Source organism: Sorex araneus, chromosome 5 (assembly GCF_027595985.1).
Source record: "Sorex araneus isolate mSorAra2 chromosome 5, mSorAra2.pri, whole genome shotgun sequence".
Classification (NCBI taxonomy): Eukaryota; Metazoa; Chordata; class Mammalia; order Eulipotyphla; family Soricidae; genus Sorex; species Sorex araneus.
The window spans coordinates 52,816,612-52,959,854 of NC_073306.1; the positions used below are offsets into that span (position 1 = coordinate 52,816,612).

Here is a 143,243-nt window from a genome sequence, read left to right on the forward strand (position 1 = left end):
GCCACCTGGGGGCCTCCAGAAAAAACGGGGACCCCGAGCCGATTCCTGGCTCTGCACTCAGGGATCACTCCTGGTGGGGCCAGGGGGAACATCAGGGGTGCTGGGGGTCTAACCCAGGTCGGCCAGGTGCAAGGCGAGTGCCCGCCCCCTGCGCTACCTCTCTGGGCCCCGTTGACTTGTTTCTTGTTGAGGGGCCGCAGCAGGCAGCCCTCGGAGAGGCACCCAGCTTCCCGTGGGTGCGAGGCATGGTCTGATCACACCCATGTCCCCCACCTGAGCCGCTCTCCCGCTCTCAGATGGAGCCCGTGGAGGGTCAGACAGGAGCCCCCTCAAGGCTGCCAGGACAGTCTCCAGGGGCTGGAGCGATAGCACAGCGGGTAGGGCGTTTGCCTTGCACGCGGCCGACCCCGGTTCTAATCCCAGCATCCCATATGGTCCCCTGAGCACCGCCAGGGGTAATTCCTGAGTGAAGAGCCAGGAGTGACCCCTGTGCATCGCCGGGTGTGACCCAAAAACCAAAAAAAAAAAAATAAAATAACAGGACAGTCTCCAGAAGGCCTGCCCGCGCCTCCTCACACCAGCTGTGCTGCGCAGAGCACCTTCCTGCTGCGAGAGAGGGCGGCTCCAGGCCAGCCTCTCCGTCCCCTCTGCCCTGACCCTGGGGGGGGGGGGTGAAGCCTGTGCTGGCACAGGCAGGTGGAGTGGACACCTGTCCCACGGGGCCGAGCACAGGCTCACCCCGGCTCTGCCACCCCCAGATCTCTAGTGTCAGTCCTGGTTCCCTTCAGCTCCTCACCTGGGCACTGACAAATGATTAACCCCTACCCAGAGCCTGCTGCTTGTCCTCCCTCCCTCCCTCCCTCTCTTTCTCTCCCTCTTTCCCCCTCCCTTTCTTCTCCCTCCCTTCCTCTCTCCTTCCTCCCCACCCTCCCTCCCTCTCTCTCCCTGTCTCTCCCTCCCTCTCACCCCCTCCATCTCCCTCCTCTTTCTTTCTGTCCCTCCCCTCCCTCTCCCTCCCTCCCTCCCTCCCTCCCTCCCTCTCTCCTCCCTTCGTCTCTCCCTCCCTCCCTCCTCCCTCCCTCCCTCCCTCTCTTTCTCTCCCTCTCTCCCCCTCCCTTTCTTCTCCCTCCCTTCCTCTCTCCTTCCTCCCCACCCTCCCTCCCTCTCTCCCTCTGTCTCTCCCTCCCTCTCACCCCCTCCATCTCCCTCCTCTTTCTTTCTGTCCCTCCCTCCCCCGCCCTTTCCCTCCCTCCCTCCCTCCCTCTCTCTTTCTCCCTCCCTCCCTCCCTCCCTCCCTCCCTCCCTCCCTCCCTCCTTCTTTCCCTCCCTCTCTCTCATTGGGTTTGGAGGGGGTGTATGGATCACACCCAGCTGTGCTCTGGCTGTGCTTACTCTGCAATCAAGGATCTCCGGGCACCTCTCAGGGCACCATATGGGGAGCCAGGGATCGAACCCTGGTCAGCTCTGGGCAAGGCGAGTCCCCGTCCCACTATGGTTTTCCTCTGGCCCCTGCCTCCATCTCTTGTCGGTGGAGTGACTTGAATAAGCTACAGATGCCTCCCCGCTTCCATCCTCCCTCCATCTCAGTCTCTGTTGCTGTCCAGAGAGCGGGTGGAGGCATAAGCGGACCAACGGAACCCGAGAGGCACTGAAGGCAATGCCAGATCTGGGGTCCTCCTAGAAATGGCCTCCACCCCCGTGGTTCTGTCCCAGAGGGCAGGAGGGGGCCAGGAAGGTGGTACAGGGAGGTAGGCTCGTGCCTTGCGTGTGGCTGACCCTGGTTCAGTCCAGCCACCACACTCCTCCGAACCCCTCAAGCACCGCCAGGTGTGGCTGAACAAAAACAAAAACAAAAAGCCCACAGAGGGCAGGAGGAAGGGTGGCCCAGGGCAGTGGCGGGCCCTGGTCCGTCTTGCCCCTGGTTTGGTGCCGGGAGCATGTGAGTGGCCCGTCCTGAGGTTCTCTGCAGAACCCACAAAGGGCCGGGAGCCGCCATCAGCGCAGTCACGAGGCGGCCTGGGAATGCCACACAGGAACTGGGGAGCCCAAAACCTCTTCTGAGAACTTAATCCCCACCCTCAGACCCCAGCTCGGCTGGTGCTAGATCTCGGTGGGAGGTCTTGGGGTTAGCCACTGGAGCTAATTATAAACGCGGCGGCCAGGGCCCCTGCGTCCCAACGCAGGCTTTTGTAACTGATGGGGCTGGCGGTTTTCCTCGAAGAGATCAGCATGCTAGGAGCAGGGCAGTGTGTGCGGGTGGGCAGGGAGATGGCGGGGGGTGGGGGGGGAGGAGGTGGGGGGGGCTGGCTTTGACTGGCCGCTGCCACTTCCAAGCTGGGGGCCTGGAGCAGCAGGTCACCAAACTTCAACTTTTGCACCTGTCCCATATGGTTGGTGCTGCCCACCTGGTCAGACCAGGTGAGTGAGTGTGTGTGTGTGTGTGTGTGTGTGTGTGTGTGTGTGTGTGTGTGTGTGTGTGTGTCCTGCTCCTCCACCCCAGGAGACAGGAGACATCCAGCCTCTCCCCTGCGCTGCTTCCTTCTGAGACCCCTGCCTATCTCTGTGACCCCAGCTCTCCCACCCGCTTCCTCCATGCTGGCCTCCCAGCCTACAGGTCTTCTCCCCGAAGCTCCCCTGGACACAGGCTGTCAGGGTATTTTCAAAAATGTTCCACCAGCTCTAGAACCTTCCATGGCTTCCCGAGGCCCTCATGGCCCGCCCCATCCCCACCCTGGGGCAGCTCTCTAGCTTGTCCTCCAAGGAGAATTCCTCTGAGTTTTGGCAGGGGGTGAGTCACACCTGGAGGTGCTGAGAGGCTACTCCGGGCCCTGTGCTCAGAGGTGGCTCCCTGCAGGGCTTGGGAGACCATCTATGGTGCTGGGGATCTAACCGGGGTTGCCACACGTTAGCCCCTGTATAGTCTCTCCTCTCTCCTCCTCGCCCTGTTAGGTGCCAGCGGGTGTGAGGGCATCTGTGCCTCCGTGCTCTGCCTCTGCTATCCCGGCTGAGACACCCCCTTCCCGCTCCCGTCCAGTCCCTTCGGGCCCACACACAGGTGTCTCTGGCAGGAGAAGGGAGTTTCTTTTCTTTTTCTTTTTTAAATTTTGGGCCACACCTGGTGGTGCTCAGGGCTCACTCCTGGCTCTGTACTCAGGGCCTCACTCCTGGTGGTGCTCAGGGGACCAGATAGGATGCTGGGCATCAAACCTGCGTCAACTACATGCAAAGCATGCGTCCTACCCTCTGGACTGTTGCTCTGGTCCCTAGAGAGGTTTTTTTTGTTGTGGCTGGAGCTCCCTGCCTTCCCAGCAGGGCCGGAGCATAGCCAAGAATCTTCACAGGGATCACACCGTCTCATCTGGTCCCATGCGAGGGGCTCAGTGAGAGAACACATCAGGTGCAGGGACAGTGGCCAGGGATGGTGGGCTATGCCCCATGGACTCTTGTTCTCCCTGTTCCATGGACCTGGCCCGACAGAGACGCAGTCCCATGCACAGAGACCTTCCCACCATTCAGATGGCCGGAAGTCTGCCTCTGACACTCCCAACACCATGGCATGTCTGGATGGAGTGGTGTGGTCCTTGGAGCACGGGAGGGGAAGGCACTTAAATGAAGCTGAGAAGACAGCTTCCTGCACCCCACTCTTACTTCCTGCACCCTACTCTTACCATACAGCTCAGCTTCTCAGCTGGTTGGGGATGACTGTGCCCTAACCCCCAGAAACCCAGGCAAGGAGCTGAGCACCGGAGGGTCACAGGATGGTCCCCGCAGTAGATCCAGCCCCAGGGGCCGGAAGCAGCTGCCCAGGCAGACCCCATTTCCCCCATCTCCTTTGCAGCTGGGGCCATTCTCATCAGTGGTCCAGAGTGCAAGCCCCCAGGAAGAGCAACTGAAAGGTGAGTTAGTCGGGCTGGGTTTAGTTAGTTAGTGGGTTAAAGGTGAGTTAGTCGCCTGTGTGAGGCCTTGGGATCCGTCCTCTGAACCACAAACAAATCAAAGTGGGCGGGGGCCGGAGCAGGTAGGGCCTTTGCCTAGCCTGTGGCCCACCTGGTTTCATCCTTGGCATCCCATATGGTTCCCCTGCCCCGGTGAGCCCCACCAGGAGGGATTCCCCGAGCACAGAGCCAGGAGTAGGCTCTGAGCTTTGCTGGGTGTAGCCGCAAAACAAAAATAACAAAACTCAAGAGGGGACACCTCCTCCACAGTGTCCCCCAGACGCTGGTGCAGCCCTGAAGCGTGAGTGTGAGCACTCAGAGGCCAGCTGCAGAGGGCTTGGCTGGGCCTTGGCCCATCCCCACACCAGAGGCCACCAGCATACAGCTTTCAGGGGAAAAAAACCCAAAAACCTCCTTGGGTTAAATGTGGGCAGTTTCTGGGAGAACCTGGAGCAGAAGGCAGGTTTCCCTGAGGGAGGTAACCTCTCTTCTTCCTCCCTGGAGGCCTCTGGGGCTTGTGGAGCCCTTGTGAGGGGAGCGCGGCCACCTTGCTGATGGGAAGTGGGGCCTCGGCCAAGTCCCCAACAGCTGCTGTCCAGGGATTGTGGCTAATGTCAAGGGTCTGGCCTGGTGCAGTGCACTTGAACACACCTCGCTGTTCTAGAAGGATCTGCCGCCTGTCCACAGCAGGTGGGCACCTGTTCCACATGGGCTGGACTGGGGTGGGAAATGCCCCATGTCCTGGTGGGATCCTGAGGCCTCCCCGTGCTGGGCACTCTGCCTCCAGGTGCAGAAGTGGCATGTCAGCAAAGTCCGAGAACTTCCTGGAATCCACTGAAGCAAGATTGTGATGGAGAGGCTGGAGCCACGGCACAGCGGGTAGGGTGTTTGCCTTGCACGCGGCCAACCCGGGTTTGATTCCCAGCACCGCATATGGTCCCCTGTAGCACCGCCAGGAGTGATTCCTGAGTGCAGAGCCAGGAGTGACCTCTGTGCATCGCTGGGTGTGACCCAGAAAGAAAAAAAGTGATGGAGCAGCCTTTCAGACTCACAGGGCTTTCCCCGCCCCCTTCCCCGCCTTGGTCTCTGCGCCCCGTGTCCTGTCACACACTGAAGGGCTCTGGCGGCCCTGTTTCTGGGGGCAGTGCCTGGCGGTGAGGCGTGAACGCCCGGGCCACTTCTCTGGGTCTCCCAGAGGCCCTGTGAAGAGCTGCACCCTGCTGACTGGATAACACGCCCTTTGTCCCTCTTTTGACTCCTGGGTGCTTCCTGGGCTCCTTTCACAAACCACCTGTGCGCACAGCCTGGAAACCCAACCTGAGGCATCTTTCTGTGTTCATCCAGGGCCAGTAAGCTTATAAAATTGGACTGTGTGGACCCCTGAGAAGCACTCCGGGCTCAGGGGCTCGGGCCTGCCCTGCCCAGCACTTCATGCCGCGGTCCCGCAGCCCCACCACTGCTGAATCCCAGCAGCACTATAGCACTGAACCACTCAGGAGTGGTCACTAGGTCCCCTGAGCACTGTTTGGGGAGCACCCAGTGGACAAAGTGTGAATCCGAGTAAGAGGTTATGAAATACAATTATCGTGACATTAGATCAACTCCCGAGAACCGTGCACTGGAGAGTGAAGGGGAGGATGTGTAGTTGAGCTGGTCTCGCTGCCCAACACCTGCCAAAGAGCTGCCCCTTGGGCAGAACCGCCAGAACACTCGGGAGAAATCCACCCAGCCTCTCTTCCCTCTGTGAGGCTGTTCCCTTCGGAACAGGTTCCTGTGAGGTTCTAACTGATGAGTTAGGTCTCCTCAACGCAGGATGTTGGCAACTCATTTCAGAAAAACAAAGGTAGTCAAAACTTTGGGACCGGAGAGAGTTGGTTCAAATCCAATGCCACAACTTGGGCAAACACGAGCCGTCCCATCACCCCTGAAACCTTCGGTTTTCTCGCCTGTAAATGGGAGTGACCAGGTGCGTCTCCTAGAGAGAGCTAAATTAATGGGATTCCTATCAGGCACAAAGGCCTCCCAAGTGTCGGTCATCAAGTTCACTGTCATCATTACTACCCCAACAAACCCCCAATGCCGGGGACTTTGTCCCAAGTCCCTCCGCCCCACCCCCATGAGTGGGGAAGCCCCCAGGCCGGTGGCAGACCCCTTCCTCCCCGCCCATCCCGTGCTCTTCCCCGAGAAATGAGCTTATTTCCATCTCTTGCTCACGGACCACAAAGACTCCGCTCTGTCCTCAGAAATATTTGGAGAGTTTTATTTGAATGTTTTGTGTTCTCTTTTCACCAACACCAAAAAGAGGGAGGAAACGCCATTCCAAACAGGAGAGTCGCTTCAGAGGCGAGCTGGCATGCGTGTTCAGAGCTGGGCTGTGTCCACCCTGCTAGCTGCATGTCTTAGCAGGCCACCCTGAAGCTGGACAGTCGGAGCCAGAGGTGCCCTTCCTAGGAGTCCGGGGCGCTTGGAACAGTGGGTGAGACAGCCCTGCCCCCGGGAAAAGCACTTGATCTCCCCAATAGGTAGGGCCAGGCTTGGGGACAAGAGCCATGGGCATGGAGGGGCCTGGTGAGTTCCAGAAGGAAGGAGAAGGGAGAGAGGTCAGATCTGGAATGTTCCATGGACACCCCAGGGCCTCTGGGTCTGGAGAAATGTTTGCTAGAAAAATAAGATGCTTTGAGAATTTCTGCAGTCTGTACTCTCTGCCTGCCCAAGAGAAACTCTCCTTGATGGCCAAAGAGTCAGCGGGGAGGGCCGGAGGCCGGAGGCCAGGCTGAGTCTGGCCCCCGCGGAGGGTGTCCGGAGGGGAGCGAGGCAGGCAGCAGACTTTGGTTTCCCGTTCTGGCAGCTGCAGAGGCGAGAGCAGCCCCCGCCGGGCAGTCGGCAGAGCTGGGAGAGGCTGGCTCTCTGTCATGGGTGGGCGCCGGGCCCCGAGCCCTCAGAAGAGGAGGCCTGGAAGCAGCAGGGCCAGCGGGAGCAGCAGGGGGCCCGCAGCGGGGCTGCTGGCAGAGCTGGCCGAGGAGCAGTGGTCGCGGTTAGCACCGATGCAGGCTGCATACGCCATGACGTGTGGGATGTAGTTCTGCTCGTGGACGCCGTGCAGCAGGTGGGCCATGGGGCCCTTGGCGAAGACGGCCACGTCCTCCCCGCCGTGCGTCTCGTGGCGCAGGGGCACGGCAGACTGCGCCTGGTAGTTGTTGTGAGCTGGGGGCAGGAGAAACACGTGCTGAGAGCCCTCCAGGGCAGCTTCCCTCTGCCCCCCCGCCCCCCCACCACCACACCCCGTCACTGGCCGCTCCACTAGGCCCCCCACCCCTCTGGGGACAGACATCAAGATCAATCACCCAGGGGCAGAGTGATACTGTAGTGGGTGGGGAGTTTGCCTTGCGCGCACAGTTGACCTGGGTTCAATCCCTGGCACCCCGTACGATCCCCCAAGCCCACCGGGAGTGATCCTTGAGGGCAGAGAGAGGAATCAGCCCTGAGCACCATGGGGTATGCCCCTCCCCCCCAAAAAAATCATATTTGTTAGGGGAAGGGGTTATAAAAAAAGAGAAAAATGTTCAAAGGGCGGGAGCACATGCTTTGCCAATGGGAGTCCTGGACTCGGCCCCCCACACTGTGTGGCTCCCTGAGAAGAACAGGGACACTGGGCATGGCCCTCCCAAAACAAGAGAGGTCAGAGAGATAGTATAGGCCACGTGCAAGCACTGTCAGGGGTCACCCTGGAGCCCAGAGCTGGGCGTGATGCCCTAAAACAAAAATAAAACCAAACACATGCAAAAACATTCACCAGCGTGGATGTGGATGAACAAGCAGGGAGGAGGCTCCTGGGTTGGATACGACAGAGCCAGTTTGAAGACACACCAGCTAGGAGCTGGGACAGAAACCAGCACCCCCGTGTGCAGGGCACCACCTGAGCACGTCGCACCCGATTTAGGCCTTCACGCACTCCTGGAGCCACGTGCTGTGGCCCGGGGGTCGCAGCACTGCTCAGAAGCAGCGGGGCCCTGCAAGCAGGGGCCCGTCAGTCTGGAAGGAAGTTCTGGCTGGTACTGTCCTGACTCCAGTCCCAGCTGCTTCCCAGCCCAGCCCAGCCCGAGGTGGCCCGTCCCCCGAAGCCCCAGGTTTGGGTCTCACCATAGTCCACCATGGAGACGTTCTCTCGCTCACCACCCACCACCTTGTAGCCAGGCCCGTTGCCATACAGGATGGAAGTGAAGGGCTTCTTGTCCGTGTCACTCACCATGGGGGCTAGACCTGCACAAGGAAATACGGGGTGGGGGTGGCGGGGTGGGTCACGTGGAGCACCAGAACACAACAGCCCTGGGAACCCCCACAAAGTCCAAATTGTTTCCAAATAACTACCTCCATTTTCACTATCCCACATTCTCTTTCTGTCCACCTATCCATCCATTATCTGTCCATCTATCCATCCACCCGCCCATCCTTCTTTCTCCTCACCAACCCACACACCATCCAGTCATCCTTCTCGACCCATTCATCCTGTGGGTAGCCCCTCATCCACTCGCCTCACTCTGGCCTCACTTTGCATCCCTCTTCCACCCCCATCAGTGCCTTTTCCTCCCCACCCACTTCTCACTGAGGCCCACCATGCTAGGCCTAGCTGGCCCCCTCCCCACTCATGCCAGCAGAGGGGCTGTGTTTGGAGCGCCCAGCGCCCTCCACGCAGGAGGGGCACCTACCAAAGATGGAGTTGCCTCGAGGGGTATACCCGCCAAAGGTGAAGACGTGGGAGTGGTCAGCGGTGACGATGGTCAGCGTGTCCTCCAGGGAGGTCATGGTGCCTGCCAGCCCGATGGCCCTGTCCATCTCCACTGCCTCATGGAGGGCCTGTTTGGCCTTGCCCTCGTGGTGCCCATGGTCAATCCTGCCTCCTGGGGATATGAAGGCACAGGCCTTGAGCAAGGGGTCAGGGAGCAAGGTCTGCATCTGGACCCCTCCCTAGGATAACTTCCTCGATGGCAAACTGTCATGCCCTAGAGGGACCCATACCACAGTTTCTGCAGCCTCTCAACTCTGGTCATGGTGCAGACAGGCTGAGGCACCCACATGCCTACAGCAGGTTCCGCCGACACCCGCCAGTGCTCCCTTTCCCCGCCTCTGGTTGACTAGGAGTCTCTGAGGGTCTCCGAGGCAGCAAGGGGTCCATTATGCCCACAGCTGACCTCCCTTCCACACAGGTTTGGCCGAACTGGGCGCAATCAGCTCCGGTTATCAATGGACCAAATGAGTTCTCAGGCGGGGGCGTGCCAAACCCAAGGTGGCACTTTTGGGGATTCAAACTCGGGTGACACGGTCCGCGGCCCCTGCTTCTGTCTCTGCTCGAACACAGCCCTCCGGACCTGCACTCCATGCCACCGGCCCCCAGAGCTCCCAGAAGGCCTGGCCCTGAGACTGGCTTTGAAGGTCACAGTGAAGGGCCGTGTGCCCTGCCTCTGGGGACAGGCAATGATGCGAGGGTGCGTAGCCTGGGTCTGGCTTAGCTTCCCTGCCCAGGCAGGCTGGCAGGGTGGGTCCCGCCTTGGGAGCTGGCCTGGCGTGGTCTGGCGGGGCCCTGCTCACAAAGAGGACAGCTCCCCAGGGAGCCTGGAGCTCGCCCCTGCCGACTCGTGGCTCGTTCCTCAGCGTCAGAGGCCCTGACAGGCGGAGACCGCTGAGCTAGAGTGGCAGCCCTGGGGTTTGGCAAGAAAGCAACCAAGCCAGGCTGGCGGCGACTGTGGTCCCCCAGAGGGCAGAGGGGTCTGGGAGCGTCCGTGTGCACATGATGGTGTGAGACTTTGTGTGTACATGTATGCGTAAACGTCTGCCCCTGTGTGTTTGTGTGCAGACACTTATTTCTCCACGAGACCGTGGCTGGTAGAACCCCAGAAGCCTCTGAAAACTATCGCTTCCTCACATTTCCTATTGTTTCGGACTTAGCTGTTGTGTAATCCTCCTCCTCCTCCTCCTCCTCGAAACGCAGCATTTTCTGCCTGCTGGGCTCGGTGCCCAGTACTTCATGTCTTGAAATGCAATGGATGCAAACAATCCTTTTCTGAAAAGGGGACTGTTCAGGGCCCCGCGGCGCAGCAAAGTCCCGGCAGTGGCCACACAGCCAGAGGATGGCAGCACTGACTCAGAAGGGCCAGGCTGGATCCTGGCTTCCCCACAGCACCAGAGCCCCCGGGGACTGCTGGCTGCAGCGAGGGAAAACCCAGCCTGGAGATTCTGGGGAGTGGGGCAGAGGGAGCTGCGGGGGGCTCGAGCCAGTCCTCCAGCACCAGGGAAGCTGCCTCAGGCTGGAGCGAGTGCACTGCCGACCTGGGTTCAATTCCTGGCGCTGCATGTGGTCCCCCGAGCCCTGCTAGGAACAATCCCTGCAGGCAGAGTCAGGCTTCAGCCCTGTGCACCGCCAGGTGTGGCCGAGAAAACCAAAACCAACCAAGCAAACAAATACTAAACAAATGAAAACGTGCCTCTTCTCCTAGGAAGCCTCCCTGGACTAAGCCTGGGGTGCCATCTGCTGCCCGTGTGAGCCTGTGGGACTTCGGTCACCGCCGCCCTCCCTTCCTGAGGACAGGGTTTATCTGAGCGCTCTCGGGGGAGGGGGGGAGGTCCGTACCTTCCACCAGCAAGAAGAAGCCTTTGGGGTTCTTGCTCAGGATCTTGATGGCCACCTCCACCATCTCTGAGAGCGACGGGTCGGTCACGTTGTTCCGGTTCAGCTCGTACTGCATGTCCCCTGGCTCAAAGAGACCTGAGGAGCCAGAGAGAGAGCACAGGCTGCTTCATGTGGCCAACCTGGACGTGATCACCAGCAAGCACCATGTCACCCATGAGTCAGGAGTAGTCCCTCAGCACCCCAGGATGTGGCCCAGGTGCGAGAGAGAGAGAGAGAGAGAGAGAGAGAGACAGACAGACAGACAGACAGAGATATCTCAGGGAGACACGGATGATGGGAGAGACCCCTGGCTCTTTCGGGAGCCTCAAGGAGCTGGGGTGTCGGGAAGCACTCGGGGACGGGAGTAGGTGAAGGACGTGTGCAGGAGCCCAGTCTGAGTGCAGGACTCAGGCCTAAGGGGCTTTTCTGGGGCTCAAATCAGTCCGGAGGGCCCCAGATCCAGAGCAACGAGCAGAGGACGGGGCCCAGAGCCCAGTGGGGTGGCGGGGCAGTGCGCGCACGTCACTCCGGTCGGGTTTAAAGGGCACGGGCAGCGACGCGGCAGAAATCCTGGGGTCACGCCCCTAAAGTTCACCGACCGCGCTGGGTTTGCTCTTTTGTGAAAATAAGAAGGACCATTCCCGCTGGGTCACCGGGCCCCACGTGCAGCCTTGCAAGTCCCGTGCCTGTTCTGATGGGCGCAGCCAAACAAGACGCCCACAAGCACCTCCTGCAGGGCTGTGCTTCTCTGGGAAGCACCCGTGGGCCACCACCCTGCCTCTGGGAGCTTACACCCTCTGTCCCCTCCCACACACGCCTGGAGACAATAGAGCAGTCCCAAGGGCATGCCACTTGGGGTGGCGGGGGCGAGTGGGATTCTGGGGAGTCCTGCTGGCAGCCCTGGAAGCCCCCAGTGAGCCTTCAGATGACTGTGACCTCCCCAGAGATCCAACTGAGGGCACCCTCCCACCCCCGATTCCTGACTCAAAGAAACTGCGTTTAGTAATAGATGTTTACCCTCATCTTAAACCGTTAAAGCGTGGGGATAAGTTATTACACAGCAACAGAACTTAAATGTGTGAGCTCATCTAATCCTCGAGCCTGAGGGAGACGGTCATTACCTCCACAGTTAAGAGTCATCGTTCCCGCTTCACAGAAGGGGAAACTGAGGCACAGATATCACCTGCCCATCCATGGGAGGTAGAGTTGGACTCTCGGACCCAGGAGTAGCTGCCATGGCACATGGTCTGTGGCTGTGTGTGTGTGTGATGGTGTATGTTGTGTGTTGTGTGTTGCATGCATTATGTGCATGCGAGTCTGTGTGTGCATGTGGTATGTGTATGTATGTGTATGGTGTATCAATGTGTGTCCGTGTGCTGTGGTAGTGTGGGGGGGCATATACATGTCTGTGTGTGCATGTGATGGTGGTGGTGTGTGTGGGCATATGCATGTATGGGTCTGTGTGTGTGGTATGATAATGCGTCTGGTGATGGGATGTGGGCATATGTGTGTGTGTGTGGTGTGTACTAGTGTATGTGCATGTGCGTGGTGTACCTGCCACGTGGTGTGTGTTTGTGGGATTCTCATGCACGAGGCTCTGAGCCCATGATCTCCAATGACACCCCAGGACCCAGGGTCTGTGCTCTTTTGTGGGCAACTCTTCTGCCACATTCAGAGGCTGAGGGCCCAGATGTCTGCACAGGGCACCCTCGGGCCCCTTACCAGCTCCCCATTCCCTGTCAAGGCCAACAGAGATAACCAGACTGGCCCTGTGGCACAGGGGAGATACACCAGGTTCCACAGGTGGGAGGTTCCGCCTGACCCGGGTCAGAGTGACCTGGGTCACTGATCACCTGGGTGGCAGGCTACAGCCCACAGCAGCCCTGAGCGCTCATCCCTGGTGCCACCCGGGGTTGCTCACCCTGCAGCACCAGCAGATTTCCAGCTTGTTTCCACCAACCAGAACCCCGGCCCACTGCCCCCAGGGCCCAAGGGCAAAGGTTCCTGAGCGGAGAGACAGGCTGAGGCCTCACCCCCGGCTGTGCTGGACCCCAGCCAGCCGACGGCCCCTCGGGGGCGTCTCCCACCTCACATTCCTCTCCGCCCCCCCCAGTGCCAACTGCACTTACCCAAGAGGTAGTCCACAGAGTAGGGGTTCAGGGCCATGAGCTTGGTGCGGTTCCAGACGTAGGCAGAGAGCTGGGCGGGAAGGGGGAAGGGCCCGGGTGAGCGCCGGCGGGGGCTGACCCCAGCTGCTCTGAGCTGGAGCCGAGTTTGTTTCCCTCAGCCATTTAGCAATCCCTCTCCAAGGACTTCACATCCTTGCCCTCAGAAATGACAAATAAACAGCAATTCCAGCTCGGAGACACGACAGTTCTGAGAACTGAGGTTGGGGATGCGTGTAGGGGGGGGACGCGCCCGAGGCAGGGACAGGGAGAGGTGGCGTCTCAACAGGGGCTCAGAGGACTAGGAGGAGTTGACGGGCTGGGGAGGGCCTGCAGGGAAGGAAGAGGGAGGTGCAGGTGGGGGGCCTGAGGTATGGGACTTGCGTGTTCTGGGGTCGTAGGGAGCAGCCAGGGAGAAGACGGACCCCCCCCCCCCCCCCGCTCTGCCCTGGGGACCCATCTCTGAGGGGCGAAGGGAGGGGCTACTTCCCAAGGTGCAGGAGAGCACTGTTCGGTGCCTGGTTTGGGGGTGCTCCCCCAGCCAGGAGCCCAGTGTCTTCAGGGGAGCCCTTGGCTGTGGGCAAGGCATTGGCACCAGGTTTCCAGACCTCAGGCTGCCACGGAAGGAGGTGGGAAGGCATGGAAGCAAGCAGGCTCCCCACTTTCCCGGGGCCTCTCCCGGGCACCCCCTCTGAGCCTCGCACCTGTCCGGTGAGGCAGAAACGGCACTCTCCGTTGGTACAGATGAGATGTGTGGGAGCGGGGGAGGTGGGACCCCGTCCTCCAGCCACACGTTCCCAGCAATGTCTGGCCTGTCTGGGGACCCTGGGACACCCCAGCGACAGGGATGGGACCCCCCTGGGAAGGGCTTCTTCTCATAGGGCTCTGGACTCGGCATTCTCCAGCAAGAAGGACCAGACCCTGGCATGTTCTCCGGGAGGAAACTGAGGCTGGGATAAAGCTGCCCCTCTCGGACTCACAGGGATGGGAGAAGATCCGAATGCTCACTCCAACCCCCAACCAACCCCCCAAGGGCCACTCCCCACCACCTCTCTGGGCCCCGCCCCCGTCCACCAGGCCTCCCTGGGGGCCAGTCCTGGAACCCTCAGAAACCCAACCCCAGAGTGACATCAAAGTGGCTGCCAGGCTGTTCCCCACTGTTTTCAGCGCTGACCACAGACATTTCCAGACCACAGCTGCCCCAGGCCCAGAGGCCGGCAGCGAGCACTTAAAGGGCCAGAGCTGCTCCAGGGAGCCCGGGGCCCGGCCCTGGTCAAGCCAACTTACCGCACACAGACGGTCCCCACCTCGGTGGCCACCTCCCCACCCCTGCCACCTCTGCCCGGAGAGACTCCCGATTCTGCCTCCTCCCTCCCCTCCCCTCCCCTTGTCGAGGTTTCCAGCCCTCACCCCTGCAGTCTGTGCCCTCTGGGCTTCCGTGGCCCCCAGGCTCCCTATTGCCAATTCTCTGTCCTGCGGACAGTGTGCCCAGCCCAGGGTCCTGGATCATCCACTATGTGCCTTTCACGTATCAGATCACTTGAACCCACAGAGGCCAGAACTAAAATGCCCATTTTACAGAGGGGAAAGCAGATACAGTGGGCTCGCCCCGCCCACAGCACCCCACTACCTTGTTTCTTGGCTTGAAACTCTTCCAGATGTCGACGAGGTTGAGGCCATCCAGCCTTGTGCCCCTGGCCTTCTCGTCCGTCTCATACTCCACGTCGGTTTTATTCTTGGGGAACATGTACTTCCGGCCACCTCCCATAATCACCTAAAGGGTGGGGAGAGGGGGAGAGGAAAGGAGGGAGGGAAGGAGGGAGGGGGGGAGAGAGAGAGAGAGAGAGAGAGAGAGAGAGAGACAGAGAGAGAGAGAGAGAGAGAGAGATCAATTTTCCAGGGATCCAATAAGTACGGAAGCAGCCCGGTGCCCCCATGCAGCCCCCAGCCGAGGACTGGCTGCTTTGCCTGATGTGAGTCCTACCGCCCACCTGAGCCTCCAATTTCCAGTGTTGGGGGAAGAAATCACAGATTCATGGAGAATGCAGTGTCCCGGCTCCTGAATGACAAACTGCAACTGCTAACAACCTCCCTTGCCCGGCCAAGGATTTCCAGAAACCTGGTGTCCCTCCCACTGGGATGAGAACAACACTTCTTACCGGCGGGTCAGGAAACACTTGTGATGCATCATCTTATTTCATTGCCAGGGAACCAGTGTCCCAGGCACAAGGCAGGGGGCTGGGGTCAGAGAGATCATTGAGGGTACGTGCCAGGCGTGCAGCTGACCTGGGTTGGATCCCCGGCATCCCCTATGGTCCTCTGAGCCCCCCAACCTCAGGACTGAATACTGAGCACAGAGGCAGAACTAAGTTCTGAGCACTGCCGGGTGCCCGATGCTCAGAAAAAAAAAGCAGCAGGGAACAGGGTCCTGGACTCAGGGGTTCTGCTCAGTATGTATCATAGATCATCAGGTTTGGAGGGTTCAGCAGAAGATGGGGCTGAGTTAAATCATTAAACACTGAGAGCACGGAATCCCAACTACAATAAGCAAACCTCCAAAGAGTGCCAGTGAAGGAGGCAGGCTGGGGGAGGGGAGGGAAGCTGGGGACACTGGCGGAGGGAAAGTCACACTGCGGGTGGGATTTAAGTGGAAACTACGCTGAAACGATAATGAGCAATTTTATAAATGATGCACCTAAACTTAAAAAAAAAAGAATGGTAGCAGTGCCCAAATAATAAAACAGCTTAGAAGGACAATTTGCTTCCTTGCCTCCCTTCTTTTTTTTTTTTTTTAAAAAAAGCCCCAGCGTGCTCAGGGGCATGTTAAGTGGGAAACAATGTGGTCCCAGCAGTTGAGCTGGGCTCTGCATGCAGAGCACATGCTCGGCCCTTCGCCGTCCCCCTGGCCGGAAAGGTCACTCCACCCCCCACCACACACACACACACACACACACACACACACACACGGCCACAGACAGAGGAATTCAGTAAGTGGCAGAAACAAGATTCGAACCCTCCCTGCCTCACTGCCCGGGACCAGGAGCCCCGCTGTGTGGGCAGCGCGGGGGCAGGATGGAAGAAGCCCTGTCCCACGGCGGGAGGCCGGAGGCCTGGGGCAGCCCCGCCAGGAGTCCGGGCCAGCGGAGGGCCAGCGCGCTCGTCTGTGTAGTCCCCGCCAGGCTAATTTTACCCCCTGTGGCTGGCGTGCGCGGGCAGACGGACGCGGAACTGTTTGTTTTCCTTGGGAGTCCATGTTTGAAGTCCTGACTATTTTTAAAACGGGGGCCAAGAACATAACAGCCACCGCCTGTGGTGACCACCACACCGGTGTCCTCCTGTCACCGCCGGCGTCACTCCAGGCCGCCGCCCCTGGCTGACACCTGGGGAGAGCAGGGCCTGGCAGGCCTCGAGACATGGTGCCCAGGCCTGGCAGCTCGCAGGCCCCCGCTGTCTCCCCCCCCAACCCCAACTTCCCTCCTCACAGCCAGCTTCGCCTGGACAGGCTGGAGAGGAAGAGGGAGCCGGGGTCCAGGCTGGAGGGGAGGGGGGAGGATGCTCGCTGGCCAGCCTGCAGTCAAATGTCCGGGTGAACTTTGCCCCACGACCAAGGGCCTGGTGCAGACCCTCTCCTGCCGGCCTGCTAGGGGTGGAGGGAGGGGGACGGGAGCTTTGTCAGGAGGGCCGGGGGCCGGCTCCCCAAACAAACAGGAGGGCAGATCCCCCACTGGCAGCCCCAGCTGGCGGCTGGAGACTGGGGCAGGCTGGGAGAAGAGGGAGGGGCCACTGGGCCACTGGCCACTGCCCCCCCACATTGTTCCCACAGAACCTGACCCCTTGGCATGTTCCGAGAGGAACGTGAAGCCCCCAATCTTCTTGCCTGAGCCTCATCATTTCCAGCCCCAGCAGGACTTCACACGGGCTCATTAAACTCTAAATAACAGACTTGCTGTTTGGCTTTGGGGTTTGGGTTTGTGTCTTTCTTTCTTAAAAAAAAAAAAAATTTTTTTTTTTTGGGGTAGAAGATATTTATTTTCAGGGTGGGACACCAAGATTTGTTTCATGCACGGGCGGGTGACTGGGGGCTCTGGGGTGGTCGGGGTTCAGGGTGGATGGGCAAGAAAAGGCAAGAGGAGAGAAGGCAGGGCCCAGCCACAGGCCACTCAACGCCCCCCCAACCCCTAGATCCTGGCCCCAGCAGCCCTGAAGACGCAACCTCGCCCCCCTCCTGGCTGGACCGAGACATCTCCCCTCTCCCAGTTCCCCCTAAGCTCCTGTCCCCATTCTCTCAGGCTGCTCCTGCCAAACCTCTGGAGCAGCAGCCCCATAATTATACCCTGTGCTTGTACAACAAATGTTCTCACACCCATGACCTCATCGCCGCCTCCAGGGGCCTGGGAAGGGTTGGGGGGCTCTAGGTTGAGATGCACAGGTGGGGAAGATGAGGCTCGGGAGTCAGGAGAGGCTTGAGTGCTCCTGCTGAGAGCAGAAAACCACTCAGGGGCAGGTGGGACCTACCATCGGCTGTCCCAGAGCCTCAGGGACCCCTTGCTTTTAGTCTCAGGGGCTCAGCAGCACCGGCCGCACTGGGTCTGCGAGTGCCACCTGCAGCTGTGTGCCCGCAGAGGTTGGGATCTGGGCCGAACACAAAGGCCCCCCACTTCCTGAGCACTTCCCAGGGGGCCCAGGGCCGTGCTAGACACTGCAGGCAGGATTCTGTTTACGTCTTGCAAGAGCTTATCTGGTCAGGGAATTCACAACCGGCTTGTTAAGAGAGAAGACCCAGAGAGGTGAGGTCAGGGACCTAAGATCACATAGCTAGCGAACAGCAGGGCAAGGATTTGCACCCAAGTTTTCCCCTGGGCCTGCTGGGTGAGGAATGCCGGGGTGGTGCAGGGCAGGACCCCTGCCACTCGACTCTGATAACCACTGCCCCCCCCCCCTCACAGTGGGAACCACCAGGTTCCAATTTACAGAATAATCCCTGGGCGCCGGATTCTGGGGGTGTGTCGTCGGCAGCCACCTCGGGGTTTATCCCTCCAGAGCCTCCCGCCTCGACCACAAATCCCCTCACGAGCTGGGAGGCCTCCGGGTGTGTGGGGAGTGGCCAGCCCTGCCGCCGCCGGCTCACCTCGATGTCTCTGATGTTATGGACCAGCTGGTAGGCGATGTCCTTGCAGCCCTGGCTCAGGGCCTCGGGGGGCATCTCGTAGTCTGAGTACCAGTCCCGGTCGGCGGAGTGGGCATAGGAGGCGCTGGGGGTGGCATGGTTGACTCGCGTGGTGGTGACGACACCCACAGATTTCCCTAGGGGACAATGATGGGGGTGCGGGGAGTGTCATCCAGAGCTGGGTGGGGTGCCCAAGCCGTCCTCTCCTTCCCCCTCCTAGTTAAAGCCTGGCAGCTCCCTGGATGGCTTGGGGCTCAGTCTCCCCTCTAAACTAAAGGAGGGGTTCCCAGACACTCTGCGCTGTGAAAGCAGAAATCTCCCCTCCATCGAGAACCCTATAGGGGACAGAGCGGTCAGACAGAGGGAGGGGCGCTGACCTTGGACACAGCCAGCCCAGCTCCCCCACACTGTTCTCTGAGCAAGACCAGGAGTGATCACTGAGAACAGAACCAGGAGTAAGTGCTGAGCACCAGAGGGTGTGGCCCCAGGCCAGAACAAAACAGAGCCACGACCCTGAAGAAGCCCACTCCTGCCCGGCCCCCACTGACCGTCCCCGCAGGAAGACTGGCAGCCCTCCAAAGGGGCTCAGGTACCGCTGTTGCTATCACCCGTTCCCGGGGGTGTATGGCCTGGGCCTCCCAATTCCACAGAGGAAGTCAGACTTGTTCTTGGGGGGAGTTGGTTTTGCTTTGGACGGTGCCGGGAATTAAACCCAGGGCCCCCCATGTGCAGGGAAAGCGCTACTGCTGGGTCCCTTCCCGGCCCCGCCAGTGGGAGCCTGACCTGAACTCCTGCTGGGACTGGTCCTTCACCGTCCTCGCACCATGCCTGGGGGCTGTTCTCCTGTCCCCTTTGATGGCCCCAGGAGTAGACTCAGGAAAAGGGGCCAAAGCAGAGCCATCCCTGTGCCAGCGGGGAGCCCAAGAATATCCCAGACTCCGGCAGCTCGGACATCTTTCTCCACCCTCTGCTCATGGAGCAGCTGCCAAGCCGTGTCCTGCCCCTCACTCACCCGCATCCTTGGCCCAGCGCAGGATGGACGTGACCTCGTTGCCCTGCGTGGTATTGCACTGGGAGCGCTGGGTGGCAGCACTCACCCCCACGGTGCCCTCATTGGCCTTCACCCCGCACAGGTAGGCGGTGGCCGTGCCCGCGCTGTCGGGGACCTGGGCGTTGGTGTTGTACGTCTGTAGGAGGGAGAGTGGGGTCAGGCCCTGGCTTTGCCCGGGGGAGGCAGAGAGTCCCCCAGCTCCGGCTGGTCCCAGCTCCCCCAGATCCCCGGGATCCCCTGGGAGCCCTCTTCCTGCCCCTCACAGCCTGCATCCAGGCAACCCTGGCAGAGTGGGACAGAATGTGACTTTGCATGAATGTGGAGACGAGTTTGGCAGGAGAGGGGGCCGGGCTAGCGGCAAGAGGAGGAGGCAAGCCTGGGGGAGGGAGAGGGAGGGGTTCTCGGAGGCAAGGAGGGTGGTGGCAGAGGGGCAGAAACGAGGGCATAAGGCCTCAAGTGGGAAATGGGTTCCAGAGGGTGGGCATGAGAGGTTGGCACCCTCTTCTCTGCCATGCAACTCCCTCTGCTACCTCAGCGTGGTCTCTGAAACCACCTGCCCGTGTCCCAGCATTCTAGAGCCCCTGCTACTCCACAGGACCCCCTGCCCGACCCCTTGTCCAGGAGACATTCGCTGTAGAGCCCCGTAACTCCGCACCCACCCGCCCCAACAAGCCTCAGATGACAGCTGCTGCCCGGCAGTTGGCTCACATGCTGGGTAGGAGCGGCTTGGAGAGAAGGCCGGGGAACACCCAGAGTGTGCAGGGGGCAGGTGGGGCCCAGCGGGGAAGGCCTTGCATGCATGAGCTTCCCTCGGCAGCTGCCCGCCCCTCAGGAGTCAGGGAGTGTGGGGAGGGGCTCAGGGATTGGAGGGGCCTCGCTCTGGTGAGTCCAGCACGCGAGGGGTGGGCTTGATGCTGAGTGTAGTAAGCCGAGCCAGACCCCTTAGAAGAAAGCCAGGTGAAGAAGGGGCCACGTGGTCCTCAGACAGGAGGCCTGATGGCCTCGCCAGGGTCTGCCCCACCCCGCCTTCCCCCCAACCCCTGCTCTGCAGAGCAGCCCGGCCACCACGTACCTTGGAGAGCGCCACATAGGGGAATTTGTCCATCTCCAGCCGAGTCTCCTCGCCTGGGTTGTGGTGGAGCTGGCCCTTGAGGATTCGGGCAGCTGTCACCGTGGAGACGCCCATCCCTGCAGTGGGGTGGAGGTGGACTCAGTCACCGGTGCTCCGGCATCTCCCTCTCCAGCAGCCCCCCCCCCGCCCCCAGCACCCAGAGCCCGGACAGACTAGACTGGGCAGTGGGCACCAGAGCCTCCTGTCCCCCCTCACCCAGGTGCTCCCTGCCTCACCGTCTCCCAGGAACATGATGACATTCTTGGCTACGTTGGTGTTGAGCTGCTGGAGGCGGAGGGCATTTCTCAGGGTCTGCTGGGCTTGGTCTCTCCAGTACTTGGGGTCTTTCTCTTTCTCTGCACAGAGAGGAAGGCCGAGGCATCAGGCAGCAGACGGGGCAGCTCCCCACCCCCCAGGCAGATTACCCCGCCTTTTGGGGGGCCCCACCCAGCTATGCTCGGTCAGGGCCCATTCCTGGTGGGGCTCAGGGGACCACGCGTGGTGCTGGGGAACGAATCCGGGTGGGCTGTGTGCACGGTCAGTGCCTTGCGCTCTCCCTGGGCCCCAGATAGTCCTTCCCGGCACGGCTGAGGGCTGTGTGGCCTGGGCTGGCGGGGAGGGGACACCAGTGGTGGTCCCTCAGCCTGTCCCTGGGTGTGGCAGAATGTCAGTCTAACCCTGCCAACAAGTCTTGGGTGCTGGGTCCCTGCACGGCCGGAAGGAGCCAAGGCTCAGAGACACCAAGTGCCATGCCTCAGGTGGCCCAGCACCAGCAGACACCGGCAGCGCTGGGAGGGAGCGCAGCCTGCCGTGCGCCCTGCAGACACTGGCAGAGCGGCAAAGGAACTGTGCTTGCACAATGAGGAGGGTCAAATTTAACCCAGTCCAGAGAATAAGCCACTTTCAGACACGGGCGCCACCACGATGTCCCCGGCCAATCATCACCTCTTCGTGTGGACTCAGCAGGCCCTGACGGGGCCACCGGAACTGCAGCAGCCCTCCAGGGGAAGGGCACCCACAGAGAGTGCCACTGCACCCCATTCCCCAAGATGATTCCGGAACCTGGAATGCCCCTGGCTCTCTCTGTGCCCCCATCCCGTGTCCCCGTGTGTCCACCCAGCCCTCCCCCCCAGGGAGAGGGGACAGCTGCACTGCTGACAGCCCTCAATTAAAGCCGCAGCTGTGCCAAGGACCAGCTGGGGACAGGTCAGCCCTTGACCTCCCCTTTCTTCTGGCCAATCAGGTGCCAGTGGTGGCCTCCTCACAGGACACTGAGGGGCTGCGTTAGATAAAGCAAATGATTCAGCCAACCTCTCCCATAATTTCATCCCCACATCTGGAACCCTTCTTTCTTCCAAGGGGAGTTGTCCTTTTTCTTCCAATGGCCAGCCTTGACCATCACGATCCCTGTCCACAGAAGTCAGGGTCCTTCCCCACTGCCCAGCCCTCCTGTGTGGGGGCCCCAGCAGACACCAAGGATGGGTCTCCCTGAGGTGTCTCACTGTCAGGACTAAGGGCATGAGGTGCAGAGGGGCTTGGGCCAGGTCATGTCAGAAGTCTGTGGACTGGATGAAAACTGAACATGCCCCATCTGTGCACCAAGAGAGCTTTAGGACAGTCACGGGCTAGACAGACAGACAGACAGACAGATAGACAGACAGATAGACAGACACACACACACACACACACACACACACACACACACACACACACACACACACACACACTCAAAGGAATACTGAGAGCCTCATACCATGGCAGCAGGTCCTTTTTCTGAGGGGGAGGACCACACCCGGCTCAGGACTTATTTCTGGCTCTGCCACCCTCGGGGACCATATGGGATGCCAGGGATCCAACTCGGTCGGCCGTGTTCTAGGGCTTCAGCCCCGGGGTCCTTCCTACTGGACAGCTTTGGGGTGGCTGCCATTGCTTCCTCCACATTATGCAACACACCACCTCAGCGCCCTGTGCACAGAGCCCTGGAACCACACACGTCTGCGCGACTGTTCCCATCTCGGCAGGTGACCCAGGGGAAGGGCAGAAGGAAGCGGTTCTCCCCCTCAAGCCTCAAATTCACTCTCAAGACACAATCCTCCCCCGAAAGGCCTCCCCTGAAACCCCCTACCCTGAATCCTTAGGCTTCTCACCTTCACCTGGCAGTCCCCAGGGCCACCTTTTCCTTGGTGGAGTCTGCTGAGGGGACCCCCTGCTCCCACCTTTTTCTTGCTTCCTCCCTCAACCACACCTCAGCTCAGTGGCTTTGCAAAAGTGCTTCTTTGGCCCTTTTGGTGACAATGAACTTCTCTGCCCAAGTGACACCCTGCACCCCGCCCTCTGTCCCCTCCTTCCAACTGCCTTGCAGCCAGGCAGGGCTGTGAGGGGGGCAAAGCTGGCACTAGCTTCTCTCTCCCGACAGGGCTTGGTTGATCTCTGTGCTGATTTCCTACAGGACCAGGGCAATGGGGAGGGCAGAGCCATTATCTGTTTCCCAGGACTGTTCTGGGGCTGTCCGTGGGGTGAACGGGCATCCAGCGGGCTCCATTGTCAGGGGACAGGCATTGCACACGGGGCCCCAGGGGACCATCGTTCTCAGAAGGACACGTATACAGGCTCTGGGTCTCCTGTGTCAGCACATACTGTCCTCGGGGTCCCTCAGGTTAAGTTCCAAACTGCTGAAACCAGTCTTGGGGCAGGGGGACGCCTAATCACTTCCTTTGAGCTGGAGGGTGGGCTGCCTGGGGGGCCACAGGAAAGACCTGGCGCTCAGTGTCTGGAGACGTGCCATCTTGATCTGGGTGGTGGTTGGTTGCATGGGGATTAAGAGTGTATTGAGAGGGCCAGAGAGAGAGTACGGCAGACAGGGCATCTGCGCCTGACTCAGGATAGCTTCCCGGGATCCCATATGCTCCCTCTGAGCACCGCCAGGAGTAACTCCTGAGTGCAGAGTCAGGAGGAACCCCTGAGCATTGCTGGGTGTGCCCCCTGCCCAAATGTATTGAGACCACAGCAATAGCACGGTGGGTAGGATGCTTGCTTCGCATGCGGCCAACCTGGGTTCAACCCCTGCATCCCATATGGTTCCCCGAGTCTGCCAGGAGTAATCCCAGAGTGCAGAGCCAGGAGTACGTCCTGATCACGACCAGGTGTGGCCCAAAAACCAAAATCAAAAAGAGAAAAGAAAAGAAAGGAAAAGAAGAGAAAAGAAAAGAAAGGAAAGAAAAGGAAAGAAAAGAAAAAAAAGGAAAGAAAAGAAAAGAAAAGAAAGGAAAAGAAAAGAAAAAAAAGAAAAAGGAAAGAAAAGAAAAGAAAAGAAAAGAAAAGAAAAGAAAAGAAAAGAAAAGAAAAGAAAAGAAAAGAAAAGAAAAGAAAAGAAGAAAAGGAGGGGGAAGAGCTGTTCAAGGGGCTGAGTGCTCATGTCTGCCAGCACCCACTGAGCTGGGAACCATCCAGCTCCCAAGCACCACCCAGTGTGGCCCCAAACCCAAAGTTTAAAAAAAAAAAAAAAAAAAAAAGAACTCACAGGAGGAATTATAAACCACAAGTTAACAGACAAAACCGACAGATGAAGCTTACCAAATCTTGGCAGGTTCTGCAAACGGATTCACATTTCAGATTAGAGATAAGAAAGGACAGAAACCCCAAGTAAAGAACAGGATGGGGATCGAGCAACAGTGAAACCAGTAGAGGACACTTGTCCTGAAGGTGGCCGACCCGGGTCCAGTCCCCAGCGGAACCCCACATATTCCCCAAATCCTGCCGGGAGCGATCTCTGAGTGCAGAACCGGGAGTATAAACCCTGAGCACAGCTGGGTGTGGCCCCCAAACCAAAAACAGAATAGGATTATATGAAGGGGGACAAAAGAGTGACATCGTGGGGGCTGGAGCAATAGTACAGTGGGTAGGGCGTTTGCCTTGCACAAGGCGTCGACCCGGGTTCAATTCCCAGCATCCCATATGGTCCCCCGAGCACTGCCAGGGGATAGTGCATGCATGAGCCAGAAGTGACCCCTGTGCATCGCCCGGTGTGACCCAAAAAGAAAAAAAAAGTGACATTGGTGGCATTAGCGCTGACACGAGCAGAGCTAGATTCCCGAAGACTGTTATTTGCACTTTAGTTCTTCACCTGACTTCAGGGCCTTGAGCAGGCACTGCCCACAGTCCATCCCTTGGCACCGGGTTTCCCCATTCCTCCACCCCCCGTGCCCCCAATCCTACCTGGCACTAAGGCGCTGGTAAGGTAGGTCCCAATGGCCAGCACTAAGAATGGTGAAATCATGGCTTGCTGAGTCCCGCTCTCTCTCTGGAGCCCAGAGGTTTTGGTCCACGTGGGTGGGAGGAGGTGGGCTGGCACGGACCAGCCGTTAGCTGATGTTAACAGATGTTCCGATCCTAGAAACAAAAGAAAAAGTCACCTGGGCCCCTGGCTGCTGAGCTCACAGCCACATTCACTTGCCCATTCCAGCAGTATTTACGAAACACCTGTTTCCTACAGAGGTGGGTGCCGGGATGCAAAGCCTACGTGGTCTCTTCCGCTCCCGCGGTGACCCACCAGGAGCCTGTGAGGTATGCGCTGTGTTGCCACACCCCCGGCTTGGCAGCGATCGCAGAGGTGTGCGTTTCATGGGTGTGGAGCTGGATGACCTTTCCTTGCTGTTTCCCCGGGGCCGACCGGCACGCAGTCTCCCAGACAGACCCCCCAACTTCATTCCCCACAACTCCCTGCAGTGCTCCCGTTGTGGTTCTCGGGCCAGGCGCACGGAATCATTGTTCTTAATAGCAGTCTCGAGGCGTTTGCTCCCCATACAACACTTCCCATGCAACATGCCCTCCCAGCGGTGGTAGTTATTTATGGAGAGAAAACCGGTGGGATAGACGTACTCGGAGTGATGGGCTGGCCCACCAACATCTCCAGGTACTGACACTGCAGACTGCCTTGTTGTTGTTTTGATGGTCTTCTCTGCATTTCTCAAATTTTCTTCTGTCAAGAGGTTACCGTGACTTATTATTCATTGCCATGCTGGGGCTCAAACCCAGGGTCCCTCTCATGTGAGGTCTGTGTTCTCTCAAGCCACCCCCCCGGCCTGCATAAGGCCCTAAGCTGCACGATTCCCAGCACTGCATGGTCCCCAGTGCCACCACATGTGGCCCTTGTGGCCCCCAGCACCATAGGCCAGAACAATCATCAGACCAGCACACGGGGCCAAGTACTGCCCCAGAGTGACCTAGGGCTCTTGAGTCCCACTGGGGAGACCTCCAACAATAATAAATACAACCTCAACATGCTATTTATAAAAAAAAAAAAAAAAAAAAAAGACCCACTGGAAGGAAATACACCAAAAAAAAAAAAAAAAAGTAACTGTGGTTTTCTCTGAGCGGTAGGACTGTGAATGATTATTTTCTCTTCTTTTTATTTTTTTAATTTTCCAAATTGCCTAAAATGAGTATGTATAAATGGTATAAGAATGTTTTTAAATTGTGGTCATCTGTTGGGATCAAAAGGCAACTTTTGTGCAGAAAAGTCCAAATGATCCCCTTGACTGCTGAGAATGTACCAACCCTGTGTGTATAAATGTGACTGGGAGATGAGGAATTTCAAATGGCAAGCGATTCCCTGGGAAGCCATTATTTCCACCAACCCCGAGATGAAAAGGATTGCTCCACTTGTGGGAAACAGCAGTAATGCGCAACACTGTACCTCGAGACAGTGTCCAGTGTCCTCATAGATAAGACTCTGCCACAGAAGGCACGCTGGGCCGGAGCGTGCCAGTGTGTCCCCCTCCCACAAAAACAAAAGCCAAAGTTTTGAAGTGCAATCTGGGCCAGAGAGAAAGCCTGCCACAGAGCGGCCTGCTCGATTCCCTGAAGACCACAGAGGTGGCTCTGGTGGCCCTGCCGGGCTGTTGTGTCTGGGTACTGCCGGGAGTGACCCCCAGGGCCTCTGAATGCAGTTTGGGAGATCTTGCCCCTCTGATGCACACGCCTTGCCTGTCTGAGACCCTGGGTTGGATTCCAACACCACCTGCGCCCCACTAGCCCCAGAGTTTGTCTGCCAGTGTCCCAACCCTCCCTGCCGAAAAATAAAATGACAAACGTGCCTTTATTTCTAGTGATAAGTCGTGAAAACCTTGTCACTCCATCCTGGCGCTCTATCTGGAAACACCCATTGGCCTCCAACCACCACCTCCAATCCAACTGCACACCCCTGCATTTCTCTACCCAATCCCTATCCATGTGCCTCCTTGATAAAAATCAGCGCAGAGGTGGGGAGAGAAGGGCAGAAAAAGGCAGGGAAGACTCTCGCAGCACCTCAAGACCTGTGTTCAGCTGAAGCAGGTCCAGTGAATGCACTGTGTAGGGTAACGAAGAATTCCCGCTATTAGCCTAGTCCTGCACAGGAAGGCAGGTCCTTTGTAGTAACAAAAGCGCAGCTCTGAAACCACTTGCTCCAGGTAACAAGCAGGAAGACAGCCCCACAGAACTCTGGCCTGTGAACCACAGAATTAGCCATGAGGTTGCCTTTGAGACCCCCCAACTCTGCCCCCGTGGCAGGATCCCCAGGTCTCAAATGAAGGATTTGAAGTTTAAAATAGGTACATTTGTGTTAGCGCCACCACAGTCAGAACACAGAACGGTCCAATCTCACCCCAAACTCTCCCGAGCAATCTTTATAGTCACACACAACTCCAGCCCCCTTCCCACACCCTGCAGTCTTTGGGGAGGGTTTATATCTTTGCAACGTCCTGTTTTCTGATCACATTACACATAATAGCATTAAGTAATGTGTAGTCAAAGTATTGAGTTTGGGTAACATGGGTACAAAGTCATTTGTAGTCTAGGTGCTTTGTTAAATTTATACCAGTGCATCTCACTTGGGGGGTGGGGAGCTATTGTAATATCATTGCTTCAAACTGTTCTTTGCTAGCACACAGAAAAACCACACATTTGGGGAACCAGAGCAATAATACACAGGGTAGAGTGCTTGCCTGGGTTCTATTCCTGGCATTCCCTATGATCCCTGAACACTGCCAGAAGTGATCCCTGAGCGCAGAGCCCAGGAGTAAGCCCTGAGCAGAGACAGGTATGGCCCCAAACAAAAAAACCAAAACCAAAACAAATCTTGATGAAACTTTCAAAGGGAATGAACACAGGCAACTCTATGATAAAAGGCCCCTGAAACCCAGAATTGAAAAGAATTTCCTGGGGAGCTAGAGAGATAATACAATGCGACCAACCCTGGCACCAACATACAGTGCCTCGACCATCACCAGGAGTGATCCCTAAGCAGAGTGCAGAGTAAGCCCTGAACACAGCCAGGGTGACCCCCCCAAAAAAAGAAGGAAAAAAGAAAGAAAAGACTTGATACCTAAACTCAGAGAAACTTGCCAAGCTCTCTTTACGCCTGGCTTATAACAAGGCTCTGGGGGCAACCTCTCTACCCATAACAAAGGGAATGAATCAGCAGAGGAGATAGTCAGTATCTACGTGGCAGTGGCATAAAAACCAGAAATCAGGGGCGGGTGGCAGGGATGGGGTTCTGTGGTGGAAATGTGAAGGCCTGAGTTCGATCCCTGGCATGGCAAAGCATAACAAAACTAAGCCAAACACACTTAGGAATGCCGGCCTCTGTGTGTAAATGTAAACCACACCAACATACCACACATGCCCAATTCCCAAGGACACATACAAGTATTCAGGGTCCCAGGAATGTTTCCAGGAGGATCTTTGGGGAGTGGAAGAATTAGAGAGGAGCAGGGAAGAAAGGAGAAATGTATAAATCACACAAGAATTAAGGGAGGGGGTGAGATACTTTCATTCCCCAGCATCCCAAATGGTGCCTCGGACCCGACCAAGGGTGATTCCTGAGCGCAGAGTCAGAACTGGGGAACCAAAAAACAAAAACGCACACACGCATACGCAAAAAATTGGGGGCTGGGGCAATATCACAGGGGTGAGCATGTACCCTGAGTGGTGTGATTCCCACATGCACACCTGCCCTCCCAAGCACAGCTGGGTGTGGCTGGGGTGATCCCTGGCACTGCAGACCTCAAGCAGCACCGTGTCCTTGGGCTTGTGCATGGGAGGATCTGGTCCGCGTGGCAGAATATCACTGGGAGTGGTCCCCGCAAGCTCCCTGACCACTGCACGGGTGGTCCTCCCTCACACTCACACACTCACACACACACACACACACACACACACACACACACACACACACACAAATCAAGGATTGAGTTATGGGGCTGAAGAGTGTGTAGTGGAAAGGGCATGTGTTGCACGAAGCCAATCCAGGTTCAATCCCCGTCCCTCTCCGTGGTCCTCTACCCGGGGTAATTTCTGAGTGTAGAGCCAGGAGTAAGCCCTGAGAACTAACAGGTATGCTCCCCCAACCCCACCCCCCAAAAAGAGAGAGAGAGAGAAATATAAGTTCTCATATACTAAGAACACAGTGTGTTCAACTCTCTGCACCCGTGTCTCAGACAAGTAGGGTCTGGAGAGACAGTACAGTGGGGAGGGCACAGCTGCGAGCTGACCTGGGTTCCATCCCCAAAACCGACATATGGTCCCCTTGAGCCCTGCCAGGAGTGGTCCCGGAGCACAGACCAGGAGTCAGCCTGAGGACACTGCTGAATGTGGTCCTAAACGCCACCCCACCAAAAAAAAAAAAATTTAAAAAACAAGTAAACAAGGCAAAGGAAGGGTGGAGGGTAGCCCTGAGCAAGCTAAAGGGCCGGTCATTCTTGCTGGCCTCTTCTCTGATGCCTGCCAGTGGGCGAGGGCAAAGGCCATCTGTCTTCGCAGCCCAACCTCATGCACAGACAATCGGCACTATTCGCACTTGCAGAAAGGTGCCAAGTGCCAGTGTGGGATGCTCGGATTCTGGCCCCAGGTCTGTGGGTGCAAGTGGACAGTTGCCCTCGGTGGGGACAGGAAAGCAGGGAAAACCCAAAACCCCTCCGGAAGCCAGCCACTGCCGTCTCCGCCCGCCCCCGCCCCTTCACAGCGGCCCAGTGTGCTCTGGCAGGCCCGGGTGATGGATGGGTTCCGTGGGCCCAAACCGGGGCCGCAGGGGCCCCTGCACCACCACCCCAGCTCGGCGTGGAGCCCTGGGGTGTGTGCCAGTCCCATCACCCCCACCTTGCACCGCTGCTGCCAAGCTCCCCGCTCCGTGCCCTGAATATTCATGACAAGTGTGCGAGCACCCTGGCCAGGCTCCGGCCAGGCTCCGGCCAGCGGGAAGGAGCAGCTACAGGGGAGGGAGCAAAGGGGCTGAGCTTTGGCTCGCAGGCCCTGGGGCGAAGGGCACAGGAGCCCCTCGGAGTTGGCAGAAAGCCTACCCTGGGTCAGATCTCAAAAGACCCAGAACAAAGCGCAGCATAATGGGACTGCAGTGAACCAGCGCGATTTTCTGGGGCGCTCATGTTGTTCCCAGGCTCGCCTACGGGGACTGTTCTCATCCGTGATGTCCACTCTGAGAGGCCAGGGCGGACACGGATCACTTCTAGTTCCTGGCCACGTGCCACCCAACCAAGCTGGGCACAGTGGCCCCGTGACTCAGTTTCCCCACTTCAGGGTAGGAAAGACAAGTGCCCACTCCCCACCCCCACCAGCGCAGACACAGTCAAAGGCGCTCAGTGTGGGAGGCTGGCGCACACAGGAAGGGGTGGGGCGGGGCTCTCCCACCTGAGTGGCCGGGCCAGGCGGCAGGTGAAGAAGCAGAGCAGACTCAAGGTCAGCAGCAGGAGGAGGAGCGAGAGGACCGCCGTGAGGACTGTGCCCAGCGTGGGAGACGGGAGGGCCATCACAGGGACCGGAGGACTCCACAGAGTGGCCATCACACCCAGGTCACTGCAGCCTCCAGTGCTGGACTCCAGAGCCCTAGATCAGTGGCCCTGAGCTGGCTTTGACCTCAAGCTAATCTTCAGGGATTAGCCCGGGAGAGAGGGGATGGGAGGTGCGGGCAGCCCGCACAGCTCGCCTCACCCAGGCGGTCCTCCCCTGATGCGCGGGCTGGTCGATCTACTTTTCTTCATTCCTGGGTATGTCGGGGGTCTGTGCTAGGGACGAAGGGCTCAACGGGGTAGAGGACAGTCTCTGGGCTCCTGAGGACTCCTCAGCATCCAGTATAGATTCTGTGCACTGGAGTGGCTACTTGTCCCTAGGTGTCCCGAGCAGTTATTTGTCTGGACCTTAAGGTCCCGGAAAACTTGGGCTGGGGATAAGCCTCCAAGCATGTTCCCCAAAGTACCAGACAACAAAAATCACTTGGCTGTAAAGTAGAAAAAGCCCTGTATCCTCCATGTTTCCCTAGGAAAGGGCAGTGACGGAGGAATTTTCTGGCACAATGGAAATATTCCAGGGCTGGAGTGACAGTACAGCAGGTAGGGTGATCGAACGTGGCCAACCCAGGTTCGATCCTAGGTATCCCATATGGTCTCCCCGCCCCCCCCCCCCAGCACCACCAAGAGTAATTCCTGAGTTCAGAGTACTGCTGGGGTGTGGCAGGAAAACAGCAACAACAGAGGAAGTGTTCAGCATAATGATCTGAGAAGAAGTTAAGATGCACCTGCGGGATGTGTGTCAGAGAAGGTTCTGAGGGAAATGCGCAGGCTTGCACGCACGAGGCCCAAACCCGGCACTGCAAGGTCTCCCAAGTATTGCTGCAGAATGGCCCCTGAGCACTGAGCCAGGAGCAGCTTTCAAACACTTTCAGGTATAATCCCCTCCCCCACAACAACTGTAGGGATGGATACCTTCCTCTCTTACCTGTACCGCTAGAATGGGGCGGAGACCCCAGGGGAGTTTGGGCAATGTTGAATCTGATGGTACAGCAGGCAGGCGCTTGCCTTGCGTGTAGCTGACCTGGGTTTGATCCCTGGCACCACAAATAGTCCCCTGAGCACTTTCAAGGGGGACCCCTGAGTGAAGAGCCAGGAGTAAGCCCGTTGAGCTGGGTATGGCCCCCAAAACAAAAGCAATAAAAGGAAAAAGAAAAAACAAAGGCAGAGTGTGTAATAGGGTGACCACATTCAAAGTCATTATTATTGTGTCTGTGGCCCCCAAACCAAAATAAGCAAATGTCATGGGGGGGGGGGGGTTTGCTCCCTAGGAACTCGGTTTGGCAACACGGGCTTGATGGATCAAGGTGCTTGGATTCACACGGTACCAGCATTAAACATGATCTCATACATGCCAGTCATGTGCCTACCCCGGAGCCCTTCACTCCCCCTCGCCCCCACACCAGTATTCAAAATCAAAGAGATCGAATCTTCGCCCCTCTCCCCCCTCTTCTCCCCAAGCCAGACCCACTTGGTCAGAACCTGCCAGGACCAGGCCTTCAGCAACACTGCCTTAGAGATCATTCCAAAGACCAGGAGGAAGGAGGCAGCTGGACAGGCCGGCTCTGGAGTCACTCTCCCCCGCACGCACACAGGGAGCCGTGGGACCTGCCTGGAGGTGTCCTGTGGGCTGTGTCCGCGGGACCCAGGCAGGGCCTCTTCCCAGTTGCTGTGGCTCTACAGGAAGAGCAGGTGGGGAGGGTCTGGGGTCCCCCAACACACCATCTGGGCCGTACTGGTTGCCTGGGGAGAGGACGCTTCAGCTGAAGACCAGCCTGGCACTGTCCCGGCGGCAGGGTCAGGGGGAGGGACAGTGAGTCCCTCCTCAGCCAAGTGCAGTGTCTTGGCAGGCGGGGCTGGCGGGACTGGACTCATTCACAGAGGGAAGTTATTTATGGCTGCCAGCAGCAGGCTGGGGCGGAGGGCTGGGGCAGGCATGTGTGGTGGTCAGAGGGGCTGCAGGTTAGTTAGGCTCTGCCGAGGGCCGGGAGCCAGGCGGCCGGAGCAGGGAGCAGGGCTCCGACCTCAGCCCAGCAGCACCCCAGGGCGGCACCCCGTCCCGCAGCCCACGCCAGCAGCAAGCAGACGTGAGGGCTCCCAGAGCAGCCGGTGTCCGCCTGCCCCCGGCCAAACCGCTGCGTCTTTAGGGCTCCATCGAGACGCCAGCTGTCCCCCGACACCTCCACCCTGGACACCTCCGCACACTGCGTTCCCTGGTGTGGAATGTTCCCCACTGGCCACACCGGGAAACCTTTCCAAGGTCCTTCCACAGGACTGCCCGGCCCCGGCTCCCCCTGGAGCTCCCGGAGCCCCGGCACTCAGACCTTGGGTGTGTTTATCAGAGGCCCAGAGCCACTGGCTGTCACCTCCTCCCCATGACCGGGAGAACAGGCAGTACATTCTGCTGACGGCAGAGGCTGGCGGGCAGCCGGGCGGGCAGACACACTGCAGTGGGGTGAGGGGCAGGAGGGGCAGCTCACCAGCAGCCAGCATGCACGCTGGAGCCAGGCTGCGGGTTCAAATCCCGCCTCTGACTCTTTTGAGCTGGGGGGCCCAGAGCAAGCAACACCTCTTTGCTGCCCAGGCTTCCTGCCCACCTGCAAAGCTGTGGGGACGGGTGGGCCCCAGGGCCCCTGGGAACTGCTAGGAGCAAGCCGTGGTGGTGCTCAACCAACCTTAACAGGAAAAAATATATAGTGTTGCAAGGAATATAAGCTATTACAGGCATGGAAAGGCTCCACACAGAGCCTGGGACGCGGTGCTCAATGGGTGCTCAAGGAACGCCGGTGGCAGCTCTGAATCACGGGGTGTGGAGGGGAGACAGAGGGTACAGATGGCAAGTGCGGCGGCTGAGGGGCTAGAGCAGAACAAACAGGCCTTTCTCTGCCCACTGGGCCACGCAGCCATGCGCCTGAGTGTTCCCACGGAAACGCTCATGGGACAGGCCCCACGCACGCTAAACCCTAGAAGGGGAAAGGCTTGTCTGCACTTCCAGGCCTGGGATGGGGTCACCTAAGGAAAGAGGTTCCAGAGCTCAATATTTCCTGGGGGAACCAAAGTGCTCGCGCGCTCGTGCTCTCTCTCTCTCTCTCTCTCTCTCTCTCCCTCTCTCTCTCCTTCTCTCCCTCTCACTCCTTCTCTCCCCCTCTTTCCTCTCCCTCTCTCCCTTTCTCCCTCTCTCCCTCTCTCTCTCCCTGCCCCCCCACATACACACACACCCATGCATGGGAAGAGACAAACAACCCACCAGACAGCCTGACGCTTTCTCTTCCTCTTGAAGGAGAGAGAACAGGCAGGGTCAGCCAGGAAGGTTCGTGGCAGGCCCGGGAGGAAAGCCAGGGTGCACGCACGGGAGGGCAGAGTTGAACAAAGAAGGTGCTCCCAGCAGGAGGCCCTGACGTGCTAAGGCAGGAGACAGGAAGACAGGACTGAGGTCAGGGAGAGAGGAAGGGGCGGCTGGCCGGCCGGCGTGGGGGCAGGCCGCCGGCGCGGCCCTCGGAGCCTCTGTCCCTGCGCCCTCGGTGGTCCGTCCCGCTCACAGGCCTCACCACGGTCCCACTCTCCAGCCAGGACACTGCAGCAGGGGGACCCTCGAGCAGGTCACACGGCATCAGCAGAGACTGGGCCCTGGACATTCTGGATGCTACAAACTGGCTCCGCGGGCAGAGCTGGGGCCGGGCAAGTGGTCACAGTCCAAGTGGTGGTAGGAGAGCCGGCCGCCAGGGGGATGCAGGCCACGTGACATAGTCCAGCGCTGTGTGTACTGCAGCCCCGGGCGGAGATGGGGAGCGGGGCTGGCCATGGCACGGGCACACAGGCTTCCACCAGCGGAGAGGGGTGTCCCTGGTTACCCTGCTCGGTCCCAAGCCTAGAGGTTGAGCAGGGTGAAGGGTGGGGCTCCTTATGAAGTGTCTTGTCACTTCCCACGTGCTGGCACTTTCCTGGGAGGAAAGGGGGTCGCTTCCAAACAATGCAGCTGCTCCCTCTCACACCCCCCAAGGGAGGAAGGTTCAGAGGGGGTTCAGAACATCGCCGGGTCACACAGCACCTCACGAGCAGGTTAAGGTTTCTCTACCAATCTGCTAAGGACGGGGGAGCCAGTAAGGGCATGTAGGAAGCACCATGAGGTCCTCAGGGTAGAGCCAAGACCATGTCCTAGAACACCAGGCAGGAATGATTTCTACCACTTGTAGAGAAAACTTTTCAGACTATTCTAGAAAAATCCTTATTTTATGCACCTTGTCACAGTTTTTTTTTTTTTGGGGGGGGTGATGGAGGACACACACCCAGTAGTAATTGGAGCCATATGCTAGAAATTGAACCCAGGGGCCTGGAGCAATAGCACAGCGGGTAAGGCATTTGCCTTGCACGAGGCCGACCCGGGTTCGATTCCCAGCATCCATTATGGTTCCCTGAGCAGCGCCAGGGGTAATTTCTGAGTGCAGAGCCAGGAGTAACTCCTGTACATCGATGGGTGTGACCCCTCCCCCCAAAAAAATTGACCCCAGGCTCTGTTATGCAAGGCGTGTACGCAAGCCTTTGAGGTCACCTTCCTGTTCTTGTTACTTCTTTGTTTTGTCTTTTTTTTGGGAGGGAGAGGGAGAGGTCACACCCAACTGTGCTCAGGGCTTACTCCTGCTCCTGGTGGTGCTTGGAGGATTGTGTGTGGCACTGGAGATTGACCCCAGCTCAGCTGCATGCAAGATAAGCGCCCTCCCTGTTGTACTCTGCTTCTCTGAAAAATTGGTTTTGGGGTCACCATCAGCAGGGCTTTGGGGACCAATTGTGGTGCCAGGGATGTGAACAAGGGTCAGCCATATGCAAGACAATCACCTTAACCCCTATACTATATCTTTCAACAACACCCCAACTAAATATTGTCACTGTCACTGTCATCTCATTGCTCATTGATTTGCTTGAGCGGGCACCAGTAACGTCTCCATTATGAGACTTGTTACTGTTTTTGGCATAGAATACGCTATGTGTAGCTTGCCAGGCTCTCCGAGAGGGGTGGGGGAATGGAACCCGAATCGGCCGTGTGCAAGGTGAACGCCCTACCTGCTGCACTATTAGTGTACACAAAGCCTTCAGAGAGCCTGAAGTTAGACATAGTTAGGACTTAAGTTCTAATTTTTTTTTTTTTTTTGGTTTTTGGTTTTTGGGTCACACCTGGCAATTACTCCTGGCTCTTCACTCAGGAATTACCCCTGGCATTGCTCAGGGGACCATATGGGATGCTGGGATTAGAACCCGGGTCAGCCGCGTGCAAGGCAAACGCCCTACCCACTGTGCTATCGCTCCAGCCCCAGTTCTAATATTTTTTTAACAAAACTTCACAGTCCTAACTATGCCTAACTTCAGGCCCTCTGAAGGCTTTGTGTACACTAATACACTTAAACCTCACAGCAAGCTATGAAGTATCACTGTCATCCTGATTTCCTCGAGCAGGCACCAATAACGTCTCTATTCCTCTCAGCCCTGAGATTTTAGCAGCCTCTCCTTACTCATCTTTCCCAACGACTGGAGGCTCTTTCAGGGTCAGGGGAATGAGACCTATTGTTACTGTTTTTGGCATATCGAATACGCCATGGGCAGCTTGCCAGGCTATGGCATGTGGGCGGGATACTCTCGGTAGCTTACTGGGCTTTCTGAGATGTATATACTGTCATGCCTTATACTAATGACAGTATAAGCTATGAAGTAGGCAAGTTTTTTTTTTTTTTGCTTTTTGGGTCACACCCAGTGATGCTCAGAGGTTACTCCTGGCTCTGCACTCAGGAATCACTCCTGGCGGTGCTCGGAGGACCATATGGGATGCTGGGAATCGAACCCGGGTCAGCTGCACACAAGGCAAACGCCCTACCTGCTGTGCTATTGCTCCAACCCCAGTATTATTGTTTTATCTTTCTATTCTTTTTGCAGTGCTGGAGATGGGACCCAGAGCCTCACACATGCCAGGCAAATGCTCTACCTCCCCTGAGCCTCACACCTGGCTTCTAGGCAGGCACTACTATTATTGCACCCTACAGGTAACCCAACATGTGTAGAAGTGAAGTAGCCTTCCCAAGGCCACAAGGCCAAGCCAGACATCACGGTTCCTTTGCAGATATTTGTTTCCCAGGACCAAGTATAAACTCCTAAAGCAGCCGGCACAGCCGGAAAGGCAGCACTGTATCCTGTCCACAGCATGTACATTACATGTTAGTGACGGACAGATGACAGGGGGCTGCTGCCTGACTCCTACGCTCACCACACTGCTCTCTAGCTGTGCACACACGCAGACGCCTCACCTAAGTCTCGCTGTGCAACGGGGAGAGGGGCTACCCCGGGGTGCACAGGGGACTGGCTGACTGCCCCCAACCCCCCGCCCCATGGATCTCTGCCCACACCTTGCCTACCCCTGGGAATTGCAGCATCTGTGGAGGGTGGGGTGGGGAACACTTGGGCCGAGACTTGGCTCTTTCTCTGGCCAGTGTCTCTGGACCGCTGGACATACCTTTCCTCCTGCAGACCCCTGATCCAGGGATGCTCCCACAGGACACTGCAGTACCTTGGCTCTCCCGTGCCAGTGCTCTGGCAGCCTGCCCTGGGAGGGGACACCTCCAGCCCAGAGGCATGCACAGCCCCCAGAGTGAGAGGGCTGAGACGGCTCGACAATGGGTTGGGGGGGGGGTGGAGGGGGTAGAACTGTGAACTTCAACCTGCTGGGCCTCGGGTCAACATAAGAAGTATCCTGGCCGGAGCTGAAGCGATAGCACACTGGGGAGAGCATTTACCTTGCAGGCAGCTGACCCAGGTTTAATTCCCAGCATCCCAGGTGGTCCCCCTGAGCACGCCAGGGGTCATTCCTGAGTGCAGAGCCAGGAGTCAGCCCTGTGCATCGCCGGGTGTGACCCAAAGAGAAAAATAAAAGTATCCCAGCTGGCACGAGCAGGGGGGCTGGAGAACATCCTGCTGGCCTCAGAATGAGGAGTGCCCGGATGCTCTCACTGATTAGGTTCGTTCCCGCTGGGCCGAGATAACGGAGTTCTCATATTCCCAGAGAGTCTCCCGGCTCCTGGCTGTTCGCTCCTGCTTCTGACAGTCAGTGACCCTGGGAGGGAGTGGGGGAGGGATGATGACACCCAGCCTCCAGAGAGGAAACCCAGACTCAAGCACGAGAGGGTCCCCGAGCAAGGATGCCCAGCTGACTGCTGTGGGGGCCTGGCCAGTTGTGCTGCTATCAGAATGGAGGCGAGGCCAGGTCACTGGAAGGCTGGAGCACTGCACACCGAGTTCCATCACCGAGATCCCCAGCACTGCCAGACTGAGCCTAGATCAGTCAGGCCCTCCCCTAGCCACGCTCAGTGCAGACAGACGGAGCACTCCCCCTGACCCTGAGCACTGCTAAGAGGGAATCTGGGAAGGAACAAAGAGATAAATAAAGGCCCGAGGGTGGCCTGCAGTAGACCAGCACTTCCAGTGCTACTGAGTGTCCCAGGCTTATCCAGCTCCCTGACTGCTCCCGCTGCCCTCAGAAGGGCACACAGCCAGCAACAGGCGCCGGGAAGAGGGTGGGAGAAATACCACACAGGTGCCGCTGTGGGGGCTTTCACTCGGCTTTCTGAGACCCGAGAGCGGACATCAGGTCAGTCTGAGGAGAGAGGGCCAGAGGGAGAGCATAGGGTGAGGGCACCTGCCTTGCACCTAGCACCTGGCAGCCCAAGCATTGAGGAGTAAGTAAGCCCTGAGCATAGCCGGATGTGGCCCAGTAACAAACAAAAAACCAGGTTTGAGGGAGATGACAAGACACAGCAGAGGAGGCGGGATTCAGCTGCACCCCGTGTCCTACCAGCCCGCCCAGACTCAAGAACACAAGAGCATCTTCCAACACTGGTGGCAGGCCTAGTGCAGGTGTAGGGAGGCGTGTGTGTGTGTATGTGGTATGTGTGTGTGTGTGTATGTGGTATGTGTGTGTGTGTGTGTGTGTGTGTGTATGTGTGTGTGTGTATTCTGGACTGTTGGCAGTGAGGGCTATAGGACTCCGGCTCCATGTGTTGTGTGTGTGGGGGGGCGGTGTCTGTCTCCCTGTCAGGAGAGCTGTGGGACTCTGTGTTTATCTTTGTTTGTGTGTGTTTATGTGTGTGTTTGCGTGCACTCACTGAGCTCCTGACAGGAGAGCTGTAGGACTGTGTATGTGTGTATATGTGCATGTGTGCACTGGGTCCCTGGCAGGAGCACTGTAGAACTCTGTAAATGTGTGTACGTGTATATGTGTGTGTGTGTGTGTGTGTGTGTGTGTGTGCGCGCGCGCGCGAGCGCACTGGATTCCTCGCAGTGAGAGCTATAGGACTCTGTGTATATTTGTGTATGCATGTTTGTGTGAGTGTGCACTTGGTTCCTGTCAGGAGAGCTGTAGAACTCTGTATATGTGCATGCGTGTGCGTGAGCATACTCAGTCCCTGGCAGGAGAGCTGTAGAACTGTTTTTGTGCATGCGTGTGCATGCGTGCACTGGGTCCCTGGCAGTAGAGCTATAGAACTCTGTATGTGTGCATGCATGTGCATGCGTGTGCATGTGTGCGTGAGCGCGCTCAGTCCCTGGCAGGAGAGCTGTAGTGTTCCCACTGTGTGGGTCCAGATGCTGTCCCGTGACTGGCCCTTGTGTCAGGCTGCTCCCTCCACCCACACCGGCTCCTCCTGGGCCCTCACATGATTGCAGCTCCTGGAAATCTCTTATCTGGTCTGAGCTTCAGGCCCTCTGATGTTCTAAGGGGCAGCCTGGGGTCATGGAGTCCTGGCAGAACACTCCAGGCTGCTTCCTCATCCGTAAAGCAGGCATAGTAAACACCACTGCCCTGGCGCTTTCTCGGAGGAAGGAACTCGCATGCCGTAAAGCTGTTACACAGATGGCCTCGGCTTTCCACTGCACCCTCCGAAGACTGCAAAAATGTTCACCGGCCAGAATCCATTCCCGCCGCCTAATCAGGAGCACAAGTTACTTTCAGCGTGCCCTCTTCCTTTCAGCCACCCACCCTCAGTACCTCCCAGGGAGTCCTGAGCGGACTATTCTGAAAGACTCTACCGGATGAACGATGTGTTGAAGGGTCTGAGGCAGTGGGGAGGCCCTTCTGGGGAGCCTGAAGGTGAACCTACTCCTCAAATGCAAGAGATGCAGAGAGCTAAGAGTCTGGTATAAGGGCTGAAGAGAAAGTACAGGGGGTAATGCACTTGCCTTGCAAGAGGCCAACCCAGGTTGGATTCCCAGCATCCTATATGACCCTCCAAGCACGGTCAGGAGTGATTCCCAGGGTTCAGACTCAGGAGTAACCCCTGAGCACCACTAGGTGTGGCCCTCAAGCACATGCACACACCCCCTCTGAGGTATCTCAGGAGTGATTCCCATGAGCACCACTAGGTGTGGCCCTCAAGCACATGCACATACAAACACACACCCCACATACACACACCCCTCTTAGGTATCATAGTTGAGTTCCGGGATGCATAAACACACACACACACACACACACATATCACATACACACACTCCTCTTAGGTATCATAGTTGAGTTCCGGGATGCATAAACACACACACACACACACACACACACACACACATCACATACACACACCCCTCTTAGGTATCATAGTTGAGTTCCGGGATGCATAAACACACACACACACACACACACACACACACACACCTCTTAGGTATCATAGTTGAGTTCCGGGATGCATCTATGCCTGAAATCTACCTCTGAACATCCTGCTTACAAGGGCCAAATACTTCCCCTTATTGTTTGCTATACATTTTCTTGTTACTTAGTACATAGTGTCTGTGCTCAGAACTCAGTTCAACCGGTTTTTCTTAGGTACTTACATTGTAAGCAACCACCCTGTGTCTTGTTCTGACAACTGTGTCTACCAAGGGAGAAAAAAATCTTAACAAGAAACTAGATGGTTAAGGTTCCAGTGCAGGATAAAGTAAGAAGACAGCTGAATGTTTGCTGTATGGGGATCTGTAGATTTGTCAACAATTTGTTGTTCTGCAACTGCCGTTTGCCTAATCGCCCGAGTGGGTGCAGGACTAGGAGCCTGTCCCATGACAGACTGCTGTCCATTCAGTTCAGCCTAGTTGACACCTGCCCTCACACTCACACCCTCCTCACCCACCGCCCCGCAGGTGTGTGTGTGTGGGGGGGGCAGACAGAAGTTAAAATGTTAAAGAAGTGACAGTACAGTGGGTAGAGCACTTCTTGCCTTGCACACGGCTGACCCAGGGCTGATCCCCAGCATCCCATGTGGTCCCCTAAGCACCACCAGGAGTGATCCCTGAGTGCAGAGCCCTGAGCACTGCTGGGTGTGACCCAACAGCCAACAAAACAAAATGTTGAAGAAGTTGGAGGGACCAGAGCGAATGTCCAGGAGGGAGGGCATTTGCCTTGCATGCGGCCGACCCAGGTTCAATCCCCAGCATCCCATAAGGTCCCCTGAGCACCGCCAGGAGTAATTCCTGAGCACAGAGCTAGGAGTAACCCCTGTGCATCGCCGGGTGTGACCCAAAAATCCAAAAGTCAGAGAGGCGGCTCAGTGAGGAGGCCTGATCCCTGGCACACTAGGTGTAATACCCCCCACCACAAAATCAAATGAAAACCAAAAAGGCTGGAAGAAGCTGGAAAGCAAGTGTCCGAGCTCGCTGAACATCATGAATCCTCTGGGAAGCCCCAGAGCTTTGGCCTAACACCTTTGCTCTGACACGGGGCTCTCTGTCCGATAGCGGCTGACAGGGGCCAGGCATTGCCAATATTCGGGTCCCGGGTGCTTTCCTGGGCAGCTCTTCCAACCCCAAGCCAGCTGTCCCAGCAGCTCTTGTGTCCCAATTCTCAAACCCAACATCCCCTCGGTTGTCGGCCCTTCCCTAAGGCCTATTCAGCCAACCTGGGCTCCTCACTGTTCAGGGAGCCAGACTAAGGCGCTAAACCAAGCAGCCTGAATCCCTGCAGAAGGACCAAACGGAGAAGGAGGAAGCCAGGAAAGTGACAGGCAGGGGAGATGGCGCAGGGGGTAAGGCCCTGCCTTGCACAGGACCACCCTGGCTCGCATCCTAGCACTGCCTGGTCCCCTGAGGAGACCGTGAGCTGGAAGGCACCCCGATTCACTGACCCCTGCCCCCAGAGGAAATTAAATGATAGGATGCCAATGGTGAAAAGGCAGGGAGGAAGGTGGGAGGGAAGCTGGTGTGCGCAGCTCAGGAAGGTCAGCTCTTGCCATGAAGTCATCTCACTGGGGCCTTGCAAAACTCCCAGGAGTCAAATACGCGATGGTCAAATTTGGTTTGCGGAATCTATTTGTTTTCTGTTTTTGCGGGGTGGCGGTGAGGGTGAGAGTTAGGGTCAAACTCAGCGGTGCTCAAGAGTTACTCCTGACTCTACTCAGGGATCGCTCCTGGCAGTGACTTACCCACTACACTCTCTCTCCCCAGCTCCCGTGTCTCATATTTAGCGTAAAGAGACACAAGTGAGGGGCTGAAGCAATAGCACAGTGGGTAAGGCACTTGCCTGGAAAGTGGCTGACCCAGGTTTGATCACTGGTGCCCCAATACCCCCCCGCCCAGTCCTGCCAATAGTGATCCATGAGCTCAGAGTCAGCTGTCAGCCCTGAGCACCACAGGATGTGACACCCCCTCACCACTCTCCAAAAGGGAAAAAAATGCATATGGTTCCCCAGCACTGCCAGGAGTAAGCCCCGAGTATCGTTAGGTATGGTCCCCAAACAAACCCCAAAATGGAGTCTTCTAGCAAATCTTGGGTGCACCCAAGTCACTCTAACCAGTGAGGACCTCCACTGGGCTTCCCACCTGCCCTCTCCCCTAACTCCACCCGGCACTACTGAGATCCCCTCTGCTGATGAGGAGGCCAGGTTTTAAGAGGTGAAGCCCCCCAGAGTCTGGGTGGGCTGGGCACAGCCCCGGCAGCCCCCAACACTGTCTCTTAGTAAGATCCACATTGCAGCCCCAGGTTTGCCCTCCGGCTTCCACTCTGGGCTTGTATAAACTCAAGCCTTCTTTTTGCTGACACTATGTCTTCCCCTTCCCAGAGCCCCCCTGGCTCTCTATTCCAGGTCAGATGAACCCGACTGTCCAGCGTACACTCGTTCTGCTTCAATTAACTTCTGGCCCATCTCTGAGCTGGTCTTTGCATGCAACTATCCACAGCCAAGGGCAGAGGCAGGGGAGCCAAGGATGGGCACGGAAGGGGGAGCTTCTACAGAGCTTTCCCAGCTGGATTTGTTTAGTGGTTCCCTAAACCCCAGTTTAATCTTTCTGAGCACTGCAGCACATCAGCAAGATCATGGTGGTGGCAGTCAACATGGGTTAAGTCCTGGCCACAGAGCTTTAAAGTGATTGTAGGGGCAGAAGCAATAGTACAATGGGTAAGGCGTTTGCCTACATGTGGCCAACCCGGGTTTGATGCCCCTGCCCCCCTCATTCCATAGGATCCCCCAGCACCACCAGAAGTAATCTCTGAGCATTGGTGGGTGTGACCCAAAAAAGAAAAGAGTGATTTCAGGTTCCTTATCTCTCTCACAGGCCAGGTGATCCTTGTCATGCAAGGTTATTGTAAAAAAAAAAAAAAAATGTATTAGTCACAAGATAAAATTCAATGAACTTTGTATTTAGAAAGCACTTAGCAGAGCCCAGGAAACATCAGGAATTTGTTGAACTGATTGGAGAAATCCACAGAATCGTGAAAAACCACCGTCAACAAAACAATACCTGCATTCATTGTGCTCAGCCACCCAGCCAGAGGGTGGGACTTCCAGGATCAGTTAGGGACTTTTAAAGAGGATGAAAAAAAGGCACTGAGAGGTTAAGTAGATTGCCTTTGGTTACACAGCAAGCAAGTGGCAGTCTGAGATTATGAGCCTGAATTCCAAAATACCAACTTGTGACCTAAGGTCAGGTGAGTTGAAATAACTGTGCAGACTCAGACATAAAGTCTTACACCAGAGCCTTTGCGTTCAACCAACCCAGCAGCACGTCAGAACGGAAGGGACTCCAGGAATCTGATCAGACTTTCCCTGCAGAAGCCTGAGGGCCAGAGAATTCATCTGACTTTCTGTCTGACCTTCCTCAGCCTAGAGTCACCTGGGGACCGGAGAGAGTTTTCAAAGGGCTCAGCTTTGCAAACAATGAGTTCAATCTTCAGATCAACCTATGGTGGCTCAAGGTCGGGTGTGATCCAAAAACAAACAAAGGAACCAGCACCTCTGTTTCCTCTCCAGAATCCTCCATCACTGAGCACCACCTGGACCAGAGGGGCCATCGGGGAAGAAGTCTGGAAATTCAGCAGGATTATTTCCAGTAGAAGGGGAGGGAAGAATGTGGGGAAAGTCGTGTGTGAGATGGTCTTTGGAGAACAGTGAGCCCTGTGCCCTGGGGAGTGCAGAGGCCGAGGGAAGGGCGAGGGAGCTATCATACTGCTGATTCACCAGGTGCACTGTTTCCACTTGGTTTTGTTCTGTTGGTTTACTTATTTACTTTGCTGGGGAGGAAGTGGAGCTTGAGTCTGGCACCTTAGACCACTCAGCCATGGGATGGAGCAATAGCACAGCGGGTAGGGCATTTGCCTTGCACACACCGGTTCGATTCCTCCATCCCTCTCGGAGAGCCCGGCAAGTTATGGAGAGTATCCCGCCCATACGGCAGAGCCTGGCAAGCTACCCATGGCATATTCAATATGCCAAAAACAGTAACAACAAGTCTCACAATGGAGACGTTACTGGTTCCCCGCTTGAGCAAATCTATGAACAACGGGACGACAGTGCTACAGTGCTATCAGGCCAAGGTAGCTACTACAGTGCTACTTATTTACTTTTTTTTTGGGGGGGGGGCATACCTGCTCCTGGCAGGTATCACTCCTGGCAGGGCTTCAAAGACCACATGGGGTGCCAGATTAAACCTGCATCAGCTGTGTGTGCCAGGCAAGTGTGTGCCACCCACTGTACTACCTCCCTGGCTCTGATGTTATATTGTTTGGGGGGACATACCAACCAACTGGGGGAACATATGGTGCCAGGGGTCACACCCAGGGCATGTGCCCCAGCCCCTTGAATCATCTTATTCTATTTTATGTTGCTGATACTTCTCTCCTATCTTTTCCAGTTCCTAATGCTTAATTGTTCCAAGGGCCATGGCAGAGCATTTGCCTCATATATGTGAGGTAATGGGTTTGATTCTCAGCACTGAAAAAAAATTTTCCAGGGCCAGAGTGATAGGACAGCAGGTAGGGCGTTTTTGCCTGGCACACGGTCGACCTGGGTTCAATCCCTGGCTTCCCAGACGGTGCCCTGAGCACTGCCAGGAGTGATTCCTGAGTGCAGAGACAGAAGTAAGCCCTGAGCATTGCTGGGTGTGACCCCAAAAAGCAAAAAAAGAAAAGAAAAAGAGAAAGAAAAAAAAAATCCCCCCCCATCAGTTCTACTAAACTAATAATCATTGAATCCAGTGATATCCTTGATCAACTTGCTGCTTTTCTTCCAAAGTTTTTGTGCTCTGGCTGATGAAAAAGGGGAGTGGGGTGCAGCACCCAAACTACCATCCAAAATTATTAGAGCACCCAGAAGAGCTCTCTACAGACCACAGCCCTTGCTTTGCCTGTGGGGGTTCTGGGCTTGGCCAGAAGCACCCCAGGCAGGCCCTGGGGTACACCACTGGACCCTGGTGCTGACCTCTGGGGCCATGACTGAGAGTCACCAGGCACGGGCCCTGCGGCCCCAACACTGCTGGGAAGCACCCCAAGAGGAAAGACGCAAACCTGGGGTTCCTGCTGCAGGTGCATGCTCAAACCCTTTGAGTCACCTCCCCAGCCCACAAGGCAGGGTTTGGGGGTGATGGAGAACCTGTAGACAAGCAAACCATTGTCTCTTGTCTTAAACCTCCCCCCCCTCCTCAGTCTCCATCACAGCTCTGGGCAGGGCAAGTTCTCGCCCAGATGCTGGCAGCCCAGGCATATGGCACCAGTGTCTGCTGGATGTGAATCAGATTAGCAGGGCAGGCAATGTGGGGCTGAAGGACCAAGAAGGAGGGGTGGGGGGTGCAGCCTCTACCCTCACCAGCCTCCCCTTTCCTCCCAGAGCCTGGGAACAGATTCCGACCTGAACACACGGGCCTCCTCTCTCTCTTGGTGAGTGAAAATGAGGCCGGTGGGGGCCTGAAGAGATAAGGTAGTAGAGCTGGTCAGGCTCTTGCCTTGCACAGAGTCCACCCAGGGTTGCTCTCCGGCCCCCCGTCTGGTTCCCTGAGCCTGCCAGGGCACAGAGCCAGGAGTGAGCCCTGAGCACAGTGGGGTGTAGCCCAAAGAGAGAAAAAGAAAAAGCAAACAAGGCCCCCGTCAGGTGGGGCTGGCGCCCCAGGGGAGGTGATCAGAGGCGTGGGGATTCCAGGGGTCCCCACACCTTAGGAAGAAAGAGGCTCTCTGGCTCATTGGCGCTGACACAAGGGTCAGGCTTAGATTCTTTCTTTTTTTTTCAGGCTTCCATTCTTCAGCACCAAACAGAAGAGCTGCCCCCGATGCCCCAAGCAAGCGGTGAGATCATGGGAGACAGCAGGGAATCCAGGCAGCACGGGGACCAGAGGAAAAACAGTGAGTGCATTTACTGGAACTGCCATATTCAAATGGGCGAGAATCCGAAATAAGCATGATTGTATATACTGGAGAAATAAAGAGAGCAGGGGCTGGAGAGATAGCAATAAGCAACAGACCTGGGTTCGATCCCCCACACCTCATGTGGTCCCCTGAGCCTGTTAGGAGTAAGCTGGGTGTGGCACAAAAACTAAGAAAGAAAGACAAAAAAGAAACTTAAATAGATAAGACACATAATGGGGAAAATATTCCTAGTACATGGGACTGAGTAATATTCAGCAGCTGAATTAAAATTGAGGAGCCAGAGATGATACATGCTCTTGCCTCGCACGCAAACAACCCCATTGGATCCTCAGCACTGCATGGTCCGGGGCACAGGGCTAGGGTATTTTGTCCCTGAATATTGTTGAGTGTTCCCCCCACTCGCCTAAAAAAAAAGTTGATAAATAAAATGGTAATGATATTCCCTATACACACACAAACAACACACTCTAACATGGGGGATGGAGTGATAGCACAGCGGGTAGGGCGTTTGCCTTGCAGGTGGCCAACCCGGGTTCGAATACCAGCATCCCATATGGTCCCCAGCACCGCCAGGAATAATTCCTGAGTGCAGAGCCAGGAGTAACCCCTGTGCATCGCCAGGTGTGACCCCCCCCCTCAAAAAAAAAAGAAAACTTGGAAATGCTTATAGAAAAATGAAAAGTAAACCCATCCACACCACTAGAGTGGCAAAAATTAAAACAACTTACAAAGTCCAAAATTTGTTTAAGTGCTTGGAAAACCCCAACAAAGCAGACGTCTCATCAAGAGCTCACTAGAGTGTAAAACAGTGCAGTGACTTTGGAAAAGAATCAAACACGTATCATTCAGCGATTCCACTCCTAAGTATCTGCTTAAGAAGGAAAACAGGGGGGCTGAAGCCATAGCACAGCGGGTAGGGGTTTGCCTTGCACACAGCCGATCCGGGTTGATTCCCAGCATCCCATATGGTCCCCTGAGCACCGCCAGGAGTGATTCTTGGGTGGAGAGCCAGGAGTAACCCCTGTGCATCACCGGGTGTGATTCAAAAAGAAAAGAAATCATAATAAAAAAAATAAGAAGGAAAACGGGCGAGCATGCATGCTTACCATGCAGGAGGCTTCGGTGCAACCCTGGCACGGCACAGTCCCAACGAGGCACTACCAGTGACCCTGAACTCAGACTATATGAGTCTCTGAGCATCACCCTATGTGGACCCCAGACCAAATCAAACCAACAAGAAGGCTTAGGGAGACGGCTCGATGGGCTGCAGTGTGTGCAAGCAGGAGCCAAGATTTGATTCCTGATACCACATGGTCCCCTGAGCACCACCACCAGGAGCCACCCCCAAACACCACCAAGTAGACACCTGGTGTCACAACAAAATCTGAAAGCACGGGGAGCTGGGGAGATAGCCCAGTGGTTAGGAGTGCTGCTAGGCACGTGCCAGGACCTGAGTTCCAACCGTGTCACTCCACAGGTCCTCCCAGCACATTCTGGTATATGCATGGCAGCCAAAGCAGTTTCACATCCTCACGCCCTGGCTCTGAACCACCCGTCTGGTTGGTGGAATACCCCAGAGAGTGGCCCCAGGACCCTGAGCTCTGCCTGTCTTCCCACTCCTGAAATTGAGTCACGTATAAGGAGCACTGTGGATAATACCCCTTCAAGAGGGCCACTCGAAAGGGTGGTAGAAGAGCACAGGAGGAGCGGCGTGGGGAGCAGCAAAGGGAGGCCACAGAACTCACTGCAGTGAGAGAGACTATTTTCAATCCTGTTTTGCCAACGCAGTTCTAAGATCATGCTGATTTGTCAAAAGTCATCAAATTGGTGGACCGGAGAGTCAGGACAAAGGTCAAGGCTTTTGCACACCCTGGTTCAATCCCCAGCATCGATAGGTCCACTCCTGAGCACAGACCCTAAGAGTAAGCCTGAGCACCCAACCCCCCTCCACCCTGCCAACATTTGACTCGGAGACAGGGGTGTGGCCCGTAGCTAGAACATAAGCTGATTTAGGTTCAGTCCCTGGCACTGCAAAAAGAAAAAGAAATGGGCATGCAAGTGACCAGCTATACTTAAGTAATGGAATCCCTAGAGAAAATAAATGAAGGGAGATCATTGAGGCAGCAATGAAATTAACCTTGAGGGGACTGAGAGAGAGTACAGCAAGTGAAAAGGTAACCTTGAGGACTGGAGCGATAGCACAGCGGGTAGGGCGTTTGCCTTGCACGCGGCCGACCCGGGTTCTAATCCCAGCATCCCATATGGTCCCCTGAGTACCCCCAGGGGTAATTCCTGAGTGCAGAGCCAGGAGTAACCCCTGTGCATCGCTGGGTGTGACCAAAAACCAATAAATAAAAAGGTAACCTTGAAACTAAAGAAAGGTCAAGAGCCGGTACTTGAGTGACATACAGCAGGTAGGGTTCTTGTCCTACATGAGACGCCCCGGGAATGAACCAAGCCCGCCAAGAGTGACACCTGAGTGCAGGGCTAGGAGTAAAGCCCGAGCACGGGTGGAGGTGGCCCCAAATCAAAAGATAAAATAAAACAGAAAGTTGGGTGAGATTCAGTCAGGAAGTGTCCCGTCCCGCGGGACTAAGTTATTCCAGGGTCTGAAGAGGCGCTACCTGAAATAGCAAGGGCGAGAAAGAAGAGGGAGACCAAGCAAGGAACTGTTGTCAAGGTCTCGTTTATTGAAGGAAAGTTTACAGAATATAGAGGCTGAGGGGCAAGGCTTTTGCGAGGGGGCCAGGGTGGATCACGCGGGGCATTCACGGGGCACTTGCCTAAGGGGGATCAGCAGACTGGAACATGATATGCCTGTCATCTTTGTGGGTCTCGCCCTTGGTAGGGGATGTCTGTTTCATAATACAATATCTTGGTGGGCACTCCCTGTCTGGGGAAATGACTAAGTTCTCCTTTTCCCAGGGTCCCGGTCCCCCACAAGGAAGTGCCAGCCCGGCAAGCAGGGGAGCAGCGCGGCTGGGGCTGTGAGCCCCTGTGAGCCGCGTGGCCAGTAAAGCATGCAGGCACTGCGACCCCACGCACACTCACCAGCTCAGCTCGAACATGCAAGCGCCACGGCCAGGCTGTGCACAACCACTGGTCTTTTCACAATAAAGGGAGGGGGGCAGAGGTTTAAAAAACTGATTAAGGGGCTGGTGCAACAGCGCAGAGGGTAGGGCATTTGCCTTACACGCAGCCAATCCGGGTTCGATTCCCAGCATCCTACATGGTCCCCTGAGCACCACCAGGAGTAATTCCTGAGTGCAGAGCCAGGAGTAACCCCTGTGCATCGCCAGGTGTGATCCAAAAAGCAAAAAAACTAAAACTTTTTTTTTGGGGGGGGGGTCACACCTGGCAATGCACAGGGGTTACTCCTGGCTCTGCACTCAGGAATTACCCCTGGCGGTGCTCAGGGGACCATATGGGATGCTGGGAATCGAACCCAGGTTGGCCGCGTGCAAGGCAAATGCCCTACCCGCTGTGCTATCGCTCCAGCCCAAAACTAAAACATTTTAAATTACTCATCCGTCTTTCTCCAAAGTGAGCAATACCACCCCCCAGAGGCATTAGAATGACGGGGATCAGGGAATGGTCTGGGTTGTAACTGAGGTGGGGGGAGGCTTGCTGTTAGTTAACCGAAAGAAGGCACATGGGGTGGGTAGGTGGCACTGAATTGTTTTGTTTTGTGGCCACACTGGCAGGGCTCCTGGTCCTGTGCTCATGGGGCCATCTTGCATGCCAAGGATTAAACCTGGGTTAGCCACATGCAAGACATGTGCTTTTTCCACTGTACTGTCTCTCCAGTCCTTGAATTTTAAGGAGGCAGTCAGCCAAAAAAAGTTTGGGAACCTCTGGCTTATGTAACAGGCATAAATTCTGTAGATATTAAGAGATGTGAAGGCTGAGCAAAGAGTAATTTTATTTTAATTTCTCAGATCAAAGACAAGAACATGGAGAGCATATACCACAATAACTAAGAACTAAAATATCTAGACAATTTGAATGTGATATTATTAGGACTGAAGAGAATGTTGGTAGTTATGAAAGCTGATGGGAAGAGGGAGGGTGAGGAATAAGAGAACATGCTACTTTTGCCTCTGTAGGAAAAACGACTAAAATTTAAGGACAAGTGGGGCCAGAGTGATAATACAGCAGGTAGGGTGTTCGCCTTACACGTGGCTGACCTGGATTTGATTCCCAGCATCCCATAGGGTTCCCTGTGCAACACCAGGAGTAACTCCACAGTGCAGAGCCAGGAGTCACCCCTGAGCACATCTGCCCCCCAAAAAAACAAACAAAAAAATTAAAAACAACAAAGCATTAAAATGAGATAGAAAAAAAAGGAAGACATTGAAATTCAAATGCAGGATGGTTGAAACAGTACCACACACATTCTTTTCAGGAACACACCAATATTTAAAAAATGAATCACATATGAGGCCATAAAAAGCAGGGGTCACATTTTAAATAACAAGTTTACAGATTCCACATTCTCTGTCCTCAGTACAAGTTAGAAATTACATTTTTTAAAGGATGAGTAATTCCGCAGACTCCAAAACTTAAAACATCTCTAAAGAACTTACTGATCAAAGTAAAATCAGTTGAGATGTAACATTAAACCTCAATGATAATATATTAAAATTTACAAAATACTAATAAAAACGTTAATCAAAATAAACACCTAGGGCCAGGAATGTAGGTCAACAGTTAAGGGTTTGATCCCTGACACCACCAAAAAAATATATATATATGTGTGTATATATACACATATGTACATATGTGTATATACACACACACACACACATATATATATACATATATATATATATATAGTCACTTATCAATTACAAATTAGGGCCAGGGATGCGAGTCAGCACAAAGCACATGCCTTGCATGCAAGAGACCTGGATTCAATCCCCAGCACCACACAAAATACAGAGAAGGGTCAGAGTGATAGTACATGCAGGCACTTGCAGGCAGTCGACCAAGGTTTGATTCTGGGCACCACACACAGTCCCCAAGTCGCCAGTAGTGAGCAGAGAGCTGGAGTAAGGCCCGAGTACCACCAGGTGTGGCCCAACCCCTCACCCCCATATATCTAGATAAATAAGTGCCAATTCAAAAGGCAAGGGAAAGCAAACCCCAGATTCAGGATGGCAGTTGCAGCTTCTCATCTTCCCTTTGTGACCTGGGGACACTTTCCATCTTGGGGCCCCACAGAGCCCACTTACACCTATCAGGGTGAAAGCAGCATCTGCTCGAACTCTTTCTCTTTTTTTTGCTTTTTGGGTCACACCCGGCGATGCTCAGGTGTCACTCCTGGCTCTGCACTCAGGAATTTACCCCTGGCCGTGCTCGAGGGACCATATGGGATGCTGGGAATCGAACCCGGGTCGGCCACATGCAAGGCAAACGCCCTACCCGCTGTGCTATCACTCCAGCCCCTCTTTCTCTTTCTTATGGGGGGCAGGGGTGGGAAATTTGTGGGAAATTCAGAACTGCTCAGGGCACACCCTAGGCTCGGTGCGAGTCACCCCAATCCTGTTAGTGCTGGGCACCCAGTCCTCCTGCATACAAAGCGTGTGACCCTCAAACTTTTTTGGAGGGTGGCCATCCCTGACAGTGCAAGGCTTCCTCCTGGCTCTATGCTCAGGGATCACTCCTGGCAATGCTCAGGGACCACACGCGGTGCTGGGGATCAAACCCGGGTCACTGTGTGCAAGGTGAGAATCCTGTCCACTCTTATCTTGCATTGGCTGTTCCTTGCCTGGACCATGGTCCCCTGAGGTCTGAACTCAGTTTATCTGAGCAGTGCAAAGGCTACCACCTTTGGGAGGTCTTTCCCTGTCTCTCTGGGTGACAAGTCCCCATCAGCACCCCTCCCAGCTGCCCCAGCCTAAGTGCCTTCCTCATCCTCTGGAATGCTCCAACCTTTCTTACCCGCTCTCTATTTTCAGGGGTACTTGCTCCAGAAAGACCTGGTGGGGTTCACTGCACTACACCGCAGGAGACCCACACCTGCCTCCAGCAGGTGCTCAGTGCACAGCCTTCTCCAGAAAGCTCTGCAGTCACTCGGTCAGGCTGGGTTTCGGGGTGCTCTCCTTTCCTGAGACTCTGAATGCGTCTCTTCTGCAACCCTCTCCCCATGAGCCAAGGCTAGAAAGGCACAAACCAGATTCCTCCATAAATGGTGGAGGACCAACAGGTCCTGAGACCAACAGGCAAGGGTGCTAAGGAAATGTCTGCTGCAGGAAGCATGCACACATTGCAGTGTCAGTATGCCCCATCTTTTCACCCTTCACCACTTGGCTCCCTCCCTCATGCCTGCAACAGGTTGCAAGAAGCAGACACAAGGTGAGCTGACAAGAAAAGTCACTCCTGGGACCAGAGCAATAGTACCGTGTATAGGGCACTTGCCTTGCATGCAGCTGGCCTGGGTTTGATCTTCAGCATCCCACAGGGTTCCCGAGCACCACCAGGAGTGATCGCCGAGTAAAGTCAGGATTAAGTTCTGAGCACCAGAGTGTGACCCAAAAATCAAAAAAGAATAAAGAAACGCCACTCCAGCAGGAATATCCCTTTCGTCCCCAACCAGGTGCCACTTCAGACACTCAGGGAACAAAGCCTGAGGCCAGTGCCACCTGGGTCTGTGCTCTGACCACCAAGCACCATGCTCTCATCTCACGCTCCTACCACCGTCCTTGCGGGTTGGCAGCCCGACCCGGAGCCCCAGTGCCAGGCTTGATTGCACAGCTGAGCCCGGCCTGGCCTGGGCCCAGTCAGGAAACACTCTGTCATTCAAGAGAAAAGGCTCTGCTTCCTCCCGAAGGGGACAGAGGGCAGGAGGGTCGAACCAGGGAGGTGGGTACTGAGGGAGGAAATTTCAGAGCAAAGGTCTCACACAAGCCAGTGCCTGACTCCGAACCCCAGGGGAGAAAGTCAGAGGACCAGGCTGACTGCAGGACCCCGCCGGGGCCAACGCCAGGAGGTTCTGAGAAACATGGCGTCAGCCTGGATAACAGCTTTGGCCTCCTCCTGACCCTGATCCTGAAGGCACCCGGAATGCCCACTCCCACTGCCCTTCCTGCCCCCCAGAAATCACAGGGAACAGATTAAACTCTTCACTTCTGGCTCAGGGCATCAGGCGAGTCACGTAGCCCACTGCTGCCAGAGGCTCAACGCCTCTTGAGTGCTCCCCGCCGCCTCCCTTCTCGGAGTCTAGCTCTGAAGGAGGCGTCAGGTTCAAGACTGAGTTTCCACATCTGGCCTGCAGAAATGGATCTAATATTTACTAAGTGATCACGGGCCCACACGCTGAAGCCAGGCGGCTCAGGTTCAAACTCCAGCTTCGCTGCCTATGTGTGACCTCTGCCAAAACCCTTTCCTTTTCTGCCCTTCTGATAAAGATGGGACAAAGGGGCAAGGAAGAGTGCTCCAAGGGCTGAGGTCACACAGGTTCTGCCTGTAGGAGCCCCTGGTTCGATCCCAGCACTGATGGGGAATTCAAACAACTACAGTTCTCACTGTGACTAAACAAAGGATCTCTGGACCAGACGCCCCCAATACAGACCCACCCTGCCTCATCAGAGTCCCAACCAGCCTGCTCGGCCAACTGGGAGGCAGAAAAGAAAGACCCCAGATTCTAGGCTCAAGTTTCAGCTCCACTGAGCAATAGTTGTGTCACCCTGAGTCAGTTCCTTACCTTCTCTGAGTATCCTTTCTGTCTCCCTGGAAACCCCTCCCTCCTTCTGAGCTACTGTGAAGGGCCCCTATGGGCAGGGAGGGCTGTCCATGTCAGCTGTGAGCAGGCCAGGCAATCAGGGCTGGGATGACAGGCAGGTTGGTCTCCCTTCCTGGAAACCTCCCAGGGGCCTGGTCTCCCTCTCTCTGGGCCGGTCTCAGGGTGTGACACGGGGAAGGCCCCAGGGCCCCAGACCAGTGGATCTCCACCTAGGGAGGTGAGGAGCGCACACAGGCCTGCCCGCTTCAGCCAGCAGAGGGGCAACAAATCTTACTGTGCGGAGATCGCTCCCCATGCCGCCTCCAAAAATCGCAAAGCAACTGCGGAAAGAGCAGCCCAGCTGGCCATCGAGTCACCAATCCCGACGCCAGGCAGGCTGTGCAGTGAATGAAGAAAACAAATAGTCGTTGGGCATGTTATATTGTGTGAATGAAACTGTAAAACTGCCATCTGGCATTTTCAAATAAAGGAGTGTCACATTCATGCCAGCATTTCCCCGTTATTCCCAACAGCTAACCTAAGGTGCCCCTGGATAGATAAATGGCTCGAGATGCGACATATTTTTTCAATGGGATAGTCATTTATTCAGCTGTAAAGAAAGATGAAAGTTTCCGTTTCTAGTAGAATAGAAGATGCTGGAGGGAAAGGAGCAGAAGGGAAATAAATCAGAAGGAAAAAGACAAACGCTGGATTTCACCTACATGTACAATATAAGGACATAAAATTAATGAACAGGAAACATGGCTCCAAGGGACTGGAGCGCATGCAGGAACCCTAGGGTCTGTCCTTGTCACTGCGGGATCTAAACCCTGTCCCTGCACTCCGGTGTCAACCCCCCACATGGACAAATCAGGAGCCAGAGATAGTAGAGTCAGGAACTCATGAATTCCCAGCAACCATATCTGGGCGCCTGAGCACCGCCAGGGGTCACTCCCAAGCGAGGCAGGAGTCACCCATGTACTGCCAGGTATGGGCTAGTGTCACTCCACACCCTGACTCTCAAGAGGCCCAGTATTGTGAATAATAGAAAGTTACCTCATGAGAAGAAAGGGGTGGGAGGGGAGGGAGATAGAGTAGGAATATAATATTAAAAAGATAAATAAGCAGATGGGCTGGAGCAATAGTGCAGCGGGTAGGGCATTCGCCTTGCATGTGTCCAACCCGGGTTGATTCCTTCGTCCCTCTCGGAGAGCCCGGCAAGCTACAAGAGTATCTCGCCCGCACGGCAGAGCCTGGCAAGCTCCCCATGGCATATTCAATATGCCAAAAAGAGTAACAACAATAAGTCTCACAACGGAGACGTTACTGGTGCCCGCTCGAGCAAATCATTGAGCAACAGAATGACAGTGATAGTGACAAATAAGCAGACAGAATTAAAATAAAAAAGATTTGTGGGCCAGAGTAATAGTATAGTGGGTAGGGCTCTTGACTTGCACCTGGCCAACCCGGGTTCAATATCCAGCATCCTATGTGGTCTCCCAAGCCCCACCAAGAGTAGTCCCTGAGTACAGAGCTAGGAGCAAGCCCTGAGCACCACCAGTTGTTGCTCAAAGCCAAAAAAAATCAAAATTAAAATAAATAAAATTAAATGATTGGGCCTAGAGAGAAAGCTCTAAGGGCACAAGACATGCCTTTGCATGCAGGAAATCTGGGGTTAGCACGCATGACTGCTGCCTTTCAGCACTGCATTACACACACACACACACACACACACACACAGAGCACCTGAGCACCACCAGGTACAAAACAGAACAATTGATGAAAAGGGAAGGAACACGTGACTTGGTGTTTCGGAGTCACTCCTAGTGTTTAGGGGTCACCCGGTGGTACTCGGACACCATACAGTGCTAGGGACTGAGCCAGGGGCAAGCAAAACTGCTCAGTCTAGCATCTGTCTCCCACCCCCTTCGCCCTCCCAAAGCTCTAAATTCTTCAGAAATTCATCTATTCCGAGTCTAGATTTTTTTTTTTTTTTTTTACTTTCCTGAATGCATTTGAGAAAGTACTTTCGGGCAAATGATCTCATTTCTGAGTCATTTAACTCAGTTGAAGAAATGGGATTGGAGAGGGAGTCCAGCGGGTAGGGCACTACACTCCATCTCTGGCACGGCACTGCCAGGAGTAAGCCCTGAGCGCCACTGGGAGTGAGCCAAAAATAAAAAACAAAAATGAGCTGTGATCAGGAGTAAAGGTATGAATGCATACAGAGCACTTGACTTTGTGGTTTGGTAATTAATATTCAAGAGCTGTCACTTTTGCCGCTATTATTATTACAACTACTGACTTGACTGTATTTGGGTGTAGGAAAGGGTTACTGACAGGCTCCAAGATGTCAGAAACTCCCCAATTCCTTTTCACTCGTAAAGCCTGGACTGTGCACAGCCCCAGAAACCAGTGTCCTTTGCCACAGGACTGGAGCATCTCTGCGTGCCCCAGGACCAGGAAAGGTCCCCTCCCCATTTCTGATTTTGCTTTTGTTTTAGGACCATACCTGGCAGTTCCCAGGGACTATTCCCTTGTTTGTTTGTGCCACATCTGGCTGTGCCCAGGGCTTACTCCTGGTTCTGAGCTCAGAAATCACCCCGGGCAGGCTCGAGGACCAAATGGGGTGCTGGGGATCAAAACCAAGATGGGGGTGGTCTACCCCTTGACCTAGTTCCCCAACCCTGTCCACGATATTCTTTAATCTTTCTGGTCTACATTCAGTAGTCACTTGGGGCTCTAGGAAGACTGCATTAAGAAGGGACGTGAGGGGCTGGAGCGATAGCACAGCGGGTAGGGAGTTTGCCTTGCATGCGGCCGACCCGGGTTGATTCCCAGAAACCCATATGGTCCCCTGAGCACCGCCAGGAATAATTCCTGAGTGTAGAGCCAGGAGTAACTCCTGTGCATCACAGGGTGTGACCCAAAAAGCAAAAAAAAAAAAAAAAAAAAAAAGGACATGAGACCTCACAGTGATCCACTAATAAAAAAATAATTTTTTTTCTTTTTGAGTCACACATGGCAATGCACAGGGGTTACTCTTGGTTTTGCACTCAGGAATTACTCCTAGCAGTGCTCAGGGGACCATATGGGATGCTGGGGATCAAACCCGGGTCGACCGTGTGCGAGGCAAACACCCTACCCTTTGTGCTATTACTCCAGCCCCAAAATAAAATAAACTTTAAAAAATTTTAAAAAAAAAAAAAGAAGGGACATGAGGAAGAGCTGGAGAGATAATACAGCAGGCTACGGTGCTTGCCTTTCAGATGGCCAACGGGGTTAGCTCCCTGGAATCACATATGATATGGTGCCAAGCCCTGCAAGGCTTGAATGCAGAGCCAGGAGTAAGCCCTGAACACTGCTGGGTGTGGTCAAAGAAAAAAAAATTTTTAATTTTTAGAATTCAGAATGTATGAGGTCTGGAAGAAAAGTGAATAGTATTAATTAGTGATGCCTGGTATAGGTGCAGGATAGGTGAGTGGTGGCGTGCATGCCAACTATTTTCCATACAGAAAGTGGGACGGTCCTAAAGTTGGCCTCCCTCAACATCTCCAAGGCAGGGCAATTGAAAAGCCAGAGGATCAGAGAAACAATCTAGTGGCTAAGGCACTTGCCTTGCACGCAGTGGATCAAGTTGGATCCCTGGCACTGCATATGGTCCCTTGAGCCCCGCCAGGAGTGAGCCCTGAGCACTGCTGGGTGTGGCTAAAAGAAACAAAACCAATACATAGTAAAGATCACAAGAAACGAAATGAATGTTAAGGCCAGGGTGCAAATCTAGGCTGCTCAGGGTTTGAGTGCTCTCTGCTAGAATCATTCCTTCCCTTCTTGGTTAGAAGGGGGGTGGGGGCTGGGGTGTCTAGGCTAAACTTGTTGCCTGGGAGAAGGGACACCTGCCAACCAGGAGTAGCTGTCCCTGGTCCCCTCCCTCTGCAGCTGCCTACCCCATCTCACCTTACAAAAGGCAAGACAAAGGATCCCTCTGAAAACAGATGTCTCACTCGCATACTAACAACAACAACAAAATAACATACATGGTGACAGTTAGGTGCAGTAACTGTACACCAGAAAACTGTCATTGTCACCCTATTGCTTATCAATTTGCTCGAGCGGGCACCAGTAACGTCTCCATTGTGAGACTTTACTGTTTTTGGCATATCGAATAGCCAAAAAACGGGTAGCTTGCCAGGCTCTTGGAGAGGGGCGGGAGGAATCAAACCTGGGTCAGCCACGTGCAAGGCAAACACCTAACCCACTGTGCTAATGCTCCAGCCCCACCAGAAAACATAAATATAAAAACAGAGATTTAGGAATGAAAAAGAAAACATGTATGAATGTTAATACTACTGTAAACATGTTACCTTAAGGACAACAGTAATAGTTAATTAAGCATTAATGGAATAGATAAAATGTGTAAATGTGTCAAAAGAGCTGGAACGATAGCACAGCTGGTAGGGAGTCTGACTTGCATGCAGCAGACCCAGGTTCAACTCCCAACATCCCATATATGGTCCCCTGAGCACCGCCAGGCGTAATTCCTGAGTGCAGAACCAGGAGTAACCCCTATGCATTGTGGGGTGTGACCCAAAAAGTCAAAAAAAAAAAAGTGTCAAAGAAGAAATATACATGCAGGACTAGGCAGATGGCTCATGCTTCACATGTGGGAGCCCAGGTTTGATCCCCACCCATCCAAGGAATAGGTACCCAGCCAGGAACAGGCACAGACACTGCTGGCTGTGATTCCCCTCACAAGGGCCATGAGATCAGGGTTTGAGTCTCATTGCATTTCCTAGCTGTGACCCTTGAGAAAGTTACTGGACTCAACTACAATGAACTTCAGTTTCCTTCTCCGTAAAGAGAGCAAGCTCAATGCAATGGTCACTCAAACTGATGTATAAAATAACATAACACAAGACCTGACACCCAGGGACAGTAGATCATTGTCTGCCACAGAGGCAGGGGAGGGCGGGAAAGGGGGGGTATGCTGGGGATATTGGTGGTGGGAAATGTGCACTGGTGGAGGGATGGGTGTTTGATCATTGTGAGATTGTAACTCAGACATGAAAGCTTGTAACTATCTCTCACGGTGAATCAATAAAATTTTTTAAAAAATAACAAAAAACAAAAAAAAAGAGCTGGTTTCTTGAGAGAGATATTCCTGAAAAGTTAATCCTGAGTTAGATGAAAGGGAACAATCGAAACGTAGCATTTTCACAAAACCTCAGCTGATACAGGCACAAGCTTGAGAGGTGCTTTGAGGAATTCTGTTTATCTTCATAAGTTAACTAAAGCTGCGGAACTAAGTACTATTTATTCTGTTTGTGGTACGAGGGATCAAAACCAGGACCCCACACATGCAAAGTACGGACTCTACTGCTGAGCCACATTCCCAGCCCTTTAAAAAATAATAATACACATCAGGACTGGCAAGTGCATGCTTAGTCCGCATTTGCACAGAAAGACCCAGGTCTGATCCCCAGCATACTAGTCCCCTGAGCTCTGCCAGGAGCAATCCTCAAGATCAGAGTCTAGAATAGCTCCTGAGCACTGTCAGATGTGACTCAAAAACCAAAATATCAAAACCAAAAAGTAACATCATATATAAAGATAGACACCTTTCTCTCTTTTTTTTTTTGCTGAAGGAGCCACGCCTGGTGATTCTCCTCAGGGCTTACTTCTAGCTCTGTGCTCTATGCTGGATCACAGATGCAGTACTAGGGATCGGAACTCAGGTCGGCAACATGCAAGGCAAGCACGCTGCCTTCTGTACTTCCTGTCTGGCCCCATTATGTCTTGTAATGCTCACACCCAGCAGTCCTCCAGCGCCCAGGGCCACCCCAGCAGAGTTAGGCTGACAAGAGTCTGCCATGCTAGGGCCACCGGAACTGCTTGGGGACAGTAGGGGGGGGTGGTCACACCCAGCAGTGCTTGGGAGCTGTCAGAGTTATACCTGGTAGTGCCAGGGATCGAACTCAGAGCCTTGCATGTGCCAGGCATGTGTCTTCACTACACTCTCTACACTTCACTACCATTTTTAATGATTTCAGAATAAGGAAGAATGGAATTCCTGCAGAAAGATGGATTGTGTCATTTTTCTTTCAAGGACAAAAGTAACTTTGGTGGGGGCTGGGGGGGTGGTAGCACTGGCAAGGGCAGAGGATTATCTCCCACTGATGTTTTTTTAATGCCACTGGTTTCTCGTGTGCTCTAATGTGTGGGGCTGGAGTCTCAACTCGCAGCCATGGGACAGGCTGCTCGTAAGGCAGAGAGGACAGCAGCTCAGAGGTGCTTAGGGGGAGGGGGAGCCCACAGAAGAGCTGACTGAAGCTCTTTCTCCCCAGATGGCGTCAGGAGTGAGTTATTAACTGCTCCGTGTTAACAGACAGACTGTGTCCAAGTAGGGACAGGTGGAGGAAGAGAAAAAAAATAAAATGATGCTCACACAAACCAAACCTGATACAGTTCAGTGACCAGCTAACAAGAGACCCGGAGGAACACAGGGAAGATCTAAGAACCTTAACCCAAGATCTCAGAGGGACCCACCCTGCTGTTTTGTACAAGTCAAAGACAAGTGAACAAAGAGTCACATGATGAGTCTTTCAAGGTAGTATTTAAAGAGTTTTCAAAGGAAAGCATTGGGGGGTTGGGGAGCAAGAGTTTCTATGCTCCCTTGCTGAGATCTACATGGCTTCTTCTCCCCACACCTCATTGTTCCCCAAGAAACACCCTGAGGGACCACTGTCCAGCAGAGAACTGGGCAGAGCTCTGAGTACTTGGGTGTGAGCCAAGGCCCTGGTCCCCCCCCAAATAACCAAGAGTGGAACCGTCAGAAAGATAGCATGTTTGCTTTGCACATGGCAGACCCTGCTCAATCCTGGCACTATATATGGTTCTCTGAGCAGCATCAGGAATGATTCCTAGGTTCAGAGCCAAGAGTAAGCCCTGAGCACCATCAGGTGTGTCCCAACAACACCCCCCCAAAAAAAACCAAAAACACTGTAGCACTGTCATTCCCTTGCTCATCAATTTGCTCGAGCGGACACCAGAGTAATGTCTCCATTGTGAGACTTGCCACTGTTTTTGGCATACTGAATACACCATGGGTAGCTTGCCAGGCTCTGCCATGGGGGCAAGATACTCTCTGTAGCTTGCCGGGCTCTCTGAGAGAGAGATACCACAGCAGATAGGGTGTTTGCCTTGCACGCGGCAGACCCAGATTGATTCCTCTGTCTCTCTCGGAGAGCCCCCAAAAAAAAAGAAAGAAAGAAAAGCAATTTGAGAGTGAGGAGATGACTGTGAAAGTTGATCACAAGCTTTTGATCTCACCCCCCAGCACAGCCAGAAACAATCCCCCAAGAACAAAAAAAAAAAAAAAAAAGATAACAAGGGATATATATGGAAATGAGACATCAAATTCAAGGTAATAGTTCCTTTAGGAAAGGTCAAGGATCTTAAAGGTCAGAAGTCCGAATTTCAGTCCAACTCTGCCCCAAGAAATTCGGGTGACCCCAGGCAGGCCCCTTACCCTCTCTGGGCTGTCTCTGGCCTGTGAGCACACTTCTAATGACCTTCTAGGTCTGAAAGCCTCAGCATCTGTGAGGTCTTCTCTCTGGCCAGGACTCTGTGGCCTCCGATGAAACATAAAATAGTAATAATAATGGGGAAGACAAGTCCCTACTAGCCAGGAAGGAACACTACAATTTTTAGAGAAACCCGACTCCCGGTTACTGGAATTCAGAAAGCAGGATGGTAACGCTCGGGCAGTTTAACCACCAGCCTACAGTTAAACAAAAACACATCTGGTTTAACTTCATTTTCCTCTCCTCCTTCCCCCTGCCCCCTACCCTCTTCTCAAATTTTACCCCTTCATTTGAGAAGTCAAATTAAATGCAAACAATTGATTTCATGCCACAGCGAGGCTGAGAATTTCCGCATGGAAAAGTTTAAGCATGAAGTTTTTCTGGGAGCAATTATGAAAAATGCTGGGGGTAGTAGGGAGAGGTGGAAAATAAGGACTGTTCTTGACTGCTCTCTGGAGATTAAGTCATCACATAAAACTCGCTGAGGGCATACTACGAACCGAACAGTCAGAGAGGCGAAGTGACCCGCTTTAGGACACACGTGCTGGCCCCCAAACTCCACCCTGGCTCATTGGCATTATCCGGGGGTGGCAAAAGTGGTACCCACACTGCCCCCCCCGAAAAATATCTGTCTTAATGACCACCATCAACATGAATGTTAAAAGTCATTTATGTGATCTTGTTAGCTGCCAGGTATATATTATTAACCCACATTCCATGATTTCCTTGAGGCTCAGAGTGGGGAAATGACTTGCCTAAGGTCACACAGTAGTGCTGAAAATGCATCTGCAAGTTACAAAACTTTCAACCCCTCCACCCCGCCTGCTGAAAGGGAGGTCACACCAAGCTGCCTGGTGAGCCCATGCCTTGCCATGGATGAGGCCTTGGGCTTGGTCCCTGACCCCCCCCCCCCCCACTGCCTTCCCCATCCCAAGAAACTCAGAGTGAGCCCATCTCTCCAAGAGAGCCACAGAGCAGAGGCTCGCTCCAGCCTGCACACACGGGCAGCACTCGGGAGCTGAGTCAGCATTCCTGCGGCCACGCTGAGATTCCCGAGTGCCAGTTTTCAGCCCAGCCTACTCACCCTCCCTGCAATGTTCTCTTCAAGTTCTGAGCTTTGTACTACTAACTCCAACTGGACCTATTTATTTTACTTTTTCTTGGAGGGTGGAGAGATGGGGGGGGGGGGTTGGCTCCCAGCAGTGCTCGGACAACCTACTTGGCCCACGAGGAACCAAGTGGTTCGATAATGGGATCCAAGGATGTGGTACTGCTGCTGCCCCGGGTGCCAGAGACCACCAGGGTCACCCTGACCGTGCACAGGGGCCTGAGAGCCACACCCAGCAAGACCCAGCAGGTCCTGCAGTGCGAAGGATCAAACCTAGTGGGCCAAACCACTGCACTGTCTCCCAGTCCTGAACTCTGGGTTCTAGGGCTGGAGCTATATAGTACAGTGGGTAGGGCACTTGCCTTGCATGCATCTGACCTGGATTCAATCTCCAGAACCTACTCAGTTCCCCGAGCCCTCCAGGAGGGATCCCGGAGAGCAGAACCCTGAGCGCCGCCAGGTGTGGCCCAAAACAAGAGCAAAACAAAAACAAACAAAAAGAGCTATATGGACAGCTCCTCCCGTTCGGGCTGGATTAACGTCTCATCCAGGGCAAGGAGACAGTGACTCTTGTTCCAGGTTCAATCCTGGCACCATAGGGTGCCCTAGCAGTGTCAGGAGCAACCTCCACCTACTGATTTGGGGTGACCCAAACTCCCAAAAATTTTGAAAAGGAGATCTCAGCCCCAGAGATGAGAACATCCAGCTCCCTAGACTTTTAATTCTCTCTTTTGTTTTTTTTTTGCTTTTTGGGTCACACCCAGCGATGCTCAGGGGTTACTCCTGGCTCTGCACTCAAAAATCCTTCCTGGCGGTGCTCAGGGAACGATATGGGATGCTGGGAATTAAACCCAGGTCAGCCGCGTGCAAGGCAAATGCCCTACCCGCTTTGCTATCGCTCCAGCCCCTAAACTTGTAATACTAGATGTTCTGGTTCAGCCCCAGCTCCTAGACAGCATCCCAGTTTACCTTCCCCTCTCCAAGACAGCTTTCCATACATCCAGTGAGGACTTCAGGGATCTTGCAGGCAGCATCAAGTAGAGAAGTCACAGGATAGGAGAGGACTGGGGTTTGCCATCTGCCCCATTTCCAAACTGGACCACCCCGGGGTGTAGCAGGCAGAGAGAGGGCAAGGTGCACCGGGGAGAGCCCAGCTCCGCACCTGTTCCCCCGCACACAGCTCCAGGCTCTTGCCCTGCGCCCAAGAGGGACCAAGGCCCCTCTATAGCACAGAGGTCAGGGAACGCGCAGGGCAAAGGCAAAGGTGGCTGAGGAGTTGGGAGGGTATAGAGGCTGTGACACCTCCAGTCTCAGCACTGCATTTTCTGCTGTCCTTACTTTCCTCCACACAGGCGCTGGCTGACCACTGCACACACACCGCAGATCACAGCCCTCACCAGCTGGAGCATTTGACTGACCCCTCGGGTCAATCAAATCATTGACCTCCCATGAGGTAGAGACTGGGCCACAAAAGGGGCAGAACTTATCCCAGGCCACACACAGGGAGGCACCTTCTGTTCAGCCTTAAATTCATTTCTTTGGAGCCACACCTGGTGGGGGCTGGGAGCACTCAGGGGACTCTACAGAGCTGTAAGGATTAAACCTGGGGCCCCTGCATGCAGAAGGACACGCTCCTGCCCCCTGGGCTCCCCACAGCCCACCACCTCTTTTAACAAAGCACAAATGCTCATCCATTTGACTCCTATTACGTAATTGCCGCCGGTTGCTCCCTGCACTTGCATATCACCGGATTCTGGTTTTGAACTGTCAGTACCAAAACCTAGAAAGACTTGACCCAACCGTCAGAAGAGAGTTGCGTTTGCGGCTGCCTTCCCCACACCTGGTTGAGGCCTGTTTTGTGGGGGTTCTGGTCCCCGTTAGGCTTCACCCTTTTGGAGACACAATCCCTAGCAGATAGGAGGCTCAGGGCGGCGGTGGCCCTCCCCAAGCCTGTCCTGCTGGGGGCTACCGAGCAGCCGTGCCCAGTTCCACTCCCGGCTCAGAGGAACAGATGGGACCCGGGAGGGAAAAGGCGGGCAGGGGGAGAGGGGCAACGCCGGAGGGAAGGGTAAGTTTTGAAGAAGGTAGGTCTAGGTAAGGAGAGGCAGCGCCCCAAAAGGCTAGAAGGGAGGAACCAAGGGCTAGCCTTCATGTGTGTGTGTGTTTGCGGGGTCCAAACCGGGCGGTGCTGGTACTCGGGTGGTTCTGCACCCAGGGATCACTCCTGGCCGTGCTGGGGGTCTCTATGGGGGGCTGGGGATCCAACCTAGGATCTGCCCCGTGCAGGGCAATCGTCCTACCCGCTGTACTAACCCTCGGGCCCCCACGCAATCCTCCCCCCTCCTCCGTTTTGAAACCCTCCGTGTAAAGGGAGGGTGATGCAGGAAGCGTGGGTGGGGTGCGGCTCACAGACCACTTTCTGTCCTCATTGGCCCTCCTCTTCATCGTGCGGAGCCAACCCCGGCCGCCCCGCGGAATCTGAGTTTTTCCCAGGGCTCCGAGGCCCTTTCAGGGGCCTGCGAACCACTCGGGCTTTTGATCTGCAGGGTTTCCCCACCTCCACCCAGAGCCCGTGAAAAGCCCCCTCCCCCAGCCCCATTATGTACTGAAAAGGGGTGGTGGGGGGGAAAGGTGGGGGAGAATGGGGCTTTCCTCCGCTTCCCGCCCTCCCGTTGCGGCCACGAGGTTAACTCTTTCTTACCTAAACTGAACCCGCGAACCCCCTTGGGCAACCAGTCTCACCTGTGCATGCCTGGGGGGGAAGTGGGTGTTCTGGGCGGGGGAGGGGGGAGTCTCCTCGCCGTCTGGGGGCTCCGTGGCGGTTGCTGTGCCTGGTCTTCCTCCGAGCGCCCCTTCCTCCTTTCCGGTGACTCCCCCAGCTCCGGGCCCATCCCCTCCCTCCCCTCGCCCGCTCTCACCCCAGTTCCTTAGCACCCCCCCCCATACACACACACCGGGATGCTGCAGCCCCCTCCCCTGGTGACGAAGCAACAGGCGGGAGCGTGTGGGCCCGGGAGGGGCTCCCTCCGTCTCCGCCCCGGGGGTGCCCCGGGGGTGCCCCGGGGGTGCCCCGGGGGCTGCCCGGGGTCCGCGCACGCGGCAGATGAAGCGAGCGGGGCCCGAGGACGCTGGTCCCGGGCCGCGAGCCGGGGCGCAGGAGAGCTCAGCCTGCAGCGCCGGGCCGCCACGTCCAACCTGCCCGGGGCGCGTGGGCTGCAGCGGGGCGCGCGGTCCCTGGGAGTCGCGGGGGTCCCCGAGTCCTTACCCACGCGGAGCTGGCCAAGGTCGAGGGTCTGTCCTGCTCAAGTGACTGGGGGCGGGGGTCGGTGCGCCGGGAGAGCGGGAGCTCGACGCAGCTGCCGGGGCCGCCTCCCCCGCGGGCTTTATAAAGACGGCCGCGGGGACCCAGCGCGGCCCCGGCCGCCTCCCCCGCCCCCGCCCCCGCGGGGGACCCTCCGCCCCCGCCCCGCCCCCGCCCGGGCCCCGCGGGCACGTCGGGCCGCGCGCTCCGAGCGCCCCCTGCTGGACAGCGCCGCGCCGCGCCGGGCCCCGAGCGGCTGCCCCGCGGGCACGCGGCGCGCTTGGCGCCCGCGCTCGCTGCTCGGTGCGCGGCTCCCGATGCCCGTCGTCGGCCCGCGCTCCCTTCGCCTGCTCCTTGTTTCTCTCTGCGGGAATTGGCGGTGGTGCCCGGGGCTTACTCCTGGCGGGGCTCAGGGGGCCAGAAGGGGTGCCCGGGGATCTAACCCGGGTCAGCAGCGGGCCCGCGACACTGTCGCTCTGGCCCGCTTCTGTTACTCTTTGGGCGTTGTTGTCCCTCCCTCCGTCTGGCCTGTCCCTCCCTGGGGCCATCTGCTCTTCTTTGACTTCTCTCTCTTTTTTTTTTTTTTTTTTTTTTTTTTTTTGTGCGGGTCTCTCCTCCCTGCCCTTCTCTTTCCCGGCTCCCCACCCGCAGAGGACGCAGAGGGAGTCCTCTGAACAGGCTCCAAACTGGGCCTGTTCCCTTGCTTCTGCTTCCAGGCGGAAGGGGCCAGGGCACCCCCCAGCTAGAGCCCTGACATCCCCCTCACACGACGGAGCACAGCTCCTCTGGGACAGTGCTGGACACACCTGCCCTTTCCCTGGCAGCGTCCACCCTGTCCCCTGGAGCCCCACCCTGGAATGACAGTCTTGAGAGATGGGAGGTGAGCCTCCTCCCAATCATTTAATGGGAGGTTGTGGTGGCCGTTCTGAGGATGGTGGGGCCAGAGATAGCACAGAGGTAAGGGCCTGGCCTGCTGGCAGTCACTGGCCTCCAATAGTCCTCCGAGCTCCTCCAGGGAGCTGGTAAACGAGGTTTCAGAGATAGACTTTTGCAGGAGAAACTGAAAGATTCGGGACCTGAGGGAGGGCCTAAGGATATAAGGAGGTTTGAAACGTGTCAAAATGGTGTCAGCTATGAGCCACAGGAGGTGTGTGTGGGGGGGATGGGGGGCAAAGAATCCAAGGAACGGAAGGACAGAAGAGAGGCAAGGAGTGAGGGCACCCCATGCTCCCATCCCTGACTTTTTTTTATTTTTTGCTTTTTGGGTCACACCTGGCAATGCACTGGGGTTACTCCTGGCTCTGCACTCAGGAATTATCCTGGCGGTGCTCAGGGGACCATATGGGATGCTGGGAATCAAACCCGGGTCGGCACGTGCAAAGCAAACACCCTACCAGCTGTGGTATCGCTCCAGCCCCTCCTTTTCCCACCCTGCCCCTGACTTCTGACCTCCCCAAAGACGTGGAGATGGGCTCTGGGTATGTATCTGGGTGACCTCCCCAAGCATCTCCAGGTACCGGCCACCTAGTGAGGAAGTTGGATATCACCAAAAGGGATTAACTTCTGGCCAGTTCCTCCCACCCTGCACCTGGCCTCTGTCCCCCAGAGAGTATTTAGTGGGGGGGGTATGTGCTCCCCCAAGCCATTTCCTCCTCTGCTTCATAGGTGCCACCACTCCTGATACTTTCCGCACAGCAGGAAGGGGGACCTGAGCTGGGAGCCACCTTTCAGCTCCTCCCCAGCTTTCGGAGGCCGCTTTCTCCATCCAGTCCAATTCCCTCTGACTGGGTGGAGCAAAATAAACCCAGTCCCGAAGAGAGCAAACCGTTGGTTGCATCCTGCTTTTCCGTATCTGCATGTACATCGTCTGTCTGGGTTTGTTTCCTTGTTGAAAATAAAAGGGCCGGAGAGATTGTACAGCAGGTAAGGCATTTGCCTTGAATATACCAAATGGAGTTCAATTCCTGGCACCACATATTGTTCCCCAAGCACTGCCAGGAGTGTCCCTTGAAGTCTGAGCAAGGAGTAAGCCCTGAGCAGTCAGATGTGGCCCAAAACCCAAAAGAGAAGGAGAAGGAGAAGGAGAAGAAGGAAAGCAAAGTGACCTTGAAGCAACTTTTGCTTTGGGAACCGATCTCTTCATCTGATTCTCAGCAATTCTGTGGCATCAGAGAAACAGTACAGGTGCCGGTCTTAAATGCCGACCCAGGTTTATCCCCAACACCACATATGATCCCCTAAGCCCCACCAGGAGGGAATCAGGAGTGAGCACAGAGACAGGGAGTAAACTCTGCACACAGCAAAATGTGATACAAAAGCCAAAACAAAAACAAAACAACAATTTTTGTTAGGTGGAACAGGCAGGTATTTCTGTCTTTTTTGTTTATTTTGGGGTTTTTGTTTCTGTTTATTTTGGGTTTTGTTGGGGGGCCACACCTGGCAGTGCTGGGAGAAGCCGCAGGGCTCTTGCTGCAGTCCTGGGGGACCCTGTGGTTCGACTCCCATTTGCAAAGCACAGCTCAGCCTTTTGAGCGCCTCCTCTGCCCCAAGGCAGACATTTCTGTCTGCTAACCTGGACGGTCAAGACACAGGAGTGACCTAAAGATCAGGGCCAGAGAAGGGGCTCTGTCTACTCATTCATGAATTTACTCACTTATTCCTGAAAACTCCCATTTATTAAGCATGTGCTTGAGCTCCCTGCCTTAAGAAGCCTAAAGTCCACCAGGCTTTAGAAACAAAGTTAGAGGGAGGAAGACCCAACAGCTCCTGAGTTGTTGCTGATGCTGTTTGAGCTGATTCTTTATAAGGGTCCCATCCAGAGAGCTGGTGTACCCTCAGCATTGCTAGGGAGGGGCATAGAGAGCCAACAGGAGCCCCTCCCCCTGTCCCCATCCCCCACCCCTTACCCCCCCCCCCCCCCCCCCCCCGCGCCCTGCTGGGTGTGGTCCCCAGGCTAAAATCCAAGACCAAAACTCTGAGCCCTATTTGTGGAAGGTATGAACTCTGACCTGGGGGCACAGGAACTGTGTGACATTTAAGTGACTATTTCAGGGAAGGGAGTGGGGCCTCTTGGTCTGCTCTGATGCTTGGATCCGAGGGACCATTTTTCTCAGGCCCAAGTACAAGCAGAGCTTCAGGCTTCTTGCACTCTCCAAATGAGCAGACTCCAGCCTAGGGATTTAACTGCTTTATTCCTTCCACAAATGTGCCTTGGCTGCCTGCTCTGTGTCTGAAAGTGCCTGAAACAAAAGTGAATAAAACAATGAGTTCTGTCTTCCTGTAACCAATGTCCCTCAAGGAAGGCAGATGAGCAATAAAGAGTCCAGGACGGGAGAGAGAGTGAAGGTTGCTAAGCCTCCAATCCTGGTTCAGTTCCTGATGTTGCATGTTTCCCTAAGCACAGGGCCAGGAGCAGCCGCTGAGCACCCCTGGATGCAGTCCCCCCAACCCGGAGACAAACAGTTATAAAATATAGGTAACAAAGGAGACGGTTAAGGGCACAGATAGAAAGCCAGAGCAGGGGCTGGAGCGATAGCACAGCGGGTAGGGTGTTTGCCTTGCACGTGGCCGACTCGAGTTTGATTCCCAGCATCACATATGGTCCCCTGAGCACCGCCAGGGGTAATTCCTGAGTGCAGAGCCAGGAGTAACCCCTGTGCATGGCCAGGTGTCACGCAAAAAGAAAGAAAGAAAGAAAGAAAGAAAGAAAGAAAGAAAGAGAGAAAGAGAGAAAGAGAGAAAGAGAGAAAGAGAGAAAGAGAGAAAGAGAGAAAGAGAGAAAGAAGAGAGAAAGAGAGAAAGAGAGAAAGAGAGAAAGAGAGAAAGAGAGAAAGAAAGAAAGAAAGAAAGAAAGAAAGAAAGAAAGAAAGAAAGAAAGAAAGAAAGAACGAGCAGGTATAAGGGTGGGGAGGAAGGAAAAGAGGGTAATTAGTGACGTTGAATAACCTTGCCCTCATGTATATCCTTTTAGCCTAGCCAGCCCTCATCTCTTTCAGTCCTGCCCCCAGAAAGTACTAACCACTGGGGGCCCTTCTCAGTGACACCCCGAGTCCCAGCCTCTCCGCCCACAGCAGTTAGCCCTGTCAAGGCACCCTTCGGCTGACCCACCCCAGCCCGGACCAGGCCAGCTGCACTTGAAGAAAGCCCTTGTGGCAAAGGTCTGGGTGCCCTCCCTGTGAGGAAACCTATTGTCCAGAGAACAATGACCCATTTTGTCCTGCGTTTCTAGAGGGACTTGTGGGCAGGATCCAGGCTGGGAGAGGGAGCGTGATGCTTCCTATTCACTGCCATGATGGCTTCAGGCCGAGAGGAAGGGTCAAGGCCATCTGCTGGGGGCTGGATTCCAGAGGCCAGGCAGCTTCAGGCAGGCTGAGCCTCAGCAGGCCCGGCCACTTCCAAGACAGGAGAGAAGGAGAGACGGTGGGGAGCGAGCCCGGGCAGACCCCAGGATGGCAGTGTCCCCTGCCCCCCAGGCACCACGCACAGCTTTGGTTAAACCTCCCCGGAGCATCATGGTTTCCTGTCTGTGCTGGTCCCTGTCTCCAGTGAAGCCTATGAGTGGAGGGTTTAGCATTGCCCCCCCCCCCATTAAAGGCTGAGCCCCTCGGTCGTCTCACTTACTCTTAGAACCTCAAGGTGCTTTAGAGCTTGGACTGATTTTGACCAAGTTAGGGGTTAACTTAAGCAATATGTATTTTTTTCTTTTTGGGTCACACCTGGTGGTGCTCAGGGGTTACTCCTGGCTCATGCACTCAGGAATTACTCCTGGCGGTGCTCGGGGGACCATATGGGATGCTAGGAATCGAACCTGGGTTGGCCGCGTGCAAGGCAAACTCCCTTCCTGCTGTGCTATCGCTCCAGTCCCCTTGCCACAATCTTGTGTCTAGAAGCTGGCCTTGGGTTCAAGGCCTCTCCCTGAGTTGGTGTGACCACAGCACCACGGTAGAGAGGTCTTTTAGTGTGTTTTGCTTTTGAGCCATACCCAGCAGAGTCAGACCCATCAGATTGCTCCTGACTCTGTGTTCAGGGATCACTTCTGGAGGAGCTCCAGGAGACTACATGTGGTGCTTGGGATCGAACCCGGGCATCAGGGTGCAAGGCAAGAGCATTCCCTTGTGCAAATTGTATCAGCTCTCTGGTCCCTACGTTGGAGAGATTTTGTCCAGTGGCTCAGAGACGCAATCAGGACCTGTTCCTTTCTTTCCGTTTCTCAGTTCCTCTGACTCCCTCTCGGGCTCGTTCTCACCCAGGTAGGAGTTCCCGTATGACACATGCAAGTCACCTTTAATAGACCAGAACAGTGGAAATCTTGGGCTGGGGAGATAAGTCAAGAGGCTGGAGGCCATTATTTGCACGGTGGAGCCCCAGTCTCCATCCCCAGCACCACAATCCTCTCCCACACCCCAAGGCTCCTGAGCACCACCAGAGTGGCCTGAAGACCAGTGGGGGAACAGGAAAGGAAGACAGAAATCTGTTTCCTCAATCTAGTCTTGGAACTGAGTCTCATGAATCCAACCGCTATCAAAGGCTCAATTCACTCACCACCGGGAGATAGGGTGGGAAAATACATCACACCCTGATGCTTGGATACAGAGTATGTGTGTAGCCCCTTGAGCTGTCTCTCCTGACCCAACTTTAGAAGTCTTACAGGCTTAGTGGGAGTCTCTCTGCTTGCTTTCAATCAAATACATGGACCAATAATCCATGCCAGAGGCCTCGATACATTCTTGTATGGAGAAAACATACACACACACACACACACACACACACACACACACACACACAAACACATTCGGCAGGCGAATCACACATTTGTGGAAAGCGAACTTGCTAACACACTTTGAAGTACATAATAATAAGGATACTTTATATGTACAGAGGATGACATCTTCAAAATATATATAAATCATCTATGTTCAGGCTAGCCTATTTACTATTTTTATCTTTTAATTTTTATTTGGTGGGGTGGACAATGGACCACATCTACCTGTGCTCAGGGCTTACGCCTGGCTCTGTGCCCAGAGAACATTCTGGCAGGGCTCAGAGGACTCTCTGAGGTGCCAGGGATCAAATCCAGGTCGGTCACATGCAAGGCCAGCTGTGGCCTGCTGTACTAGTTCTCTAGCCCCTTAGTTTAGATGCAAAGGGCAAAGAGTGAATTAAAATACTCTGTAATTTTATGACACAGAGATATCCCATTTACCACAATGACATTATCTTTGCAGATTTAAAAATAAACACACCTGGGGGTGGGGTGGGGAGGCGGGAAACTGGGGACATTGGTGATGGGAAATGTACAACTCATGAGGGGATGGGTGTTGTAACATTTTATGACAGAAACTTAATCATGAACAACTTTGCAACTGTGTAGCTCACTGTGACTCAGTTAAAAAAAAAATAAAAATAAAACAGTTCAAGTGGTAAAGGACATGCCTGGAATGTGTTCAGGGCCCAGAGTTTGAGCCCCTGAGACACATGGCCCCCATGCTGGGCCCTGGTACCAAACATCAGACCTGCCCTGCTTTGCTAGTGTAGGAGAATATTGCGTTTGTCCTTTCAGCCTTGCTGCAGGGAACTTAGGTTTATCGGATTACATCCATCACAGTGCTCCCGAGACACTCCCTTTCCTTTGTTTATCTGTAAACTCTTCTCTGCACCCTCCTTCCCAACCAGTTAATCACCTTTTCCCTAATCCTGTTATCTTGTAAAATCAGATCCTTCTAAGGACTCTGAACTTGTATTGTAAATTGGTGTCTTTTGCATAGTTTACCTAAAAGCAATGTCCTTTCTGTATGGACACAGGGAGACAGTTAATATTATGCTTTGTAACTTGGGAGTTGATTGACTCCAATAATATTTACTCCTGGGCATCTGCTTTCTCAACTCAGTTGCCCTTAGTTCCTAACACCCCAAAGGTGGGGTCCCGACGAGGGACGGAATGGACCCAGGGCAAGCTGTGAGCTACCCTGGCATCGAAATGGGCCAGGCCAAAGTGCCACAATACTCAACTATAAGTTGAGGGCATGATCATGGACGATGCTGTCATGATCCAAAGGTAATGACGAGATTAGGACCCTAATGGGGTTAGGAAGATTAACCTGGCCTGAGGACTGTGGTCTGGAACATATAGTGAGATGTCCTCAGGAAGAACCAAACTTTATATCTCTTACTGTGCTCATACAGAATGACATTGCCAGGAATATTAGAAGTAGATTTACTACAACTATGTAAGTGGATTACTAGCTGAGGAAAGGAGAAAGTGACACACCCTTGTTTGGATCCCACCCTTGAGCGGATCTCCTAGTAATCCCCTTATGTGTGATTTTGTCCTTGAGGAGTGGTCTTACCTCTTGGTTGATGCATTATTTTAATGTTCCGACCCACCTTTGTTTGTGTTACCACCCTATGTGATTGCTATATAAAATAAGACTGTAGGAGAAGTAAGGGAGAAGACACAGAAGTAGGGGAGAACACACAGAAGCACAGGAGAAGACATAGAAGTAGAGGGAACACACAGGAGTGAACACGAGAGAGAAGCAGAACGGGAACGAAGATTGGAATAAACTGTAACTGATACCGACCAGCCTGGCACTTGTTCCTTCCTTCACCTGCCCATCTCCATCAGCCTCCCCGGGGTGGGGGAAGCAGTGTGAGACTACCGAAGTGAGACTACCAAACGCGGGCGGCAGGAGAGATAGAGCCCCGCCGGCCCAGCTTCTTTGGTGAACACACATGCTAGGATGGTCCCTATTAGAAAAGGGGAAAACGGTGTTATAGGATACTTCCCAACATTCCTGCTTCTTTTTTTTTTTTTTTAGTAATAAATATTTCCCTAAGCCTGTCTTGGTGTTTATGCATCTGGGTGCATTGCCTCATTTCTCCTTTGGTATGGGCTATTCTGATGCCCACTCCATGGACAATGAAGCAGAGGTGTGGCCTTGAAGCTCCCGGCCCAGGCCCCTAACCCCAGTACTCACAGTCTCTGCCTGCCAGAGAGGGGCTGCACTGCCGCTCACCCCCGGAGCAAGAGCAAATGCTTCTGCAAAGTGACAATGAGCAGGTGCCACCGCTCGCTTAGTCCAGTTCCCTTATCAAATCCCTCCTACCTGGCTCCAAGAGGTCTCTGGACTCTCAAACAGTGGGTTTAACAATTATTGCCCCCAAATGCAGCATCATGGGAAGCCGGGGACTTGAGACTCTCCTTCTAGCCCTGGGGTTGGGTGGTCAGGGCGAGGCAGAGGGCAAACTCTCCAGACTCATGCCAACTCTCCCAGATGGAGCTTTCTGCGTGGGAGCAGGTCTGGAATGAGCGTGCACAGAAGGCCTGAGCACCCACTTCCCAGCGGTCTCCATCAGAAGGGCTGTGGCGGAGGTCCAGTCCTGGCCCCCTGAACACAACATGGAGTGACCTCTGAGCACCACCCGGTGTAGCCGGAACCTAAAAACCCAAACAGAAACCAGCGATGGACTCCGCTACTCTCTCCTGAGCATGGGAGTCAGCCAGTGCTTCCGTTTCTTCAGCGGTTTACAATGGGAATAATAATTCCCACCGCCTGTAATTGTTGAGAGATTTAACTGCGACTGTGGGAGGGTGGGCAGAGAAATAGAATGGGGCTTACGCACTTGCCGTCTATGCAGTTGACTCTGGCTCCATCGCCAGCACCACGTGTGGTCCACTGAGCATCACCGGAGTATCCTTGAGTACAGAGCCAGGAGGAAACCCTAAGCACAGCTGGGTGTGGCCCCCAAACCCAAACCAACCAACCAACCGACAAAACCCCAGGAGATTCCAGGGGCTTCAAAGCTAGTACAAGGGTTAAAGAGTTTACCTCACAGGCAGCTAAGCCCAGTTCAAATCCCGGGTTCCACACAAGGTCTTCAGAGTACCTCCATGGCTCTCTTCTGAGCACAGAGCCAAAATGAGGCTCTGAGCACTGCTAATTGTGCCCTGCACATAAAGTGGAGTTAGGCCAGTTAGATGCACAATCAGAACCTGGGCTGGGGTGGGGCTGGAGTGACAGTACTGAGGGGAGGGAAGGGTGTTCGCCAGGCCCACAGGCAACCCGGGTCAAATCTGGCATCCCATGAGGTCCCCCGAGCACTGCCAGGAGTTAATTCCTGAGCACAGAGCCAAGAGTAACCCCTGAGCATTTCTGGGTGTGCCCCCTCCACACTCCATAAATAAAAGAAGAGGAAGAAAAAGCAGAAGAAGGAGAAAGAGAAGAAGATGAAGGAGGAGAAGGAGAAGAAGAATCTGGACTAACCAACAGAACAGAGGACAAGAAAACATGCCAAGTATGTAGCTTCAGTCTCCAACTTTCAAGTCCCCACCTCCAGCACCAGTGGGGCCTGGCAGAGTTTAATTTGCCTACACATCCCTGGGCCTTCCTGTCACAGCCTCACCATCTCCGTCCTGAAATTTCTGGTTTCATGTCACCAAAAATGCCCTATGCAAAATAATTTATTTTTATTCACTTCTAAAAATGCACTTCCTACTTCTCCCGAAATCAGTTCACACAAATGATCCAACTTCCCTTTTGCTCCAGCGAGAGAAGGTCCAATCCACCCACCCCCTTATTGGTCCTGCGTGCCGCTGCGTGCGCTTATATGTGGCCTGCTCTGGCTCTGAATCCCATCCATGTAAGGATGCTCTGAGAGAGCCATTCCACACTACAATGCCCTTCTTGTCCTGGGAGGGAGGGGCTAGAAATAACTTGGCCAGAACAGCTTGTGGAAATGATCATTGTGGCCATCAACTCCAGAGAGCATCCCCGCGAGCCCTCAGAGTGGAAGACCTCTTCCCAGGGCTCAGTCCTAGGCTGGTCATGGCACGTCAGAGCAGGACCAGAGCGAGACACTCAGGAAAACCTGTTCTCCAAGTGCCAATTGCGCATTTGCACTTAGCTACGGAAGCTGTTCTTAAAGCAGGCGACCATAAGGCAGGTGCAAATCTGCTACAAGACACCCCCTTCCTAGCTCTCTTCTGCACCCTATCCTCATCTCCACCCTCCTCTCTCCTTCAGCAACTCTTCAGTGAAGATACATTAAGATTCAGGCTAAAGAGAAAGTTAGGAGTGTGCCAGCCCCCGCATCACATATGGATGGTCCCCCAAGTACTGCCAGGAGTGCCACCCTGGCAGTACAGAGCCAGGATTAGTCCCCACGTACTACCAGGTATGACCCCCCCAAAAAAAACAATACAAAATCAACTGAGGTTTTTTCCTTCCTTTCTTCAGCACCTACTGAGTGCTGAGACCTGTCCTTAACTGACACACATCAGAGCCACTTGGAATGTCCAAGCACTCTTTCCTTAATGCGCAATGCCAGCCGGCCCAGCCTCAGGCTCCTCCCTGCTCTGAGGGAGCCAGGAATGAGGAGTCTCAACACCACCCGCTTCTCTGGTGATGGGTGAAACATCCCAGGCCATTTTCTACTCCTGCCTTTCCTGATCTCTCCAGATCACCTTGGGTGAAGTCAACGCGAACAAGGGCTTGTTCAGAAGACAGCGGGCTCCAGGGAGAAGGGACAGGATCCTGATGGACTGACTCCTGAGCAGAGTGACCTGACAGCTCCCACGTTGGCATCCTGAGCAGGGCCCAAGTGGCAGTCCCAGTCACACTCCCACCCCACTCCCCACCCCCGCCCTCCCTTAGCAACCAGTGGTTAGGCTAGAAAATGTGCCCGGGGCACCAGGAAAACCCAAGAACAAAAGTTCGCTTCAACAGTCTTATCCAGAATTTTGCGGCCAGGGAATTCAAATTACAGAAGTTTGAATTCATCTTCTAATGTTGACGCATCTGTGAGGTATGTGAGATTTAATGTCACCAAGAGTCATTGAGATTCCAAACACATAGGAGGGTCACGACAGTGCTGGGGACCTGATAGTCTGAAGTCGAAGTGGGACTGGGAGGCTGACCCAAATGTCGATATTGGTGGCCCAAGCCATCATCTCTCAGTCCAGGATGAAGAACTTTCTGTTTTCTAGTCGCTGTCCCTTAAATATTTGAAGGACCAAAGAAATAGTATAGTGGGGAGGGCGCTTGCTTTGCACACAGCCAAATCCTGGTTTGATCCTTGGCACTGCATCAAGTTCCCTGAGCACTACCAGGAGTGAGCGCTGAATACAGAGTATGGCCCATCCCCACCCACCCCTCAAATAAATAAAAACCGGGGCTGGAGTGATAGCACAGCGGGTTGGGCATTTGCCTTGCACACAGCCGACCTGGGTTGATTCCCAGCATCCCATATGGTCCCCTGAGCACCGCCAGGAGTAATTCCTGAGTGCAGAGCCAGGAGTAACCCCTGTGCATCGCTGACCCAAAAAGAAAAAAAAATCCTCAAATAAATTAAAACCATTTTTTTTGCTCCACACTCCTACTAAATATTAAGATCCAGGGCCAAGGATGTGGCTCAAGCATGTGCAAGTTTGACTCCCCAGCACTGATGGCCTACTGCCTCCCGCTACACTTCCAGGTGTGGCCCCTGTAAAGAATGTAAGAACTTGGACAGAGACATAGTACAGGAGCTAAGCATGCGTATTGCATCCCACTGATCATAGTTCAAATCCCTGAGACTTCATATGGTCCCCCTAGTATCACCAGAGCTCACTCCTGAACACAGTCGGGAATAGCCCCTGAGCACTGTCAGATGTGGACCAAAAGCCTAAAAGAAAAAGAAAGAAAAAACAGAAGCAAACAGGCTGGGGAGAGAGCTTCAAAGCTGGAGTGCATGCTTTGTACGGGAGGCTTCGATTGATCCCTAGCACCACATGATTCATTGAATGCTGCTGGGAGCATCCCTGAGCATAAAAACTGTAGAATCCTTCCTGCCCCCCAAAACACTAAAACCAAAAAATGTTCAAAATGTACACAGATGGGCTGGTGAGATAGTACAGCAGGTCGGGCACTTGTCTTACATGCGGCTGACCCAGGTTCAACTCCAGCACCCCATACGGTCCCCTGAGCCTTCCAAGAGTGATCCTTGGTACAGAACCAGGAGGAAGCCCTGAGCACTCCTGGACATGGCCAACACACAGACACACACAGACACACACAGACACACAGACACACACACACACACACACACACACACCCTTAAAACCTTAGTTGCAAAACAATGCTCAACTCATTCAGAGTTAACTGAGTCCAAAGCAGTTAGTTCCTATTAAGTATTCCCAGAGGGTGGGGTGGGAAAGAGGCAAACTGTACCTTCAGAAAACAATGCTAATGTTATTGCTTTTCTCTTCCAGGCAGGTTTTTTTTCAGACCAAAGTGAAAACCCGTCACCTCGGGGGTATTTTGGAACAGGCTTCCAGAGGCTGATTGGGAGTCTGTGGTGCCAGGTGAGGTCAGTGTATCTCCTCCTGAATCCCTCTAGAGAGTCTCCAGGTCACCGCTTCTACTCTTTCTTTTTCTTTCCGGGTTTGGGCCATACCCAGTGGAACTCCAGGGCTACTCCTGGCTTGGTTCTGGTGGTATTTACTGGATCACGTAGTGCCAGGAATCAAACTCCGGGACAGGATGGGGCTGGAGCAATAGCACAGTGGGCAGGGCGTTTGCCTTGCACACAGGCCAACCCGGGTTCGATTCCCAGCATCTCATATGGTCCCCTGAGCACCGCCAGGGGTAATTCCTGAGTGCAGAGCCAGGAGTAACCCCTGTGCACCACCAGGTGTGACCCAAAAAGAAAAAAAAAAAAACCTCCGGGACAGGAGCGATAGTACAGTGGGCACTTGCCTTGCGCCTGGCCAACCTGGGCCCCATGCTCTGCCCGTAGTGATCCCTGAGCACAGAGCCAGGAGTTAAGCCCTGAGCACCACAGGGTATGTCCGAAAACAAAATCAAACCCAACCCGAACAAAAGCTTGAGCTTCCTGGCTGAAGAGATCATTTGAGTTAAGACGCTTGCCTTGCATGTCTGGTTTCAGTTTGAGTCCTGGGCACCACCCATGGTCTGCAGGCTCCTGCGTGCCAGCACGGCTCCGTCCGGCCTGTTGATCCAACTCTCTGGCTCTCTGCTGTGACTTGGTTTACATGCCTCTTAAAGTGAGTTCCCTGCAGCTGGAGCGATAGCACAGCAGGTAGGGCGTTTTCTTCGCACATGGATGACCTGGGTTCGATTCCCAGAATCCCCTATGGTCCCCTGAGCACCGCCAGGATTGATTCCTGAGTGCAAAGCCAGGAGTAACCCCTGAGCATCGCCAGGGGTGACCCCCCCAAAAAAAGTGGGTGCCCTTTGCCCCTGCCTTTTTTCTTTTTTAAAGAAACCTCTGATATCTTTGTTTTAGAATTAAAGCACGAGGTCCAGAGAATGACAGTGGGAAGGGTGCTTGCCTTGCACATGGTTCAATCCCTGACTTCCCCTTGGGTCCCCTGAGTCCGCCAGGAGTAGCTCTGGGCACTGTTGAGTGTGACGCCGCCCCCCCCCAACGAAAACAAAATTAGAATTAAATCACTATTGTAAATAGGAAGCCAATCTTATTTGCCGTATATGGAAGGTAACCATGACTATAGGTTCAATGCATTCTGGTTTGATTCTGTTTTCTGCCAAAGATTTTTTAGCAACTTGTAGGGAGGTGTTGCAGATATATTGGCACAGACAGATTGAAATAAAATGGGAAGGGGGAAAATCTTCTCAATATATGATTTGAATTTATTTAAAGCTGCGTGTTGGGAGGGGGCCAGGGAGATGGACCAAAGGGCTAGAGCACTTGCCTTTCCTGCAGGAGCTCTGGCCCTGCTGCCACAAGATCCCCAGCATCGCCATGAGTGACCCCTGAGCACCACAGGGTGTGGACCAAAATAGTAACAAGAGCACTGTACTAAACTGACAAATGCGCTCTCAAGGTGGCACGCTGGGAAGGAATCTGGAAACCTGGTGGAGAGAAGACATGGATAGTGGGACTGATGCTGGAACAGGGTGTGTCTAAAACCCAGCTATGAGTAACTTTGTAACTCATGATGCTTTAATGAAAAAATTTTTTTGAAGTAGACCATAAAGACTATACAGGGTCCATCCATCCCCAGCACCACATTTTGTCCCCAGAGCACTACCAGGGGTCTCTTTTGAATCCTTGCATTTGGCAACCCCCAGTTCCTGGTCTTCTGAGGATTTCCAGGGCTGAGCACAGAGCCAGAAGCAGCCTCCTGAGCACCATTGGGTGTGGTTTGGGTATGGTCCCAAACCCCCAGTATTAATTAACAAATAAACGTTTTTAAAAACAAAAGAATAAGGGGCTGGAGCAATAGCACAGCAGGTAGGGCGTTTGCCTTGCCCGAGGCCAACCCGTGTTCAATTCCCAGCATCCTGTATGGTCCCCCGAGCACTGCCAGGAGTAATTCCTGAGTGCATGAGCCAGGAGTAAACCCCTGTGCATTGCTGGGTGTGACCCAAAAAGCTAAAAATTAAAAAAAAAAAAAGCGAAAGAATAATAGTTTGTGGGCCACTATAAGAGTTAAGGCATTTGCCTTGCACTTGCATGCAGCAAGCCCCAGCTCAATCACCGGCACCACATGGCACCCTGAGCACTGCTGGGAGTGACCCCTGAGTATTGCCTGGTGGGGACACCTGAAAATAAAACAATACTTTCTCCTAGGCCGCCGGGGTGCTGTCTCCTGACTTTCAGTGTTCCAAGAAAGATTCAGTTACCTTTTGGGGAAAATTGGCATGTGTAAGAGTTATGTAATTATTTTCTCAGTTTGGAGATATGTACGTATTTTTTATTTCTTGCTCAGGGGTTACTCCTGGCTTGATGCTTAGGGGTTGCTCCTAGTGATACTGGGGGACTCCGAACTGCCAGGATCAAACCCGAGCCTCCTGCATCCAAAACATGTGCTCAGCCCTTTGAACTATCTTCCCCGGACATTTTTTATCCCATTCCCCTTCCCACTCCAAGGCTGGGAGATAGAGTGCTTTAGATTGAAATTCAACTGTGCCCATTCTAGCAGTCCTTCACTTAACAATACAGTTGCATTCTGGCTTTTATTTGTTTTTATTCCTTTTGGGACCACGCCTGGTGGTGCTCAGGGGACTGTCTTTGGTGCCAGGAACTGAACCAGGGGTGGGTCAGCTGTGTGCAAGGCAAGTAGCCATGTAGCCTTGGGGATGCTTAGGGGATGCATTCTGAGAAGCACACCCCTGAGGATATAGGTCCTTGTGCTAATGCTAGAGAGTCAGAGTTTCACTTCAGCCCCTACAGCCTTTTCTTCAACATTGCACACAAATGCTTTCTTTGGTGGTTATCCTCCTGATTGTGTCTGCTCTTCAATCCAGATCATTAGAACTTTCTTTCTATCTGATGTAGTCCTTTTTGAGCCACACCCAGTGATGCTCAGGTGTTACTCCTGGCTCTGCACTCAGGAATTACTCCTGGGAGTGCTCAGGGACCATATGGGATGGTGGGGATCGAACCCGGGTCGGCAACCTGCTGTACTATCACTCAGACCCCCCTAATGTAGTCCTTCATTAAATGTTAGTCTCGTTGCTTTAACGGAAGCAGGGCCTTGCACAGCTGTGGTCTCTCTGTTCCTGACCTTCCAGATCATGCCCTAAGGTGGAGTGGGACATAACTACTGAATATTAAGCTGTCGTCATCTCTGATTTTTAGCCATGGTAGACCTTAATCACTTAAAAAAAAAAAAAACTCTTTTGGTTTGGGGCTGGAGCAAATAGCACAGCGGGTAGGACGTTTGCCTTGAATGTGGACAACCCAGATTCAAATCCCAGCATCCCATATGGTCCCCTGAGCACCACCAGGGGTAATTCCTGAGTGTAGAGCCAGGAGTAACTCCTGTGCATAGCCAGGTGTGACCCAAAAAAGCAATAAAGAACCAAACAAGGGGCTGGAGTGATAGCACAGCGGGTAGGGCGTTTGCCTTGCACGCGGCCGACCCGGGTTCGATCCCCGGCATCCCATATGGTCCCCCAAGCACTGCCAGGAGTAATTCCTGAGTGCAAAGCCAGGAGTAACCCCTGAGCATCGCTGGGTGTGACCCAAAAAGCAAAAAAAAAAAAAAAACAAACAAAAAACCTCTTTTGGTTCTTCGGCCACATATGGCAGAGACTATTCCTGGTTCTGTGCTCAGGGGTTCCTTTCATGTGCTTCAGGGCCCCTATGATGCTGGAGATCGAATCCATTCCTTTCCTGTGCTTCGCTTGTGCCCAGCTCTCTGAGCCTTCTCCCCAGCCCCTTCACCTTTCATTCTGGTTCCAGGTCAGCCACTCACTGACTTCTTACAGGCAACATCAGCAGCAGGCTTTGCACACTTTGGAGCCACGATGAGCCAAACATGAGACCAAATCAAGCAAAGGGAAATGATGCCACCAAGTGACACAGGATGCATGAGACATCTGAGATGGCTGTGGGCTAAAGCACTGAAGCCGCAAGGCCATCCCTTCGACAAGGTGACAGCATTACAGATTGCCTGGCTCCTGGCTGTCTCTCCAGTTATTGGGGCTGTCTCGAATGGAGGAGGGGGGGCGGGGAGCAAGGATGGTGGTAGCTGCAAGAGAGTGCTAGCCACCTTGGGCCCTGGGGGGTTAGGATGGCTAAAGTCGGTCACCAGCACCTGCGTCAGGTGGATACTATTATTCCTTCAGCTCCACGGGGCAGTTGGCAAGCTGCATCTGAGGTCCACTGGACCTATCACCTAGGTTCTCAGGGAGCTGCGGCCTCAAGCAGGAGCGAGGGATCATGGAAAAGAAAAATCAGTCCTTCCTCTGCCTGGGTTTATCATCTACTCATGCAGAAAAGAATTTCAGGAGTCAAGTAAAATACCTTTATTTAGAGAGGGAAGGAAAGAGAGAGGGGGGGAGAGAGAGGGGAGAGAGAGAGAGAGAGAGAGAGAGAGAGAGAGAGAGAGAGAGAGAGAGAGAGGAGGGAGGGAGAGAAAGAGAGAGAGAGAGAGGGAGGGAGAGAAAGAGAGAGAGAGAGGGAGGGAGAGAAAGAGAGAGAGAGAGAGAGAGAGAGCTGAGTATACATCCAAGTTGAGATGTGGATAAATCCCAAAATGGAGATGCACACAGCTTGCCTTTGCAAAGTTGGTTCTATAGGTTTTTCCCAAGCTGCCCCCACTTGGAGTTTTCTTATGTCAATAAAGAGTCTGTTGCTAGGATGTTGTCAAGGAGAAGAGCTTAGAACTTTCAGTGGTCCTTCACCATGTTCTTTTTGGGGGGATTTGGGGGAGGCACAGGGCTTACTCCTGGCTCGGTGCTCAGTGATCACTCTTGGAGAGACTCAGGGGACCATATGGGATGCCAGGTCTGGTGTGAGAGGAGCTCTTTTTTGTTTTGGGTTTTGGGCTACACCCAGAGTGCTTAGGAGTTATTCCTGGCTCTGCACTTAGGAATCACTCTGACAGAGCTAGGGGGACCATCTGGGGTGCCGGGGATCAAACCTGGGTCAGTCGTGTGCAAGGCAAATGCCCGACCCTCCGCACTATCACTCCAGCCCTTAGAGGAGCTTCTTTAATCCACATTGCCAGGGGCCCCTCAGTCTATTTGCCCACCTCACTGGGCCATAGGAATCTGGACACTACTGTCTACTCTATGGTCCCCAGTAGACTGAACCATCTTTGTAGGGCATGTGACCGAAACTGATGCACCCGTGCCACTTATTAGCTGTGTGTCCCGGAGCAAATCTCCTCCCCTCTCTGGACTCCAGCTTCCTAATGGGCCAACATGGGAATTAGCTGGCTCTGCAAGTCAATCTAGTGATTCATTGCTCCCCAGAGGAGCAAAGACCCAAGACAGACCTTGAGGTACTCAAATGAGCATCCTTTCATTTCTGGTTCAGATCTGGGCTTTTCCAGGAGAGGTATGAGACCACTGTGACCCCTGAGACCAAGGTGGAAGAGAAGTAGGTCCAGGTAAGCACAATCTCCATGGCCCCCAACCCCACCTCGAGGTATGGGCGTGGGTACCCACCTCAGCCTGGCTCCTGGGTCCTGAGCCCTGCACACCATCAGCCGGGAGGCGACTGCGCAGAGTATTTTTGTGTTCTCAGGAAACAGTTTCTTGGCTTCATTCTTGCTGGCTCCGTCTTCCTAGGAGGTGTGAAGTTGCTTCCAGAATGCCCAGACTTGGAGAATGCCAGCTCCGAAGCTCTGGAGCATTTTTACCCGCCGCCTCCACTCCCGGCTGCACACACACCAGCTGGAAGTTTCCTGAGGAGCGGCAGGTGCTCGGAACCGCATCCTGTCCCCTTTGAGGCTCGTCCAGCCGTGGCCTTTACCTCCCGGAACCTCAGCTCACAGTGAGCCCTCACCACTCGGCCCAACCCGCCGGCCACTGCCAGCACCGGTGCTGCTTTCTCCTGCAAAGAAGCCGGGCGTGCTTCTCGGCCTTCTGCCCTCTGCCCAGACCATCTCCACGGCGGCTTTTTGGATGCGCTCGATGCTTCAGTGCTTCTAAGTACCAACAGTCACCTCTCCCGGCACACCTTCATTCTCCTCCTTAGCGGGCAGCACCTCACGGGCACGACTGCCAGCCCTGCTGTGAGCTTCCACATGTGGGGCTGGGGCTGATTTCCTTCTTATTTTAATTAGTTAATTCATGTGTTTACTTGATTTGGAGTCACACCCAATGTCACTCAGGGCTCTTCGCTCAGGGGTCACTCCTGGCAATGTTCAGGGACCATATGGGGATTGAACCTGGGTTGACCACGTGCAAGGCAAGTATCTTTGTTGCTGTCTCTCGAGTCCATAGGACAGGTGATACTTCACTCTAATGTTCATGATCTCCCCCTTGCTCCAGTCTGCATCCAAGTTTTCAAAAAAAGTGGGGGAGGGAGAGAGATATCTCAGAGAACTGGCGTTCCTGGTTTGCACGAGGGAGCAAGAGGAGCCCCGAGCATCACCAGGTGTGGCCCTCAAAACAAAACAATAGAAGGGAATGCATTTTTCAAATATTTTCTAGTTTCATCTCTCTCACACACACACACTCACTCATACACTCACAATCACTTCTCCATGCTATGGCCCAAAACTGCTGAACTTGAGGAGGGTGGTAGGAAGAGAGCAGGGGGACACTGGTGGAGGGAGGTTGACACATGTTGAGACTGGTTGAAATATCATATTCCTGAAACTCAACTATCAATAACTTTGTAAATCATGGTTCTTTAATTAAATTTTAGGAAAAAATTTAAGTTGCTGGCCTTGGAACCTTATACTTGCATAGATTTGTTGTTGTTGTTGTTGGGGGTGTGTGGCAGTGGGTATCACATTCAGCAGTGCTCCAGAGTACTCCTTGATTAGTGCTCAGGGGTCATTCCTGGCAGTTCTTGGTTCATCATGTGGCACCAGGGTCACATATCTCTGACCTGAAGTCTTACACCTGCAAGCAGGAATTCTAAGCTAGAGAGCTGTGACCTGTGGTCCCCCAAAGGTAAGGAAACTAGAGAGGCAGCGCAGCCAGTAAGACACCTACCTACCTTGCACACGGTTGACCTCAGTTTCATCACTCTACCTCATATTGTTTCCAGAACACTCCCAGGGCTGATCCCTGAGCACAGAGCCAGGAGCTAATCCTGAGCAGATTGGATATGGCCCCCAAATGGCTCTCTCCGGGTGAGGGGGTAGGTGGATATTGGCAGAGACATGGTACAGTGGGTAGGGCACTTGCCTTACATACCACTGACCTGGGTTCAATCCCCTCTACCCTGTATGATCCCATTAGCCTACCAGGCATGACTCCCCAAGCACAGAACTAGGAGTAAACCCTGAGAACTTCTGGGTGTGGCCTCCCAAAAGCACCCACCAAACAAATAAACGAAAAACTACTGTTCCCTAGGCCGAGAGAGTACAGCAGTTAAGGCACACTTGCTTTCCCCTTCCTCTCCTGGGTTCAATTCCTGGCACCACATTTGGTCCCCTGAGAACCGGCAGGAGTGAGCCCTGAATATACAGCCAAGAATAATGCCTGAGCACTGCCGGGTGTGGCTCACCACCCCTCCACCCCCCTTCCCAAATGAGAACCTCCCCAGAGCTACCATTATGATAGTAATAATAGATGTGGAGAGAGCGGCTGGAAAGAAACGTTCAGGGGCAAAGGAAATGTGTATCTTGTTCTGGGTGGTGGTAGTACAGGCATAAATATTTACTGTAATTCATTGAAACGTACACCTAAGGGCTGCAGATTTCACCATATTTAAATTGTACCTCCGCTTTAAAAACAGCAATAATTGGCATTGTTAGCAGAGTTGGGGAGATTCGGTCAGGCCCGCATGAAGTCACCTTATTGTTTACCCCGCCCCTTCCCTTTGATCGCTGTGGTGTGTGACCAGGGACACACACAGGCGTACTCCCCTGCTCGCACGCATGGCTCTGGCGCTGGCACCCTCCCTTCCCTGCCGGGGCCCTGCGGGGCTCGCACGGCTTCTCAGCGGTGATGCTCGACCCCACAGCACTGCAGCGACCTGAGCCTGTGCCCTCCGAGGTGGTGCTGAGGTCCCCTGGTGGCCTTGCCTCCTGGGCCTCACTTGCCATGTGGCACGCTGCTGGGCTTCCACCCTGTGGCCTCGTGCAAGCAAGGCCAGGGCTCTAACACCACGTGACCCCACCATTCACTCCAAGGCATGCGCCCCAAGAGCGAGGAAAATGTTGCCCACACAAGTTCAAGTTTGTGCACCACTGGAAGGCCAATATTCAAGAGTTAAGTAAGAGTTGATGCAAGAAAAACAGGTTTATTTAGGGACTAGCAGCCTGAGAAGATGGAAGGCTCATGCCCCACTACCACCAGTAATAAATAAATAAATAAATAAATAAATAAATAAATAAATAAATAAATAAATAAATATCATCAGCTTGGTCACAGAGCAGTTTTGTAGGAAAAGAGAATAAGGAAGCCTGTTTTCAGATACATTGGATTACAGGCTCTGAGCACTGGGTTGACCAACAAACTCTCAAGGGCTGGCCCCTGAGCAGCATTCTGATGTGAAGATTTCTTATTCATTTATTTTTATTTGGGGGCGACACCTGGAGGTGCTCAGGGGTTACTCCTGGCTCTGCCTTCAGGAATCACTCCTGGCGGGCCCAGGGGACTACATGGGATGCTGGGATTGAACCTGGATCCATCAAGTGCAAGGCAAGCACCTTATTCACTGCACCAGATGTCTGGCCTTGAACGCAGGGAGAGTTCTTTGTAAGGTTTCCAGCCTTCTCTTCAGGAAGAGATACGAAGAATATTCTCACCTCTTTTAACCATCCCTAGCTAAATAGGCTGTCTAGTTTCAATTTTGAAGTAAACTTTGTTTCTTTCTGGGATTTGAGGCCACACCCAACGTGTTCAGGCTCTACTGTTTGCTCTGTGCTCAGGAATCATTCCTGAAAGTGCCGGGGGACCATATCCATAGCTGGGGATTGAACCCGAGTCATTTGCCTGCAAGTGCCTTACTTGCTGCACTATTTCTCCAGTCCCTAATTCCAACTGTCAATATTTTGGGGCCAGCTTCAAAAATATATATCTACACAAGCAACTGCATATGTCTTCTTTTAATTTTTTAAAATTTTATTTTTGGGGCTGGAGTGATAGCACAGCGGGTAGGGCGTTTACCTTGCACATGGCTGACCCAGGTTCGATTCCCAGCATCCCGTATGGTCCCCTGAGCATCGCCAGGGTTAATTCCTGAGTGCAGAGCCAGGATTGAACCCTGTGCATCACTGGGTGTGACCCAAAAAGAAAAAAAATTATTTTCATAAGGTTGTTCACATTAATTGATTACATTCAATATTTCTTTTTTTTTTTTTTGAGAGGGGTGGGGGTGTCACACCTGGCAATGCACAGGGGGTACTGTGCACTCTGTTACTGTGCTCTGCACTCAGGAATTACTCCTGGCAGTGCTCAGGGAACCATATGGGATGCTGGGATTCGAACTTGGGTCGGCTGCGTGCAAGGCAAATGCCCTACCCGCTGTGCTATTGCTCCAGCCCGACATCCAATATTTCAAGACCAATCCACCATTACACCATTACACCTTCCCACTGTTAAGCCCGGAATGCTAGTTTCCCAAGTGGTGAGACGAACAGAAACTCTAACTCCGTAACACAAAAGCAGTTGGAGTTTTATTCCAGTATACTGGGGTCAACTATCTCACCCACAGAATGGTCACTTGATACCGACCCCGACTTCAGGCAGCAAGCAGTATATATAGGGTTGTATTACAGAAGCAGTTCATGCCTTATTGTTTCAAAAAGACTTACTTAGTTAACCAAACAAAGGTGCTTTGGCAAATGTCTAGGATAACAGTGGTTAGGCAATAATTAAACACTGATTTCCAGTAACAGTAACAATTTTATGATTACATAGAATTCTCCTTCTTTTAGGGTTAATAGAAAGCAACTTCTGGGGCATTGTGAGAATTGATTAATTAAGCCCACTTGCTGAGCCCAGGAACTTTCCTAGGTGGGTTCAGGTTGGCTAGTTATACATTGTTTTATTTTTTTTTTAATTTTTTTTTTTTTTTAGTTATACATTGTTTTATTGCTGGGAAACTGAATCTGTTTCAGTTTCAGGAACTGAACCTGAGGCCTACCTGATTTTTCTCATTTCTGCCGCCTGTCGTGGTATCAGTTTCGCCCTTACACCACCATTATTATTTCGAATTTTCCCACCACTGTTCATGCCTGCCTGCCAGGGGCAGATGCTAGATAATTTATTTTCTATTGCTTATTATGAATATCATAAGAGGTCTCACAGCTGCGAAAACGGTGCATGTAAGTCTTTATATCATAGCTGGAGAAATAAAAAGGGGGTTAGGGCACTTGCCTTGCATGCAGTTGACCTAGGTTCGATCCCTGGTACTGTATACGTTCTCCTGACCACTGCTGGGAGTAACTCCTGAGCAGAGAGTCAGAGAGAGCGCATGAGCACTGCTAGATGTGCCATCCCCCCCCCAAAACAAAGCCTTCATAACACCATAATTGGAAAAAGAAATAGAGAAAAAAGCAACATAAAAGACTGGAGCAATAGTACAATGGGTAGGGCATTTGCCTTGCATGCGACTGACCTGTGTTTAACCCCCAGCATCCCCTATGGTCTCCCAAGCGCTGCCAGGAGTAATTCCTAAGTGCATGAGCCAGAAGTAACCCCTATGCATCGACAAGTGTGACCCAAAAAGAAAAAAAATTTTAAAGTAGAAAATAATTTCTAAAAAAAAAAAAACTGAAAAAATTTTAATGCAGCATACCATCTAATGGAATAGCATTTGGGGATGAGAAAGAAAAGATTCAATGTAATCTCAAATCAATAATCTCACCTTCTACCTTAACCAGAGAAAGAAGAGCAAACTGAGCAGGCAGAAAGGAAAAAATAACAAAGAGTAGAGTGAACATTAATGAAATAGGGAATAGAATAGCAGCAGAGTCAGTTAAAAATGGACTTTCATAAAAGATAAACATTTTTGTCACAAGGTTGCCAAATCTTTAGCCAAGATAGCCAAGAAAAACTAAGAGAAGACTCAAATTACTGACATCATAAATGGATGTGGGGGGATAATCTTACTGAAATAAAATGGATTAAGAGCAAACATTGGGGCCGGAGCGATAGCACAGCGGGTAGGGCGTTTGCCTTGCACGCGGCCGACCCGGGTTCGATCCCCGGCATCCCATATGGTCCCCCAAGCACTGCCAGGAGTAATTCCTGAGTGCAGAACCAGGAGTAACCCCTGAGCATCACTGGGTGTGACCCAAAAAGCAAAAAAAAAAAAAAAAAAAAAAGAGCAAACATTAGGAGCTAACAAATTCATTTTATACAGATGAAATGAACAAATTCCTAGATAGGCACAAATCCTAAAACTAAATATTTTTTTGGTTTGTCTCTTGGGCCACCCCTGTTGGAACTCAGGGCTTATTTCTGGCTCTGCATTCAGAAATTACTCCTGGTGATGCTTAGGGGACCCTACAGGGTACCATGTCTCAGAACCGGGTTGGCCATGCGCAAAGTGAATACCCTACCCACTGTACTTTTGCTCCAGGCCGCCTAAAGCTATTTTTTGGGTCACACCCAGCAATTCTCAGGGGTTACTCCTGGTTCTGTACTCAGGAGTTACTCCTGGCAGTGGTCAGGGGGGACCATATGGGATGCTGGAAATCATACCTGGGTCGACAGCATACAAAGCAAACGCCCTACTCACTGTGCTATCGCTCCAGCCCAAAAAACTAAATTTTTTAAAAATGAGAAAACTGAATAGACATTTAATCAGCAAAGAGATTGACTCAATTACCCAAATGGTCTCAACCAAGAAAAATCAGGGCTAAATCATCTTACTGGAAAATCATATCAATGGTTAGGGAGGAGTTAGCACAAACTCTTTCAAAACTCTTCCATAAAATAGAGGAGGGAACATTTCAACTCATTCTATGAGGCCAATATTTTCCTGATCCAAAGTAGGATGAAGCCATTCCAAGAAAATAAAACCGGGGGGGGGGGGGGTTGAAGAGATAGGAGAGGACAGGTGCTTGCCTTGCATGCAGACAAGTCCCGTTCAATGCCTGGCATTTCATATAGCTCCCCAAACACAATGCCAGATGTAGCTCCTGAGTACAGATAGACGGAAGGAAGGAAGGAAGGAACGAAGGAAGGAAGGAAGGAAGGAAGGAAGGAAGGAAGGAAGGAAGGAAGGAAGGAAGGAAGGAAGGAAGGAAGGAAGGAAGGAAGGATCTTTCAAAAGCAGTGCTAATTTGATCTCCTATACGGTCCACCAATCCCCAGCAGGAATTATCCTTGAGGCCTCAAGGCCTCAGGTTTGATATTCAGTAATACAAAAAATAAATCAGCAAATAACAGAACATTGTTGAAGGAAATGAAATAACCCTGTTTTGACTGCAAGACAGTATAAGATGAAAACAATCAGATTGAGCTACAGTTTCTCCACAGCCCTGCCCCCTTTTAATTGAATCACAGTGATATACACAGGAATAATACCAGTGTACATTGCCCACTACCAATGTCTCCAGTTTCCCTCCCACCCATCCCCAGCCTGCCTCTATGGCAGGTGCTCTCTCTCTCTCCTCTCTTTCTCCTCTCTCCTCTCTCTCTCTCACTCACTCACTCACTCACTCACTCACTCACTCACTCACTCACTCACTCACTCACTCGCTCTTCTCTCACTCCCCACCCCCATGTATTTTACTTCCTTTCAGCACTGAGTTCTTTTCCAGTGATCATTTTCAATAATCATTGTCATGGTGGTCTCTTCTCTTTCCTAAATGTCCTCCCCCAACCCCCACTGTGGGTGTCAGTCTTAGGATATTAGTCTTATACTATTTTTTTTTTCTTTTTGGGTCATACCCGGCGATGCACAGGGGTTACTCCTGGCTCTGCACTCAGGAATCACCCCTGGCGGTGCTCAGGGGACCATATGGGATGCTGAGAATCGAACCTGGGTCGGCCGCGTGCAAGGCAAATGCCCTACCCTCTGTGCTATTGCTCCAGCCCCCAGTCTCATACTATTATATATACATATCCTGCAAATGAGTGCACATCAGTCTATGTCTGTCCCTCTCTCTTACTCATTTTACTCAGCAGCATGATATTCCCCATCATCATTCATGTATAAGCAAATTTCATGACTTCATTTTTCCTAACAGCTACATAATATTCCATTGTGTAGATGTACCATAGTTTCTTTATCCCCTCATCTTGGACACCCAGGTTGTTTCCAGATTCTGGCTATTGTGAATAGTGCTGAAGTGAATATATAAGTGCAGATGCCTTTTCTGCATTGTGTTTTTTTTTTTTTGACCCCTAGGCTATATTTCCAGAAGAAGTATTGCTGGATTGTATGGAAGCTCAATTTCTAGATTTTTTTTCTTTTTGGGTCACACCCAGCGATTCTCAAGGGTCACTCCTGGCTCTGCACTCAAGAATTACTCCCAGCAGTGTTTGGGGAACCACATGGGATGCCAGAGATCAAACCCAGGTCTGCCACATACAAGGCAAACACTTTATTGGCTGTACTATCACTTGGTCCACAATTTCTAGTTTTTTTAAGAAATGCTCATACTACTTTCCAAAAAGACTGACCAGTTGCCCTTTCCACCAGAAATGAATGAGAAACCCTTTCTTCCTGCATTCACACTAGCACTAAATTGTTCTTGTTAATCTACATTTTCAATGTGTCCCAATCAAAACTCCAACTGCCACTTTTGCAGAAGTGAACAAACAGATCCTAATATGCATGCAGAAGCTCTAGTGATCCAGAATAGCTTCATTCGTCTTAAAAAGGAGGAAAGAAAGTTGGAGGACTCCTAAGTCCCGATTTCAAACCTTGCTAAAATGGTAGTGTTCAGTCAGTGTGGTACCAGCATAATAATAGGGGGGAGGGAGAGGGGAGAAACAGCAATTAACAATATAGAATCGAGAGTCCAGAAATAAATTCACAAATCAATTATTTTCTACAAAAGTTCCAAATCGGGATTTAAATGAACTTTTAATGGGGATAGAATAAGCTTTTTAAAAACGCTTCTGTGATGAGTGAGTGTCAATGAGCAAAAAGAATAAAGTCAAACCCAAACCTCACATCATGTATTACTGTATCACTATCACTGTCATCCCATTGTTCATCGATTTGCTCGAGCGGGCACCAGTAACGTTTCCATTAGTTCTAGCCCGGAGATTTTAGCAACCTGTCTTTATTCATCCTTCCCAATCGTGCCACATTGGAGGCTCTTTCAGGGTCTGGGGAATGAGACCCATCATTGTAATTGTTTTTGGCATATTGAATACGTCACGGGGAACTTGCCAAGTTCTCCAAGAGGGAGAACTAGACAATAAGAGATCACTTGGCCGCATATGTGGCCACACACTTCCGGGAGCTTTTTTTTTTTTTTATTTTGCTTTTTGGGTCACACCCAGCGATGCTCAGGGGTTACTCCTGGCTTTGCACTCAGAAATTACTCCTGGCAGTGCTTGGGGGACCATATGGGATGCCGGGGATCGAACCCGGGTCAGCCGAGTGCAAGGCAAACGCCCTACCCGCTGTGCTATCGCTCCAGCCCCCCGGGAGCTTTTTTTTTATAGAGGAGCCCCGGCAGCCAAAGACCTCCAGAACCCAGCCACAGCCATGCTCAAGGCCACACTCCTCCACATCATGTAAAATTAAAAAAAAAAAAAAAACTGAAAATGGAACAAATGCCTAAATTCAAGAGCTAAAATTACTGCTCTTACGGCACAGTTGCTAGGGGGGTCTTGCCTCTCAGTTGTATGGTCTGGGGGAGTTCAAATCCCTGATGTCTCCATTGTCTTTCATCCCTGGTACCACAAGTGATTTTCAGCTGCAGCAGACAAATGTGTATGAAGACTACAAAGAGATGTAACCAGGAGTGAGGTGAGCACTGCAATGAAAGTAGATGGAGCTCCAAGGCCAGGAAGTATGGAGTATGGCTCCTGGTAAGCACATGTGTGAACACCGCAGCAAAAAGAGTACAAATTCCATGATGCCACAGCCAGGTTTGCAAGCACTACAACCTAATATCTGGCCCCCAAGAGTACCACAGTTAGGCAAATATGGTACCCCAGTCAACAGAACAATAGCAACAAAAAAGGGAATGGGGAGGGGGAGGAAGTCAATAAATAATACACTAGATTCTTAAAAGAAAAATTGGAGCAAATCCAATGACTGTAGTTTCTGTGAGGGAATTTTTTTTTTCTTTTTGGGTCATACCTGGCAATGCACAGGGGTCAGTCCTGGCTCTGAACTCAGGAATTACCCCTGGCGGTGCTCAGGGGACTATATGGGATGCTGAGAATCGAACCTGGGTCAGCTGCGTGCGAGGCAAACACCCAACTGGCTGTGCTATCACTCCAGCCCCCTAAGCAGTCTTGAAAGCAGTCTCTTGTTGTACTTGTAACTCTTCAATGACAATATGCCATTAGCTGGAGGTCTTAGTAGCTCCAGCCAAAGCCAACCTAGATCAGCCAGTCACTTTTTTTTTTTTTGCTTTTTGGGTCACACCCGATGATGCACAGGGGTCAGTCCTGGCTCTGCACTCAGGAATTACCCCTGGCGCTGCTCAGGGGACCATATGGGATGCTGGGAATCAAACCTGGGTTGGTCACGTGCAAGGCAAATGCCCTACCCACTGTGCTATCACTCCAGCCCCCTAGTGAGGGGATCTTAATTGTAACTCCAAAACACAAGCAAGAAAAGGAGGAAAACAGACAAACTGCACTTCATTAACACTAAAGCCCTTTGTGCATCAAAGGGTACCAATTAGAGAGTGAAAAGATGTGCTGGAGTGACAGTACAGCAGGGAGGGCATTTGTCTTGCATGCAGCTAACCCAGATTCAATTCCCAGCACCCCTTGAGCCCACCAGAAGTGATCCCTGAGCACATGCCCTCTGCACTTTCTCTCTGGCCCCAATATGGAGGGATTTTAAAAAGCAGAAAGCAAACATGATGGGAAAGCTGGTTGGGGAGATAGATAGCTCAGGGCTCAGAGGTACATTCCTTATGTGCTCAAAGACTCATGCTGGGTTCCTGGCCCCAAATGGCCCTTTAGCATTTCTGGGGTAGCTCAGATAGCGCTGGCTGGCTGGGTCCCAGTATTTAACTGTCATCTGGCTGGGTTGCTGAAGTATCACCCTAAATTCCCCTCCCCACCAGGCCTTCTGAGCACTCCTTGTGGGGGAAAACTTCCCCCCTACCCCCTCCTAAATATGTGATGAAAATCCTAACTGAATCGCTTCAGGTTGCTGTCCAAAAAAAGCACAGGAACAACTGAATTAAACAGGGAGGTTGGCAAAGAAACAACTGAAGTAGGGAAGAGCGTCTAAAGAGCAGATCATAATGCAAGTTTCAAAGAGAGGAAGTGAGGGTCCGCTTTCTGCCTGGCAGAGTTAGGGTGACGCAACGGTCTCTACTCTCTACATACTTAGTGGTTTTTCGGGAATCTCATGCATATTTATGAGGGGGCACACTAGGGCATGCGCAGTTGAGGAACATACCGTGGACATCCAGTGCAAGTGCAGAAAAGGGCAGACAAGCCTCATCAGAGGGTGGTTTTAGTGTGGTAATAAGAGAAGGAAGGCGACTGGTTGTCAAGGTGCGGGGGGGAGGGGGGCAGAGGCAGGGGGGAGGTGGGGAGTGGCTCCGATGCAGTCTCTGCTGACCAGTGCTGTCCAGCCAGGGGCCCTGGGTCCGTATCTGTACAAAAGTACTCTTTTTGTCTTGTCTTTGGTGGTGGTGGGGACACCGTCAGCATTATTTGGGGGTTATCCTCTGCTATGTGCATGGGGGTCATTCCTGGTGGTGCTTAGGGAACCACAGGCAGTGACTGGGATTAAGCCAGGGGCCTCCTTCACACAAAGTATGTGCCCAACCTACTGAGCTATCTCTCTGGCCCCGTAAGAGTTTTTTGGAGGGGGTAGGGCACGCATGACTGTGCTCAGGGGCTTTCTCCTGGCTCTGTGCTCAAGGATCACTCCTGGTGGGCTTGGAGAGTCATATGTGGTGCCAGGGATCAAACCAGGGCTGACTGCATGCAAGGCAAACACCCTACCCACTGTATTATCTTTTAGGTCCCTTAATTTAAAGTTTAATTTTAATATCAAAGGGGATCGTGCAGTGCCAGGGATTGAAGCCAGGACTCCAGCGTGCTAAGCATGCTCTCAGTCCTTTGAGTTATCTTCCAGATGGCTTCCTGTTGTAGGTGTGCTTTTTTGTTTTGTTTTGTTTTTTGTTTTTAATCCCCAGAGAAAGCTTTGAAGTATTTTGGAGAAAGAGAAAGAGCTCAATCAGAAAAGACATCTGCACTCCTACATTCACTGGCAGCAGATTCACAATAGCCAAAAATCTGGAAACAAGCCAAGTGCCCAAGAACAGATGAGTGGATAAAGAAGCTGTGGTACACACATGTTTGTGCATGTACCATGGCTTTGTAAGAAAAGATGAAGTCTTACTGGTACGTGAATGGATCTGGAGAGTATATGGTCTGGAGAGTATCACCCTAAGTGAAATGAGTCAGAGAGTGAAAAAGATACAGAGTGGTCTCACTCATACATGGAACATAAAGAAACATAGTAGAGGAATAATGAGGGGCTGGAGCAATAGCACAGTGGGTATGGAATTTGGCCTTGCACGCAGCCAACCCAGGTTCGATTCCCAGCATCCCATATGGTCCCCTGAGCACCATCAGGAGTAATTCCTGAGTGCAGAGCCAGGAGTAATCCCTTTGCATTGCCGGGTGTGACCCAAAAAAAGAAAAAAAAAAAAACCATAGTAGGGGAATAATGAATCCCCAAAGAGAATAGAAACGGGTCCTAGTAGGAAACTTGGTACTGGTGGAAGAGGTGGTCAGGGGGGTAGGAGAGGAGAATCACAGAAGGGATAGGACAAAGAAGGGATCACTATGGTAATGATGGAGGACAGTGGTTGGTGGCCACTCTGGATGAGGACTGGGTGCTGATAGGAGATAAAGTGATGGTTAGGTTACCCTCCCAGTGACAGCGCCTAAAAAGCAAAAAGCAAAGGAAAAGAGTGCCTGCCATAGAGGCAGACTGCGGGGCAGGAGGGAAACTGGGAACATTGGTGGAGGGAAGTGAACACTGGTAAAGGGATTGGTGTTGGAACATTGTAAACCTGAAACCCACTGATAAATGTAACTTTGTAATTCATGGTGATTCAATTTGAAAAAAAATAAGGAGTTCACAGTTGCAAATATTTTAGATTACTTAATTACAGGGTGTTGTTAGGTACAGATTAATAAAGATGAATATGGACTTAGAGGTCAGGGTCTTCTGGTCCCCATATAGCTGGAACCAAATCCCTGTGCAACAAATGGGAGCTATGGGGGAAGAAGGACTTTTCAAGGCCTCCTTAATGCAGAGTTCAATACACCATGACTTTGGAATTTGTTCATAAGATCTTTTTTGTTTGTTTTGTTTGGGGGCACACCCAGCAGTGCTCAGGGCTTACTCCTGGCTCTGTGCTCAGAGATCACTCCTGGAGGTGCGCAGAAGATCCTACAGAGTACTGGAGATCAAACCAGGATCCATCACATGCCAGATAAACACTTAAACCCAGTACTATCTCTCTGGCTCTTTTCATGAAATCTTAACAGACATGGGCTCAGGTTAGTTGGGAGATTACAGGATGCAACAGCTGAAGGAGTTTAAAGGCTTGGGACTGGAGCAATGACTCAGAGGGCTGAGAATGTGCTTGGAGTGCTGGAATCCTTGGTTCTGTCCACGACACCCTGAGCACCCCTGGGAGGGGCCCTTGAGCACTTTGCCAGAAGTAGCTTCTTGAGGGGTCTGAGAGACAGTACTTGTGAAGAGAGAGATTGCCTTGCATGCAGCTGACCTGGGTTTGATCTCCAGTACCCGTGTGGTCCCCCAAGCCTGCCGGAGTGAGTCCTGAGTGCAGTCAGGAGACTGCTAAGTGTTGTCCAAAACTGCTCCCCCACCCCGATATTTTATTTACTTATTTAGGATTTTTTTTGGGGGGTCACACCTGGCTATGCTCAGGGGTTACTCCTGGCTCTGCACTCAGGAATCACTCCTGGAGGTGCTCAGAGGACCATATGGGATGCTGGGAATCAAATCCAGGTCAGCCGCATGCAAGGCAAATGCCCTACCCGCTGTGCTATTGCTCCAGCCTCCCAATACACACACACACACACACACACACACACACACACACACACATATAGTTGTTTTGTTTTGTTTTTGGGTTACACCTGGCGATGCACAGGGGTTACTCCTGGCTCATGCACTCAGAAATTACTCCTGGCGGTGCTCGGGGGACCATATGGGATGCTGGGAATCAAACCCGGGTCGGCCGCATGCAAGGCAAACACCCTACCCGCTGTGCTATCGCTCCAGCCTCCCAGTATATTTTTTAAAAGAATACTTCTTAAGTATTGCTAGATGTGCCCTCCCACCCCAAACAAACATAAACGTTTGCATAGAAATTGAAAAGGTTTTGTGGAGGGCCATCTAAACAGCTCTCAGGGGATCCTAGGGTCCCTCCTAGTGATCCTTGGTGAACTGGGTCATTGGTCCAATGCAAGGACTTGAGACTGGGGGCTGCTGAGACTCTGAAGTGTGGGGATGACCTGAGCCACCCAGAGGTGCTAGAAGAGTCTCTAGGCTACCCCCAGAATTGCTTTGGGAGCATGTGGATCTGGGAATCAAACTGAGGTTGGCCTGATGCAAGGCAGGCATCTTAACCCCCACCCTCTCCTGCCTGGAAAATTGAGATTTTTTTATTGTTTTTGTTTTGTTTGGGGACCACACCTGACTGTGTTCAGGGCTTATTCCTGGCTCTGTGCTCAGTGCTCAGGGATCCCTCTTGCTGGGCCTTGGAAGACCATATGGGACTTGCCCCGATGGCATGGAAGGGCTTGACCTGCTATATTATCTCTGGCCTCTGGAATTTTTTTTTTTTTTTCGCTTTTTGGGTCACAGGGCTGGAGCGATACCACAGCAGTTGGGTGTTCGCCTTTCACGCAGCCAACCTGTGTTCGATTCCTCCGCCCCTCTCGGAGGGCCCGTCAAGCTACCAAGAGTATGGATCCCAAACAGCAGAGCCTGGCAAACTACCCGTGCATATTGGATATGCCAAAAACAGTAACAATAAGTCTCTCAATGAGAGACGTTACTGGTGCCCGCTCCAGCAAATCAATGAGCAACGGGATGACAGTGACAGTTTGGGTCACACCCAGTGATGCTCAGGGGTTACTCCTATCTCTGCACTCAGGAATTACCCCTGGCTGTGCTCAGGGGACCATATGAGATTCTGGGAATCAACCCGGGTCAGCCGCATGGAAGGCAAATGCCCTACCCGCTGTGCTATCACTCCAGCCCCTGGAATATTTTTGAGCAAATTTTTTTGCACAGTGTTGGTGTCTCCATTACCTGAATGTATTTTCTGAATACAGAGTTCCTTTTTTTTTTTTTCCTCCTTTTTCAGTGAATCTGTCTCCTGCATAGAAGGCTCTTTACCACAGAGTCACATCCTGGCCCGAGTGGATAGCCTGTCAGTCTGGGACTGCTCCCCTACTAAGATTATAAAACAGGCGTGAAAAGACATCTTCAGGGAAGTTTTAAATAGACATGCTAAATGAGGACCCCTAAGACTCACACACCCCACACAGGTGGTTAGTGTAGAACAGTACACACTGGGCAGGCAGACAGCTCACAGGTTGCAGGCATGCTTTGCATGTGAAAATTTGGTACCCAGCGGGGGCTGGAGCGATGGCACAGTGGGTAGGGCGTTTGCCTTGCACGCGGCCGACCCGGGTTCTATTCCCAGCATCCCATATGGCCCCCTGAGCACCACCAGGGGTAATTCCTGAGTGCAGAGCCAGGAGTAACCCCTGTGCATCGCCAGGTGTGACCCAAAAAGAAAAAAAAAATTTGGTACCCAGCACCTCATGGAACCCTGCCTACTGCCAGAAGCAACCTCCTAGCACTGAGCTGGGAATACCCTGCAGCCCTATTCAGGGAAGCCCCAAACCTAAGATAAGTTCACAAAATAATGTCCTAGTGGACAAAAAAGAGATTAGTTCTTCAATTAATAGCATGCTAGGTGCTGGCATACCAATGAATTCATTGTCAAATAGCATTGTGTGGCCTTTGAGAAAGGCAGTGGAAGATTAAGAGTAGACTCTGAAGCCTAATTAAATTTTGCCACCCAGAAAACAGACAGAACTCTCCGTAACATTGAAGCTAGAGACATCTTTAAGGAATCAATATCACTGGCCAAGTAAGCTGAAACAAAGATAAATTAAGACATTTCCACACCTCAAGAGAAGCAGTGACCAAAATACAAAGACACTCCACAGGAGAAAATATGTTCACCACTCATCCAATAAAGGGCTGATATCTAAGTATGTAAAGCACTAGTAGAATTTTGTAAGAAAAAAATTAAGGCAAAGAGGGGTCAGAGTAATAGTACAGTGGGTAAGGGTGCTTGCCTTGCAGAATCCGATCTAGGTTGAATTCCAAGCATCCCTTATGGTTCCCTGAGCACCACCAGGAGTGATCCCTGAACTCAGAGCCATGAGTAAGCCCTGAGCCTCTCTGGGTTTGGCCCAAAACAAAACAAAGCAAAAAATTGGGGAGAAGAGATAAACAGAAACATCCTCAAAGAAGACATACAAATGGGGGCTAGAGAGATAGCACAGTGGGTAAGGCGCTTGCCTTTTATGTGGCCAAGCCAGGTTTGATCCCCAGCATCCTGTATGGTTCCCTGAGCACTGCCAGAAGGGATTCCTGAGTGCAGAGCCAGGAGTAACCCCTGAGCAACGCTGGGTGTGACCCAAAAAGCAAAAAAAAAAAAAAAAAAAAAAAAAAAAGAGCAAGGGAACAACAAACCCCAAAGGCAATCAAAACGAAGACCATGAGGGCTGGAGCGATAGCACAGCGGGTAGGGCGTTTGCCTTGCACGCGGCCGACCCGGGTTCGATCCCCAGCATCCCATATGGTCCCCCAAGCCCTTGCAGGAGCAATTCCTGAGTGCAAAGCCAGGAGTAACCCCTGAGCATCGCTGGGTGTGACCCAAAAAAGCAAAAAAAAAAAAAAAAAAAAAAAAAAAACGAAGACCATGAGAACAGGTCTTCAGTAGGAATCTGGGGGCATGGGGGGTGGGAATAGGACAGGGAAGAGAAAACTACAACAATGGTGGAGGGAAGTGGTCACTTGGAAGGACTGGAAGGTGGACAGTGCTGAAAGGTAGTGAAGTGATATGCATGAAAGCCTATTAGTAACAATACTGTGAGTCACAGTGCCAAAAATGTATTTATTTTGGTTTTGAGGCCATACCTAGTGGTGATCAATGCTTCCTCCTGGATCTGCATTCAGGGATCACTCAAGGAACCATATTAGATGCTGGGGATTGAACCCAGGTCGGCCACATGCGAGGCAAGAGCTCTTCCTGCTGTCCTCTCACTCTGGCTTGCCAAAATTTTATTTACAAATGCCAGTCATGGAGGCAGGATAGAGGATGGGAGGGAAACTGGGGAGTGGTGGAGGCAAGTGGACACCGGTGAAGGAGTCATTGTTGGAACACTGTATGCCGGAATCCTAATCATGAACAACTTTATAGTTCTTGATAACTGAATAAAATGTATTTTAAAATTGTGCTGCCCAGCTCCAGCTGATCCAGACATGGTTCAACCATGTGAGAAATACTATAAGCCAAAAAAGACTGGTTTCCCCAGTGACTGATATTGCAAACATTTCCTCCTCTATTTCAGGAAAGAGACTATCCTTATGGAAAGGATTCGATTTATTGTGCTGCCAGGGATTTCGTTTGGTTGGTTTTGGGGTGGGGGGGAGTGATGGTTTGGCCCTAGCAGTGCTCAGAGACTATGCCTGGTTAAGTGCTTATGGGGCCACTCCTGGTAGTGCTCAGTATTCAATGCTGGGGAGCAAACTGTGACTGGCTGCATACGAGGCCTGAATTATCTCTCAGGCCCCTTGTCACAGGGTTATTTGCACTCACCTGCTTATTGTCCACGTTTGGTCAGGAGAGATTGGGACTGAATGCAGGTCTTCGCTGTAATGATACACTGTCCTGATGACATCAGGGTAATATCAGAAGGTGAGAGCAGGCGGGGCTATGCTGAAGGCACTGAAGTGCGTGGCTAACCAGGCAGGTCAGCAATTGCAGCGAAGGTCCAGGCCTGCCCAGACAACCACATTCTTAGAAATAACCTGGGCAGAATGTTCCACAAGACACTAAAAATAATTTCGTCCACCCCGACAGCTAGACAAGCCCAGCATCAGACTGGGAAGATAGCTCAGTGGTTAGAGTATGTGCTTTGTATTTGGGTTCAATCCCTGGCACTGATGGACCCCTGAGCACTGAGCTGGAAGTAACCCCTGAGCATTGCCAGGTGTGGCCCAAAAGCAAAACAAATCAAAAAGAATCCCCAGGACAAAAGTTAAGATGCTTGCCTAGACCCAGTTCAATCCCCTGCACCGCTTATGGTTCCTTGAGCATCGCCAGGCGTGGATCCTGAGCATAACAGGAGTAGCTATGCTGGAGTAGCCCCAAACACCATGGGGTGTAAGCCATAAAACCCCAACAAATTAAAAAAAAGGGTGGGTGAACATGTTTAGTCATTTATCATATATGTTACATACATCTTAAGTCTAAAGTAGATAGGGACAGAGAATAGATAGTACAGTGAATAAGGTGTTTGCCTTGCATGCAGCCAACCTGTTTTTTTTTTTTTTCTTTTTGGGTCACACCTGGCGATGCACAGGGGTTACTCCTGGCTCTGCACTCAGGAATCACCCCTGGCGGTGCTCAGGGGACCATATGGGATGCTGGGAATCGAACCCCGGGTCAGCCGCGTGCAAGGCAAACGCCCTACCTGCTGTGCTATCACTCCAGCCCCAACCAACCTGCTTTTGATCCCTGCTACCCCATATGGCCCCCTGAGCCTTCCAGGATGATCCTTGAATACAGAGCCAGAAGTAAGCCCTGAGCACTGCCAGGTATGGCCCCAAATCCAAAAACAAAAGTCAAAAGTGGACATTTAAGCATTATAATAAAGGGAGAGGGGCTGGAGAGAAAGTACAGTGAATAGGGCACTTGCCTTACATGTGGCCAACCCAGGTTTTACACCTGGCACTAGATACTGTAACCCAAACCCTGCCAGGAGTGATCCCTGAGCAGAGTCAGGAGTGGTCCCTGAGCACTGCTGGGTGTGACCCCCAAATAAAAATTAATGGGGCCATTTCTGACCTTCTAAGTGGAAAGACATGATTCTGCAGTTTGGGGGCAGACAAGACTGAGATAAAACTATTCAAAGAAATTAAGAGTTTTTAATATTAGAAACCCACATCCCCATTGGTTAGGGATGCTGTAAAAGTGCCCTTGTCTTGCCCAAAAAAAATGGGAGGGAACATCTGGAAATCTGCAGTCACATCAGAAGGGTACCTCACCTCAGAACTGCTCCTTTTGGGGCTGGAGCAATAGTACAGCGGGTAGGGCGTTTGCCTTGCACATAGCCAACCCGGGTTTGGGTTCGATTGGTTCCCCTCCCCCCGCCCCGCCCCGAGCACTGCCAGGAGCAATTCCTGAGCGCAGAGCCAGGAGTAACCCCTGAGCATCGCTGGGTGTGACCCAAAAAGGGGAAGAAAAAAAAAAGAACTGCTCCTTTAAATCCTTATGGGATCATTCCTCAGGCTCAGTTGGGTGGATCTTTACCACACCCATACCCATCCTCGGGGGGTCTGACAGTGAGCCTCCAGCTGGATACCCCCTCCTGAATCAGAGCAACTGAGGAAGAGGCTTGCTAGGCCAGCATCCCAGCCTGCAACCTAGCCTGGCAGTAGCAGAACCCCAGGTCCTTCCAAAAGAGAAAAGTTGTAGAATGGAAAGTGCTGGGGCCCACGTGAATTCTCTCCCAGAGAGAAAAACCTTTTCATTGAGTACCACCCCCATCAATTTGCAATTCCAAACTCCGGTTGAAGTCATTCTTGTGAATAGGCCAGCTATTAACAACCCGGCTCCAGGCATCCTTTAAAGCCTTTTTTTTTATAATCACGAAAAGTTTCTCTTTTCAAAGATCTGCCTTTTGCTCACACCTGGAAGATTCGTGCCTCACATTTTCAAATGTAAAACGCAGTCTGGGATCAGCCAGGAGGCAAACATTTCCGCTTGGCTGCTGAAAGAGAAATGCCTGTTTCTTCCTAACTTCACATGTAAATTTCTGATCTATTGAAACTGAACAAAAGTCAACCTGGAGTCTGCTGAAGCTGAGGAGAAGCTGACAAAATTTACTTTTTTCTGAATGCTTCCTCCAGACAACCCTGAAAACTCTGAAATACTGAAGGTTCTTTTGATCCAAGTGTAGACTTGCTTTGTTTAAATTGACAGTATAAATGGAGAGAAGGACTTAGTAGCTATCATGAAAGGAGTGAATAAATGAGCTGTGAGGAGAGAAAAACAGTTCTGAAGATGATCCCACACTGGGGGCTGGGGAGGCAGCTCACGGGGCCGGTGGGAAGCTTTGTGAGAAGGAGAGGCTGGGGCTGACCCCCATCACCTGATTCCTGGAAGGGTAACACGGAAGCAGGCAGGTAGAAGGGAAGGGGCCCATCTGGGCCAAGACTTCTTGGGAAGTCATAAAACCAACTAGCTCCTAGGCTGCCAGGACTCATCTTGTGGACATAGGAACTAAGGCCTGATATGAAAGCAATGTCAGTGGGCCCCAGGAGGGTGCTTATGTGAAGCGGAGAGGAGAAAGACGGTCACTTTCTCCCCATCCACCTCTGCCACCTGGGACCCAGGGTTACTGGGTTCTTGTCTCGCCTTGCAGAAAAAATTTCAGGAGTAAACGAGCAGTGAAGTAAAACGGATTTTATTTGGAGGTTTCGAAGGAGAGGAGGGAGAGAAAGTGGGAGAGAGTGGAAAGTAACGTGCTCAAGAGATCAAGAGAGAACCCAGGGGCCAGAGTGATAGCACACGGGTAGGGCGTTTGCCTTGCACACGGCCAACCTGGGTTTGATCCCCAGCATCCCATATGGTCCCCCAAGCACCACCAGGAGTAATTCCTGGGTACAGAGAGCCAGGAGTAACCCCCTGAGCATCGTCGGGCATGACCCAAAGAGAGAGAGAGAGAGAGAGAGAGAGAGAGAGAGAGAGAGAGAGAGAGAATCTGGGCTTCTCCAAGGGCGGAGAGAGTCCTTACATATATCCCAGCATTAGACAGGAAAGTATGAAAGTCCACATCTGGAGAGGGGAGATGCGGGTGACACATATGCCCGGGCGCCACAGTGCTCGGCCGTGGGCCCAAGCAGCACATGGTCTCAGCAGCATTTTCTTGCCCTTTCTTTGTGGCTTTTGTAGGGATTTTCCAACCTGCCCCCACCTGGGGCTTCTGTCACTGTCACAATCATCCCGTTGCTCATCGATTTGCTCGAGCGGGCACCAGTAACGTCTCCATTGTGAGACTTGTTACTGTTTTTGGCATATTGAATCTGCCACGAGTAACTTGCCAGGCTCTCCCAGGCAGAGATACTCTCCGTAGCTTGCCTGGCTTCTATCTAGGTAAAAGTCCATTGCTAAGGAAGTTACTAAAGGGGCTAGGGTTGGGAGTGGTGATGGTCTTCTTTGAAATTCCTTTCCTGGTCTTTTGTTTCTGCTGGAGTTTCTGTTGGAGAGGGGTGCAGCCTTCTCTGGGTGAGAATATTCAAGGGTCTTACCAGGCCTTAGTTCCTGTTTTCTGCAAGGTTGGCTTTTGCAACTTCAGGGCTTTTACTTTCTAGGAAATTTACCGCTATTGCCTTGCGAGGGGCCTTCCCTATCTGCCTGCCTGCCTACATTGAAAGAAGAAGCCTCAGTTTTCCCTAGCCAGATGCTGTGAGCAGTCCCAGTTTTGACTGCCCCCCATTCTGCATGTTTGACTTCCTGCGAATTCTTGGGCTCTTTCTAATAAACAGGAAGTTAGCATTGTCCCACTTCATAAAATTCTGCCCCAGAACTTAGCCTTACCGGGAGACGAAGGCAATGGGAAATATCCAAGGCAAATGGCCACAACCACTCTCTATTGGATCTTGGCATTTTCTGTAGCACTCTTGTCAATTGATAAGAAATGCAAAGAGCCCAGTTTTTATTTAAAAGTGCCTACACACAAACGCACATATCTACAAAAAAAAAAGTCCTTATTTTTTAACTTCCTGTATTCTCTGTAACACAAAGACCCAGTTTTCTTCAAAATGAGCCACGTTTACTTCATCTTCCCCACACAGTGAATTCCTTTTTCTCTCTTTTGCTTTCCAATAAGCGTTTCTGGGCTTTTGCTTTGTTTTCTTTGTTTTCTTTTTTGGACCACACCCTGCATGGTCAGGAGTTATTCCTGGCTCTGCACTCAGGAATTACTCCTGGCGGTGCACAGGGGACCCTGGGGGATGCTGGAGATCAAAACCAGGAGGGAAGAAAGCGGCCGAGCCCCTCCTAGAGGCTGCCTTTCACCCTCTGGTGTCGGTAGGTAGATTAGGGAACATGGCCACATCATGGCAATGAAATTTCTGGGAAGTAATAAAGTCACTAGTCCTAAGTCTGACCCACCTTTCAGAAACAGAAAGTAAGGCCTGATAAAACCTTCAGCAGCAGACCCTGGGGAGACTGGACCCCTCCCTACAGAAAGGGCCTAAAGGGAGAACCCTCAATTCCTTCCTTTAATCCTATTAAATCTAGCTAGCTCAGGTCTGAGAAGGCTGGGCCAACCCTCAGAAAGAAGATCCAGCAGGATCAAAGGTCAAGAAAAGGAGTTTCAAAGAAGACCATTCCCGACTCCATCTGCCTAGCAACAACCCTAGCAACAAACTCTTTATTTTTTTTTCAAGGACATTGCTTTTTATTTTATTTTTTTATTTTTTGCCTTTTGGGTCACACCCAGCGATGCACAGGGGTCACTCCTGACTCATGCACTCAGGAGTTACCCCTGGCGGTGCTCAGGGGACCGTATGGAATGCTGGGTCGGCTGCGTGCAAGGCAAACGCCCTACCCGCTGTCCTATCACTCCAGCCCCTCTAGCAACAAACTCGATAGAAAGCCCCACATGGGGGCGGCTTGGAAAAACCCTTTAAAAGCCACCTTGAACAAAAGGAGGGTGCATAAATGCTGCCTGAGCCCATGTGCTGCTTGCGCCCATGTGCCCAAGTACATGTGGTGCCCGAGCATATGTGTCACATGTGTTGCCCAAGCACAGGCGTTGCCCGCATCTCCCCTCTTGAGATGTGTACTTTTCTATCTAATGCCAGCATTGAATGTACTTTCCTAACTAATGTGTGTTGGGGCACTCTCTGCCCTTGGAGAAGCCCGAATTCTCCCTTGAGTGCATCTCTCTCTCTCTCTCTCTCTCTCTCTCTCTCTCTCTCTCTCTCTCTCTCTCTCTTTCCTCACCTTCAAAAACCTCCAAATAAACTCTGTTCTAATTCACTGCTCATCTACTCCTGAATTCTTTTCTGCAAGGCAATACAAGAACCCCAAAACTCTGTCTCGGAGTGGCAGAAAATGACATCTCAGGGGCCAGAGTGATAGCACAGCGGGTAGGGTGCTTGCTTTGCACGATTAGAACTGGAACCAGGGTAGACACAGTAAAGGGCCTATTAGACAACACTTCAAGGAATCAACTTTACCCTAAAAGCAGAGAACCGTCTATAGGAGAAACATGAGCAGATCTACGTTTTTTTATTTTTTGTTTTTGTGCCAAATGCAAGAGGTGCTTGGGAGGTCAGATGATTCTAGGATTGAACCAGGATCTGCTGCTTGCAAGACAAGTGCCTTACCTACTGTATTATTGTTCCATCCTCAGGTTTATGATTTTGGAAGAAAACATGGTAAAGAGAAGGAAAATATGTTGAGAGTACAGTGAGAATCTTTGTTGTCTCCAGGCAAAAGAAAATATGCTGGCTAGGACTAGGATCATCACAGTGGAGAAAGAAATGAAAGAATTTGAAGGCTGGGGAGTTGATTCAGAAGGCTACAGTGCATCCTTTGCATGCAGGAGGCCTGGGTTTAATCCCTGGAATCATTTGGGCCAGAGCGATAGCACAGTGGGTAGGGTGCTTGCTTTGCACGCAGTTCACCCGGGTTCGATTAGTGGCATCTCATATGGTCACCCACGCACCACTTGAGTAATTCCTGAGTGCAGAGCCAGGAGTAACCCCTGAGCATCCCTGGGTATAACCCTGCCCCTCCCGCCAAAAAAGCAAAAGAAAGTGACATCTCTTCCTCCCCGACTCAGATAAGCCACCAGTGGGGCCCGCTGGCCTCATCTCCCTTCCACATAAGTTTCCTGGGGAGCCACTGACATCACTAGAAAGCCCCTTGCGGGGTAGCGTGGGAGAAACCCTATAAAATCCAACTTGAACAAAAGAAGTGTGCGCATGTGGCATTTCTGCCCATTTATTGCTGAACATATGTGGTGCCTGAGCACATGTGTTGCCTACATTTCCCCTCTTGAGATGTACTTTCATACCTTCATACTTGAGGGATGAAGTATTGAACTCTCTCCACTCTTGAGAAGCCTGTGTTCTGTGTTCTCTCTTGAACGCATTCTCTCTCTCTCTCTCTCTCTCTCTCTCTCTCTCTCTCTCTCTCTCTCTCTCTCTCTCTCTCTCTCTCACTCTCTCTTTCTCTCTCTCACTTCTTGCCTCTCTTTTTCTCTCCTTCCAAATAAAACCTGTTATGCTTCATTGTTTGTCTCCTCCTAAAATTTTTTTCTGTGAGGCAGAGGCAAAAGACCAGAAAGACCTTCTGATCCTTACCCGGGGGTAAGAGCTAGGATGACTGACTAGTCTGCAAGGAGCAAGGTTCACTGCGGGCTCTTATCAGTCCTAAAGGACCAGGACCATTCTCAGGTGGCAGAGGTGGATATAGAGATAACAGTATGTTCCCTTCTCCAGGCTACCGCCTCTCTCCTCCCCACTTTACATAAGTCACCCCGGGACCCCACCAGCTTCAAAACTGTTTGCTGGGACGTCCTGCTTATGGAACCAGAGAAAGGACCAAAGAAGCCTGCACACCTCACAGACGGTTATTAATATCTAGAGGAGATTCCAGGAATGCAGAATTATCCTTTGATTTTATGATTGGTTTACTTTTAGAGCTCTGAATACCAGGGGGACCATGATACAGTTCATTAGAAATAAAATCTATATTTGGTCACTTAGGTGACCAAAATCGATTTTCTACTACATATTTATTTGCTCTTCATTCTTTATGGCTCATAGCACCTAACATCCTCGGAATTTCCTGAGTGATAAGAGAAATGGAAGCACCTTCTGTCATAAGACTGGTCTCCTGTACTCAGTTCCTGAGAAAATTTCAGAGATGTAAATTCAAATGGATTTCCTGTTTTTCTTCATGGTCTATGGCAATGAAGGTAACTTGGGAAAACACCTGAGGACGGAAGTGGTTGCCAGGAAAACCAAATGAAGAATGCAAAGATACAGAGGAGTGAGGGGTGGCACACCAGTTCATCTGATTGATCATTTTATTTTGTTTCACTTTTTGTTTTGTTTTGTTTTGCCGCCACATGCAGCAATGACCAGAGATTACTCCTGGCTCTGCACTTCAGGAATTACCTCTGGTGGTGCTCTGGGCACCACATGAGATGCTGGAGATGGAACCCGGGTCAGCTTGAGTAAGACAAGGGTCCGTCCCACTGTAGTATTACTCTGGCCCCTGATTGGTCATTTTAAATCTGACCCTTCCCAGAAGGTATCCAGTTAAAATAAGTAGGTAATAAGATAGCTGGGGGCGGGAGAGAGAAGCAGATGAAAGGAAACTCCCAGCTAAGAAGCCCTCTCTTTGTTCCCTCACCAGACAGATGACAGGATATTGGGGAATTTCATCCATATGCATATGGCAGTGGCTGGAGATTTTAAAAAAGCAAAGAAGAAAACAGAGCAGAATCCCACCACGGGAAGTAGACGAAGATAGGAGCCCTGAAGTCTCAACCAGGAATATCTACCTATATAATCTCTCTGAAAAAGATTTCAGAAAGGAAATATTGAGGATGTTTAATGAGCTCAAAGAAACAATGGAACAAACAGCCAATAAAATGCAGAAGACTATGAGAACAAAAATGAGAAAACTAAAAGCAGAAATGTCAGAATTTTAAAAATTGGAATGTGAAATGAAAAACTCAGTGGAAGGTCACCGCAGTAAAGTAACAGCAGCTTAGGACAAACTCCGCAATGAGATGCAGAAAACTTCCAGGCAACAGCAGAAGATGATAAAACAAACAAACAAACAACAACAACAACAACAAACCCTCTACATAAATAGCAGACAAGAGAACTTTGAGATGAATTCAAGAGCATAAGAATCATTGGAGGGCTGGAGCTATAGCACAGTGGGTAGGGCGTTTGCCTTGCACGCAGCTGACCCAAGTTCAATTCCCAGCATCCTATATGGTCCCCCGAGGAGTGATTTCTGAATGCAGAGTCAGAAGTAACCCCTGAGCATTGCCAGGTGTGACCCAAAAAGAAAAAAAAAATAATCGGAGTCCCAGAAGGATGGGAAAGCAACACCAATGAAGAAGTAACAGTGAGAGACATTACTGAGAAGTTCCCAGAGCCGGAGAGTGCATATACCCAAAGCCAGAAAGCCAGAAAGGTACCAGCTAAAAGAGACCCGAATAAAAAGACTCCAAGACATAGCCTGATCAGAATGATGAAAACCACAGAGATACAATACTGAGAGCAGCAAGATCAAAGAAGGAAATGACATAAATAAGACCGTCCCGTAAGTTTACAGAGAACCTATCGAATGAAACCCTGTGGGGCCAAAGACAATGGTGGGATATAGTAAAACAAGCTCAATGAAATGAATGCCTCACCAAGAGCACTTTACGCAGCCAGACTCTCTTTCAGATTTGAAAGAACGATATACAACTTCACGGATAAACAACAGCTCATGAACTTCATAGACTTGAGAACAACTTTCAAGGAAGAACTGAAGGCACTACTTTAAGATAAGACAAACCCCTCAAATGCATCAAACTTCTACAGAAGATGTCACCACAGTCCATAACAATAATCTCTCTCCTCAGGGGCTGGAGCGATAGCACAGCGGGTAGGGCGTTTGCCTTGCACGCGGCCGACCCGGGTTCTAATCCCAGCATCCCATATGGTCCCTTGAGCACCGCCAGGGGTAATTCCTGAGTGAAGAGCCAGGAGTAACCCCTGTGCATCGCCGGGTGTGACCCAAAAACCAAATAAAAAAAAAAATCTCTCTCCTCAGTGTCAATGGTCTAAGTGCACCAATTAAGAGACACACATGGCAAAATGGATTTAAAAATTGAATCCAATATTCTGCTACCTGCAAGAAACACATCTGAATAGTCAGAACACGGACTCAAAGTCAAAGGTTGGAAGACAATCCTTCTAGCAAACAACTACTCAAAAAGGCCAGGATGGCCATACTAATATCAGATGATATGGACTTCATGCTCAAAAAGGTTATAAGAGACAGAGAGGGTCACTTCTTAATAATAAGGGATAACACATCAGGAATAAATCACAGTCCTAAACATATATATATATACATATATGTATATATATATATATATATATATATATCCAATGACAGACCAGCAAAAGACTTAAAACAACTAATAGATTTCAAGGAGGCTATTGATAGCAACACAATAATAGTTGGAGACTTCAACACTGCTCTATCACCTCTTGACAAACCAGACAAACACCTCTCAATAAACCAGACTAAAACTCACCAAGGAAATTCTGGCTTTAAATAAAGAAAAGGAAGGAAGGGGATAATATATATGACTTTTCATCTCCCTCAAACTGACTACACCTTCTTCTCCAATACATGATGAACATTCTCCAAGACAGACCACATGCTGGGCCACAAAACATACACCTCCATAAAATCAAGAGGATGGAAATTGTATTGACTATCTTTTTAGACCATGATGCATAGAAGTTAATCAGAAACGAAGAATTAAATCAAACACCTGGAAACGAAACAGTTCATGACTGAACAACCAGTGGGTCAGAGAGGAAATCTAAGAGGAACTCAGAAGATTCTTGGGAACAAAGCGAATGAGGACATGAGCTACCAGAACTTGCAGGACACAGCAAAAGTGGTGCTAAGAGGAAAGTTTATAGCTCTGCAAGCATTCATCAGGAAGGAAGAAAGGGCCCATATAAATAACTTGACTACACAGCTTGAGAAATTGGAAAATAACCAACAAAAGGGGCCCAAAGCAGGAAGGAAGAAGGAAATAATAAAGCTTAGAGCAGAAGTTAATTAATTGGAATCTTAAAAACAATTCAAAAGATCAACAAAACCAAAAGCTGTTTCTTTGAAAAAATAAAGAAGATCAACAAACCACTAGCAAGACTCACAAAGAAAGATGGTGAGAAAGAGAACCCTAATAAAACAAATTAAAAATGAGAGTGGGAAGGCCACAACAGACACCACAGAAATTCAAAGATGATCAGAGAATCTTTTTTTTTTTCCTTTGAGGGGCGGGAGGGTTTGGGTCACACCTGGTAATGCTCAGGGGTTAGTCCTGGCTCTGCACTAAGGAATCAGTACTGGTGGTGTCCAGGGGACCATATGGGAGGGTGGGAATCAAACCTGGGTCAGTCGTGTACAAGGCAAATGCCCAGCTGCTGTCCTATCGCTTCAGTCCCAAGAATATTTATATCACAAAATGAGAGAACCTAGAGGAAATGTATAAATTCTTGGACTCCTATAATCTCCTAAGGCTGGCCCAAGACAATGTGGAATACCTGAACAGTCATACCACTATCAAGAAAATTGAAATGATAATCAAAAGTCTTTCCCAAAACCAATGCCCAGGTAAGTTCTTTCAAACCTTTAATGATGACCTACTGCCAATCCCTCTCAGGCTCTTTCAGGAAACTGGAAAAAAACAGAGCACCCCCAAACAGTTTCTTTTTTTTTTTTTTTTTTTTTTTTGCTTTTTGGGTCACACCTGGCGATGCACAGGAGTTACTCCTGGTTCTACACTCAGGAATTACTCCTGGCAGCCAAACAGTTTCTATGAACATATATCACCTTGATACCAAAAGCACAGAGACACCACCAAAAACAGAATTACAGGCCAATGTCCTCTTTTTTTTTTTTTTTTTAAATTTTGGACCATACCTGGCAATGGTCAGGAGTTATTGGAATAAAGACAGACCCTCAAATCAATGTAATAGAGTTGAATATCTGAGATACCCTCAGGTATGTGATTAGTTCATCTTCGATACAGGAGCAAAAAATATGAAGTGGAACAAGAAAAACCTCTTCAACAAGTGGTGTTGGGAAAACTGGTCAGCTATATGCAAAAAACAAAAAACAAAAAACACAGACCTCTTTGTAATGCCATGCACAAATGTCAAATCAAAATGGATTAAAGATCTTGATATCAGACCTGAATCCATAAAGTATGCAGAGGAAAACATAGGCAGAACTCACCATGGCATTAAAACTGAAGGCATCTTCAAGGATGGAACACCATTGACCAAGTAAGTAGAAACAAAGATAAACAAATGGGATCACATTGAGCTAAGAAGCCTCCGCATGTCAAAGGAAACAATGGCCAGGATTCAAGAAGAGCCCATGGAATGAGAAAAATTATTTACCCAACACTCATCTGACAGGGAGGTAGCACTATAGCACTGTCATCCCGTTGTTCATCAATTTGCTTAAGCAGGCACCAGTAACTTCTCCATTGTGAGACTTGTTGTTACTGTTTTGGGCATATCTAATATACCACGGGTAGCTTGCCAGGCTCTGCTGTGAGGACAGGATACTCTCGGTAGCTTGCCAGGCTCTCTGAGAGGGATGGAGGAATTGAACCCAGGTTGGCCGTGTGCAAGGCAAATGCCCTACCCACTGTGCTATCTCTCCAATCCAACAGGGGGGTAATAACAAAGATATGTAAGGCTCTGGTAGAATTTTACAAAAAAAAAAATTAAAATCCAACCCCATGAAAAAATGGGGAGTAAAGATGAACAGAAACTTCCTCAAAGAAATACAAATGGCCAAGAGGACTGGAGTTATAGCAGAGTGGGTAGGGCATTTGCCTTGCACATGGCCAACCCAGGTTTGATTCCCAGCATCCCATATGGTCCCCTAAGCACCGCCAGGAGTAATTCCTGAGTGCAAAGCCAGGAGTAACCCCTGTGCATGGCCAGGTGTGACCCAAAAAAAGCAAAAAAAAAAAAAAAAAAAGACCAAAAGGCACATAAAAAAATACAGATATCTCTCAAAACACTAGAAATTGAACTTTCATATGACCTAGCAATATCACTCCTAGGAAAACAATGCAGAAACACAATGCAGAAAAGGGACCTGTGTTCCTATGTTTATTGCAGTACTATTCACAATAGCCAGAATCTGGAAATAACCCGACTGCCCAAGAACAGATGACTGGATAAAGAAACTATGGTAGGGGCCGGAGCGATAGCACAGCGGGTAGGGCGTTTGCCTTGCACGCGGCCAACCCGGGTTCGATCCCCGGCATCCCATATGGTCCCCCAAGCACTGCCAGGAGTAATTCCTAAGTGCAGAGCCAGGAGTAACCCCTGAGCATCGCTGGGTGTGACCCAAAAAGAAAAAAAAAAAAAGAAACTATGGTATATCTACACCATGGAATATTATGCAGCTGTTAGGAAGAATGAAATCATAAAATTTATTTACACATGGATGGACATGCAAAGTTCATGCTGAGCAAAATGAGTCAGAGGGAGAGTGACAGACATAGAATGATCACACTGTTTGCAGTGCATATATATTATACAGTGTATATACATAATATATATATTATATTTGATATATAAATATTTCCCAGTAACGTCTCCATTAGTCCCAGCCCTGAGATTTTAGCAGCCTCTCCTTACTCCTTTCCCAATGATTAGAGTCTCTCACATGGTCAGGGAACACACGGGATAACAGTTATACAATGATACAAATATTTAATATTTATATATTGAATAAATAGTATGAGAATAATACCCAAAGACAGTGGAAACGAGGTCCAGGAAGACTGTACATGGTAGGAAGTTTGTCACAAGGTGGGTGTGGTACAACTAGGAGAGAGAAGGGACCACTATGACAATGAGAGTTGGAAATGATCACTCTGGACAAGAAGCAGCTGCTGAAAGGAGGTAAAGTGACATGCGTGATGACCCTCCCTCCAGTAACAGTGCTGCAAGCCACAGCGCCTAAAAGGAGAAGAAGGGTAGTGGGAGGGAAAGGTGGGACAGGGAGGGGGAGGGAAGAAAATATCTGCCATAGAGGGAGGCTGGGGGTCCAGAGGAAAACTGGGCGCAATTAGTGGCAGGAAATGAGCACTGATGAAGGAATAGGTGTCAGGAAATTGTATGACTGAAACTCAATCATGAACAACTTTGTAACTGTGTATCTCATGATGATTCAGTTAAAAAACATTTAGAAGAAAAAAAATCGCCTTCTGATAAAAGGATGCTCTCTCACACACTATTTCTTTGCAATGATACTTACTCTGTGTACAAAACCCGTGATTTTTTTTTTTTTTTTTTGCTTTTTGGGTCACACCCGGGATGCACAGGGGTTACTCCTGGCTCTGCACTCAGGAATTACTCCTGGCGGTGCTCAGGGGACCATATGGGATGCTGGGGATCGAACCCGGGTTCGCCGAGTACAAGGCAAACGCCTTACCCGTTGTGCTATTGCTCCAGCCCCCAAACCCATGATATTTTGGCAAAAGAGTTAAATATTGTAGATGTTAAATATCCTAAAGGGTCAGGACAATGAAGACAAAGACCCTGGTATATTGGGTGAAGCCAAGAGAATCCAGGATTCAGGGCCAAGTGACTAATGGGAAGATTCCAGCTTATTATGATACATTTGATGTTATTATTATTATTATTATTATTTGCTTTTTGGGTCACACCCGGTGATGCACAGGGGTTACTCCTGGCTCTGCACTCAGGAATTACCCCTGGAGGTGCTCAGGGGACCATATGGGATGCTGGGAATCGAACCCGGGTTGGCTGTGTGCAAGGCAAAGGTCCTACCTGCTGTGCTATTGCTCCAGTCCCTATTTGGTTTTCTTTAATCGATTTTCTCTACTCTTTGTTTCTGAATTCTTGAATTCATATTTGAATTCTCCCCTGTGCTGGGCACAGGAACCTGACACCCAGATGGGGACCATCAGCCAGGGTTCTCACCGGGCACTTACTGTACCATGCACACCACCAGAACTGACCTTGAGCACAGCTGGGAGCACTCCAGCCCTGAGCAGTACTGGGGGTGCTCTACTCCCCGCTCCTGCCCCAGAACAGGGAGGCTTGCAGGGCTGGAGAGAAAGGTCAAAGGGGGAGTGCATGAGAGCCCCAAGTATGCTCCTCAGTACCACATGGACCGTCAGGCATTTGCCAGGAGGGTCCTGGCGGTTGCTCGGAACTGGAAGTAGCCTTGACATAGCCTGGCATGGCACAGAGACAACGAGGAGTGTAAGAGGTGAAAATTCAGGAAACCTCACCTTTTGTGTAGCAGATACGTGAAATGGTAGACTACTTGTGGAAAACAGTCAGTTCCTCTAACAATTAAACATAGAATTAGCACATAGCCCAGCAATCCCGCTGCCTTACGTATCTCAGAAAACAAATGAGCAGACAGAAATCTCTACGCTTATAGAAACATGATTCACAATCCCCCAAAAATGGTAACGGCCCAAACGCCTTCAACCTGTTTGCAGCAAAGCTCCACACACTCCACACAATGGGCAGACTCTGGACTGTTGGCATGAGAGGAATCACACGACAGGGACGAGACCCCGTTTATTTCTCTAACCAGGAGGGGATGCGGGAACTTGGATGTAGGGTCTCAGCCACTGTGGGTTCTGGGTGTTAGTCATCCAACGGGATTTCATAAGCTTCTGCTCTGGCTCTGGGTCCAGGCTCTGACAAGTGCTGGTTGGTTTCTTCTTCTTCCTTTTTTTTTTTTTTTTTTTGCTTTTTGGGTCACACCCGGTGATGCACAGGGGTTACTCCTGGCTTTGCACTCAGGAATTACTCCTGGCGGTGCTCAGGGGACTCTATGTGATACTGGCATTCGAACCCAGGTTGGCCGAGTGCAAGGCAAACGCCCTACCCGCTATGCTATCGCTCCAGCCCCCAACGCTGTTTGGTTTCTTGCCCCGCTCAGGTTAGGTCTATAAGGGCCTGGGAGGAGTGAGGGAGTCGAAGGGACCAGTAGTAAAGTCTCCTTTGCTTCCCACCCTGGTGTCTGGAGGATGCATCCCAGCTCGGTGGTCACCATTTTACAGTGGGAGTGGAAAAGTGGAGGCCAGATGAATTTAGTTGGTCACTTTAAATCTTGCCCGGGGGCTGGAGTGATCGTACAGTAGGTAGGTCATTTGCTTTGTAGGCATAAAAACAAACTAAACCTTTTGAATTTAGTATGCAAATCTTTCAGACAATTTTCAAGAAGCCCCAGCACAGAAAAATCTGCTTTCCTTGGTAACGAACTATTACCCCATTCACAACCAAATCGCTCCCTCCCAGTAACCTCTGACTTGTCCATCAGAGGTCATCAAGCATGCCAGGAAGACCCCCCCCCCAGGGTCCACTAGCCCAGCATCCCATATGGTTCCCCTGAGCCCTCCAGGACTGATCCCTGAGTGCAGATCCAGGAATAAATCCTGAGCACTACCAGCCCCCAAAACAAAAAACAAATTTAAATCTCCGCCATAGAAAAGGGAGCCAATCAAAACAGATGATGGGATGGCCAGGGGTGGGAGGTGGCAGCAGATAAAAGGAAGCTCCCCAACCCTTTTCTTTGTTGCTTTTTTTTTTTGCTTTTTGGGTCACACCCAGCGATGCTCAGGGGTTACTCCTGATTCTGCACTCAGGAATTACCCCTGGCAGTGTTCAGGGAACCATACGGGATGCTGGGGATCGAACCCAGGTTGGCCAACCGTGTGCAAGGCAAACAAATAAACGCCCTAACCACTGTGCTATTGCTCCAGCCCCTCCTCAGCCCTTTTCTCTCTCTCTCTGCATATGCCCTAGCAGGATCAGGCAGGGCTTGTGCTCCCCGAGACAGGTGCTAGACTTGTGCAGGGCCTGGAGGCCCAGGGATAGGTCCTGAGCTGAGGAGTCTCACTCAGAAGCCCTTGGTGGTGGTCAGACACTAGAGAAGTCGGGACAGCTGGGGTAGAGTCCAAGAAAGGCGCGCGGACATGACTTCAGATGAGGAGAGCTAACTAGAGAGCAGCACGCATCAGACCAGGGCATCATACACTGGAGACGAGCAGGCGGCAAGGGACGATGGGGCTTAGGAAGTTAAACACGGGATTAGGCAGCGCAGGACCAGACAAGGACACCATGCTTGGGTAAAGGAGAGGCCTGGACAATTGGGAGGGACCCAGACCATCTATCTGAACTGTATAATAAACTTCTTAACCTGAGTTTATGCAAATCCCTCAGACAGTTCTCAGGAAGCCCCAGCACAGGAAAATCCACTTCCCACGGTAACAGTTGCAGGAGCTGTTACCCCTACCCACAACCAAACCGCTCCCTCACAGTGACCCCTGACTGGTCCATCAGAGGTCATCATCTCAAGCATGCCAGGAAGCCCCCCAAGGGTCTACTGGCCACCAACAAATGACGTGAGGCCCTAGAAAGCACTGGCCGTGGCATCTGCCAAGACTGTCTTTGCAGCGAGGAGGTCACAAGCAGATAAACAATCAACCCTGACAAGATTTATTTATTTACTTATGCTTTTTTTCTTTTGGTCACACCCAGCGATGCTCAGGTGTTACTCCTGGCTGTGCACTCAGGAATTACTCCTGGTGGTGCTCAGGGAACCATATGGGATGCCGGATTTGGAACTCAGGTCGGCCACATGCAAGGCAAACGCCCTACCCGTTGTACTATCGCTCTTGCCCCCAACAACATTTTACTAGGCAAAAGAAGGTAGGCATGAACAGCAACATTCAGCACACGAGAGATAGCCTGGGGGTTAGGGAGCATGCCTTGCATGCTCCTGGTCTGGGTTCAACCCTTAACACGGCACGTTCTCCTGAGCATTCCTGAGCATCAGAGAACCCTGAGCAACACTAGGATGGTCCTGGTAACCCCCGGCACTTGGGGCCTGAGTCCTACTACACACCCCCTCGGGCTCAGCACTGAACTGCAGATCCTGTTGCCCAACTGTTGCTGGGAGTGATCCCCGGGGCCCAGGGCCCTGCTTAGGAGGCCCCAAAGAAAACAAAGAAAGCCACATGTGTCTGACTCACTTTTGTGCTACGCAGGTCATCAGAGCAAATCCACAGAGACACAGATTAGTGTCTGCCTCAGGCTGGGGCACGGGGGAGGGCAAAGTTACCGCTTTATGGTTATTTTTAAATATACGTATATGTCATTTTTTCCCTAAATGTTGAAGGGACCACTCTGGGCAGTGCAGGAGTGTGGGGTGTGCCCCTGACCCCCATCCCTGACCTCAGAGTTTTAGATAAAGAGCTTTGCGCTTGTGTTGGGGAGATAGGATAGATTGAACTCGCGTTAGATGAACTCGCGTTAGATGACATGACTGTGGTCCCCGCTGGGACTTGCTGGGTGCGGGAAGTGGGAGCCCTCGGTGTTAGAGCCAAGAAAGAGGGGCCCTGGGCAGGGCGGAGCAGAGGTCACAAAGGAGACTACGCTGGCTGGTCTTAGCGGGACGGAAACTTCCTGGAATGGAAGAGACTGGGTTTGTTGAAAGATTTTGGCAGGCGGGAAAAACAGGAGTTAGTTCTTCAGGCCCAGAAGCCTCTGAAATCCCCCACAGAGCCGCCGGTGAGATGAGTGAGGGCTCATCCCAAAGCGGAAGCCTGCGGGGTCCCGCCTGGCCCAGCTGCCCCTGAGCAGGTGGCTTCCAGCCAACGCCCCTGTGGGAAGAGGCTGATCTGACCGAGGGAAGCAGCATCGCTAGACAGGGCAGGCCTAGCTTGCAAGAGTAGCTGTGAAAACTCTTCTATTGATTGATTGATTGATTGATTGAGTGCTTAGTGTGGAGGCCTTTAGACCGAGGCTCAAAGCGGGGCAGGAGAGGAGAGACAGTAGCATGGGCAGGGCATTTGCCTTGCACACAGCCAACCCAGGTTTGATCCCCAACACCCCATATGATCACCAGAGCCCACCTGAGCCCCTGAGTACGGAGCCAAGAGTAAGCCCTGAGCACAGCCAGGGGTGGCCCCCAAACAGACAACAACCAACAAAAGGATTACTGAAAGGGTTGAGCACAGGCTTTGCGAAGACATAGACGAGACCGGAGACCAGTCGCCAGCAATGCTGCATTCCCCGACTCTGCCAGGAGCACCCACAGAGCCAGGAGTAGCCTCTCTGTAGGGCCGTAAAGAAGGGGACTCGGGGCGGGAGCGACAATACAGCGGGTAGGGTGTTTGCCATGCACACGGCCGACCCGAGTTCAGTCTGCGGCATCCCGTATGGTCCCCCAAGCCAAGAGTAATTCCTGAGTGCAGAGCCAGGAGTAACCCCTGAGCAACGCGGGGTGTGACCGAAAAAGCAAAAAAAAAAAAGAAAAAGCAGGGACTCTTCTAGAATATTCTAGAATAGAGGTGCCAATCAGCAAGTAGCCAAAACACGCAAGACTAGGTAAAGTTCCTTCAACCACAAAAGCACACACCAGACATCTGCATGTGTCACTTACAAACAAACTGCCCGTCAAAGCAAGTCCCATTGCCAATACCAACCTCATCTAGGGTGGGCGAGATTCTCTCCGCTCAGCCGCCTGCAGCGACAACCTCACAGAGGTGGGGCTGAGCCCTGGGGGAGGAGGCCCAGGCGGGAAGGGTGAGGCAGAGTAAAGTTCAGAGCGGGGCAAGAGGCTACGTGTCTGCCGGAGGGCGCTGCTAGACGACAGTCCCCCGGCTGAGCACTTGATCCACATTTAATCATCACAACTGTGGACAAAAGGGAAGCTATTATTAGCAGCATTTCTCAGACAAGGGACCTGGAGATCAAAGACTTAGGTCAACTTGCCCAAAATGATATAGCTAGGAAGGGGCAGAGCTGAGGTCTGAACACAGGCCATCTGAAACCTAGCCCCTAACCTCTAGGACAGATTCCAAGCTGAGTGCGTGCTATGAAATCATAATGACTGCTTGGAGTGTACACACACACACACACACACACACTCTCTCTCTCTCTCTCTCTCTCTCTCTCTCTCTCTCTCTGGCCCCAGCATATAATTTAAGAAGAGCTATGATATCAATTAGTGATGTCTTTTAAACAAATTGGACCAAACAATTCAAAATTCATGTTTTCAAGTAAACAGGCAATTTTAATCAAAATTAGTCATATATATATATGCACTGTAGCACTGTTGTCCCATTGTTCATGGATTTGCTCGAGCGGGCACCAGTAACATTCCCATTGTGAGACTTGTTACTGTTTTTGGCATATCGAATATACCACGGTAGCTTGCCAGGCTCTGCCGTGCGAGCGGGATACTCTCAGTAGCTTGCCAGGCTCTCTGAGAGGGACGGAAGAATTGAACCCAGGTTGGCCACCCTATCCACTGTGCTATCGTTTCAGTCCACATATATATATATATATATATATATATATATATATATACACACAGACATATATACATATATATATATATATATATATATAAGAACTAGCACATTAGAAAAGATTGAAATTGTCTGGTTATATTCTCTACCCACAAAAAGAACAAAATTATAAATCGACAATAAAAATTGAAATCAGGGGATTAGGGGCCAGAATGATAGTATAATGGTATAGTGGGTAGGGCATTTGCCTTGCACACAGCTGACCTGGGTTCGATCCCCAGCAACCCATATCGTCCTGGAGAACTGCCAGAAATAATTTCTGAGTGCAGAGCCAGGAGTAACCCCTGAATATTACTAGGTGGGACCCAAAAGCGAGAAAAAGAATTAAAATTTTAAAATCCCTAAATGGGGGCTGGAGTGATAGCACAGCGGGTAGGGCATTTGCCTTGCACGCAGCCGACCTGGGTTCTATTCCTAACATCCCATACGGTCCCTTGAGCACTGCCAGGAGTAATTCCTGAGTGCAGAGCCAGGAGTAACCCCTGAGCATTGCTGGGTGTGACCCAAAAAGAAAAAAAAAAGAAAAGGAGACAGGGTGCGAAAAGATACAATGGGTAGGGTGCTTGCCTTGCACATGGCTAATCCCATCCCAAATGTTCCCCTTGAGAACTGCCAGGAGTGTTTCCTGAGCACCACCAGATGTGGTTGCCCCCAATAAGGAAAAAAAAAAAGAGGAAATAAGATGAGACAGACTGAAAATTTAACAATAAAAGCATCCATCTCAAGAAAATTTAAAAGTGCAGAGACAGAATAGGGGTTGAGTAGTCACCTGCTTTGCACACAGCCAATCCTGGTTTGATCCCTGGCACCCTATATGGTCCCCGGAGCACCACCAGGAGAACCAAGTGTAGCCCCTGAACACTGTTGGGTGTGCCCCCAAACAAAAACAAACATGAAAAAATATTAGTTAAGTTGAATGTGATCAAGGACAGAGAGACACTGAATATTTAAGGATGATAAGTAGTTTAATTGAAGTTAAAATAGTTAAGAGAGTGCCAGAAAAATTAGAACAGTTGCCTTGCAGGCAATGCCTAGCACACCATACAGGCCCCTGAGCACCACTGGGTGTGACCTGCCCCCCAAAATATACTAAAGAGAGATGAATTAGTCTGGATTCTGTTGTGACAGAATCCAATTCACTTAATAAGAACATATTTGTGTAATTTTAAAATCCCAGGGAATTCTCACATGAGGCAGAGTGAACTCTGTTGGTGCTACAGAAGCTCTTTGTATCTTTCCTTTTTGTATTCTAGCAATTCTCAGGCTGTTTTCCCAGCAGGGGCTGGGAGGCAAAGGGCTAGCAATAGTAATGTTTGAGAGGACAAACTTAACATCTGCACTTGATAACTATCAGTCAAAATAAGTCACGTGTGGCTAAGCCCAAAGTCAAGAGCAGCAGAATTTTTTTTCTGTCCATCCTCAGGCCTTGACAAGGATATAAATAGAAAAATCGGTACCATTAGACCATCCGCTCAGACTCCGTATCCAGCTCTCTGGATCCACAGTTAGTTGCACTTACTGTCAGATTGTTCCCAGGAGTGGCTGCTTACCACATTCCCACCAACTCTTCCCCAGGGTGGGTGTTTCCCTGAACCTCCGTTCGTGATCTGCGTGATTCAGCTCTGTGTGTGCCATCCTGAGGGAGGGGCCCACTTGCCTCTGCTGATTTTGACCTGTGTGTCTCCAGTCATGCTTGCGTGTAAGCCTCTCAGCAGTGTCCTTAGGCACTTGAATTTCCCTTCTGTGAATTCCCTGCTCCTTGCCCCTCATGTTTTGGGTCCCTTAATTGTCAGGAGTTTCAGGTATACTCTAGCTATTCCTATCTTGTCAGCTTTGTAAGTTTTACAGCCTCTGCCCTCTATAGGTCTCCCTCCCCACCTCCCTTCTCAATGAACTAAGGTTCCATGAGAACCAAATGTTCACTGGCTTGTCCTTTTATTTTTAATCTGCTTAGCAATTTTATAGCCTTATATTGTGCATGTAGGTGAAATAATCCAAAACTTCTCTTTGTTTTGGATAATTCCTTTAAGATTCTCTGTTTTGCTGCAAGTGGCAATTTTCATTTTAAAAAAGAAAAATTTAGGGCCATGGCAATAATACAGTGAGTAGGGCACTTGCCTTGTACGCGGCCGACCTGGGTTCAAATTCCAGCAACCCATACAATCCTCTGAGCCCTCCTAGGAGTTATCTGAAAGTGCTCAAGAGTAAGTGCTGAGTCCCACTAGGTGTAGCCCCAACACAAAACAAAACAAACAATTTAGGGGCTGGAATGATAGCACAGTGGGTAGGGCGTTTGCCTTGCACACGGCCGACCCGGGTTCGAATCTCAGCATCCCATATGGTCCCCTGAGCACCACCAGGAGTAATTCCTGAGTGTAGAACCAGGAGTAACCCCTGTGCATCGCCGGGTGTGACCCAAAAAGCAAAAAAAAAAAACCCAAAAAACAAAAACAACAACAACAACAAAAATTTAAACACAGTTCTTTGTTAATCCTCCTCCTCCTCCTCCTTCTCCTCCTCCTTGCCCCCACCCCATATTGCTGCTTTTTAAAAAAAAATTATTATTTTTGTTATTAGTGAATCACGTGAGGGTACAATTACAGATTAACACATTTTCATGCTTTTGTTTCAGTCATACAATACTCGAGTACCCATGCCTCCACCAATGCCCATTCTCCACCACCGATGATCCCAGTATCCCTCTGACCCCCCCACTCCATCCCCCCCACCCCACCTCTGTGGCAGGGCATTCCCTTTTGTTCTCTTTCTACTTTTGGGTGTTGTGGTTTGCAATAGAGGTATTGAATGGCCATCGTGTTTGATCTATAGTCTACTTTCAGCATGCATCTCTCATCCCGAGCGGATCCTCCAACCACAATTTACTTAGTGTTCCCTTCTCTTTCTGAGCTGCCTTTTCCCCCAGCATGTAAGTCCGGCTTCCAAGTCATGGAGTAAATGTCCTGGTACTTATTTCTACTATTCTTGGGTGTTATTCTCCCATTCTGTTATTTTATATTCCATGGATGAGTGCAATCTTTCTATGTCTATCTCTCTCTTTCTTTTTTTTTTTTGCTTTTTGGGTCACACCCAGTGATGCTCAGGGGTTACTCCTGGCTTTGCACTCAGGAATTACTCCTGGCAGTGCTTGGGGGACCATATGGGATGCCGGGGATCGAACCCGGGTCAGCCGCGTGCAAGGCAAACGCCCTACCCGCTGTGCTATCGCTCCGGCCCCTATCTCTCTCTTTCTGACTCATTTCACTTAGCATGATACTTTCCATGTTGAACCACTTATATGCAAAGTTCATGACTTCATCTTTTCTAACAGCTGCATAGTATTCCATTGTATAGATGTACCAAAGTTTCTTTAACCAGTCATCTGTTCTCGGGCACTCGGGTTTTTTCCAGATTCTGGCTATTGTAAACAGTGCTGCAATGAACACACAAATGCAGATGTCATTTCCACTACACCTTTTTGCCTCTCCAGGATATATTCCCAGGAGTGGTATTGCTGGGTCAAATGGGAGCTCAATTTCTAATTTTTTGAGAAGCATCCATATTGTTTTCCAAAAGGGCTGAACCAGTCGGCATTCCCACCAGCAGTGTAGGAGGGTCGCTTTCTCCCCGAATCCACGCCAACACCAGTTGCTTTTGTTCTTTTGGATGTGTGCCAGTTTCTGTGGTGTGAAGTAGTATCTCATGGTTGTTTTGATCTGTATCTTCCTGATGATTAGTAATGAAGAGCATTTTTTCATGTGCCTTTTAGCCATTCATATTTCTTCCTTGAGAAAGTTATTGCTCATTTCTTCGCCCCATTTTCTGATGGGGTTGGATGTTTTCTTCTTGTAGAGTTCAACCAGTGCCTTATATATCCCTGATATCAACCCCTTATCAGATGGATATTGGGTGAATATTCTTTCCCATTCTGTAGATTGTCTTTGTATTCTGCTCACTGTATCTTTTGTGATGCAGAAGCTTCTTAGTTTAATATAATCCCATTTGTTTATCTATTTCCACTTGGTTGATCAGTTGTGTGTCATCTTTGAAGATAACTTTAGCTTCAACATCGTGGAAGGTTTGGCTAACCTTGTCTTCAATGTACTTTATGGATTGTGGTCTGATGTTGAAGTCTTTAATCCATTTTGATCTGACTTTTGTGCATGGTGTCAGGTTGAGGTCTAAGCCCATTCTTTTGCATCTGATTGTCCAGTTATGCCAGCACCATTTGTTAAAGAGGCTATCCTTATCAAAGATTAGATGATCATACATTTGGATATGTTTAGGGATTTTCCACCCTGTTCCATTGGTCTGCGGCTCTGCTTTTGTTCCAGTACCATGCTGTTTCAGTTGTTACCGCTTTATAGTAGAGTTTAAGGTTGGAGAGGGTGATGCCTCCCATAGTCTTTTTCCCAAGAATTGCTTTAGCTATTTGTGGGCGTTTGTTGTTCCATATGAATTTCAGGATCGCTTGATCCATTTCTTTGAAGAATGTCATGGGTATCCTTATAGGAATCTCATTGTATCTGTATAATGCTTTGGGGAGTATTGCCATTTTGACAATGTTGATTCTCCCCATCCATGTGCAGGGGATATGTTTCCATTTCCTCATGTCCTCTTTTATTTCATGGAGTAGCATTTTATAGTTTTATTTGTAGAGGTCCTTCACTTCCTTAGTTAAGCTGATTCCAAGGTACTTGATTTTCTGGGGCACGATTGTGAATGGGATTGCTTTTTTCATGTCGCTTTCCTCTGTCTCATTATTTGCGTATAAGAAGGCCATGGACTTTTGGGTATTGATTTTATAGCCTGCAACTTTACTGTACAAGTCTATTGTTTCTAAGAGTTTCTTGGTAGAGGCTTTAGGATTCTCTAGATATAGTATCATATCATCTGCAAATAGTGAGAGTTTGATTTCTTCCTTTCCTATCTGGATGCCCTTAATATCTTTTTCTTGTCTAACCGCTATTGCAAATATTTCCAGTACTATATTGAACAGAAGTGAAGAGAGTGGGCATCCTTGTCTTGTCCCTGATCTTAGAGGGAAGGCTCTTAGTTTACTGCAAGCAGCAAGGTCAAAGAAGGAAATCACATACAAAGGAGCACTCCTTAGATTTACAGGAGACCTATCAGAGGAAACCTTCCAAGTTCGAAGACAATGGTGGGATATAGTGAAAAAAACTCAATGAAATGAACGCCTCACCAAGAATACTTTATCTGGCTAAACTCTCACTCAAACTCGACGGAACTATTTCATGGATAAACAACAGCTCAGGAACTTCATAGACTCAAAACCAAACTTAAAGAAGGACTAAAGGGGCTACTGCAAGACAAGGAAAAACCATATAAGAACAACAAACCCTACAGAAAGATCGCACATAACCCCATGACAATAATCTCTCTCAATGTCAATGGTCTAAATGCACCAATCAAGAGACACAGAGTAGCAAAATGGATTCGGAAACTAAACCCAACATTCTGCTGCCTACAAGAAACACACCTGAACAGTCAGAGCAAACACAGACTCAAAGTCAAAGGATGAAAAACAATCCTGCAAGCAAACAACTCCCTCAGAAAAGCTGGGGTGGCCATACTAGTATCCAACAACATAGATTTCAAGTTGAAAAAGATTAGAAGGGACAGCGAAGGTCATTTTCTATTTATCAAGGGATATGTACAACAGGAAGAAATCACACTCTTAAATGTATATGCACCTAACGAGCGACCAGCTAAATACTTAAAACAACTGCTAACAGGGGCTGGAGCGATAGCACAGCGGGTAGGGCGTTTGCCTTGCACGCGGCTGACCCGGGTTCGAATCCCAGCATCCCATATGGTCCCCTGAGCACCGCCAGGGGTGATTCCTGAGTGAAGAGCCAGGAGTGACCCCTGTGCATCGCCAGGTGTGACCCAAAAACCAAAAAAAACAAAAAACAAAAAAACAAAAAAACCAACTGCTAACAGACTTTAAGGAGGACATCGCTAGTAGCACAATAGTAGTCAAAGAGTTCAACACCACTTTATCACCTCTGGATAGATCAACAAGAACAAAACTCAGCAAGGAAACACGGACTCTGAAGGAAGAAATGGAAGAGAGAGGGTTAATACAGGGCTTTACACCCCAAAAGAAGGAATACACATTCTTTTTCCAAAATAGACCAGGTGCTAAGTCACAAAACATACCTTAATAGAATCAGGAAGATAGAAATTGTATCAATCATCTTTTCAGACCACGATGCACTGAAGATAGAAGCTAATCACACACAGACTCAGAGAACCAAATCAAACACCTGGAAATTAAACAACTCAATGTTGAACAATGAGTGTGTCAGGAAGGAAATCAAGGAAGAAATCAAAAGATACCTAAAAACAAACAAGAATGAAGACATGGGCTACTAGATTCTATGGGAAGCAGCTAAAGCCGTGTTAAGGGGAAAATTTATAGCTCTGTAAGCATTCCTCAGGAAGGAAGAAAGGGCCTACATAGATAGCTTGACTTCACAGCTCAAGATCTTAGAAAAGGACCAGCAAAAGGAACTCAAACCAGACCAAAGGAAAGAAATAATAAAACTTAGAGCAGAAATTAATGACATGGAAACCCAAAAAACAATCCGAAAGGTCAATGAAACCAAGAGCTGGTTATTTAAGAAAAGAAACAAGATTGATAAACCACTAGCAAGACTCAAAAAGAAAGAGAGAGAGAGAGAACCCTAATAAACCGAATCAGAAATGAAAAGGGGGACATCACAACAGAAACCAATGAAATTCAAAAGATCATCAGAGACTGCTTTGAAAGTCTGTATGCCACGAAACAAGAGAACCTAAAAGAAATGAACAAATTCCCTGATTCCTACAATCTCCCAAGACTGAACCAAGAAGACTTGGAATACCTGAATAGACCCTTTAATATCACAGAAATTGAAACTGCAATCAAAAGTCTTCCCAAAAACAAAAGCCCAGGTCCAGATGTATTCACTGGCGAATTCTTCTAAACATTTAAAGAGGACCTGTTGCAGTTATTCTCAAGCTTTTCCAGGAAATTGAAGAAACAGGAACTCTTCCAAATAGTTTCTACGAGGCACATATCTCCCTAATACCAAAAGCAAACAAAGACACCACTAACAAAGAAAACCGTAGATCAATATCCCTGATGAACACTGATGCAAAGATCCTCAACAAAATATTAGCAAATAGAATCCAACAACTCATCAAAAAGATCATACACCATGACAAAGTAGGATTCATCCCGGGGATGCAAGGATGGTTCAACATTCAAAAATCAATCAACATAATCCATCATATCAACAAAAGTAAAAATAGAAACCATATGATCATATCAATAGATGTAGAGAAAGCAGTTGACAAGATCCAACAGCCGTTAATGATGAAAACTCTCACCAAAATGGGTTTTGAAGGAACTTTCCTCAAGATGGTCAAAGCCATCTACCAGAAACCCATGGCAAGTATTATCCTCAATGGGGAAAAACTATAACATATTACTACTTTTGATGTAAGTCAGTTTCACAGGTGTGAAGTGGTAGCCCACTGACCTTATTCTGCTTTCCCCTGATCAATGATGATGATCTTTTTTTCCATATGTATACCAGTCACTTCTATGATAGAGAGCTATTTATTTAAATCTCTGCCCATTTTGCCCTTTGCCCTGCTCGTTCCCGTCCGCTCTCACACTGGCCCCCATCTCAGGTTCCAAACAGGTATGCGGGGAGCCTTCGGAAAGCCCCAGGGTACAGTGGCCAGGGCTCACATTGGCCAGGTCATCATGTCCATCCGCACCAAATAGCAGAACAAGGAGCATGTAATTGAGGTTCTCCGTCAGGCCACGTTGAAGTTTCCCGGTGACCAGAAGATCCACATCTCCAAGAAGTGGGGTTTCACCAAGTTCAATGCGGATGAGTTTGAAGACATGGTAGCGGAGAAGCGGCTCATCCCAGATGGCTGTGGCATCAAATACAGCCCCAATCGTGGGCCTCTGGACAAGTGGTGGGCACTGCACTCCTGAGAGCCTTGGAGCTGTGCCCTCCAGTCCCTGTTCCCCACCCCAGCACCCAAGCTCCCCATCCCACCCACCACAATAAAACCTGATTCTTAATAAAAAAAAAAAAAGTAAATTTAGGGGGGGTTGGAGCAATAGCACAGCGGGTAGGGCATTTGCCTTGCATGCGGCAGATCTGGGTTCAATTCCTCCACCCCTCTCGAAGAGCCTGGTAAGCTACCAAGAGTGCCTTGCCCCCACGGCACAGCCTGGCAAGCTACCCATGGCATATTCAATATGCCAAAAACAGTAACAAGTCTTACAATGGAGACATTACTGGTGCCCACTTGAGCAACTCGATGAGCAACTGAATGACAGTGATACAGTGAAATTTAGGGGCTGGAGCGATAGCACAGTGGGTAGGGCATTTGCCTTGCACGTGACCAACACAGGTTCGAGGCCCATATGGTCCTCTGAGCACCGCCAGGAGGAATTCCTGAGTGCACGAGCCAGAAGTAATTCCTGTGTATCACCAAGTGTGACCCAAAAAGAAAAAAAAAAAGTAAATTTAATTATTTTTATATGGATTACTAGCTAAGGAGAGTCTCTTGCCCGCACACCTGGCTGTCTTTCCCGGGGCCCCTCAGAGGGGTTGGGCTCCAGCTTCCCTCCCCACCCCGAGCAGAGCTCCTGACAGCCAAAGACCACCGGAACCTAGCTACAGCCATGCTGGAGGCCCCTCTCCACACGTTCGGACAGGTCTCATGCATGAAGGTACCGGCAGAGGAACCCAGGTGTGTGAAATCCCATCAACGGCCAACATCCAGAGAGAGACTTAAAAGCAAGTTCTCAGAAGCTTCTTTAGCCTACTTCTCCCTCTGGGAGAAACTGGTGATCTTCTGAGTTTCCTGCCCACCTGGGACAGCCTTGCAAGCTCCCCATGGTGTATTCATATGCTAAATCCAGTAACAAGCTGGATCTTAATCCCCTGACCCTGGAAGAGCCCCCAGTGTGACATCGTAGGGAGAGCTGAGTCGAGATAGGCTTCTAAGATCTCAGGGAAAGGACGAAATGAGAGGTTACTGAGCCCGCCCAAGAAATCGGTGATTAACGGGATTTCGTGATTGTGATCGTGATCGTGACCCATTTTGTAGTTTTCACTTATGTTTTGGTGCTGGGGACTGAACCCAGGGCTTCGTACACTGGAGTGTTCTACCTCTAAGCTAGTCCCTGGCATTTCCTTGTTAAGTTGTGGCAATTATGCAGATACCTCATAGACTTCAGATATTAACCCCTTACCAGAAGTATCATGTGAAAATATTTTCTCCCTTTCAGTCCATTCTTTTTCCCTCTTTCTGTTTCTGTTTTCTTTTGCTATACAAAGCCTTTAAATTAGAGCTAGAGAGAGAGGACAGAGGGCAGGGCATCTGCCTTGCACACCGCAGACTTGGGTTCCAGCTCCAGCATCCCACATGGTCCCCCAGAGCACTGCTAGGAGTGGTTCCTGAGTACAGAGCCAGGAGTAACCCTTGAGCTCTGCCATGGGTGGCCCAAAATCCAAATAAATAAATAAAACTAATATATCTTTTTAATGTTAACTTTTTAAATACTTTATTTTAATTTAATTTAATTTATTTATTCATGTATTTTGCTTTTTGGGTCACACCCAGCAATGCACAGGGGTTATTCCTGCCTCTGCACTCAGGAATTACTCCTGGTGGTGCTCAGGGAACCATATGGGATGCTGGGAATCAAACCCGGGTGGGCCGTGTGCAAGGCAAACGCCCTACTCGCTGAGCTATCACTCCAGCTCCCAAAACTATCTTTTTTTAAAAAAGCTTTTAAATTAATCCTAGTCAGTTTTACTCTTTGTAAACACCTTTTGTAAACCAGCTGTCCATTGTCAATTTTGTTTGTTGGGTTCTTTGCTGAACGACTCTGCTTGTTTTGGTGGGGTGGGGATGGGTATTGGGCTAGACTCAGCAGTGTTCAAGGGCTACTCCTGCGTCTGTGCTCAAGAGGAAGGGCTCAGACCGGAGCTGGCTGCATGCAAGGGCCTTACCGTCTGTATTATCTTTCTGGTTCCTGAACAGAACTATTTGATATAATCAAAACAGCACTTTGGGGTTTATAGAGGGAGCTTAATGGTCTAAGCTCATGTCTCGCATGGGAGACCTGAGTTTGATCCCCAAAATTGCATGGTTCCCAGAGAACCCTTGGGGGTAGCCCCCAAGCAGTGACGGGGCGTGCCTCACACACCATTAAACAGAACAAAGACCAAACAGAAAGACTCACCAGCGTTTCTAGCCTCCTGGCTGTGTGTTTCAGGTCTAGTTTGAGATGGACTTTACCAGGGCCAGAGCAATAGCACAGTGGGAAGGGTGTTTGCCTTGAACGCGGCCAACCCAGGTTCAATCCCTAGCATCCCATATGGTCCACCAAGCACCACCAGGAGTGATTCCTGAGCATCACCAGGTGTGACATAAAAAAGAAAAAAAAAAGAAAGATGGACTTTCCCATTTCTAAATCACAAAAATATTCTTTTTTTTGGGGGGGGTGGTTTGGGGTCACACCCGGCAATGCTCAGGGGTTACTCCTGGCTCTGCACTCAGGAGTCACTCCTGGTGGTGCTCGGGGGACCATTATGGGATACTGGGAATTGAACCCGGGTCGGCTGCATGCAAGGCAAACACCCTACCCGCTGTGCTATCACTCCAGCCCCAATCACAAGAATATTCTCTACTTCCGTCATTCATATGGGTCATTCATATATCAGGGATTCACATTGCTGGTGAAGAACAATTAGCAAGCTTGACAATATCACCTACTAAAACATTTGTTCTTTCTTTCTGTGATTTATTGTGATTCCTTTTTTTTGGGGGGGGGGTCACACCTGGCGATGCACAGGGGTTACTCCTGGCTCATGCACTCAGGAATCACTTCTGGGAACCATATGGGATGCTGGGAATCAAACCTGGGTCGGGCCTCATGCAAGGCAAACGCCCTACCCGCTGTGCTATCACTCCAGCCCCTATTGTGATTCTTATTACATATCAAATCTACCTCGCTCTGTCTGTCAGTATTGGGAGTTTTTTGGTCATGACCAGCTGTGTTCAGGAATCACTCCTGGCAGTGCGTGGCTGACCATAGATGGTGTCAGGCATTGAACCGGGGCTGGCCGCATGCAAGGCAATCACCTTACCTCCAGTACTATCGGTCTGGCTCTCACTCTATTTAAATTATTTTCAGGATATATTTTCTTAAATTAATGCATAGATATGTTAATGCTAAATTTAGAATTTTTTTGTTTAGTTCGTTGGTTTTTTATTTCTTTTTTTGTTTTGTTCTGACTGTGCCAGGGACCACTTTCAACTCTGTGCTCAGGAGTCATTCCCTGCAGAGCTCAGGAGACCATGCAGTGACAGGAGCTGTACCTGGGCCTCCAGCAAGGGAAGCCAACAGAAGTGCCAGCGGAGCTCAGTGTAGGATGCCTATTAAGGTATCACTCCGGGCCCCCCGGCGCATAATTGATTGGGTATTTACAGAGAGTTCTCATTTGGTGTGGCTTCACCGGCAGCCACAGTGTGACCATCGGAGCTGGCAAGCTCACATTATACAGCACTACCATCTCATCTTCAGACCTCATTCAAGTTTCAACAGTTGTCCAGTGCTATTCTTAGTGGCAAGAGGAATCACATGTTTAGACCAGGACTTGCATTTTGTTTTTTATATCTCTTTAATTGCCTTAGGTTTGAAATACTTTCTGGGTCTTTCCTAGGCTTCCTTGATACTTTTGGAGACCACTGCATAGAATGTATCATATTTTGTCCATTGTTCCTTTTGATTGGATTCGGGTCATGCTTCTTTGGCAGGAACACCAAAGAAATATGTAACTTTCCTTTGTGGAGTGCCCTATCAGATAGCACACAATTTCATTTGTCCCATTGCTAAAGTTTGGCAGTCGATCACTTTAATCATTTTTTTTGGCTTGTTTTTGAGTCACACCTGGCAGTGCTCAGGGCTCACTCCTGTCTCTGTGCTCAGGAATCACTCCTGGCTTGGCTCAGTGGACCATGAGCAATGCCAGGGATTAAACCTGATTCAAGGGCCGGAGAGATAGCACAGCGGGAAGGGAGTTTGCCTTGCACACGGCTGACCCAAGTTCAATCCTCAGCATCCCATAGGGTCCCCCGAGCACTGCAAGGGGTAATTCCTGAGTGCAGAACCAGAAGTAACTCCTGAGCATTGCTGGGTGTGACCCAAAAAGAAAAAAAAATACTGAGTCAGCTGTGTGCAGGGCAAGAAAGTCACCATTGGATAACATCAGTTTGTCCTTGCTTCTCCCGCAGAGCTTAGGTTTATTGAGCTACTCCCACCACAGTGCTCCCAAGGCACACCCTGTTCTACCAGGCACTCCTAATCCTATATTGCTTTTCTCTTTCCTTTATGTCCTCTGCATGGTTTAGCAATGGCCTTTTTGTATAGGCACAGGAAGACAGTTGATGCTATGCTTTTGTAACATGGAAGTTAACTGAATAATATTTACTCCTGGGCATCCATCATATTTACCTAACTTAAGCCTCAGTTGCCTTTACTTCCTAACACCCCCAAAAGGAAGGTCCCAGTGAGGGACCTGGATGGACCCAGGGCAAGCTGTAAGCTACCCTGGCATCAAAAAGGGACAAGCTAAGCACCATAAGAAGTATAATAAGTTAAGAGCATGGTTATGGAACAAAAAGAAGTAACTGAATAAGAACACTGCTGGGGTTAGGAAAGACTAGCCTGGCCTGAGGACTGTGGCCTGGAATATATAGTGAGATGTCCCCAGAAAAAGCCACTCTTTAAGCTTAATGTATTTCTTACTGTGTTCATACAAAATGACTGGAAATATTAGTATTCAATACGATTGTTTAAATGGATTACTAGCTAAGGGAAGAAGAAAGCAATATGCTCGTAGATGGAGAATCCCACCCTGAAGCAGATCTCCTAGTAATCTAAAGTGCTAAACCCCCAGATGAGATTTGGTCCCTGAGCTAATCTCCTAGAACTTCCCCTGAAGGAGGGGCTTTATATCTGTTTGTTTTTTGTTTGTTTGTTTGTTTTGCTTTTTTGGGTCACAACCGGTGATGCTCAGGGGTTACTCCTGGCTCTGCACTCAGGAATCACCCCTGGCAGGGGACCATATGGGATGCTGGGAATCAAACAGGGTCAGCTGCGTGCAAGGCAAACGCCCTACCTGCTGTACTATTGCTCTAGCTCCACATCTGTGTGTTGTTATGATAATGTTCAACCCCAACTATGTGTACCCCACCCTTCATGATTTCTACATAACTACGCTGTAAGAGATAAGTAGAGGAGGAAAATAAACGTCACTGATTACCAACCAGCCTGTGGTCCACATTTTCTTTCATTTTCCTGTCACCTTTGGCTGACCTGGAGAGACAGTTCTCGGCCACCAAGCATATGTGTCACGCTCCCACACTTTTTGGACTCACACCTTACCTATTGTTCTACCTCTCCGACCTCTGTTTTGATAAGTTTTTGGTCAAAAAGGTTTTACTTTGATTGCTTGGCTAAGGCTCTGCCATTGTGAAGTTACTCTTCTCCATTTGTGATAGGACGTATTCTGTGGGGCCAGGAGGTGACATGCTTTGGAGTTCATATTCTGCCTGCAGAAGCCCCAGGCCCATTGAACGTCAGCACCAAATGGTCCCCTAAGCTCCGATGACTGTGACTTAAAAGCCCCTCCCCCCAATGTATTCTGTGAAATAGTTCTTTAAGCAGTTCTATGTTTCTTATCAGGAGTCACAGCCATAGGACAGTGGCTAAAGCACTTGCCTTACCGGGGATAAAACCTGGCAGACTAGGTGTAAAGCCAGGAGTAACCCTTGAGCATCACCAGGTGTTGTGGACTCCTCCAAACCAACCAACCAACTAACTAAAAGAGAATAGGAGAGAGTGGGGCTAGAGCGATAGCACAGCGGGTAGGGCGTCTGCCTTGCACGCGGCCGACCCGGGTTCGATTCCAGCATCCCATATGGTCCCCCGAGCACCACCAGGAGGAATTCCTGAGTGCAGAGCCAGGAGTAACCCCTGTGCATCACCAGGTGTGACCCAAAAAGAAAAAAAAAAAAGAATAGGAAAAAACAAGGAGATGCAGGGCAGAGGCATAGTACTAACTTTGCACATGACCTACCTGGATTCAATCCCCAGGATCTCATATGATCCCCCAAGCACCGCCAGGAGTGATTCCTGAGTGCAGAACCAGGAATAACCTTGAGCGTCGCCTGGGTGTGGACAAGAAACAAACAAAAACACAAAATAAAACAAAAAACAAAAAATAAAACTATGTCTCTGTGTAGCAATATGGATCCATGATTTTCTATTTCATTTAATCCACTACTTCATTATTTACTTTGTTCTCAAAATGCCTCCCTTTTGTCTAGTTGGCCAGCTGTCCTCATTAATCTTTATTTTGTTTCTTGGGGTGCCACACCCAGCTGTGAGCTGTGCTTAGGTATTATTCCTGATGGGCTTGATCAGGTACATTGAGCACAAGGCAAGGAAGTCCTATGGCTCCAGACCCTTATTTCCTTGCTTTCTTTTATTCTTTTTGTGTGGTTTTTCTGGAGGTGGTATTTTTCAGGGGGTGGGCGGGGGGGATGGGGAGGGTTTAGGCCACACCTGGCGATGCTCAGGGGTTGCTCCTGGCTCTGCACTCAGGAATCACTCCTGGCTGTGCTCAGGGGGGCTATATGGGATTCTGGGGATTGAACCCCAGTCAGCTGTGTGCAAGGCAAACGCCCTCCTGTCACTCTGGGCCCTCTCTTATTGTCTTATTTACAGTACTTTCTGCACTCTTTCCCTGCCCCAGTCCTGGAGATGAATATTGATTGATCGATCAGTGCTGGGGATCACTCACCACACAAGCAAAGGTGTACTGCAGACATCGTTACTGCTGGAGCACTACTGCCTCCCAGTGGACAGAACTGGACAGTGCGTGTCCCCTCTCTCTCCTTCACTTCTCTCTCCTTTTTCTCCTCTCTCTCTCTCTCTCTCTCTCTCTCTCTCTCTTCTCTCTCTCTCTCTCTCTCTCTCTCTCTCTCTCTCTCTCTACTCTCTCTCTCGCTCTCTCTCTCTCTCTCTCTCTCTCTCTCTCTCTCTCTCTCTCTCTCTCTCTCTCTCTCTCTCTCTCTCTCTCTCTCTCTCTCTCTCTCTCTCTCTCTCTCTCTCTCTCTCTCTCTCTCTCTCTCTCTCTCTCTCTCTCTCTCTTTGTTTTTGCTTTGGGGCCACACCCGGTGGATGCTCAGAGGTTCGTGGGGAGGCGGGTGGGGCGGGGGAGAGGGACTAGAATAATTCCTGGCGGTGCTCTGGGGACCGCAGGGGATGCTGAGGATCGCGCCCGGTGGATCCTACCCGCGGTCCTCTCCCTGCGGCCCCTCTCTCCTCCGCTGGGTCCCCTACGCCGACCCCTCCTCTCGGCCTTGGGCTCCGTCCTGCAGCCCCCCTCTGCGCAGAGGTCACCTTACGGCGCCCCAGTTAGTGAGTTCAGGGCTCCGTCCATCCATATTCTCTAGCTGCATTACGGACATGCGGGAGGACATTAATCTTACGTGTCTAAGTCCATGACTGTAATCCTCCTCATCATTTTGCGTTTGGAGCCACACCCCGTGGTCCTCAAGGCCTTGCGCTTTCACCACCTGCGCACGTGCCCTTCCTGGCGTGGACATGCTGCCCCCTGCTGGTGAGCCTGCGACAAAGCCCTGCAGCGCTCCCAACCCTACGACGCTCATCGCTCATTGTAGGATGCGGGCAATTAACACACTCCATCTAATTGACCCTTCACTGCGACTTTAAGAGCCAGGCGCTGTTATTATCCCCATTTTACAGATTGGCAGTTAAGATGGTAAGCACTTGACGCAGTGATAAAAGCAGCCCAGGGGCTGGAGCGATAGGGTAGGTTGTTTGCCTTGCACGTGGCCGTGGCCGGCCAGGGTTCGTTTCCCAGCGTCCCATATGGCCCCTTGAGCACGGCCAGGAGTAATTCCTGAGTGCAAAGTCAGGAGTAACCCCTGTGCATCGCCGGGTGTGATCCCCAAGAAAAAAATTAATTAATTAAATAAATAAATAAATAAATAAAATAATAATAAAAGCAGTCCAGCGACCATCTAAAGCAGCCCGGGGGCACATATGCTGCCTGAGCCCTCGTGCTGCTTGCACCCATGTGGCCGAGCACTATGACACCCACGCACATGTGTCGCCCGCATCAGCCCTCTTGAGATGTGTACTTTCATGCTTTCCTGTCTAATGCTGGGGTGTGTGTAGGGGCTCTCTCGGTCCTTGGAGAAGCCCGCGTTCTCTCTTGAGCCTGTTACTCTCCACTCTCTCCCACTTTATCTCCCTCCTCCCCTTCAAAACTCTCCAAATAAAATCTGTTTTACTTAAAAAAAAAATGCAGCCCAGGGCTCTTCCTTAGCACTTCCTTAGTCTGTACGATGTACGAGACCCTCTGCTGGTACAGACTATGATCCAAGAGGTCTTCTAACCCATTTTGGCACCCAGAGCGGCTTCTTACAGACAAGCATCTAGACTGTGAGCTGTACTACGACTATGTGCCGCCCGGGGAGGGATTTTCCCTCTCCACCCCGTTTTTCTGCTCGGAAAATGGCAGTGACGGCATCATCCACATGGCGAGAGCCACCCCCTAAGACTTCCACCCAGAGGTAGGAACTTTGCAATGCTGTGGCTCATAGGCGATCATGGTAAGGGGGCGGTACCGGCACGCCCTCGGCCCAGATAAGATCCGGAGCTGCTGCTCTCAAAACAGACCCTCTGCTCCCAAAGACTATGATCCAAGAGGTCTTCTAACCCATTTTGGCACCCAGAGCGGCTTCTTACAGACATGCATCTAGACTGTGAACTGAACTAAAATATCAGAAATCCAAAACCGCGAGCTCATAGAGTCTTCATTCTCAGCAATGAAAAGAGATTATTAAATGATGCCTTTTCAGCAGGCCTGATTGTTGGGGGAAAATTCCAAACAATAATAGTGAGTTCTCTATTCAAGTATTGAATGTATTCAAAGTATAGAGAATAAAATGAAGATCATTAGCTCCTTAGGTGGGGGCTGGGTGGGAGGAGGGTATATTGGGGTTCTTGGTGGTGGAACATGTGCACTGGTGAAGGGATGAGGGTTCAATCATTGTATGACTGAGACTTAAACCTGAAAGATTTGTATTTTTTTCTCACGGTGATTAAATATAATAAAATTTTAAAAAAAGAAACAAATCAGAGGCACTGGGCTGGAAGTAGCCACTGAGCACTACAGAATATGGCCTTATTACTTAATAGGAATTATCTTAATTCATAACAAATTAGTAAGCAGTAACTAAATAAAAACCAAAAACTGAAAAAAAAAATAATGCAGCGCAGGGCTCTTCCGTAGCACTCAGAGCAGCACTCAGATCTTTGGTCCCACCTTCTCCTTCAGTCTCCTCCTCCTCCTCCTCCTCCTCCTCGTCCTCCTCGTCCTCCTCCTCCTCCTCCTCCTCCTCCTCCTCCTCCTCCTCCTCCTCCTCCTCCTCCTCTTCCTCCTTCTTCTTCCCTTTTTTTTTGGGGGGTCACACCTGGTGATGCTCAGGGGTTACTCTTGGCTCTGCTCTCAGGAATTACTCCTGGCGGTGCTCGGGGGGCCATATGGGATGCTGGGAATCAAACCCAGGTCAGCTGCGTGCAAGGCAAACGCCCTACCCGCTGTGCTATGGCTCAGGCTCCTCCTTCAGTCTTCTCTCCCAATTCCCACTACCTGGTGTCAAAGACTGTCCACCCCCCTCCCCCGCCCCCCTTTACATCCTTTTCTTTTTTGTTTTTCTTGTCTGGGGCACCCCACCCAACAGTGTTCAGAGGTTTCTCCTCTCTGTGCTCTGGGATGCTTGTGTTTCCCTCATACAATGTTCAAGAACCCATTCCTCCACCAGTGTTCATTCTCCATAACCAATGAACCCAGTATCCCTCCTACCCCCCAGTCCCATCCCCCCCTCCTCTGTGGCAGGGCATTCCCTTTTGTTCTCTCTCTCCTTTTGGGTGTTGTGGTTTGCAATAGGGGTATTGAGCGGCCATCGTATTCAGTCTCTAGTCTACTTTCAGCACACATCTCCCTTCCCGAACGGGTTCTCCAATCACATTTTACTTGGTGTTCCCTTCTCTATCTGAGCTGCCTTTTCCTCCAGCATGTGAGGTCAGCTTCCAAGCTATGGAGACAACCTCCTGATACTTATTTCTACTATTCTTGGGTGTTAGTATCTTACTCTGTTATTTTATATTCCACAGATGAGTGCAATCTTTCTATGTCTGTCTCTCTCTTTCTGACTCATTTCACTTAGCATGATACTTTCCATGCTGATCCACTTATATGCAAAGTTCATGACTTCATCTTTTATAACAGCTGCATAGTATTCCATTGTATAGATATGCCAAAGTTTCTTTAACCAGTCATCTGTTCTCGGGCACTTGGTTTTTTTCCAGATTCTGGCTATTATAAACAGTGCTTCGATGAGCATATAAGTGCAGATGTCATTTCGACTATACTTTTTTGCTTCTCCAGGATATATTCCCAGGAGTGGTATTGCTGGGTCAAATGGGAGCTCAATTTCTAATTTTTTGAGAAGCATCCATATTGTTTTCCAAAAGGGCTGAACCAGTCGGCATTCCCACCAGCAGTGTAGGAGGGTCCCTTTCTCCCCGAATCCACGCTAACACTGGTTGCTTTTGTTCTTTTGGATGTGTGCCAGTCTCTGTGGTATGAAGTAGTATCTCATGGTTGTTTTGATCTGCATCTTCTGGATGATTAGTGATGAAGAGCATTTTTTCATGTGCCTTTTGGCCATTCGTATTTCTTCCTTGGGAAAGTTTCTGTTCATTTCTCCGCCCCATTTTCTGATGGGGTTGGATGTTTTCTTCTTGTAGAGTTCAACCAGTGCTTTATATACCCTTGATATCAGCCCCTTATCAAATGGGTATTGGGTGAATATCCTTTCCCATTCTGTAGATTGTCTTTGTATTCTGCTCACTGTGTCTTTTGTGGTGCAGAAGCTTCTTAGTTTAATGTAGTCCCTTTTGTTTATCTCTGTTTTCACTTGCCTGGCCAGTGGCGTGTCATCTTTGAATAAACCGTTAGCTTCAATATCATGGAGGGTTTTGCCGACCTTGTCTTCGATGTACCTTATGGATTGTGGTCTGATGTTGAGGTCTTCAAATCCATTTTGATCTGACTTTTGTGCATGGTGTCAGGTCAAGGTCTAAGCCCATTCTTTTTCATGTGGTTGTCTATTTATGCCAGCACCATTTGTTAAAGAGGCTTTCCTTGCTCCACTTCACATTTCTTGCTCCCTTATCAAAGATTAGATGATCATACATTTGGGGTTGTGTGTAGGGATATTCCACCCTGTTCCATTGGTCTGCGGCTCTGCCTTTGTTCCAGTACCATGCTGTTTTAATTGTTACTGCTTTGTAGTAAAGTTTAAGGTTGGGGAGGGTGATGCCTCCCATCGTCTTTTTCTCAAGAATTGTTTTAGCTATCCGTGGGTGTTTGTTGTTCCATATGAATTTCAGGATTGCTAATCCATCTCTTTGAAGAATTTCATAGGTATCCTTACAGGGATCGCGTTGAATCTGTATAATGCTTTTGGGAGTATTGCCATTTTGACAATGTTGATTCTCCCTATCCATGAGCAGGGGATATGTTTCCATTTCCTCATGTCCTCTTTTATTTCATGGAGTAGCGTTTTATAGTTTTCTTTGTAGAGGTCCTTTACTTAGTTAAGCTGATTCCGAAGCACTTGATTTTAACATTCGGAAATCAATCAACGTAATCCATCATATCAACAAAAATAAAGAAAAAAAACATATGATCATATCAATAGATGCAGAGAAAGCATTTGGCAAGATCCAACATCTGTTCATGATGAAAACTGTCACCAAAATGGGTTTTGGAGGAACCTTACTCAGATAGTCGAAGCCATCTACCACAAACCCGTGGCAAGCATTATCCTCAATGGGGAAAAACTAAGGGCCTTTCCTCTAAGATCAGGGACAAGACAAGGATGCCCACTCTCACCACTTCTGTTCAATATAGTACTGGAAGTACTTGCAATAGCTGTTAGGCAAGAAAAAGACATTAAAGGCATCCAGATAGGAAAGGAAGAAATCAAACTCTCACTATTTGCAGACGATATGATACTATAGAGAAGCCTAAAGCCTCTACCAAGAAACTCTTAGAAACAATAGACTTGTACAGTAAAGTTGCAGGCTATAAAATCAATACCCAAAAATCTATGGCCTTCCTATATGCAAACAATGAGACAGAGAAAAGGGACATGACAAAAGCAATCCCATTCACAATTGTGTCCCAGAAAATCAAGTATCCTTCTCTACCTCTAAACCCATGTTATCTATCTGTACGGGGTTTGAGACCACATACCCTGCTGCCTGCTAAGGCCTCATGGCACAGGAATATGTATCCTTCGCTCACCCAGCAAATGTCCAGCCGGTCATGTCGCAGCAAGCTGGCTCCCAGGGTGGTCTCTGTGCCTAGCGTCCTCCACCCTCTGACTCGCCAGAGACTTCTCCAAGAACAGTCATGGCGACTAGGTGGGACGGGGCAGTCAGAGAAAAGCCATTTTCTTTTGGGGCATGATAGTTTCCGAGTTTCTGTGGTCCTGGAGCCCTGGTTGCACAGTCACCCTGTTGTCACCGTATTGTCAGGATCCCCCACCGGTATCTCCCTCCCCCAGCGGAAGCATTTCTTCTGCCTACTTTAAAAAAACTTAGAGCTGGAGAGATAGTACAGGGTTAAGGTACTTGCCAAGCACACAGCCAACGTCCCTCCCTCCACGGTCCCCAGCTCAGCCCCCAGCATACGGCCCCCCAAGCACCACCAGGAGTTACCCCTGAGCACAGAACCCAGAAAGCCCCAAGCATTGTGGGGTCCGGCCCACCTTCCTCCCTTAAATAAAGTGGGTTTTTCAGGTATAGATACTCTTTTGAGTTGCTCAATTCTATGATGACTGGTGGGTGTTGCTTTTCTGTTTAAAAAAGAAGATCTGGGGCTAGGGAGATAACTCAGGGCTAAAATACATGCTTAGCATGCAGGAGCCCCTGGTTTGGTCCCTGACTTTGCACGGTGCTCCTGGAACCATCAGAGCAACCCTGATACCAAGTCAGGAATAAGCTCTCCAAGAAAAACAGCCAGGTATGACCCAAAAGCCAAAGTAAAATAAAGCAAAGAAGAAAGGAAAGAGAGAATGAGAGAAAGAAAATGAATGGAAGGAAAGAAGGGAGGGAGGGAGGGAGGGAGGAAGGAAGGAAGGAAGGAAGGAAGGAAGGAAGGAAGGAAGGAAGGAAGGAAGGAAGGAAGGAAGGAAGGAAAGAAGGAAGGAAGGGAAGGAGGGAAGGAGGGAGGGAGGGAAGGGGGGAGGGAGGGATGGAGGGAAGGGGGAGAGAGGGAGGGAGGGAGGGAGGGAGGGAGGGAGGGAGGGGGAGAGAGGGCTGGAGAGATAGTATAAAAGTTAAGGCCACACACGAGGCCAAACCAGGTTTGCTCCCAGCGCCACGCATGGCCCGCAAGCACTACCAGGAGTGATCCCTGAGCACAGAACCAGGAGTAGGCCTTGAGCAGTGCTGGGTATGGCCCAACACAGTTTTTTTTTTTTTTGCTTTTGGGGTCACACCTGGAAATGCATAAGGGTTACTCCTGGCTCTGCACTCAAGAATTACCCCTGGCGATGCTCAGGGGACCATATGGGATACTGGGGATCGAACCCAGGTCGGCTGCATGCAAAGCAAATGTCCAACCCGCTGTGCTATTGCTCCAGCCCCACCAAAAAAAAAAAAATTTAAAGGAAATAAGTAAGGAGATATTTGCTGCAGATCACATGTTAGGCCAACTCTGGCCCAGCAGGATCCAGGTTCTCCCCAGTCTCTGGGTTAGAATGGGACACACCCTGGGGTGCGTCTGCTCCTGCTACCTCAACTAACCACAGTCTAAGTGCTCTTGGAGCACCTACACTGTGCCAGGCACTCCTCACCCCGCCTGGCTCCTGCCTCAAAGTGAGACACGGCAGGAAACAAAGGTGGAGACAGCCCAGTGGTAACTAGGAATTCTAATAGCAGCCTGGGAAACTTAGCAAAGTGTCCTAGGCATTTCTGGCATTCCCCTCTCTAGGCGTCTGGAAGTTTCTGCGCGCCCTCTCAGCCACCGCTCCACCACTTTCCGAAGCACCTACTTCTGTTCACCACCAGAGGGCAACAGTGCTCTACGACGGATGGTTCCCGCCTGGGCTAGCGTTGATTTGGGCAAGGAGGGGTTAGGGGAAGCAAAAGATGGGAGTGAGGGGTCTGAGTGATAGTGCAGTGAGTAGGGGGCTTACTGCCCTCGCCAAAAAAAAAAAAAAAAAGACTGGAGAGAAAGAGAGAGAGGAAAAAGGAAAAGGCACCCAGGTTCCCATCTGGGGTGTCTTAACAACTCTTGTCCTGACTATGATGAATTTCTCATTGTTTTTCTTTTTTTGTTTTTGGGTCACACCCACTAACGCTCAGGTCTTACTCCCAGTTCTGTGCTCAGGAACCACTCTGGCAAGGCTGGGGGACCATATGGGGCACCGGGATCAAACCTGTGTCTACTGCATGCAAAGCAAAAACTTCACCCACTGCTCTATGGCTCCGACACACTTCGATTGTTTTTCTAGCTTGCTTTTCTCTTTGTTTATCATCTCATACATGGTTCAGTAAATGTTTCCCCTTTCCTTCAATTTGCTGTTGTTGAGATCACACACACACACGCACAGAGCTGTGGTGGTCCAGATTCAGGCTCTGTGGTCCTGCTTGGGGTCCC

At 51.1% G+C, this 143,243-nt stretch overlaps 1 protein-coding gene across 1 annotated transcript; it reads right to left on the reverse strand.

Annotated features, from left to right (window-relative positions):
* Window positions 1-6,179: 6,179 nt before the first annotated feature.
* Window positions 6,180-65,400, reverse strand: ALPL (alkaline phosphatase, biomineralization associated). Its single transcript, XM_055138954.1, has 12 exons — window positions 65,255-65,400; window positions 24,309-24,482; window positions 20,330-20,449; window positions 20,055-20,170; window positions 18,944-19,118; window positions 17,893-18,068; window positions 14,395-14,538; window positions 12,729-12,798; window positions 10,561-10,695; window positions 8,642-8,833; window positions 8,076-8,195; window positions 6,180-7,139 (listed from the first exon to the last, which is right to left on the reverse strand). The coding sequence occupies exons 2-12, from the start codon at window positions 24,367-24,369 to the stop codon at window positions 6,874-6,876; spliced, it is 1,575 nt and encodes a 524-aa protein (XP_054994929.1). The 5' UTR covers window positions 24,370-24,482; window positions 65,255-65,400; the 3' UTR covers window positions 6,180-6,873.
* Window positions 65,401-143,243: the final 77,843 nt, after the last annotated feature.

Bases quoted from the DNA above. Each gene is read 5' to 3' on its own strand.
- ALPL (XM_055138954.1), bottom strand. From the start codon at position 24,369: ATGATTTCACCATTCTTAGTGCTGGCCATTGGGACCTACCTTACCAGC. The intron at 20,171-20,329 runs GTGAGGCAGGGA...ACCCCACTGCAG, and splicing joins CATCATGTTCCTGGGAGACG to GGATGGGCGTCTCCACGGTG. The intron at 8,834-10,560 runs GTACGGACCTCC...TCATATCCCCAG, and splicing joins CTTCTTCTTGCTGGTGGAAG to GAGGCAGGATTGACCATGGG.